Source organism: Argiope bruennichi, chromosome 2, assembly GCF_947563725.1.
Source record: "Argiope bruennichi chromosome 2, qqArgBrue1.1, whole genome shotgun sequence".
Taxonomy (NCBI): Eukaryota; Metazoa; Arthropoda; class Arachnida; order Araneae; family Araneidae; genus Argiope; species Argiope bruennichi.
In genome coordinates this window covers 142,759,745-142,889,704 of record NC_079152.1, presented here as the reverse complement: position 1 = coordinate 142,889,704, position 129,960 = coordinate 142,759,745, and the positions used below count along the sequence as shown (strand labels likewise).

At 28.8% G+C, this 129,960-nt stretch overlaps 1 protein-coding gene across 2 annotated transcripts; it reads right to left on the bottom strand.

Moving 5' to 3' along the window:
- Window positions 1-10,257: 10,257 nt before the first annotated feature.
- On the bottom strand, window positions 10,258-114,309 carry LOC129958634 (uncharacterized). Of its 2 annotated transcripts, none has more exons than XM_056071245.1 (5): window positions 114,149-114,309; window positions 17,894-18,102; window positions 16,585-16,788; window positions 14,271-14,448; window positions 10,258-12,561 (listed from the first exon to the last, which is right to left on the bottom strand). In XM_056071245.1, the coding sequence occupies exons 3-5, from the start codon at window positions 16,749-16,751 to the stop codon at window positions 11,662-11,664; spliced, it is 1,245 nt and encodes a 414-aa protein (XP_055927220.1). In that variant the 5' UTR covers window positions 16,752-16,788; window positions 17,894-18,102; window positions 114,149-114,309; the 3' UTR covers window positions 10,258-11,661. The 2 variants fall into 2 exon arrangements, with proteins under 2 accessions (XP_055927220.1, XP_055927213.1); XM_056071238.1 differs by lacking the exon at window positions 114,149-114,309 and adding an exon at window positions 22,808-22,963.
- Window positions 114,310-129,960: the final 15,651 nt, after the last annotated feature.

Sequence of the window (129,960 nt, the reverse complement as noted above, 5' to 3'; positions counted from 1 at the left end):
TAAAAAATAAACTAAAGATAGCAAGAAATAATTTGGATAGGGGCCATAACCATAATGTAACTATGTCATTTACTATCCGCTTTAAGCGACTACATAGTACACCTTTAAAACTGGATATGTTTAATTTCTATGAAATCAACTATACAAAATTTCATGTTCATGATTCTGCCAACAATTAAATTGTTACTCACATGAAATTTATTGTAATAGTGTTACGCCTACTCTGTTAATTCCTTTGATAACCGTTTTTAACGGTGACACACATCATAGTGCTATTGAAAATCATCATCATCTAGCTTGTCTGTCATAAATCTCAAGGTATTGTAACTTCTCTATATATTTTATGTATATATATGATTGGTTGTTCTTCTCTATAGATATATTGTTGGAAATTACATGAAAATAGTTTTAAAAATTCACAAAATTAAGAGAAAATTTGAACGAGTACTGAATTAATAACATTAAAAATACAATTGCTTTAATTTTAAAATGGCGTAAAAATTGGTTTTGTGTTTTTTACGCCTGTTCTGGATTTACGCAATTGGGTTCTTATTATAACTTTAAAATGGTAGCGAAAGTCAAAATATCATTTGAAGTTTAATTCAGTAATATTTTAATAATAATAATTATTAATATTATTGTAATATTTTCGAGGTGCACATTCTCAAATTCCAAAATATATTTGTGCCAAATTTGGTATGTCTAGATATGGCCTGTAAAGCGCCAAAACATGCAAACACATACATTCATCTTTATTAGTAGTAGAGATAATGCTTATAATGAGCCTACTTAACATTTAATATAAGAGAATCGTTTTTTTTTAGTTTTCGTAAGCTTGAACAAAACTAATTTTCAATAATAAATTTTCAATTCTCCCCATTATTTTAACTTGAAATCGCATCTTCACTAAGATTCTGTTAAAATGAAGATTTTGGTGGCGTAACGGAAAATTGCATTCTCTATTTGGAAGCTAATGGAGAATAAATCTTCACATTCTGTAGACTGCCCATGATGTTGCGTTTTCCTATCGTTCCTCAACAAAAATTATTTCAGCTGTTATATCGTTATTCAGTTATGATTCACAATCACATGATCATTGACGATTTGGTCAGTCTCACCATCGCCTCCAAGTTGCTTCAAAACAGAATATAAATGTAACTATACTAAATTGATTTAGCCATAGGAATTAGAATAGGAGAGTAAATGATTTACACAAATCATCATAGAAGAGATTCACAGGATCAGTAAATGTTGATGAGTTTCAGATATGACCATTTTACCAGCACTCACACAACGGAAAACCAATCTGCAGATAAAAATTTTCTTCTTTATATTTATTTTTCTTGCACACTAAATATTTCGAAAATTCTCATCTTGCTTTTCATATATATCGAAAACTTTTCTGGATTCATACTTTTTGCTAGCTAACATTTAAATGAAGAAAAAAAGAATATATTCGTCGATTGCTATTTCAATTTTCCAAAACTGTAAATTTTCTTTTAATTTTGATAAAAAAAAATCTAAAACTTGATAAAATTTTCTCTGAGTGGGTTTTTTTCTTGTTGCTTATTAAAAAAAAAACTGAGTAAATAGACTTCAGAATTTTTCTTATTTTGAAGAAAAAATTTTTTAATAATGTAATTAACTTTAAAAATTAATAATTAAATTATTTATGAATTTTATTAAGTTTATTTATTTATGAATTTTTTTTAGCTTAATTAATCTTTTGAGTGAAAAAAATGCTTGTTGATTGCTATTTCGATTTTCCTAAACTAAAAAGTTTTCTTTTACTTTTAGAATCCTAAAAAATTGATTAGAATTTTCTTTGAGTGTTTTTTTTTGTTTTGTCTCATTTATTTATTTTTATTTTACTCTTTAAAACAAAAATGAGTAAATAAACTTAAGAACCTTCCCCGTTTGCAAGTAAAAAGTATGTTTTTTAAATAATGAAGCTATAAAATTAATATAAATAATAAAATTACTTATTATAATTTTTAACGAAATACTTAAAGTTTTTTTTTAATTTCATTATTTATTTATGAATTTTTGCAAGCTTTATTAATCTTTTAAATACATATGTCCCAAAAAATTTAAAAATAAAACTTTATAAAAAATTTTAATTCGAAAATTCTTGTGTCCAAAAGTTTTGGCCTTCATTTTCCTTTTCTAAACAAAATTAAATTCTTTTCATTCTTTCATTTCCTCCAATTGCTATTTAATTCATTTAAGTAAAAAATTCAATATTAGTAACAATGAAACTTCCCACAAAAAATTCTTTATTGCCGCGCCATTGTTTTTCAAACATATCATACTTCACATTCTTAACCTTATGGGCCAAAACTCCAATCTTCATCGCCAAGTCGGAAAAGTCGATGAAAATTGAAGTATTCAATTGTTGATGAAGCATCTGACGTCAGAGCGATTCCTTCCGTCCATTATGAAAGGCGAAGTGGAGGGTCCGAGAACAATGAAGCTCTTTGAAAGTCTGCCACTTGAGCAAGCAGCTCCAAAAGCATTTAAAATTTCGTCTCGCTTATCATACTTCAGGCTCTATGATGACGGATTCTTCACAAATATTAAATTCTGAGAGAAACAGCTGATGAGCTTGAGACCGAAACAGGCCTCCTTATGGTCACTGATTAAATATCGAGTATTTAGACTGAGTTCCTGAAAGTTAATGTCGTAGTTGATTTAAATCCGTGGGTCATGTAAAATAATGCAACATATAATAATACATATAATTCATCAGAAAAAGAGAATATCTGACTTAAGGTGTTATTTTCTACAAAAGCTATGATACTAAGAACATTATAATTAGATTTTCCTTTAAAACCTTATTTTTTAGAGACAAAACAGCCTAGTTCTACATTTCACAGCTAGGTGCACTGCGGAAATTCTCAATACTTGCACTTACTTATTTCTGAACATTTTTATAACTTTAGTGACTTTCGTCTATTTACTTAATTGATTTTATAACTTCAGTGATTTCCGTCTATGAATGGAAATATTTTATGTGATTCGCAATCTATAGTACAGTTCCAGTAGTGGTTCTGTTTTATCTGTGAGTACTGGCTTCAAAGACTCTTTCTTTACAACTCCATTTATAATAGGCAAGATTGCCTTCTTGCACATTTCAAATATAGGTACATTACGAGAGTTCTCCACAGTTGCATTTATTTATTTGTGAAGCTCAATTTTATAACTTCAGTGACTTCCGTCTATAAATTGAAATATTTTATGCGATTTCAACTCTATAATACAGTTCTAGGAGTGATTCTGCTTTTTTTAAATAATGGCGTTGAGACTTCAAACATAAACAATGATATGCCTCCACAGTTCCCAAAACTTTGTTTTCGCTATAGCTGAAACTTTTTACGATGTTATTCATTAATGTATATAGTGCAAATGTAAAAATTCATTTCAAAATAATAGAAGATGCTTTTTTATCTAGTGATATGCCTAAATAAATGTGATTTGTCAATATTATTAAAAGCGTTAAAATATATTCTATTTCAAATACAATATATTTTATAGTAAAACGCCTAAAATAAAATAATTCCACTGTAATAAAATTCTACGTTCATTAGAACGTGTCACTGTATCTGCTTCAATATCCTTTTATTATTATTATTGGATTAAAGTATGTACTGCGCATAGAGCAATAATCTCAATCTCGTGCTCAACACGATCAATATTTTTTGCCACCAACAAATATAATATTGTTTAAAAAAATATTTTAATAAAAATTATGTAGCTGAATTTTGAAAATTACTATTTATGCATAATTATACTTAAATTTTAGAAATATTTGCCAGATGACAAATTTCAAAATACTTGAAAACTGGCAGGCGAAATTATTTTCAAGTTTCGAATACTTTTTGATCCTTGCAGTTATTCACTCTTATGAAAAAAATGTATCCAGCTAGATAAAAAATTAGAAACATTTACTTTGTGCCACGTTGGAAATAGTCAAGAAATTTCCATAAATAAGATAGATGGTGGGGTATATAAATATCGCAAGTTTAAGTCTCTGAATACAGTTCTGAGCAATTCACTCTTATGAAAAGAAGTATCCGATCAGATACAAAATTAAAAAAATTCACTTTGTGTCTTGTTGAAAATAGTCAAGACATCTACAGAAGTAAGAAAGTTGGCAGATCACATAAATATCACAATTTATGTCTCTGAATAGCACTAGTGTACAATCCAAAATAAGTGTTGCAAATCTCATTCCTCGACTAGAATCAATATTTAAATGAAACAGCAAAACGAGTTCATCGCTTTCACGTAAACATCGGATCTCATCTAACCAACTCAAATAAAATAGCGACGAAATAACTCCCCGACTCTCAACATGAATCAGCCGAGAATGAAATCCAAACACGAAATGAAATTTGAACCCTCCAATGTGCAATCGCCTATTAAAAGTACCCCCCTGAAGAATCCCTGACTTGTGTTGCTGGTCTCCCTCAATTCCGTCTGAATATTTCATTCCATAAAGGCTTTTCTTGAACAGGATTCATTCCAGAAGCACAATTCCTGCACACAGACACCCGAAATAAATTAGTTTTCATAAATCCGAGCGAAGGATGGTTATTCATGAAGCGAAGAGAACTTAGTCGGAAACCGATGGAATTTCAAGTGGTACTAAGTTGACATTCTCGCTGGCGATGATTTCAAATTTCCTTTGCAAAAGGGGGAAGATGTTCTCTCGCCACCTTAGAGAATTACTTTCAATCACGATTTAGAAAGATAGGGGAAAGGAAGGACTACAAATTGCGCCCAAAGAGAATAAAGAAAAGTCGGCTTCCGAAGCGTTAAGAAGTGGTAAAAGTCGGATGTCCATCTGCTAGAGAGATTTCGAAAGTGCATTTGAAGTTTGTTTGGTAATTACTAGAGATTAAAGGAAAGCGATTTAGGGAAGTCTTTGTGAAAATTCTAGTTTTCTCCCAAAGGAGGTAGGAATATTCAAGAGGAATTCCTTCGTCATCTCATTGCGTTCATATTTTATTTTTAGAATTTAAAATTGAATTTACCGTATAGTTTGGAAATGATAACATTTATACAAGACTTAAAAAATTCTCACAATATGGACTAAAATTAAAATAATTATTTTCTTGCTAAATATATTATGATTGCAAAGTTTATTAATAAATTAAAATTATTATATAGTCATGTTTATAAGTTAAATAGTTTTAAGCGAAAACTAACAAATTTTATAAATGGAAAAATTGTGTTTTTCATTAAAATATTTTTGAAAATTTTTTTCTGAATGATCCAAATGTGAGGTGTTTTTTGATGGGGTGGGGGATGGGTGATGCCATAAATATTTTGATAATTAATAAAATTTCCGTTGTATGCCTTCAAACCGTTTAGTGATCAGAATGATTACGGATGCGGGAATATAGAACGGCATTCTGTTCTATTCCCTTAATAATAAAAACATTATAGTTTAAAACACTTTGAATTATTTCGAAAAGTCTAAACGCAAAATTTAGTAAATTACCGCATATTCAGTATTGATAATCTTCTTCTTCTGCGTTATTTTTTTAATTCCAAGTTTTCCGAATTTCGTCACAGAATCCCTTAAATTTTGTATTCCAGAAGAAATTTCAAGAAGAAAAGCAGCAAGCGCCATAAAAATGGAAGATGATCGCAAATCATTTATATAAAAGGAATGCCATATTATAGAAAACTACGTTCTGAAGCAGAAGAATACGCAGTATTGTAAAATACTAAGACACACAAAATTTACTCATTTCACAACTCTTCCATGTGGCTGCACTTCATCAGACTGATAATCTCCTTCAGTAAATTTACACCTATTGTATATTTATGTCGATCCAATGAAAGGCATTGCAAATAATATCTGTAATGATGAGATTTTTAAGATAATATCCATACAAATTTTGTAACACTTACAGAACAAATTGAGTTTCTTAAAACCATTGACATTATTTTGCATTTTTAACATTTGCCACCAGAAATATTATGAGTTAATGGAAAGTACGGTGAACAGATTATCGATATACCTTCCTGTAATGGATTCCATTCAATTTAAATAGCCCAATTATACGATTTCTGTAAGATTGCAATTGATGATTTTAAAAATTATACTGGAACTCTTTTTAAAAAATATTAATTTTATTACATTTTTTTTTCGAGGAACCGTGAATATTATTTCTTAGCACAAGTAAATTTGCCTCGTATCATAGCATTCCATTAATTTTGTTGCAGCAGTGTCAAGTACAACAAAACAAAAAAAAATGAAACTTCTCTAATTATTGAAGTGTTTGATCGTGTGATACTTTTAATCCATTAAAAAGAGATAGGTGTATAAACAACGAAATTTAATTATGTGATAAAATAGCATTCACATTTCTGGAAAAGAATTTATTATTTTAATTGAAATCGAAAAATCTAAGGATATCCATTCCCAAATTTAAATTAAAATACTGCTAATCTGCAATTGAATTGTTGGTTTAAGATTACTATTTCGCAATATCTAATTATTTAACTATCCGTCTTATTTATACTCACCCTGTATACTGATTTACAATAAGCAAACTTTCCACATTTGGGAAAGCAATACTTATGTGCAAAATTAATTAACATTCATTTTGTAACACAAAACACGTGTTTGGAGAAATTTTATTTACACTCCAACAGAATTCGACAAGAAGATGAGTTTCAATACGAACCTCCTTTCTTGAACCAAGAACTTCCCCTAACATTAACAGAACTGAAAACTGCCTGAAGAGAAATGACAGGAATCTTTTGTGCCAGCCAACTCCTAGGAACAAGAAGCTGACACATCGAGTAGCAAGACAAAGGGAGATCATTTCGAAAAAGCTAAAGGGAAACTTCACTCTGACAGCGTCATTTAATTCTTCAACATAATTTGCAGGGAACAACTTGGAAGAGAAGATCGTTCCCTTTATTTTTTTCAACAGCAATCTTCTTCCTTTAAAAGTTTCAATTATTTCTGCACGGATGCATCTTTCCTGGCATTATTTCGCTGTAGCAGATGTCGCTAATGACTATCCAGATGGAAAGAGCCATCGTATCTTAAGATTTGGAGATTGTTTTTAAAAAGTTATTGTGTGTTGTTCCCCTTCCGTTTTATAATGGAACATCATTTAAAGGATCTTTTGCATAAATAAAAAAGAGGGAAATTCAGATTCGTTTTCGGGGTTAAGTCTGTAACTGAATGTTTTCTGAAGCATGATATGGTGAGCTCCAGAAATAAAGGAAAATCTTGAGTGAGGTTCCATAAATAGGAAATGTTGCTCATTGAGCAACATATTCATTTTAAATATGTTAGAAATGTGTCATGATGTTGAATTTTTGAATATTTTTTTATGATGGAATGGGAAAAACCTCTTATTAAAATTCTTCCTCTAACATCTGATTCATTTATACATGTTAACACCTGATTAACAAACAATTTTTTCGATGCGAAATCTTCTGTGAATTGGAAATAAATTCACATTCATTCTCAATCAAATAGTACATGCTTAGCAAATAGATTACTAGATGAAACTTTTAACTTCTTATAAATGTAAGTCACAGTTAATAAATTCAAATAAATTTTATTAATTTCATTCCCATTTTAAATGATTAATTTATACATAATGATATATTTAAGGTGATCATTAAATTATCTTACGTCTTCTTAACATCAGAATAACTGCAATTACAGTGGTAAACTTTTTTTAAGTATTTGGTGCTATAATGGCTATTACTATAAGATAAGATTGTTTTTAGTACTAAATGGTAGTAAACTGTGGGATTGGTGTCCTTGTCTTGAAACGTTTATGAGGTAAAGTAAAATGTAAAAGTAAATGTCAATTTCAAAATTCTAGAACACTCTCTGAATAATACAAAAATATACATTATGGGCAGTAATGCTAATTATGACAACGTAGCAAGTTACAGCTACAGAATAAACCTGGGCTGCTACATAGAATATATTTTTTAATCTCAAAGTGAAATATTTCAAATAAAGATATCCTCCTAAAAATGATAAAGCTTATTAGGAGAGTGTGAACATTCTCCAACAGCATGTAAACATGGGATTAATGACATGTATCGGAGAATTTCAAAGTTACTCTATTGGACTTGCATGTGCAAAAAATATACTTAATATATCAAGAATTCTGACATATTCAGTATATCTAAATGTATCAAGAATTGTGACAGTATAACAAGTTAGAAACTTTCTGGTTTATTGCAAAGATTAACATAACCATAATATTTTGACACTTCATCCAACCTTTGAAATTTTGGGGTCTTTACTAGAAACTAAAAATTGAGAAAAATAGATCTCTTAATAGCAGAAATTTTAGCGAAATGATTCGAATTATTTATTTAGAGTAGGGCTATACATGCAAAGTTTCCTGTTACTTTAATCGAAGCTGCATCTTTAATGTATTGCCTTTAAGAAACATCGGTAACAACGGCTTGCAATTGGCTAACCGTATAATACAATTTAAATATTACCAATTGGATGTCTGCCAGTTGTAAACCTTGATCTACCATCCTTACAATAATTCAGTCGAAAGAAAAAAAATATTATTTAAACCCAGGTGAGATTTAACAATAGGTAGTGATCATTGTTCTTGGAACGAGAAATTACCAATAATTCATTTTGTCCTGAACACTTCAAAATGTTAATCTTTGAGGCAACCTGTATATTTGCCGTTTGGAAGCAACTATGTACAACAAAGCATGTAATTAACGAATTACGTACAGTTCTGATCAATGATAATTTTGTTCTTAAATTTACTCTTTTTTTAGACTATTTGCAAACTTTATTAAACTATTGAGAAAACTGATCAAGTAACCACTAGATAAAGGCAAAGAATATGCTGAATGTACAGTGGGTTGCAAAGTTAAACTTCATAATAGTGATTTAGAAGCATTACACGTATTAAACAACAGAAGTGAACAGTGAAATTTATGCCGTACTTCAAGAAGAACTTTATAAATAATAAGTCAACACTTTCCTTTCCATTTCTTATCTAACTGCTGCTACGAATAATTGTATTATTCCTTCAGATGCGTATCCAGCTCTGTCCCATTTTTCGGATCTTTTATGCTAGTTTGTGTACTTCAGTATAGAAGCAGACTCTCAAGATCCCATACTTCAAATATAGGAAACAACCATCTTTCATGAATGCGATTGCTCAAGAATGGAGACGAAGAATCACCCTCGGAACCATGACTATTGAATGTCAACATGGACTCCCAAGAACTCAATGCCTGTGCCTAAAAACAGCCGTTTCGTTATATAACTTGAGTTACAGGGATGTGTTTGAAGAGGAATATGTAATGACACTGAAAGAACCGAAAATTCGATACGCTACTGAATCTGAAGCTCGTTGCTTCAGATTCAGTGCGCGAAATTAAATTTAATTTTCCACGTGAATGATATTTTGTTTTGAAAAAGATAAAAATGTGTTCAAGCAAAAGTAACCTACTATAGATTTTATCATAATGTAAATCATATAAAAATTTTAAAATCGTTATTTTGTAAAAGAGTTATATAGAGATGGCACTCAAGATCCAGTTGTCCGTCCTCTCACAGATGCAATAGGTAAAATAACATTGTAAACCCGTTCAAAACTTGGTTGATGAAGAATTATCTTCTTTGTGTGCATGCATTGGCAAAAACTTTCTCTAGACAACTCTTTGAAATTTTTCGATTTGACACAACATTTTTGCTGCCTACGGGGTAAAGAAACAGTCTTTTTCAAGATGGAAATCATTGCAGTGCCTACATAGGTAACAGAAGTGGGCAGTTAATATTGAAGCTGATGGCACATTTCTTTCAGGTCCTATGTTTTTTTGTTTTGTGCAGTTTTAAGACAGAAAATAAGTCTATTATTTTGTCACTGTTCCAAATCTGTAAAATTCTACTTCACAAACATTTTCATTAAATTTATGGATTTCCTATGCGTACAAATTTCACTAATCTATTTTTTTTTCTAATTTTGGTTTGGTATTTAAAAATTTGCTTATTTTTTCTATTGAGTCCTCTTAGTAAATCTCTTCTATTACATTAAAATTAAATGAAAATTATTTGAAATGTTATATAAATTTTAGGAATATCCTTTAAAGCGAATATTCATTTAAAAAAAAATTTAGATACTATAAGAAAATCATGAATACCTTAAACTGTTTTAATTCTTTTCAAATACTACAGATACAAAATAAACATCAACATTTTTGTAAAAAGAAATTATTCACACAAAATAAAAACAAAAATAAAAAGATACTTTATTTAAATAAAAAATTAAAGATTATTCTTACAATCTTTGAAACAAATGCATAGCATGAAATAGGACATTTAAAAGATATCTCTTGGTAACTATAATAGTCAACATTTTGAATTTCAGGAGTGAATAATAATTTAATAATAGACAAATTGTTAAAATATCAGTTATTCCACTTGCAGAGATTCGTTATCGCTTTCATCCGATACCAATTCTTCTTATTTAAATTGGTATCATCATATTATAAAACGAATTTCATACAAGTAAAAATAACTGAAATTTAGTAACAAATATTTGCCGCATTATTCGTCAAACTGAAAATGTTCAGAATTTAAAAAAAAAATGCCCACAATCCAGGCGTATTTTATCAGAGAAAAATTTAGAACTAGTTATAAAACTTTATGTTCAAAGTCATTTACATTATTAAAAGCGCAAATGGCATCTCATTGAAATATAAACGAAATAAAAAATATTTCATCTGTTTCCCATATATTCTAAGGCAGATATAAGGATTTTTTTAATTAAAAAAAACTAAGATGCCTCAAAGTCTTGTTCAGTCTTAATATTTTAGTATATAAATAAGAATAATCGATCTAAATTCTAAAGTTCTTATCTCGACATTTTTGTACTTAGATAAATACAGGATTACAAATAGTAGAAAAAAATAATTTCAAATTTATAGCTATATTAAGAATAAACAGCCATCAAACAATGAAATTCCATCAAGATTTTTTCCATTGTTTTCATATGATATATTCTTAACTTTAGCTATTTTAGAGAAAAATTGTGATTATAAAACAGTTTCTCACAAAGTATTTACATTTCAAAAAATATATATAAAATGAAAAAAAAAAAAAAAAATAAGCATGTAAAATTGAAATTATAATAAAAGAAATTCCATTTTAATGCATTTTCTAAATAAATAAACTAAACTGTTTAGAGGTTGGGGTTATTTATTTAAATAAGTTTCTAACTAAAAACTAAAATAATAAGTTCATTAGTTTAGTTTTTATAAGAAGTATTTACAATAAGTTTATTATTTCAGTTTTCATAAATTATTATCAAAAAGTGCCTAAAAAATAAATATATTTTGTTAAAATAAAGCAATTATTTCAAAATTATGTGTGATCAAATTGAAATTTACTTTCAAATGATGATATTTAAAATATAATCAGGCATTCTTTTGTCTAATTTTATAAATTTAAGCATTTAGTTTCTTTTAAACGATACAACAATTAAAATTTAAATATTTTGAGTAAGAAACTGTTTTTCACAATCACTTAAAATACAATCGGAACATTTACTGTCATCAGACACGTTCGATTGTATTTTTTGATTTGTCGAAGCCCTGGGAGGGCTTCGCTATTTGTCATGGAGCGTTTTGTCATTTAGATGGATTTGAATCTCTCACCTCTGACAGGTCAACATTTTCTGCAATGTACTCACCTTCACCACAAGGTGGCGATTCTATAACCCTACATAATTTTCCATCTGGGTGGTCTCGACAGCAAACAACATCATAACTTGCTGTTGCAACTGCAGCTTCTTCGATTTTATCACTCATAGTGGAAGTAGTATTTTCTTGAATTGATTCTGTTTCATTTACAGAAGTTGTTGGAGTTTCTATAAATGCAGTCTTGATGCAACATTTGAGGATAGTGCGCAATTTCTTGCAACGTTTCTTACCAAAATTCCTGCACATTTCAAGATCACGACGTTCTTCACTGATTGAGCAACAGTTGTGTGCTCTAATCAACCTTTTCTTGCTCCAGTTCTTGCAAACAGAAATGTCTGCTTCAATACAACGGTCTGATTTTCTTTTAGGTGGTTGAAAAGAAGGCTTAGCATACACTGTTGGTTTATGGTCATGGTGTAAGTCATGATTCTGAGTATCGTTGGATTTCGAAGAATCTTCGTATGTGCTGTTCGTTGGAAGCTCATCCGTAGAATTAGTGTTAGACAAAGTCAAATTTAAATCTTCAATTTGAACGCTTAATGTATTATTGTTGAATAATACACTTTGCAAGCTATTGTACAAGTCATCTTTGAATACTATGCTTGATTCATTATATTCGAGATCATCCATTGTGTCGTTATAAAATGGATAATCAAAGTCATTTATTTTATTTAGAAGATCGTTGCTCGCCAGAGATTCGTCATTTTTATTAATATCTGTTTCATTTGAAGGCGTAAAATTGTTTTCTTCAGGTTGATCGGTAGGAATTAAAATTTCAGTGCCGTAAGCTGGCTCTTCTGAATAAGAGCTTGTTGTGGCAAAGAAGTCCTGGAAATGAAAAAAATATATATATAATCACAAAACAAAGCAAATCGCTTCCTTAATTGCTAATAATCTTATCATTTCTTTTAATTTTGACTTATATACAGATTTTGCGGAATCATTTTAGTTATTGCATTCAAAGACAATTCGAATCATGTAGAAATCTAAGCTACAAGTGATAGCAGCCTTAATGAGTGACGACTGTTATTTCTACTATGCTAAAATTTACCGAAAATACTCCAAAAATAAAATTCTTGCTCTTACTAAATGTTTAAAAGTTATAGCTCTTATTAGACGTGAATATATGTATCGAAATGTATTAATCTCTAAATTATTTTGTTTTGTATTGCTCTAATAATATAAAGCTCCCTATTTTGAAAATGTGCTGTTACATTCATTCACTATAAATAGTTGATATGTTATTCTAGTATTGGATTTTATGCTACGAGAGACATCATTTCAAGGAAACTGAAAATATGTTTGCCTTCAATTTTTTTTTAAATTTTAGACTTATAAAGTACACTACATTTCAACGATTACAGTAGTATGTGATGTCTATATGTTTAAAAAAGAAGAAACTCATTAATTAGTTTTTAAAAATGTAGCTAAGAGGAGCCTTTATCACAGAAGGATATAACTTTTTTCAATATTCCTCAGAGCTCAGTTATTTATTTATTTTATTTCAAATTTCTGAAGGCATAGAAAAATTATTTCCACTGAAATCATATGAAGTTAGTTCTATACTACATATTTTTATTTATTTATGCGCTTTGATAAAATTGCATTTGAATAAACTGTATGTAAAGTTCTAACATACTAATTCGATTTTTACTTTACGTGAGATTAAATACTTGAAAATACATTTAATTGTAAATATAATCAAATGAAAATATGTTCAATATAATCATTGAATCAATGATCGCATATGCTAATTTTTAAAGAGAATTCATTCAAAATACTTTTTTTTTTTTTTGCGAACTGATTTTAGTTAAAAACTTGGATTATGGTATATTGATATATATTTCATTTTCTAATGGAAAATAAATGCTTTAAGAAACAAATATATATAAATTGTTCATTCTTTCAATGAACATATTAAACATATATAAAAATTTTATTGCAACGAAACTCAGGAAATTTCTAAGGTTATTACTATTGGGAACGACTCAAATCCCTTACGAAATATAAGAATCTGATACTTCTACATGACAATTAAGTAAGAAAGTAATTAGGGTCAAATTCTAGACTATATAACTGGAGATGATGATAAATGGCCTAATTTTCTCCATGTCGTCAAAATGAGTTGTCCTTGTCTAAAGTAAGATCTAATAAAAACTCGAGCTTAATTTGCAGCATAGAGTGCTGAACATAGAATTCGTTCATTTTTAGAATACATAAATTTTACATAAATTAGGAATATATACTTTATAAAATTAAAAAAGTTCAATTGGTGTAATTACTTTAACGAAATAAAACGATATCTTTGAGGTTTTAAGCTACAAATATTCAGCAAATTTTTGCATACATTTTTTTGATTTGTATGCAAACACATATATGTATGCAGTTATTTATATTTCAGGAATATTTTTTCAAGAAGGTTGAGAAGTATCGCCTTTATAGCTTGAAAAATGAAATTTTTATGACTTATATTTTGCAAAATTAGTAAATGTAAGAAACTTAATTTGAGCATCACATATTGTATGACAGTTACAAACCCCTTCAGTCGTCTCCTTAGCATTTAAAATATCTTCAAGTGAAGAATTGTTTTGTTTGTCGCATGTCACGCCGCATGGACTTCTGTAATAAGTGGCTAAAATAGCAGACACTACAAGAGCTTCATCTGAATTCATGATGCTCAAAGGATATGGAATGTAGTAAGCTAAACGGCCACATCTGAAATAAAAAATAAAAAATATATCAATAATATTATTACTAATCAACAGTAAATAAGCGTTCTTGCCAAGTAAATGTCATAGTTGGAAAGAGAGATTTACAGATATTTTTCATAAAAACTGAATTTATACCAAAGTGATGACTCTCGATCTTGAAGATAAAAATAAAGGACCTTGAAATTTTGGCTGTATCTCTATTAAGACCCGGAATCTAGAGATTCTTCTAGAGAATCCCATACTTTCTCAAAAGGTTATATCAAATGATGCGTTTATATGAATATGAATTTACTCTTTTCAGAATGTTGAATGTGTTGCGAGGTCGTGCACAGAGAGTTCTTATGCTATTGCTGACAGTTAAGAACCGATTTGGTACAGATTTATATGTCCTTCATTTCTAAAATTGTTCTTCGTGTAATCGTCTTCTGTGTTTTACTAAATTTTACGCGATGTCCAACGTGTTGGAATCATTCGTTCCCAGAGAACGAATTTCATCACAATATATATATCTAATTGATTTAGTCTTGATAAAACATTAATTATGCGTATTTCGCTTTTTAAAATACAAAATAACGAAAAAGAAATAGTTTTTCCTAAATAGGTAACTGCCTAAAAGTCGTTAAATAGCTTAATACCCTCCAACATCTGGTTTAAAATGAAATTTTGTCATTACAGTTGTGATTCCCATTTATTTATATAAGATAATCATCCTATATTGAAAATATTATATTATTATTATCATGCAATTATCTCTTATTCAGTATTGGGTTAAATTAAGATAAATGTACCATGACATTCGTTTTATTTCGTATAGATTATATCCATTGTTTTTAAAAATTAAAATACGCAAGGAGTCCATAACAATCGTGCTTTAGTAGCCGATTTCTATAACTTTAGAGGCAGAGTTTTCAATGGGAAAAAACTTCAAAGGACGCAGAAAATTATATTTTTTGTTGAACAGTTAAACAAAATAACGAAGTAAAAATTTTTATTTTATACCCTGTCTTATTAATTAACTTAGCAAATAATTTTTTTTCCATTGTCATTCTAAACAAAACTTATCCAGTTTTCTGTGACTAAAATTAACAAAATTATAAAACTTTACATTCTAACCAATCAACGGCCGAACGACCAGGTATTTATCGGCAAATTTTTCTCAGGGTAGCATTGGAAATGATCTTAAATAGTGATATTCAAAGATCTCTAAGTTGAAACTTCCAGCTCTTTCCAATTTTAGTCAAAGAATATTGGAATGCATTAAATAACGAAGAAGTGTCTGAGAAATTTTTCTAAAAATCACCAATAGTACCGAAGACTGTATAAAATGTAATAATTGTTCAGCATTTAGTATTCTCTTTCTGTATTTCACTAACTGTATTCAGTATACTTTAAGTATCGTTATTTACTCAAATAATAGAAAACTTTACGTCATTCAGAGCATTGTGTCATTAACTCTTTAAGTCATTCAATGGTTTTTTTTTCCATTTCGAAGCATATGCTCATCCTAAATTATTTTGAAATACCTCCTGGGTTGCGATTGTAGTAGACATCCTATATTTTGCAAATCTATGGTGTCAAAATACACTACAATTATAACGTTTTCTTACATACTTTAAGTTAAATTGAATTAGGAAAGACTTTTATAAAGTAACGAAGTAAATACCTGAGTAACATAAGTTTATTTTTACATTCGAATTATTAATATTTCTGAGGTAACATATCCAAACATGATTCAAGCGAAGAACATGAAAGTTTGCTTAAATTAAATTAAAAATAAGATATAGTTTTCATAAGCTCGATGAAATGATACCAATGATTCAATTCTGGAATTTTTCCACTTTTATGATAATAACTGAATAATAATATTATTTTTAATTTATTTTATATATTGCAAATTAATTTAATTTTTGTTATTTATCAGAATATATTGTTTCTATTTAAATGAATTTTATTATGAATGTTATCATCATTAGTTCAAATAATGTATACATTTATTTATGAAATCGACATTCAACAATTACTTGAATACAATCATTATTTCTGTTTTTTGATAATTTCTTTGAAATGTCTGCAAAATAAATGTAAACTAATTTTAGAAACTATTAACGAACTGACTTTTAATGATTTTTTTCAAACTTACCTGTCATAAACATAAATATCATCTTTTCCTCCTTCCATCAATCCCCATATGTTCTTTTCAACAGTATCTTGATACACGTTGAATGTAACTCTGTTTTCTAGTTCATGTAAAACAGCTTGTGAATGAGGTAAGTTAGAATTCACTATCATGAATTCTAAATCGTTCATACCATACGTTCGGAAATGCCTTAGCAGCGACTCCAAACTGAAATAAAATCGAAAGCTATATTAAAAGGAGTGAAACAACAAATATTTTGATAAATTATTGAAACATTCAAGTATAAGACGAATATCAATGATATTATTCGAATAAACAAATCATATTTCCAGTTTCAAGAAAAAAAATAATTCAGTATTGCAATATATGATATAAAAGATTCTGATAAACTAAGAAAACAAATCAGAATGATTTTCATTAACATATGAGGATTCAAAATAGAAATATATTAGTACAAAGATATAATTTATTCAGGATTCACCTTATATGATAAAAATATTTTGATAAATTATTAAAACAAATATGACTGATACTATTAAAATGTTTAGAATAAACATGAAACATGTTGTATTAATAAATAAACACAGCAAGATTATTATGAATAATATCAGAGTACATTGTTTTAATATTTTATATTATTCATAATATATAGTCGAAATTTATAAGGACATTGATTTTTATTATTTTTTTATATTTCTGAATTATTATATTCAGCTTATCAGTAACGATATACTGTTTGTTGAAATTTATCTAAAAAAGCTTTCAACAAATATATCACTTTTTGTACACGGGTTTATATAGATTAAAAAATACGATTTCATTTCTAAATTGGTAAACCATTTCCACCATTACCGTGCCGATTGAGTCTAGATATATGTGTTTTTAGATGGACTTCGTTGATTAGCACGTGTTTCATTATAATATACGTTTGCCAGATATCCCTGGTATCATTGTAACTCATTACCATTATTTCACCCATGCTGCCTTGAATTTATGATTACTGATGAATGCGAATTTGAGATATTATTATAAAAATACCGAAAAGAAAAAAATAAGCTTAAATAGCTGGACGTAAATAAATAATTTGGGATATTTTCCTGTTTTTTTTAAAAAAATTTCTCAATGAATTACTTTTATCCATATATTCTTGTGTCAAAATAGTTAGTTCGTTAGACAGCGCTTTACCTGTCTTAAAAATGAGTGTATTTTTTAAAAAATTCTGAAGAATATTTCGCGTCCAGTTACACACTTCCTAGAGTAAGAAAAATATGAGGACAGATGATGTAAGGCAATATTTAGTATATTAGCTTACCTAGAAGCCTGCTGCAAGCAGAATCGTCAGGAAGCTTGAAGTAAGGCAAGAACAGTCACCTTGCCTCTTGCTTCCACCAGAGGTTGCCGCCTTCCGATGGACCACGAGGGAGGCTCTTCGCATTCTGGAGGCCTAGCAGAGGCTACGGCCAAAATTAAGCAGATGAAAGGACCCAACAGCCAACGATGGACACCCATCGTTTACTGTGGCTAAAATATGAAAAAAAATTTATGAAATAGCAAAAGAAACAGAAGTGCTTATGATAAGTAAGATCGATAAATTGGACTCCGATTTATATTTTGGAATATTTATATAGATTTATAACTGAACTTAACTAGTGAATTGTTATATATATATATAATTATTATTATTATTTTACTCTTTTTATACTAAATGTATTTGAATGCACGAACCATTCCTTTTGTCAAATTAAAATGTAGCTTGCCCCTTCATTTGTATTGTAATTGTATTGCAAGATTCATGCAGTACAATTAATTTATCATCGGCATAATGTATCAAACATGCATTAGGTATGATTTTCAAAATGTACGATTTTGGATATTATGTGTTAGATAATAGTTTATTAGGAAAATTTTAATCTCTCAATTACTGTTGAGAAATTAACAAGAATAATTTAAATTCCATATCAATGCCTTTTTTGGTGAACGTCGTTTATGTAACTTCAGAATATCTGATTATTAATGATAGTTTTGATCAAATAATTTTGCTCATTCAGATTATCAAATAATTCGTAACTGATAAAGCAGGTATAATTTAAGTGTATATATAGCCATCAAAATCTACTATCAGATATCAAAATGCTTAATTTTTAACCCCCTCTCACTTTGCTTTAAAGGAAAATTGATTTAAAAATATTTATATATTGTTACACATGTAGTGAAAATATCGCCAAACAACACATTTCCAACTAGAATACTTTTCAAAATACTGAAAGAAAAGGTATTTTAGTTCAAACATTGAATATCATCCTGAAAAATGTCATTTTGAATCGATTTGAGTTCTATGATTATGAATGAGGGAGAAAGCATGGCTGAAATTGATTTTGCTAGCCTTGAAAACATCTCGTTTTTAAATCAAAATAAATAAATTATAAATAGAAACTATCGCAATATTGAATCGATTTTCTATGGAAAATGTTACATATAGATATATTTATCTATCTAATTGTTCATCTATGTTCCTATTATAGAGTTCACATGACATCAAATCTCTTTGGAGGTTTTTCAAGACTTATCGCATGCCAGTGGTTGCCCTTACTTATTCTTTTTCCAATCGTTATCGTTCACATAGTTTTGCTAAGACAAATATATCTTCATCTGACAGTTTACTTAAACTGAACAGCTTACGATCAACTAAAAGCATTTTGTGTTATCAGTATTAGTTCGAAGTTTGTTATGATATGTGTTGTCACACAGAGTTCGATAAAAACTGATAAGAAATTGAAAGATTGAGCGCAAGGATGTTGCTGAGAAAACTTTTAATTTGGATAAATTTTGCTATAAATGTTAAACGATGAAATCTTTGTACTTCGTAGTTACTCAAAAATACTGTATACTATTTTCTCCACTTTAATACAGAAATTTCAAAGCATTACTATTTTATTTTCATTGAATAATAAAGGATTTTTTTGTGATTTAATAATATCTTTAAACATTATTAGTTAATATTTAGATATAATTTGAAAATAGACTATTACTAGAATAAACTAAATGATCTTCCGAACATAAATCGTTTTGAAAATGGGTGATAATAATGAATCTACCCCACTCCTGCCAAAGCATCCGGTTTATCTGAATTATCGTCGTCATGGTATCATAATCGGAAATTGAGGTCGGAGTCTTAATGTCCATTGGGACCAATTACTCTCCCGAGAAATGCATTTCGTCATCGCAGGAAAGATAACTAAACTTTACACCAATGCTTACTCAACAGAGAATGAGAACCAGCTGCCTTATAAGTGAATTTTTCATCCAGGTGTCTGAGGTATTTTCTCATTAGAAGTTCAAAAATGGACAAATTAAATGTCAGTTTCCATGAAACCAACTACTTTCCACCAACAAGCAGATTTAAATTAATAAATTATGATACACTACAAATATTGCAGTTGGATATTCAGAAAAATCAGAGAATTCTTGAAGTATAAAGTTTCGTGAAAAATCGGAGATTTCTCTGAGCTATTCTTTATAAATGCATTTATTTGATGGTAATGGAAATGTCAAATGGTACCCTAAGAGTTCCTTAGTAGTAGTAATGAAAAGTGCCCTTAGGTTGGACACTATTTTTGTTCAAATATTAGAAAGAATTTTTAAACATTGCAGATATATATATATATATATATATATATATATATATATATATATATATATAATTTAAATTTAAAAGAACATAAAAAAACAGCAAAAAAATACAGTAATATCTTTTTTGAATGGGTTATATAGCTCTAATCAATTAAATTGACTCCATTCATTAACATAAACATGACAAATAAATTTAAAAAACAGTTGAAATAGAAACAATTGAGAAATCTAATATTAACACAGGGATTATTAATATTATTTGCATATACTTTGATGTGAAATATGTGCGTTGGATAAATCCGCTCAGGATAATTTATAAATATATCGCTCATTTAGAAATTTAGCTTTCAGTTTGTTAGATGTTTATTTTCGCTAATTTTTTTCTGTTATTAGTAACTAGTATTCTAATATTAATGATTAATAATTCTTATTATGTAACAATTTTTAGTTTCGTTCAGTTTTAGTTATTTTTTATCATTTATTGTTATAGAAAAAGACATTTTATCGACCTCATCTCTTTTTTCTCGTTTCATTTTGAGCAAATATTTTGCACCAAAAGAAAAAAAAAATCTCATATCTCATTTAACAAATTTTTGATTATTTGAAGTGTATAGACAGAAATGTCAATTAAATAATCAGATAAAAATAAAAATATTGAAAACTGCCATAGAATTTTTGTATAAAAAGATAAATTCTTTCACTTTATGCTGCCTATTCTTATCAATGATATTATATGAATATGAATAATTATATGCATATATTTAAGAGAAAGATTTATACGAAAATATTTGTTTAGTCCTTTGAACTAAATCATGAATACACATCGTCATGAACTTTCTGGAGCTACATTCGAAAAAAATATTGTGAGGTGATGCTTTATATGAAAGGATATTATTTTTGAAAAAAGTTTTCTTTATGACTGAAAAAGGGTGTATTTTCATATCAAATATCTCTATTTAAAATTAATTAAAATATAAGTGGCTTCAAAATTCAAGTGTAAAATTCATAAATAGTAATGATGTAAAATGTTTTATATATATGGTGATGATATATGTAATTTATAAATTGCATATAAATTATGAATTCAAAAAGCATCTCAAAAGGACATGAGACAATTCTGAATGATTGACAAAGAATTGCTTTTCTGACAATACCATGAATAAATATTTTTTTTTATCTCGAGGTCTAAAACTTGTCAGATACCGAAAAAGAAATACTAGGTATTATTCGCTGCAGAAAGGACTAAATGCGGCATGTAAGTAACTCTCACTATAAGCGAATTTTTACCAAAACTTAATTTATTATTCCTGCATTCATTACTTATTTACAAAAACATATGCTTATATTAAACATGTTCATCGAAATGTTAGATTTTTATGAAAGGAAAGCTAAGCGTGGAACTTTCTTCCCTTGGCAATTTTTTATTAGCCCATTCACTGCCATTCACGAGATATCTCGTAGGAAACTGCTGTAAAGTAAGTGTTTATAAATTTCTTTGGCAGTGAATGGGTTAAATAAACAAAAGAGTTTCATTTATGTTGTCCGAAAATGTTTTGATAAAAACAATATAAATCAATTGGATAATAATAGCACGAACCGATGTCGTTTATTATATGAAACCAAATATCCTTTTATATGCATCTTCTATAATTAAATAATCTTGATAGTCTGAAAATCCTTAATTAGTTTTAGCCTGGATAGTTTAAAAAAATTCCTCTGCGCTCAAATCTTATTATGATAGTTTGATTTGGTATCTTAGGTATTTTATGGTGATAAGATATGTATAAGAAGATAAAGTGATAAGATATATTTTAGATAATTATTCATGAAATTCAAAATATTCTTTACTTAGTGATACCAGTTAGATTGCTTAACTATTTATCTCTGATTTCTACCTTTTTAAAACAGATTTTTGCCAGGATATGACTGGTAAACATTTAAATTCACTATAATATTTTATTGGATTGAGTAGCAATTAAATTTTAATGAGCGTTAAAATTTAAAAAAAAAGAAATTCAATAAAACTAAAATGATATAATTACATCCTCTGATATGAGGGACACAAATAAAAAAATTTTAAAAAAAGCAAAATTTTTTTAAATGTAAACAATGTTCTTATTGCTCATGAATTAATCACCTTACAAATATTAAATATCTTTATTACAGAAGTTTAGTGTTGAAGTTTAATAGTAGAGAGGACAAATTAAGTTTGAGTTTTAAAAAAAAAGCTCAAGGAAAAATTTTATTCAAAGCTGCAGATTTGCAAAATTGTTTTGTTTGTTTGGTATGTCTGCATGTTAAATTTCAATCATACAATTTATTATGCTTCAAAATTATTTTGCAAGAATGATTGTATAAACATACCAACAGACCAAAATTAAGTTAACTCTAATCAAGAAGTTTTAAAAAATCTAAATTTTATTAAAACCTCAAGATTGAACTTTTTAACATTCCAATGTGAATAATATATATATAAGAAAGCAAAATACTTTTTCCATTAAATTTAATCCTTAAATTCGTAGTAATACTTACGTGAGAAATATTTTATTACAATGTACCTAAGTAATAATAATTTATAAAGTGCGATTTATCTTACCGTTTTTAAACTGGCAGTTTTTCAAGTCTACTCCTCAGTCTAAGAACGAAGCAATTGTAATAATATCTTCAGCGGTGCGATATTCACAGCGTAATCGAGATAACTTTTGACCTCGATCACGTGAATGCTCATGTGTTGCCATAGCGTGTTTCTCTTGATATCGGGGGAAGTTCGCTCACATCAAAATGCGACTGTGGAGGCGTAGATGCGTCTGTTTAATTGTTTTCATTCTTTCCTTATTGCGCAAGAAAGCATGTATTTACTTACAGTTATTGGAGTTGTGAGAATGCTTGAAAAATAGAATCTTGGGAATTAGAAGTCATGTTTGTAAATTCTATACTTCGTTTTATTTCAGTCAGCAAAATTTCGTAATGTTGCTATGGGATAGCAAATACATTGTTGAGGAAAAGTATTTTTCTTATCGCTAGTTGGAGTAGCCTGCCCGAAATTTCCTCATATATTCCCTGATAAAATGCTATCCTCTCTTCCCTGCATACAATTATGAGCAAGGCCATGAACGTTACATGTGCTCAGATTTTTATTTTCAGAGTCCCACACTAAGAAGGTCTGTGTTCATAGTATAGAAAAGAAAACTGAATGCTCATCTCAGTTTCCTTTTTTCCCACCAACTGAAAACATAATTCTAGTTTTGTGTAGAAAAACTAAAATTTTAATAACAAGCTCACCAAATTTCACATACTTTAATATTTCGCATTTTTGAGCAATCGCGTTTGCAAGCACAAGGAAATACAGATAAACAGAAAGTAAATGGATTCGATTGAAAATTCGATATGCATCTATACTTTAGAAATTAAATCTGTATACCAAAATTTATCTACAACTTTCTTTAGGATTTGCTGGTTATGCTATGTTTATCATGTTTTTTTGTAGTTTATTATAATTATTATCTTTTCAAACAGGCAAACTTCCGCTGAGTGGATTCCATTTAAAATTTAATAGAAATTTATATATTTGTTGTAGAAACTATTTATCAAATTTTTGCCGTTTAACTCAAAGCATTTTAGAGTATCTGTGTTTATACACAGATTGACAGACATAATCATAAAATTAGTATTTTATAAACTCAGAGACGTCAGAATTTTGGCTTTGAATTTTTTAACGGTTAGAATATTTTTTTTTTCATATACATCGTATACTAGAAAATGGCTCACTACTTTTATCAATGGGGTAGTTTTGATTATTGAAACATTGTTTCTCATACTTTTAGTTACTCTGATTTGGCATGAAAAAATTGCTCCCAAACCAGATTAACAAGATTTTTTTTTCATGTTAAAATAAATAGACACAATGTAGGCTATTCTTTTGGTATTTTGAAAGGGTGAAACTAATTATAGATTAATTTATTTAATACTATTATTATGTGGTTATAATACTAAAATTTCAACAGACAGTATTCTGTAGATTTCTATGAAATTCTGACAAGATTCCATTAAAAGTACTTCACATGTGCACAGTTTAAGAAAATTAGAAGATTTTAAAACATTTATGAAAAATAACAAATGAAATTGTTTATAAAATAAGTAAAAGATAAATTATTCGTAATACGTTATGAGCGCAGAACATTCTCATTATTTTCTTTCATGAGCATTGAATGAAAGTATTGAGTAATGAATATAGAATGAAATTAAAGTTTTTAAAAATTTAGAGCATTTTCTGTGTCGATGTTTCCATATAGGTATAGTTTTCTGTTTAAAAATTTAAACTGCAATTTTTTTTTCATGAAATTTTTTGAAACTCTCTTCATGAAATATTTTTCAAATTATTTTGTCTCAATAATTCTACTATTTTATTTCCAATTTGACTTAACTTTGAGTTTTTTTAGGCATCCTTTTTCTGAATGCGACTTAAGGAATTAATTCTATCGCATGATTTTTTTTCCTTTCTTGTGAACAAAATTGACGTAGAGCTGAAACACCTTTCTTACTTGTTCATATACGAAATATACCAAGTGGAAATATTGAAAACGTAAAACTTTTGACATCGATATTTTGATGAATCTCTCTCTATTTAAAATTTTTAGGATTCAAAATATACCTGTGATTTATGTCTATTTGTCTATTTGTTAACATGATAAGTCAACAGCTGGCATTTTGTACTAGACAGCTGAAATTTTGTATATGGTTATAATATTAAAATTTCAGCACTGTAGATTTCTGAGAAATTCTGGGAAGATCCCATCAACAAGTATTCTATCAGTCTGTTAATCCGAGTTCATTCACACACGTTAAAGAGAAGTATTATGGGGATAAAATAAAGAATATGATTTTATCTCTAGAATAACAGATAAGCACCAAACGTTGTAGCAAATTCTTCGAAATAGTATAATAAACCGGCCAGGAGAGATCACATATGCATTTTTCCCTCTTCGCACGATCTGAAACCCATGTCTCATGCTTTCATTGGATATCGCCTCGTAATAATAGTATTTTTTTTCTTTAATTCATGGAATTTTACTCGATTGCCCAACGCTAATTATCATCTAAAGGATATAATTAAAGGGTGTATCAAAATTAACACAAGATTTGAATTTGCCACCATTCGTAAGTATTAACAACCCTAATAAAAAAAACCATTTGACAGCTGATAATTTAGGGTTATAGTGAGTGTGTTGCGATTTTCTAATGAACTGCTCGATTTTAAATATAATATTTTTAATCTACACAAACACAGCTACACTACAAAATTTACAAACACACATAGACAATTAAGTTAAAGTAAACAATATGGTAGAGGGATTCCACAGCTTCCAACCGAAAGCATTCAGATGTTAGCGCAAGGGTTGCGCATAGGAAAAAGTCGACCTCAGGATGTCTTCCGTTCAACTGCTTGTCTGTAAAACGCCACAAGAGGGCGTGCTCTGTTCAAGGGGAAAAAGAGGTGCTACAGGGTGAGTTAAAAGATGCGTTACGCGAAAGAACAATTTGTTAACGCAAAATTTGATTTGAATAAAAAAATAAGGTTTTTTTTTTCTTTAAATTGCTATATTTTTATTGAAACGTAAAATATTTTTATTGAAACGAAATTTTCGATGACCATTTTGCATAAATGTGTTTGAATTTCATTGATACAGTGTTGAATTTCCTCCTTCAACGCACGCGCGCTTATGGGCTTGTTGGGATAGACATTTGACTTCAAATAAACCAATAAAAAAAGAAATCCAATGATGATAAATGACATGATCTAGGGGGTCAATTCTCAAATTTTCGAACTGTGGCCGCCAGAATTTCATTAATTTTGAACTATTGTTCAACTATGAAAACTCGTTATTCTATCGTGTGACGCTCTATTTTTACTAATCCTAAACTATCAGCTGTCAACTGGGTTTTTTTTCATAGTGTTGCCATCGCTTAACTGCACCAATGCACATCTTGCGTTAATTTTGGGACAACCTTTCAAATCTGTTTGCATTTAGGCTTTTAATTTTCCCAGAAAATTATGTGCTTGCATGCCTTTATATAATAACTTAGTTATAGATATTGCGCATGGAACATGTCCTTCAGCATCCATCATCGTGATTTTATAGTCGCAGGAATTGCTCGCACCATATGTCACAAATTGTACCTTGAAAGTTCAGCACTTGGATCCGCTCGGAATTATTGATATCAATTTTTATTTACACGGTTCAATGTAATAGCGTTATTTCACAAAATACTAAATGATATCAGAGAAATTTTTAATCATTTTAATGTGCAAACTTTATAATCTAATTTTGAAAATTTAAACAACTTATAAAGAAAAACTTTATTTAGAGAAAGTTTTAAACTAAGCATGGTGAAGAAGATTTGGTTTTAATTTTTTTACATAATATATAAATAATTACAAAAAAAGTAAGAAATTTTACTAAGGCAGTACTAATTATAAAATTTTTTAAAATCTGTATTATAAAAATAATTATTCCAGTTATTGAAATAAAGAATTTTAATAGAATATTGTGATGCAGCACTTTGAGTACAATACATACAATTTTTGAATGAGGATGAAGATTTGTTTTTAATTTTTAAGAGTTTAAATAAGTTATAAATAAGCTATACATAAATAATTATAACACAGTAAGCAATTTTACTAAGGCAGCAATAATTATAAAATTAAAAAAAAATTAAAAATAATAATTTTAGATATTAAAATAAAGAGTATAAATAAACTAAAATGATACAGAACTTAGAGAACAATACTGCAAGTTTTTGAAGAAGGGTGAAAGATACCTTGTTTACATATAGGGTGATCAAGAAATAACAGGAGAGTTCGGAGCCCTGTAGCGTGTTATGTACTGGACGAACTATAACAACATTTGGCCACCTTACGCATTAAAATATGCGATTTCAATTTATCATGAAAAAAAGTAGAACCAAAAAACGCCAATAGAGGAAATTCTGGAGCTGCGATCGAAAACTTTTTTATGTAATTTGCTTATATCGGTACTTTGTGACATGACATCGAAGATAAAAGGAAGGGTTACGGGAATTTATATCATTCTGCAAGAATTCATCCGTCGATTGCGTTGTCACTACGTGAACGCGCCTTATTAGTCAAACAGTTTTATCAGCTAAATGAAAATGTCAGTGCTGCTTTTCTTGAATACCAGAGGTTAAAAAAGTTACGTAGAGGACCAATGACCACAACTGACTTAAGAAGAATGGTTGAAAAATTTGAAACAACAGAAATTCTTAATATGCAAGTATTCCGAGGACGTAAAGATATTAAGCAGGAAGAAGTTGCAACTGCTGTAATGGATCAGGTGAGAGCTAATAAGCTGGGTACCAGCAGTGCACGTTCATTATCACGGCAAACATATATCCCGTTTTTGACGGTACAGAAGATATTGCGTAAGATCATGAATTTTTTTCCGTATAAGATAACACCCATTCACTGATAACATTGATCTGAATCTTGGCAATCTTGGTGTGGGGTTTCTTGAAAGACGTTGTGTATCAATGACATGTTCCTGACTTCCTACTTTAAAAGATCAAATAATGTTACATATCAGACGAATAAATTTCCGATATGCTAGGAGTCACCGTCGAAAACCTAGTTACCGCATGCAATTATTGGAATATCATGTGGGTGGTCACCTTGAGCAAAATTTGCAAGTTGGTATAATAAACGTTTTTCATTGGTATTTGGTGTGTTGCTATTTACTGTTTCCATTGGCAGTTATGTATTCTTTTTTTCACACATTTTGAGCTTTCATCTCCAGGATTACTACTATCGGAGTTTTTTCGGTACTAATTATTTTTCTTGTTAAATCGAAACCGCATATTTTAATGCGTATGGTGGCCAATTTTTTAAATATTTTATCCAGTGCATAACACGATTCAGGGCCCCGAACACCTCCTGTTATTTCTTGATTACCCTGTACTATTGAATGTAGCGCATAACTTTAAGAGTGCATTAAGGTACATAAAAATCCATGCTTTATGTGAATTGAGAAGACATGGAATGGCCATACTTGTGAAAAAAATCAACATCATTCAGTTACGGAATTAATCCCTTTTTCGGTTTCAATAAAAAGCCATTGAACCCATAGTTTAAATTCATTACATTTTTACGAATGAACATAATCTATGTTTAAACATCATATAATGGAAAATCTTTGGACTTAGAAAAAATATTCAAAATAATATGCTCGAATTAGGCAACTCCTAATGAGTCTTATCTCCTAGATTTGTTCTTTCAAAGACCCAGAACACACATTTGCAACCATCACGTCTCCCAACCGAAAGATTCCTTTTACCTTAAACGCAGTTCAAGCATAATATTCACCTAGAGCTCAGGAAAAGCCTTCCCTTAGACCCTAAACTCCGTTACGATATCTTTTGGATTAAGCCCTCCCTCCACCAGAACAGGAGGATCCTTAAGGCTTTGAACCTCTAAGATCTTCATCCTTAAGGAAGACAGTCACGTACCGATCTCTTCCGCATCTTTCAGAAGAGGATGACAAGATGTCGGAGAATTTTTCTTCAAGTTCGTGATCTAAATACGGCGCTGCCAAACGAATTGCGCTCACAACTTTTTTGCTCATAAAGTGAATCAACAGTCTTCGCCTTGCCGCGCACGTTCCTGAAATTGCTGACATATGGATGGAGTTTATTCGGGGCCTTATTACCACTTATGACGGGGGACTTGCTCCAAGTCCCCGACTGTTACATAAATCAGTAGCACCTTTTTCCGTAATTGGTTTTTCGCGGCTCGAATGCAGTTTCGTCCCTTATATGGACGTATTTCATATGTGCATATTTGGGAGAATATTTTGTAAAGGAAAAGATTGTGGATGCAGGAAATGATATATTAGATGAAACTTTCCGTAAGGTAATGGACTGTTTTCTGTATGGTTGTATTCTATGAAAGCAGATAAATAAAGAGATGTTTATTTATTAAAAATGTCGAAGAGTATTTTTATCCTTCTGTGCAAAATATACAAAAGAACCTAACTTAAACTGTAACCTAGCTGGTCCTAAACTGTATAAAATTCAAATTTGAGGTTTGGATGAAAAGTGTTTCAGATATCCCTAATCATGGGGGGGAAAATTCCTATCTAGCATTATGTCTGTCTGTCAATCTGTTTGCGACCCCTAACCCTTCAGAGCATCATGTAGCTATTTGGCTATAAGGTTTTGGTTTCCATTTATAAATTTCAAGCGACTATTCAAAGGGTAACAATGAATGTTTGGAAATTCTGTGTAAATATTTTATGATCAAAATTAGTAGAAAGGACAGGTAGATTGTAATAGCAGTACTAGAATCATATTTAAACTAGAAACTTGGAAAAATCCCAGAACGACTGTTGTATGAATAGTTCAACCATTAAAAGTACGATCAATGTACGTTTTTATTGCTTCTAATAAAATATATTGGTAAAAAGGGACTAGAATTGTTATAATGTGTCACTGGAATATATTATAATATAATCATAATATTTGTGTCACTGGATACTGTTTAATTTAAAATGTATGATCAATATATATATATTTTTGCTTCTAATAAAATATTTTGATAAAAAGGGACTTTTATTTTTTATTATAGAACTGTTTTAATGTGATTTGTGTCACTGGATGTTGTTTAATTTATAATGTAACTATTTGACACATTTTAATTTTAAAAAAATACTAAAAGAAATACTTAAAAAAAATTCTTAAAACTTTTCTTGAATCAAATGTAGTTATTGCAAACACATCTGTTTCTGTAAAAAAAAAAAATAATTCATTATAGGATTAAATTTAAAGGCGCATCGAACAAGAACAGAATTTTATATATGGCTTAAATTTTTGTCATGTTATGAAAAAAATCCATAAACAAAAAGTCAGTTTCTGTGCATGTGAATATAATAATCCAAAAGTGCAACGAGTATATGGTTTTATCATCGAAATTTTATTTTATCGAATTTGAAATGAAATCGATCATCTAATAAATAACATTTTTCCGCACATTCTCTTGTAAGTGAATTTGGTAAGTGAAATACATAATGACTTTGAAAAATGAAATGAGTAATTTTGGTATCAAAATTTTGGTATAGAATCAATCAAAGGAAAATGTTTAAAACAAATAATCGATTCTTTTCAGTAAATGTCGAAACACAAAATATTCATTTTATTGTGTAGGATTAGAAAAACAATTCCTATCAAAACGATTACGAGCATTACCATGGTATAGAATGAAATTTAAAAAATTACTGCCGATTTAAATGTTATATTCATCATTTCAGTGTGATTCATCCAATTCTTCATCATTATTCCAAAATTCCTTCCTTGTGATACTTCGAAATGAGAAGTTATCACCCCACATATATGATAATATTTCTTTTATATCATACTTAACGAAATCTTGTAATGTAATAAAAAGGGAATTTTTTATGAAATAATTAGCAATAAAGCTATTTCTTTTGTAAACGAAATGAGCGGAACTTGAAAATAAATATGATTTTCGTTTGTATATAATATGATATTTCAATTTTTTTAATGTTTTAATGTTTTTAAAAAACATGAATTTTATTACTAAAGCATCCGATTTTACATTAAGTATTTTTAATTGCATACTCAGTTTTAAAGTAATAAAATACTTTATATATTAACATTATTATTACAATGTTAACACTTATCTATATTTCTACAAGACTTTCTGAAGATAAATAGATTTTTCAGATTAATCGAAAGCTACAAAATTATATTAATGCAATGTATTTTATTATAAAAGAAAAAAAATCTCTCATTGTGAAACAGTTATATTTCCATTTTTCTTCTAATTAAAATATATGCTGTAATCTATTAACCAGCATTAACATCTAGAAAAATATTCAATTTACAAATTTTATTCTTATTCTCCATTTTAAAATAATAAAACTCTTATATGATTTTGATACTCACTTACCTGTTTTCAAGAATTAGTAAATAATATTTCTAATAAAATTAATTCAAGCAAAATGTTTTAAATTATGTATATAGAATTCTAATGTATGTGGTGCAGAAATCTCTCTTATTAAAAGTTTTTGAATGACATTAGTCAAATATAAACAAATCGCCATATAAACTTTAAATTGTTTCATTGAATGTTTTTACAGTTGCACTTAAAGAGAGTTTGCCATTGTTAAAATTAAAAAAAAGTAAAATGCTTTTTTTCGACATTCATTCCGAAGTCAGATTGTGACTTCTACTTTTATTTCGTAGTACATACACTTTTTAAATTGCTCTAGTTAAAATTTGTTTTCGTTTATTCGTGTTGACGTTTTTTGACGTAACAAAGTGATTTTTTTAGACAAAGCATTTCACATTAATATTTAATTTCCTAAATAATCTATAAACAAGCGAACAAGATGATCACAAAAGCAGTTAGTTTCATTTATTACAGAAAAAAAATCATTAAACATTTCGACATTATTATTTTATACTTTTCTTCAATAAAATTAATCTTTTAAATAATATTCATTTTCCTACCCATCCTCTCTCTAAAAAAATACGTTAAAAAAACTAAATTATATATATATATATATATATATATATACATTTATATATATATATATATATATATATATATATATATATATATATATATATATATATATATATATATATATATATATATATATATATATATATATATATATATATATATATATACAAAAGTATTAAAATCAAGTTAATAGGAAAATCAAATAAACCAAAAAAAAAAATTAAACCAAATAAAAAAGAATCCGAACAAAACATAACAAAATTTTGATTTCTATTGGTAATGATTTGGATGTTTTTATTGCTAAATTATCTAGAAAATACCATTGGCCTGCGGAAGGTTTCGGGGAATGGAAAGTGAGAATTTTAAAGGAAATTAAAATAAAAATGAATACTGATTTTGACAGATCTAAAGAACGTGGGATTTATTTTATTAAAACATTGAAAAACGAAATAAAAAATTTAAAAGAAAAATTTGTTATTACACTAATAGATAAATCAGCAAATAATTTCTGTTTAATTTGTAAATATTATTATAAAGAACTTTTAATTAATGAATATAACTCTAATGCAACTTATATGTTAAAGAACACCGGGAAAAAGGAATTAGATAAAAGAATGCTAGCTTTCGCAAAAAAAACCAAAACTAAGACTTGCTCTCTTAATTATCCTTATTTATTCCCAACAGTTAAATTTCATAAAAATCCATTAAAATTCAGATTCGTGACCTGTAGCACTGGCAGTTATAATTATTATACGGGCAAACATTTCTTTAAATACTTAAAAATTCTCCTAGACAAAATAAAAACTGAAGACAACTTTATTATTTCTAGTAACAAAGAAGTACTGGATTTTCTTAAAGATAACAACATTAATAAACTTAATACTTTTGATTTCGAAAATTTATACACTAATCTACCTCATGAAAAATTAATAAAGGTCTGCACTTTTATATATGACGAATATTTAAATGAAAATATCATTCCTAAAAATAACTGGTTTGAGTTATGTAATTTTAATATTACTGAAAATTACGTGTTTAATGGTATTAATTTTTATAAACAAGTCAAGGGCATTCCAATGGGAACAGCTTTCTCAAGTGCTTTAGCTAATATTTTCCTACATTACTATGAGAAAAAAATAATTAAATATAATTTAATAAACGGGTGGAGATATATTGATGACCTACTTTTGATTAACTTCGACAATACTAATATTGTTACTAATTGCTATCCAAAAGATTTAATTCTAACGGAAACAAATAAAAATCAACTTGAGGCTACCTTTCTGGATTTAAAAATTGAAATTGCTAAGGATAAAACAATAGTTGGTATATACGATAAAAGTGATGAATTCAACTTTAAAATAACAAAACTATGTAACTACCATTCCAATCTAAACTCTAAAATTTTCAAAAATTTAATTTTCTCACAAGTTAACAGGATCAAAATGGTTTGCAATAATAAAAATTCCTATATTGAAGCATCAAACAACCTCATTAAAAATTTAATTAAAAATGAATTTCCAAGAAATTACTGTAATGTCAATTTTTTAATTAAACAAGGTATGGTTTGGGATTAATCCTTTAGCTTAAATAAAAATAGATCTTTCCTTGCATATTAGATCACTCAATAGATGCCGCTGGGAGCCTACAATTTCTTACCTAATTTACCGTTACCTAATTTACTGTTTTTTAAAAAGTGGGTGTCACCATCGATAGCTTAAAATTTCCTTGACTGCTAATGGTAAGTTCTTGCCTTTCTTTTTTCCGTTAGTGCTATTTTATGATATTTTTGTTTATATTGTTAATTTTGTTATTGTATTTTTACTTTGTGGTGGTTATTTTTCTTCTAATTTGTTGTTTTGTAATTTCCTTTCTGTTAAAATGGTATATCTCTTGGGCCTAATTTCAGGGGATTTTCGGGTTACGAGGAATCACTATTAGACCTTTGTCTGGATTTCCTTACAGAAAAAATCCCTTTCTTTGAATCCCTGCCTGAGGGTGACCCTTGAAAAAGTCTTCAGGCCGGATTCTTTTTTATTTGGTTTAATTATTTTTTTTTTGGTTTATTTGATTTTCCTATTAACTTGATTTTAATACTTTTGTATCAATTCATCTGTGTTTTAGAAGTAGCTGCAGTTGCGCTCTCTAAATACTATGAAGTTTCTTTCCTTTTCCTTTTTTAGCTTTAGTTTGTATAGGTAATGATTTTTAGTTGCGATTTCGAAACTGTTTTGTTTCGTTTTCATTTTAGTTTCGTTTTCAAACTATTTCTTACTTTAGATTGGTTACTTATATATATGTAACATTATTTTGGTTGCAACAGAAGGCAGGTTCGAAGACATAGACGAGACGTTGTATTTTGAATTTCGTTTTATTCTCTTCCGGGTGGCAGGCATGATTATTTACAAGAAGGCGCAGCACGGCAGAAAAGAAGAAGTAAAGAAGGGTCGAAACAAATGATTACTTGTCTTATATAACATGGGATTTCCGGCCATGCTCCAATTCAATACACGCGGTGACCTTTGACCCTTTGGCAAGGGCACCGAAAGTTTCACTTTAACTTGACACGTAGAATTGATTGTGCAATAATTTTTACACAGCTTCAGTTGGATTAATTAATCCGAAAGTGGAATTGGATGAAGAAATAAGAGAATGAAATTACTATGGGCTAAATTAAGATAAAGCTTTGGAAATTAATTTTATTTAAATTAAGAGTTTAAATTATATATATATATATATATATATATATATATATATATATATATATATATATATATATATATATATAACGTATTTTTTACCATACGTATACAATTAAGAGTTGCGTTTAATTCCTTTATAATTCTTATTACTTTAAATTTAGATTTCTTAGATTTAGATTTTATTTTTCTATTTAGAATATACATTCACCGTCAAAGCCCTAGACGCGTTTTCCTCGATTCTTTATAAAATTTTGCTTTAGTAATAAATTGAAATTTTACTTATCATTTCCGATTTATATAAAAACAAAACTCTGCTATCACACTTTCTGTAAAATATTCTTATAAACAAATTAAATGACTACAGTTGTAGAAATAAGGAAAATGGCAACCATTTAAATCTCGTCTGCAGAATCATTCACAATACGTGATGAACTGGCAATGATGCCTCTAAGGTAGTGGTCATCAGCTTAAATGTTCTCTCTTCCCCCCCAACCCCGTTTGTCCAGAGTAGGAATTTGCCCTGTAGATTTGCCGAAACGTTCCCCGTCCACTAATGGATATTATTCCAAGTGCACTTGTTTACATTACCAGTGGATGATAGACATTAGATCTTCAGTAACCACGTGCAGTTTAATTAAGCACGTAACGCCGATGCGAAGGTTGATCGGTGGAATTAAACAAACCGTGAATTACGGAATTCATAGTAATAGCATTATAATGGGTTAGACAGCTTCAATCAAGAATTTGTTACTAAGCAGAAGAAGGGAAATATTTCTAGAAAATACTGATGCTTATTAGAGATGGAGTAAAGATTAAGAATTAATTCTGAAATGACCAGAAGTCCCGCACTGACCAGGGTAATTTCGAATTTCAACTGCTTTTATAGGATTGAAAAAAAAAATTATTAAATGATTAGGATTATCGAAATTGTAGTTGTAAGTAAATAATATAAATCAAAATAATATTTTTCTTAATGAGATAGAAATAATATTTTTTTAATTTAGTTTAAATTGTCAAATTTTTCTATAAATGAACAATAATCAACTGTTTAGAATTACTCAGAAGCTTTCAGATTCTTTGTTCGGATTTCAAATTTTTTTTGGATTTGAATAAAAATGTCCTTATTGTCTCTAGTTATATTTACCAAAAATCCATAATAAATTGATTAATTAGAACAATTTTTTTTCAAAGAAAGATCATGTAGTATTCCTTTTTCCCACTTTTTATGTAAGTTTCTTGAAAATTATTTAATTTCTTCAGTTTATTTCTTATTGCAATAGTTTATACTATTTTAATACTAATAATATCTTATTAACGTTTTCATGTTATTTTTTAGGAAGTTATTTAATTTTTCAGATTTACACCTTATTACAATATTTTATGATGCTTTAATACTAATCATATCTTATAAAGTTTCCATGTTAATTTCCTGGAAATCATTTAATATTTTTTCAAATTTACTCTTTATTTCATAGGTTTTTGTTATTTTATGCTAGAATAACATAAAACACATTTGAAAGATTTCATATTTCTTAATAAATAAAGGTAAAATTAGAATGATATTTTTATGAAAAAATGGTTACATATACCAATTTATAAGTTACTGATTAATTAGGAAATTTTGTATGCGGGTTAACTATATATATACGAAAATTCATCAGTATGATGGATTAATGCAATTATGCATAATTAAATTATAAAAAAATATAATTAGGCTTATGAATAGCTCATTGCTATTGTTACTGAATACTGATGATGCTTGATAAAAATTTAAGCATTAAATTCAGTGAATTGAACCACTGGTTAACTGAAACCATTAATGAATTGATTGCGTAGCAGTTCTTTTTCGCTCTTCACACATGAATGCGATGAAAGAATAGAATATATTGTTATTGTCAAAAAGTTCAATCATCAAATTTTGTCGATTTTTAGTATTTTAGAACCTAAACTCCCACCTAAATCTAAATCTATCTATCTATCTATCTATCTATCTATCTATCTATCTATCTATATATATATATATATATATATACATATATATATATATAAACTTCTTATATTTTTAATTGTTTTTTTCCTATGAACATTGTAACTCAAACACGTAACAAACAAAAAGGTAAATTTATTATTATGTTCTTCAACCAAAATTATAGTTTTCTATGAAATTTTGAAAAAAAAGCTATGTTCGTGTGTCATTACTAGCTTATTAAAATCACTCGCTATTTATTTATGAATTATACAAGTTAATGTATAATTTAAGAAATTTTAAATTGATTATATGTACAGGGTGTTGCCGAAATCGACCGACAAATTCAGAGGGGTGATAGTAGGCAAGAGGATAAAGAATCACCATACAACATGGGGTCCCAAATGACGTTTAGGGGATAAAAATCGCAAAAATATAAGGAGTCGGCGAACTCTTCGAAACTGTAAAAAATTAATAAAAAAATACCAAAAGGTGTTTCAACTATGAATTTTTTTTAAGTGAAAGCACATTCTTGAAGGCTAATTTTTATGTAAGTAACATGACGATTTGATGAACCAGGGGATCGTAAATTATTGAAAACGAAAAAGTAGTTTAGAACCCTTATCTGCAAAAATATTTAAACATTAAGAAAAATAAAAGCTTGAAAATAGAAGGAATTTTATACTCTTAAATTTGATATAAGTCTGTAGTGTGAAAACTGAGGAGGTTTTAAGATATTCAAGAGAAAATAAAATGTTTGCCGGGAAACATCACTGCAACATCGGCACCAATGTTTACAGAAGGTGTTGCAAAATTCTATTGAAAAATTCTGAGGAGTAATAGTAGGCATCAAGGCGATAAGAATTTTCAAAGAAATATTAACTCTCAAACGACGGTGAAAATTTATTTGCTGGAATACAGATACAAAATACATTTCCAGCACAGACATTTTAACAAAAGAAAGGAGAAGATGAGAAACTTTTATAAAAATTGCTCAATGTTGCGGCCGCGAAGGTCATTACACAATCAACACCGACATTTAAAGGACCACCGGACGCGCTCAAACATACCAGGTGTGCTTGCGATTTCTCCAGCAGCGACGACGATCCGTGCTACGAGATCTTTCAATGTATCCAAAGGTCTCTGATAAACAAGATATTTTATATGGCCCCAGAAGAATAAATCCAAGGGTTTAAGGTCCGGGAAACTTGGAGGCCAATCATCAGGTCCGCCACGTCCAATCCACGTCCCAGGATATGTATCACCTAGTTAGTTACGTACAGTACACATTAGTTACGCATTCAAAAAATGCGCTGGTGCACCACCATACATTAACCACATGTTCTGGTGTGCACTGGCCGGTATTTCCTGCAGTAAATCCGGAAGGACGTGCTGCAAGAAAACAAGGTACTTTGCGCCACTGAGGCATTCGAACCCTGCATTTGGCCTCGTTAATTTGAAGGATCCTGTCTCCCGCAACCGTCTATGAATATTTGCAAAGGTGCTGTGGCGTGGACAATGCCTACTTGGATATTGCTATTGGTATATTCTTTGTGCTAGCCGTCCATTACCATTCACTCGGTCGTAAATTAAATGCATATCCTCATATTCATCATTCGTGAAATTTAACATGTTGTTTGCGCATGAAACTTATCGAGTATCAATTCTGCACTGCTCTTTAATGAATATAAGCTGCTTTTATATTCCTTGAACCATCAATTCTGCAATGATCGCAGCTATTATATTCCTCGAACGCATGGAAAATTTAGATACGAGAAAACTTCTTCTCGACTACCTTGTTCCAAATTCATGCATTCTTAGGGTCATTATTTTCACCAGGCTAATTGTCTCTTCGATGTCTGTTTTTTCGATTTTCTCAGAAAAAACATCTCCTGCAATCCTATGTTTTATGATAATTTTTAATCTTATTAATGCCTAGTATCACTTCTCTAAATTTACCTTTCGAATTTTGCAGCACCCTCTGTAAACATCGGTACCGATGTTAAAGCAATGTTTCCTGGCACACATTTTAGTTTTTCTTGAATATCTTAAAACCTCCTCAATTTTCGAACTACAGACTTATATCAAATTAAGGAATATAAAATTCTTTATATTTTCAAGCCTTTATTTTTCTTAATGTTTAAATATTTTTGCAGATAAGGGTTCTAAACTACTTTTTTGTTTTCAATAATTTACGATCCCCTGGTTCATCAAATCGTCATGTTACTTACATAAAAATTAGCCTTCAAGAATGTGCTTTCACTTAAAAAAAATTCATAGTTGAAACACCTTTTGTTATTTTTTATTAATTTTTTACAGTTTCCAAAAGTTTCCCGACTTCTTTTATTTTTGCGATTTTCACCCCTTAAACGTCGTTTGGGACTCCATGTTGTATGGTGATTATTTATCCTCTTTTATCTTAATTTAGCCCATCGTAACTCCATTCTAAAATATTCTCGTATTTCGTGATCCAATTACACTTTCACTACTTAATTAATTCAAGAGAAGCTATGTAAAATTGCTGAATCCGCGAAAAATCTCACATTCCCACTCTCCGCGAGAAGGGATAGAAAAATGTCCAGTAAGCACATTCTTTTTAAAACATCCCCCTGCCTTGTAGGCTCGTGTAACGAAAATCCCTATCGAAATCTCATTAGATATTAGCGCTATGAAGAAATATTTTCCCTATCAAAATCTTAAGTTATATAAGACCAGGGATAAAATATTCAAGTGCTTTTTCCTGATTCTTTTTCTGTGTCGTTCTGTGTTGTGTGTTGCTCGTCGCTTCTTCTGTAAATACTGCGTGCTTCTCCAAGACGAAATAAAACGACGTCACGAAATTGAAAGTTTCTTCACTGTCCTTGAAACTACATTCTGTTTTACATAAAATAATGCTTACATATTAAAGATTTAATATGTAAGCATTATTTTATGTGAAGCAGAATGCAGTTTCGAATACAGTGAAAAGACTTTTTACATTTTAAAATTGATTTTAATATCCATTCAGAGAAAGCATAATTATTTACAAGAAGAGACGCGGACAAGGCACGTCCGCCACAGCGAGTCACAAAAGCAGAAATGGGGAAGAAGAGAGACATAAATTATCCCTCGTCTTGTATAACATGATATATGGTTAGGAAAAAGATTTTTTTACAGTGCTAATATATTATTAAGATTCTGATAGGGATTTCTAACTCATGTCAATCATAAGTAAGGGAAACACAGGGATCTTTTAAAAAGAATGTGCTTATTGAACATTTTTCTAGCCCTTCACGCGGAGCGTGAGAATGTGTCGGCATTTAGTCGATTCAGCAATTTTATAAATCTTCTATTGGATTAATTAAGTAGAAAAAGTGGAATTGGATCACGAAATAAGAGATTATTTTAGAATGAAGTTACTATGGGCTAAATTAAGATAAAACCTTGGAAATTAATTTAATTGAACGTTTAAAATATCATTACACACACACACACACACATATATGCGTGTGTGTGTGTAAATTATGTATTGAAACCAAATATAGAATTTTTTCCCTATCGTCTCTTTTATTTGATAAGATATAACAGGTGTTGTTTTTTTATAAAACTACTTTTAGCAATTAGCTGGTTCGCTGGCATTTTGGTACCTATAATTTTTAATTAAATGCTTTATATAACTTCGTCTTAATGGCTTTGTCAGAAAATATCTTAAAGCTTCAAATTTAAAACTTATATTCGTATAAGTCAAAATATATATTGTGCATTGCCACTCATTTTATATTTCGCACTTCCTGTTGTCTTTTCTAATTATGTAACTTGTTATTCAGCTAGCGATACTGGCAACGGAAGAAAAATGAGTGTAGAATTTCATCCATGTTTAAGTTTTTTGATATAGTTCCTGTACATAATGTAAAATAAATAGTTTATAGATAAAAGATCGTCTTCAGTCACAACATTGTGAAACTGTATAACATACTTTTCTAATGACCCTGCGTTCATATTACTGGGCATTTCTCTTATATTTTATTAGCTTACTTATAGAAAAAAATGGATACAGTATGCTATTTCTTGCTTGTTAATAATGTAACTTAATTTTTAATATAAAAGACAGTAAAATATAACATTTAACATTTGACAATCATCGTTTGATCCTCGTCCAATAGATAAAATTACTTTTTTATCTTAAACTTTGCATCATATTTGTCAAATAACATAATTTACAAATAGTATATTGGCCCATAAATATTAAAATGTTAAAATAGTAAAAATATATATTATAACAAAACTGAAAAATTATTTATAATACTAAATATAATTTTTAAGGTAAATTATAGGAATAATCTATAAAAGTTATTTTTAATAAAAATGTCAAGACAGAATTTTATTTCTTTATAGAATTTTTATGCTATAAAGAAGAAGAATAGATAATAAATGACATAAACAAATAATTATTTAGACATTTCTTAAGAGTTTTATTTTTCTTTATTCCTTTTCAGTCAACAAAAATGATTGAAAAAGAAACTGCACTTGATGCTACATCCCAGATGGAATAGTACGTTATTTACGACTGTCTTGTTTCAATTTTTTTCCGATTCTTCCTTACACTTTTCTATATCCTTATATCCTCTCCTCGAAAATCTCAACTGACAGAAAAGAAAAGAAAAGGAGATTGAAGAAAATGGTGGATATGTGATAATAATCACAAAATGAGTGGACAAGACCCATTGGTACAGTCTTGCCGTCCCTAGTCGATTGGTAAAGAGAAGAGTGACGTTAGATTTATTTCCACTAGACGAAAGAAATAACTTTCAATGTCTTCCGAAATCCTGCCCTTTAATTTGGGCAATGAGGAAAATATACGACCAGATAGAATTACTTATATGCAACAAATTACGGTTTTTCTTCCAGACGACATTTTATAATTTATTCTCATTCACAAAATCACACTCATGTATAAATTTAATTAGTTTTTTTTAATAAATTATTTTTTTCATATATGAATTTAATTTTTGGGGGTAAAGAAAGTTTGAAATATCATTCAAATTTTGTTCAGCACTCAAATCCATGCGTGGGAACTCTAAAGCATGATGTCTATTGGACGATGAGAAAGACCAGATAGAGTTATATATATATATATATATATATATATATATATATACAGTGGTGGCCAAAAGTGTGGACATTTTTTAAAGTTTCATGTTTTTCAAATTTGCGTGCTTGTATAATATATTAATTTTCACTTAAATACAAATTTTTATATATGAAATTGAAGGTAATTTAATGTAGAATTTAATAACAAAAACAGTATTACAATATTTGTATTACAAAAAAAAGTTATGCTCATTTTAGTAAGATCTAGCTTAGATTTGCATTTTTTTTAAAGTGATACTTACACAATCAATACTTAGTAGAATAACCCTTATTTTTTAAGACAGCTTCACAGCGTCTTTTCATCGAGTGAACGAGTGTTTGGAGTTCATCTTTCGTAATCACATGGTGTCAAGAATCAATTATACATTCAATAAGTTGTCTTTTATTGGATGGACGTTTATTTCGTACAAGAATTTTCAAACGTCGCCACAAATTTTCAACTGGATTGAGATCAGGTCTGTTCCCTGGCCATGGTAATACATCTATGCCTTTATTTTGAAACCATGCTTTGCATACTTTTGCTGTGTGGCATGGAGCTGAATCCTGCTGAAAAATAAATGGTGCATTCCATGGTGAAGAAATCCCTGATGGAAGGTATGAATTTTGGTTCCAGGACAGTTTCGATGTATTTTTTAGCATTCAGGATGCCATCAATCACTTGAATTCGGCCCACACCATCTGCAGACATACATGCCCAAATCATGGCATTTGTTGTTGTTTTTATAGTTGCTTCAATGCAATCAGGATGAAGCGCTTCACCTACTCTACGTCTCACGTATTTTCTACCATCACTACCAAAGAGTGATATTTTAGTCTCATCGCTCCAGATTACTTGCTTCCATTGATTTTCTGACCATTTAATGTGTTCTTTTGCCCACTTAACTCGTTTTTCGCGTTGCTTTTGATTTAAATATGGTTCCTTGGAATTCTAGCTTGTAGTCCAAATCCTGATAACCTTCTTCTTATTGTTCTTGAACTTTCTGCAATACCCGCTGCATTCATTTCACATCTAATGGCACCTGATGAAATTTTTCTATCTTGAAGGCATAGCCGTTTAATTTTTCTATCGGCAGTAGCACGTGCATTTTTTTCGGCCTGATTTGGCCTTATTTTCCACTGATTTCGTTTTTTCATAACGTAAACAGAACTTTCATACACCAGAACAAGTCACTGAACCACCAACTTGTCTTGCAATTTCAGCATAAGAGAGGCCATTTTCTCTCAATATGACAATTCGGCTTCTTTTTGTAGATGTCCAATCAGTTCTTCTTGTTGGTGATATTGTTTAAAATTAGTTTAATTAAAAAAAAAGACTTAAAATATCCAAAAACAGCAATACTCTATTTAATTGTATTAGTATGCATCATTCCGCAAAATATTTCCACAACAATAACGCTTTTACCATCCAAATAACCTAAACTATAGTTACAGATATTTGATGGGTCCCCAGAACAGTGTTTGTGACTGGCTAGTACGCTTTTATTACAAAACACGTCATAATTCAAAACCATTTGTGTTTGTTTCTTCTACTAAAATAAGCGTAACTTTGTTTGTAATACAGATATTGTAATAATGTTTTTGTTATTAAATTTTAAATTAAATTACCTTCAATTTGATATATAAACGCTTGTATTTAAGTGAAAATTAATATATTCTACAAGCACGCAAAGTTGAAAAACATGAAACTTTCAAAAAATGTCCACACTTTTGGCCACCACTGTATATATATATATATATATATATATATATATATATATATATATATATATATATATATATGTGTGTGTGTGTGTGTGTGTGTGTGTGTGTGTGTGTGTTACAGTAAAAACCCGTAATCAGTCAAAATGCGAATCAAATAGGTAAAACGCGTTTTAACTAACAGCGCTAGGGAGAACCCGAATGAACTAGGGAAAACGCGTTCTAACTGACAGCGGTATGGAGTGCCCGAATTAACTAGGAAAAATACGTTCTAACTGACAGCTATAGGGAAAAACCAGAATTAATTAAGGAAAAAGCTTTCTAAATGACAGGGGTAGGGAGAACCAGAATCAACTAAAAAAATGCGTTCTAAGTGTCAGCTACAGGAAGAACCGGTTTTCTAGTTATTTCTGGTTTTGTCCAGTTAAAACCATATGAATCTCGATTTGTTGCTTATGAAATTTTCAAAGGAAGTGCAGTGGTCTAGTTTTATTCTTATTGGAACGTGCTTGTAATAGTTGATTTATTTATGAAAAGAAACTTCAGTAACTGGACAAAGGTTCGTCCGCTATTCTTGTAAAAAGATTGTTCTTCAAAGAGATGTTTCAGAATGAAAAATGGTCCTCTCTGCAATTCTAAGTGTCATGGTAGTTTGCCATGTCAAAATAAGTAATTTGTAATAAGGGCACTGAGTTAAACAATATCCAAATAAAGTGTTGTTGCTGTTGATTGTTTTTATCCCTTCAATGATAGGCTTTTTTTCTGAAACACTGTTTTTACTAAATATAGTTTAATGCAATAATTTTGGAAAGATACAAATAATATTGTAGAATAAATCATTTAAAATACGAATAAAACGGATTCCCCGTAACTCTGTCAGTTAGAAAGCGTTTTCCTTAGTTAATTTGGGTTATTCTTAGCGCTGTTAGTTAAAACGCGTTTAACTTTGTCAATTCGGGCTTCGAGTGATTTCGGGTTTTTGTTGTAACATATACACGGCGAATTATATCTTACCTTTTAGATGTTATTTTACTATTCATTTTCATTTAAAATATTTTAATATAACATTTTTATATATTAAATAAACCTTCTTACACAAAGAAAAATCAAACTACAATTCCAAATTTTGCCCAGTTTCAAATCAATGCATGTAAAATACAAAGCAAAAATACTCAACACAGCCGTATTAAATAAAATAACAACCCTACTTCATCAGAGATAACAGAGCATGCTTGGTGTCGCCTGGTGTGATGAAAATTAACAAAATAAAAGTCTCAATATTATAAAATCAAGGCATGAAAATGAAATAAGAAATATTATTAATATTACATTTGGATTTTATTTCATGGAAATGCTGCTGCTTAATGAGGATAAAAATCGAAGCAAATAGCTGAAAATAAAGAGAGAGACAATTAAATTGGAGTGTTTACTGCTGACATTGGTATCAGAAGTTAAATTACATAAAAGTAAATTTCATTAATTTGGCTCCTTGCCAAATCAGAGAAAGTATAAAAATTCTCCCAGCATTTCCTACTGCGTATCGTCACAGGTAAGCTTTGAACTCAATAGGAGGACATTTAATTAGAAATCAATTTAAAAAAAGAAGAATTTTAAGAAATTTTTAAGAAAGAAAGAATAAAGAGGTCAAGAAATAAAAATGACAGATGCAGTAATTTTAGCGCAGTTGCAGATGCTTTATTTATTACTCTCTGTTCCAAAATTTCATGACTCTAAGTGCAAGAAATTTTCGTGTTTGTTAAGTGCACAGACAACCCACCGTATTCCACACCAACAAACACTTCCTTTTATATGTATAGAAATACGAAACTATGTTAGAACAAAGAAGCGCATCAATAGACAATAATGAAAAAAATATTCATAAAATGCCAAGTATGTCAATTTTTTGACAAAGCTTGATCTGCTGTCATGTAATAAATCATCGGTTTTCGAATGTTTAAAATATTTTATTTTTCAAGATGATAGTCGAAGATGCGTGTTAGTAAAGGTATAATACGATTATTTATTGCCCTAATTTCTGCATCTTAACCAGTTTTCATTATATTCTATTTTATTATTATTCTTTTTTTTTTGAAATTAAGAAAAGATTAAGATTAAATTTAGTAAAATACAAGCAAATGTCATGATACAATTTAGAAATAAGAAATGTTGTTGCTATTTTAGATTTAATTTCCATTTTGTTGTAAATGCATATTTATTGGCATCAAAACTTTCAAATAAATTAAACCCGTTTAAAAATAAAGGACTTAGGGAAAAATTAAGAACTAAAAACTAATGGAAATATTCATTATTGCTCATTCCATTAAAAAAAAAAAAGAAACACCTTGACAAGAAATTGCCAGCTTTCTTCTTCGGGTGTTGAAGATCTAACGCACATCAAATATTATTAATTATTCAATATAAGATGACAAATCAATTTAAGATGTGTTTATGCATTTCGAAATATATAAATAAGATATGTCTTGGTATTTTAAATTAATGCACGCAAACTCGATAGTTTAAGTTGAACAATAAATGTAGGCTTTATGATTTTTCAATTCAACAAGAAAAATTCGGCATGATGTGTTTTTTCCCTCGAAAAAGTGATGGAAACAAGAAATGGATTCGATGTCTCTCCCCAGAAGGCAAGGAATGTTATTTACGACAGTCTTGTTTCAGATTTTTTTTCCCTTCTTTTCCCACCTTTCTACATCCATCCCTTCAGTAGATAGAAAAAAGATAAGAGCCTGAAGAAGGTCGCTGATATGTGATAATAATCACGGAATGACTGGGCAAGAGCTGCTGGTGCAGTCTGGTCGATTGGGAAAGCGGACACTGACGATAGATTTATGTCTGCCAGAGGGAGGGGGAAGAAATAACTTTCAATGATTTTCGGAGATTTTGTTTTTCTTTTCGAGAGATGGGAAAATCTACCAGAGATACAAAAAGATAGCAATATTTATATATGAGGAAATATGCTCAGCAGATTGGGTCATCATTTCTCGGACTGAGACAGCTGGCTCGCTTCCAAGATGGAAGGATGACAATAATGCGCTCGCTCGCATTGGTAGCATAGCAGGCTATGGAAAGGAATGCTAAAAATTATGATGCAGCGGCTTTTGTTATGGTTTATGAAGTGTTGTGTTTTTACTGAAAGTCGAAAGCAGATACTGCATTTCTCATAATTCAAGAAGTTACGGAATCAGTATATCCAGGCATATGTGTATGTGTATTGAAGATAAATAAGAGTGGAACACAACTCCTTTGTTAATAAGATTTAATCGCTTTGGGATAGCAGTTTAATTTTCTTCTCTGTCTGAAAGCTTTGGATAACATGAATAAAAATGATCTAAATGTCATTTATTTATCATTTTGAATTTAACTTTGCCGCCGTGTTTTGACCCTTCTTTACAATTATTTAAATTAATATAATTATAACTTTCATGTTCGCTTTGGAAAAGCAGTTTAATTTTCTCTACTGCCTGAAAGCTTTGGATAATAGAAAAAAAAATATCAAAATATCATATATTTATCATTTTGAATTTAATTTTTCCGTGTTTAAACACTTCTTTACAATTTAATCTTTTACAAATTAATTTAAATGAATATTTGCAATTTTAAATAATTAGTAAACTAATCTTATTTAAATTTCTTAAAGAAAGTATTTTTTTAAATAATTATTCTTTGCAAAAATGTGATGCAGCATTTTTCTAATGTGCGAATATTTATAATAGATATTTTTAGGAATAATTAGACAGTTTTCTTTAATTAGACAAAATCAGCCTCGTAATCTGACAACAGCTGTAACATCAAAAAAAATTAATATTACCCTCAGTAGAGATTTGAATCTTATTATGGTATTTATTATTTAAAAAAATATTTCAAAAAAATAAGTACATATGTAATATTAAATTATAGATAGATTCATGTTAACATTTTTTTAGTTCGCCAAAAATATTACGTATTAAATTTTAATCTTTTAATTAAACGTAGAATATGCAAAATATGCAAAATGTATGATATATAAATGTAATAAGTAAGTAAAAGTCGCGGGTGAATAAACCTTTCAGTCATTTATGATAGCCTGGATTTTTTTTTTTTTTTTAATGTTTAACAAAAGATTTGGTTTTGTTTTTCTGAAACAAATGAACACTCCCAATCATTTATATATAGCAATTACAAAACTTTGTGTTCATGAACAAGTATTATTTGTATTTTGATTTATGTTACACACACCTATAGGATGATTATAAAATAATTGACTATCATGTTATAGTAAATTATTTTATAATCATTGACGCATACATGAGACCGTAACCATCTTACCCTTCACAGGAATTTAGTTTCTTTGAGGTATGAACTCAAGAATCATATGAAAAGCAACAGTTAAGCTCTAACAGTTAAGATCACAATGTGACAAAATTTCACAATTTCCAAATGGACACAGAACCTTTTTTTTTGTTGGAATGTGTTCTTCATAGTAAGAAAACAATAAATAGCGTTTGAACGGTAGCTGTAGCACGAAAGTCACGAGCGCTAGACAGACTAAGAAGAAAAGAGAAAACAAATGCGGTCTGCCTAACACAGCCGTGAAGTTCAACAAATTCCTTTCTGTAGGCAAGTGCTTTGGTTCTAGGCATCACAGACGCATGCAAAGTGCCATCGTGGTTAAAGTATGAGCTCAAGAATCATATGAAAAGCAACAGTTAAGTTCTAACAGTTAAGATCACAATGTGACAAAATTTCACAATTTCCAAATGGACACAGAACCTTTTTTTTGTTGGAATGTGTTCTTCATAGTAAGAAAACAATAAATAGCGTTTGAACGGTAGCTGTAGCACGAAAGTCACGAGCGCTAGACAGACTAAGAAGAAAAGAGAAAACAAATGCGGTCTGCCTAACACAGCCGTGAAGTTCAACAAATTCCTTTCTGTAGGCAAGTGCTTTGGTTCTAGGCATCACAGGTGCATGCAAGGTGTCATCGTGGTTAAAGTATGTCAAGTATATTTTTTTTTGTAGTTTCTCTGCTGTTATTGGTTCTTTTCTCTTTTCTTCTTAGGCTGTCTAGCACTGGTGTTTTTCATACAACAGATTCCGTTCCAACGCAATTTATTGCTTTTTCTATTAAGAAGACATTCCAATTAAAAAAAAATTGGAGCTGTTATTTGAAAATTTAGAAATTTTGTCACTGCAACCGTAACTTTAAGAGCTGAACTGTTGTTTTTTATATGATATATGTGTTCACACCTCAAAATACCAAGATCCAAAATATTATTCCTTTTTTGTGAACCTTAAAAAAGTTACGATCTTACATATAGGGATAGTTTTTTTATAATCATCCTATATATGCTTTATCTCACGTACATCTTCTCTGAAAATTCATAATGTTCCCTTTTTACTGAAAGAAATGAATAAAATTCACAAAACCTGAATATTTTACGACGAAATATATACATATCTATACTCCTACCGATTCCTTTTCAATTTTATCACTGTTAAATACACAAAATGAAAAGATGAATCGAATTCAAAATAACCATAATTGGTAACCAAATATTTTTTTCCTTTCTTTTCATATTGAGTAACGCAATTCCTTTTCTCGGTTCTCAGCACACAACTTGAGCGTAGTTTACATTCGATTTCTCCTCCTCATCCGGGTTGAAAAAGTTTTGTGTTTGTTCAAAGGAGTTTCTTTCAACCGGAGAAAATATATTTAATTTATCAACTCAACCGCACAATCGTCCGCTAGCTGCAGCCACCAGATGCCAATCTTTACTTCACTTCAGCTCGTAATTGACAGGACAAATCCTTTCCCAAACGAGAAAGAGCTCGCAAAGAACATTTTCGTAGGAAAAGTACGCCTCAGCGAATTTCTATATCAAATCATTATGCCTCCCCTATAATCACTATCGACTAGATGGAAAATGCGGGAAAGGAAGGAGAAAAAAAGTGTATTCGAACCAGCGAACAAAATACGAGAACGTAGAAAAAAAAATCGTCTTCAAAGGCGGTAGTAAGTACACATCATTAAAACTCAGTGTTTGTTCCCTTGAAATTGAATCCCGGTATCTTGTTTTAGTATTTTTTTAACCTTAATAACCATCTTTCACTGTGTGTTCCGTTCTTTATTATTTTTTCATAAATTTGCGAATACTTGATGGTTATGATGACTTCGCTGCCAAAAAGGGTTACTGAAAAGTCAGATTATTTTGCTTGAGGTATTTTGCATTTGAAAGGTGAAAGTGGAGATGAAATTTATAAAACGATTTCGTTACTTTCTTGAATAATAAAAGAGTTCTTCGTTGCTTGCAGCTGAAATTTGCTTTTAAATGTAAATACATTGGGAGCCTTTCGTGATTTTTTTTCCGCATCGCTTCTTGTTTGATCTCTGAAGGTTTGATGGGAAAGGAAAATGTCTTGGCTTTAAAAATATTTAATTTTATTTCTTTATTATTGTTATTTATTATTTTCAAAGGTTATGCTTGAAAGCATATCTTAAAGAGATTGAAGTGAAACAAAAATTTTTAAAATGTTATTCATGCAACCGAATTTGGTAATTAGAAAAAAAAATTACATTTGAATAGAGGCATCTTAGAATTAATAATGTTTGGAAAATACATTTCAAGCAAATTATTTACCAAAATTAATAACTTATCCCGGAAAATAATTGATTTCTTGATGATTTTTTTCTATGAAATTTTTAGTTATACGTCTGAGAGAATGACTTTTAAAGTTAGGATAAATATCAGATTATAAAATAAGCCGATCTTCTCTGTTTTGCTGAATCCCATTTGGTTTAGGGATTTTGTTCTAGAAAATGATTTGAGGATTCACGTAAAAGTGGAAGTGCGATAGATTGTTCTGATCAAAGGGATTCAGAGCTACCAAATATACATTGGATAAAAGATTTAGCTTACATATGCGGTTGCTTACTATATTTAGAGAGCCCAATCATATCTGAGATGAAAGATTTAACTTACTTAAACATGCTGGTAGGCTTCCATATTTAGAGAATCCGAGTGTACCTGGGATAAAAGATTTTGTTCACATATATAAGTCGGTAAATTTCCATGTTTAGAGAATGCAAGTATACCTGGGATAAAATATTTAACTTATATATGTGTGTCAGTAGGTTGCTCTGTTGAAGGATTTTCAGGAAGACAGTTTTAGGACCCACAATAATATTTAACATGAAGGGAAAACACGAAAAGATCCAATAGCCAACCCAATAACAGCTAAGCATCCATTGCTAAAGTACACATCTCTGTACCAGTTAGGTAGATTTCTTATGAAAAAAAACTACCTATTGCTATGGATCTCATTACATGATTTCAGGAAAATTTTTCCAGATCTTTTTTCTACATTTTAAAGATAATTAGTTTTTAATCCGATGAATTTAGATTTCACTTTAACTTCTGAATTGTGTTTCTTTAGTAAATACTCTTCTAAAAGTACGTAAGCTCAAAATCTTTTCACATCGGAATTTTCCTACCGTCCTATTAAAACTAAATAGGTTATGAATTTTAACTCTATAGAAGAAAATAAATGGGATTCACAGTTAACTACGACTCTTTTTCCTCGCTGCATCTAATCGTCGTTACCAATCTGCGCATCGTCATAAATCTGCACTTCTCCGTTAATGTCTTCATATTGTTGAGTGATATTGTATCAGTTTAATAGTTTGTTTCACGTACATATTAGTATTAAATACACAAAATTGATAGACTAACAATATCAAGTATTTGGTAAATGTTTTTGGACCCATTTATAATGTTTCCGATTTCATCCGTGTCACTATATCATTCTACTATAAATAAGGCTATATAACTCTTCTGTCTTGAAAATGCATACATAGTGTTTTTTAACGTTATATACAGTACGGTTATAAATGAATTTCCGACTCTGAAGATCCATTAAAAGAAAGAAATATATAGCCTTGTTACACATCCAAAATCAAAAATAACAATTGGAAGTTTAAAATCAACACAGTTCTAAGTGTATCAGAAATATGATTTATTAAAATTATACAATAATTTATCCTACATTTTTTTTTTCTGTTTTCTTGTTGTAAAGCTATTGGAGGATGCAAATATGCGTGTTATGGCAATATTTGATTTTTTTTATTAGACTACATCAAATAGCAGGTGTTTGTTTCACCATTTTCAGCTGACATTAACGAACTTAAGATATTAAATTATATTATATTTAAAGGCTTTCAAAGATACTGAAAAATACGGGATGAGCAATTGTATTATCTTGATATTATTTTTATTTTTGGAGAGGTTTACAATAAACACTTATAATTGTTTAAGTTTAAACTTCCAATTATTATTTGTAATTTCTGGCGAACAACAAGGTTGTTCTTTGTTCTTTTCATTTATTAACTCTGCAAAAATGATATTTATTTATGATCGCTTTGTATTTCAGTTCCAGCTCTATATGACGGTGAAAATTCATTGAAGAATTCTCGCTTACTCCTATATTAGCTATATTAATAAAGTTTCTTCCTTTCCTCCTATCACCCAACCATCAATCACTGTCAAAACTAACAATAGTTCACTACATCGCACATCGTTATCTTCTCCCGAAAAAGAGAAATCCCAATTAAGAAACATATTCGTATTGGTAACAGCTACTAACCAAGGCACAAATGGAATAACTAATATATACTAATCACCCTGTTTCATTCCAGCAGCAAAAGATTTGATTAAAGCTGAGTCAGCTACAAAAATATCAAGTGAAATCGAGTATCAGTATGAACTTGTCCCTGATATAACAAAACCGAGTATCAATCCAACCAATTAGGAGAATAAAGATCTAAATGCTATTCCGATTAATAGATTATCGTAGGTTTGTTACATAAAGACACTTTTGAGCTCCAAAAAGGAGTTTAATCTAATTTAGCTTTTTCCCATAGAGATGTTTGACTAAAGACAAGTTAAATTAAGTAAATTTACTAAGAATAGTTAAATTTCCTGCCTGATGGATTAATTTTACTATATAATCAGTTATCAAATATGAATAATGGTAGCCAAAAAAATGGATTTTATATAACACTCCCATTAAGAGCTGAAGACTATTATTAAATAAAGTTTAGGTAGGTAAATCTAAACCTGATTTCCTTTCAGATGCTCTATGACAATAGAAGGAGCTGAAAAGCCAGCGTCCTGGCATGGCGGTAACGAGTCTTCGCCGTGATCTAGACGTCCCGGTTTCGAATCCCGGTTCGGGCATGGATGTTGTTCTAGCTATGAGGTGTGTGAATGTGACCCCCTGTAAACAAGGGTTGTGCAAGTGAATGTGACACAACAAGTAGTTAACCGTACTCTTGGCCATAGTTGGCGCTACTGAAGAACAAGAGTCTCTCACTCGGCTTTAATCGCTGACAGATAAATGACAGCGGGCTTGTAAAGTGCTATAAATCACAATAACAGGGGCAGATAAAAAAATTATCAGCTTTTGTTTGTTTTTCATTAGCTTCAATCACAATGCATGCTATCAAACATCCAATTAGATAAATGCTTGTAAATTGTCAAAATCGGCAGATGCCAGTTTTAACATTTTATTCCTTTATGTGTAAAACGAAATCGTTATAAATTCAGTTCTACCATATTAACATATTCAAGTGTTTGTTTTTATTAAGAAATATAGATTCAAAAAATATTGAATGAATATTCTATTATGTATAATCATATTTAAACACATATAAATTGTTAATAATACTTAATTTACATCACCAATAGTTACAATTTAATACAATATAAATTTATCATCGTTAAACTTTTACTTGATCCATCTATTTTATTGATGTACATTTTTGGCTTACCTTAACTATCAGAATTATTTTCTGTAATGAATGATAACATCAAACACAGCAGAGTTTAAATTAAGAAATCCCCAAACGAAATTAATTCTCTTTTTTCATTATGAATATAATTAGTATTCTGGAAGCCCCCGAAGAAGAGATAGTGTAAAATTGAAATTGTAGATTTCAACACTAAAGCTGAAACTGTTAAATATATTCAAATTTTAAATTTGTAAAAATTATACAGGGACAGTCGATTGGAAAATATAAGAATGTGAAAAATATTTTGAGCGAATTTTAATCAGTTAAATTTAAAACATATTTAATATAAACTGCATATTTTTTATTATAGATATTTTGATCTTCGAAAATTTGCGTCATTACTCTTCTCCAATCCACTACACTTTAAGACCTGGAATGATGATAGTGTACAGTACTTGATAGCACGATAAAATTTTCAGAGATTGATATATGGCAAAAATATTTTAATTACATCAAATAAAAGAAAAATAAAAACAAATTAACCCAAACACAAAAATATGACTATAACATACATATTATTGAGAAATGTAAAGCAGCCCGAATTTCCAAATATCTTAGCGTTGAACTAGAATTAAATGTCTTCAAAACGAAAAATGGCAATAACTGATATTTCTCTGAAAGATCGCACTGAATGCATTTTACAAGACGAAATACAAATTAAATTCCTTGAATTAATTTTACAACATCTTAATATCAACAAACAAAGCAGTAATTCTACTTTGCTTTTGTAATCCAAACAAACGTCGAAGCGAATAAATTTAAGCTTCTTCGCATTTTTTTCCTCTTTTAGTGATCCTTTTGCTCGGCACATGTTCTCTTTCGTCTTAGTGTTTGATAGCATAAGGCTGTTAATAAAATAATGTCTAATTGAATCGAGCCGCCGTGACCGAATTGCGTGACTAAAAACAATTTAATTATCTTCTCAGGGCGCTGTCTTGAGCCATCTGCGAAATGAGGGAGGATTTGGAGCAGCTTAGTCTTCACTAATCCCTCCTTTTTAGGCACGTACTTTCTTTTAGAAAAAGCTTCGTTCGCTTGTAAAATGATTTAAGCTCTGTGATAGAGCCCCGTTCTATACGCTTTTTAAAAATTATTGTCATTTCCTTTGAAGAAAATAATCGCACCAGTGCAAACATTTTTTGACATTATTATTTAGTTTTAATTATGATTACGCATTTTCAGAAAGTAGTGGAATTTCATATGAGAAAAACAAAACAATGTAATCTTTCGAAATAATACAGTTATTAAATATTTTTGTTTAACTCACATTATATTTTATGCTGCATGAAAATATTAAGATTCAAATACCCATTTTTATAATCCATTTCATTAAAAGCATTTTATTTTGCAAAAGAAGTATACTTTTTAATATTAAGTAGAGCATGATACTAAAAATATAATTATGTTTAAAAATGAAACAGGTAAATACGCATGCACTTGTTTTAAACTATAGTATTTTGAAACTTTTTTAAATTTCAGTTTAAATTATACACTCATAAATTTCTATATCATTATTTAAACTCGTGACTGCATCATTTCAATTCTTTTACATTCGAATATAAGTTAATATTTTGAATTTTGATTTTTATCCTTAATAATGGATTAAATATATTTATAGAGAATTTACATATGCAATGTAAAATACTTTTAATTTTATATATTCAGAACAGAACAGAAATTATTTCTGTATTGTATGTAACAGAAATTATTTAAAACAATTATGTATCCTGCTGTATTTTAAAAGAGAAAACAAATTTTTATCTTCCATTTGTTAAAGTAAAATAAAATCCATTTCTGATATCCAAATAAAGTTCAGAAAAAGAGAATTCTGGAAGAATTTTATATCCGAATGGATGGAAATGTGGTCAAGCTAATAAACGGATACAATTTTGTTTCCATTTCAATAAAACAATGGGTTAACAATAATTCTGAAAAATAGAATATTCTTAACTTGGAGGTATAAAATTAGACCAATTTAACTATGCTACGTAATTTTCTTGTATGGATTAAATCCATAACATTTATTTAAACATTTTTATAACTTTTAAGTGGACAATATTTTCATGAATTTGCTTTATAAATGTGAAAAATTACCAGGTATCTATCCTTGTTGATAAATTTATTATACAACTGGCCGCCATTGGCGACCAGCCGGTTAGCCAGTATTAATGTCCACTAAAATGTCCAATTAATATGTTATTTAACTTGGTCTTATAGTAGGTTTTTCAGCAAAATATTTTTAAACTACAAATTTGGATAGTTATATAATACACTTATATTATTATGTAGGCCTCAAGCTGTTCTGCACATTGTAGTACTCATCTCTATATTTCTATCAAAGCCAGTAAAATTTTACATTAAATTAAAGTGGAAATGACGGAACAGGAATTAATATAAAGGCATTTTTACTGAATACAAGCTTATCTTTTAAAAAAAAGTATGAGAACTGAAAGCAGAGTCGTTCGGCATGGAAGTCTCATATGCACTACAGAATCATTTTCATAATTTATAAATGCTATCAAAAATAATATTTTACTTTTTTTCTGTTTAGAAATATATTTCAAAAGAAATATGAAGTTTAATTTTAGGCAGTCCTAAATATGATTCCCTTTCTCCTAAGGAATCCTATTCTACAAAATATTCTTGATACTCCAAAATTTAAATAAATAAATAAACGTTTCTACGTTCTGCAATCAAATCTGACCAATTTATTAAGTTTGGAATATTACAGTATTAGAATAATCAACATTTTCATAATCTAGGCCAATCACTCTTGAGAAATCCTGAGAGGTGATTGAGACTGTCGATGAAGTGATTTAAAATCGAACGTTTTTATAGAATCTTGTTATTGAAATTTTCTTAAATCGGTCAGTTTTAGTGATTGGTTTAATTTATTGGGGTGCAACTATATTTATTTAGGATATTATATTCTCAAGAATATTTTGTTAAATATGATTCATTGGGGAGAGAATATATTTAATTCCTAATACATCAGCCTTTATTTACACAATTTACATAATATATAATTATTTAATTAATTATTATAATTATTTATTTCATTATTATAATTATTTATTTCATTATTATAATTATTTATTTCATTATTAAAACATTCATATTATTGAAAAATAATAATTTTTTTAAACTTTAAGATAATTTAAAAATCAGTTTTTTTTTTACTGCAATATATTCGGATTTTGTCGCGGGAAAATGCCAAATTTTAGCTTAATTTTTAATTAATTGAAATTTTAAAAAAATATCTCTCCGACGTATATAATTTCACCCAAAGGTATATATGTGCCAAGTGAGATAGACTTAGATCATATGGTCTGGTTTATAAAACACCAACACACACACACACGCAAACACATTCATCTAATCATCAGCCTAGGAGAAATTCCGGGAGCTGATTGTCAGGGATTGATATTTTCTTTAAATGGTGGATGGAAAGGTTTAAAATCGTAAGTTTTTATAGAATAGTAAGATTCAAATTTTCATAAATCCATCAATTTTAATGATTGGTTTAGTTGATTGGAGTGCAATTCTTTCTATTTAAAATATTAATGCCCCTAGAAAATTTTATTAAATACTATTCGCCCTTGGCTACCAGCCGGTTCGCCAATCTGAATGCTCGTTAAAATTTTAATAATTAAATATTTTATGCAATTCCTACTTTAATAGCTTTTTCATAAAAATATTTTAAAACTTCAAAATTTTGATAGTTATATAATTCACTCATAATATCATAAAGGCCTTCAGTCATAACGTAATATGTATCTCTCTAATTTTCTGTTAGCTCCCATAGAATTTATGCTTTAAATTAAAGCGGAAATGATTAAAATGCTATTAATATAATAATATTTTTTACTGAAACAAAGCATTTTTTTATAATATGATTACTGAAAACAGAGTCACTGAGCATTTAAACCTTATGGGCACTAAATAATATCTCTCTTAATTTATGTAATATCTCAAAAGTTTGTCAGATTCATCATGAACAGGTCGATTAATTAACAATGTTTAATTTTAAATGCATTAAAAACTAAGAAAATAAACAGATTCGTTTAAAATAACCTGTTGAAAAGAGGTTAAAATAAACTACTTAAAAAACGATGTACTTAAAACTATAAGCATGTGCAAAAAATATGTGACTAATATAAATGTAATTTAATTAGAAAAAGCATACAACTAACCTAAAAGTAATTTAAATCAAGTCCGCATCTTTTGTCAACAATCAAAACACAATGCGCATGCGTGAATTTTCAATGCCAGTTATGGTAATGCAAATGCGTGAATTTTTCCACGCCAGTTGGGGTAACGCTTTGCAGATTAGAAATTTTTAATTTCCTTTATTCTGTTTTATTTTATTTCGAAAAAACTTCAGAATGAATCTGAAAGATCGATTAATTAACGATGTTTAATTTTAAATGAATCAAACATTAAGAAAATAAACAGAATCGTTTGAAATAATCAGTCGAAAAATATTAAGCTGAACCGGATTAGCGTGGGGGAAAAAACTGAAGCCCTACTCATTTGGCGGTGGAGAAATGAAGATTTTTTTTGGCTGGAAAGTTAGTTTTTAATTAATAATTAAAATTCTAACTAAAATTCTAAATCTAATTTTTAATTATAATTCTAATTAATTATTAAAATTCTAATTAAAAATTTAAAAAAGGGCCCGCAGGTGCACATTGCCGACCTCCAAGGTATACAGGTACCAAATTTGGTAACTGTAGGTCAAACGGTCTGGCCTGTAGAGCGCCAACACACACACACACACACTGAGCTTTATTATAAGTACAGATGACTCAGGGCAGAGTATAAAAAAATTTAAAATTAGTAATTCATCAGAGCATTTATTGAACTAAATGACATAAAATATAGTAATTTTTTTTCATTTATATCATTTTAACAATAGTACAAAATAATATTTATGTATGTTACTAAAGATTCACAAATTGGCCGTTGGGTCCGTATTTGAATGGATATTCTGTATGTATTAATTAATCCATGATTGCTTTAATAAAGCTGATTTATTGAATTAATAATGTAGATATTGTGAACGATCATAGAGAAATTTGTCTTGCGTATATTTTCTTATTTATATCATTTCATAGAGTCACGTGCTGAAAATTATATTTTTCTAGATTTAATTTGAAGTAATAATTAACTTATTATTTTTTTCAGAACTTTTGTCAACGTGATGTAACACACTGATAGAAAAGAATTTTTCGACATGCTCGTGCAGATTAAATGTTCCTTTTATTTTGCTTGAAATAAAGTGTTGAAAGATATGGTAAAAATATTTATTTAAAAATTAGTAAAATTTAAATTTAATTTGTAGGTAAAAACATTGATATCATTAAAAAGAAATTTTTTTTTAATTTGACGTAAAAAATATTTTTTGTTTGATAATATTTTTGAAAGTTATTGCAAAAAAACGTCAAAATTTCACTTAATTATTTTATTATTTAAAATTCTAACTAGAAATTTATAAAAAAATCTCTCGGAGGTGCACATTCCCGACTTCCAAAGTATACATGTGCTACATTTAATAACTATAGGTCGAACGGTCTGACCTGAAGAGCGACATCACACACACACATTGAGTTTTATTACAAGTATAGATAATTGGAATAACGTAGTTCATCTAATGATTGCTTTTGTGCTCCGAAGTTTTAATTGGAGAAATCATCTTAATTCCAGTAAGTAGATTTCTGAAATTCAAATGCGGCACACTTTTGAACAATTGGAAGATGTTTGGAAAATACATACGATTTCTAAACAAATAAAAATGAATTCCAGAATATTCATTAATTGGAGGAAACATCTTAATTCAAGTAAGTAGATTTCTGAAATTAAAATACGGTACACTTTTGAACAATTGGAAAAAAAATTTATTTCTAAACAAATAAAAAGAAAAATTCCAGAATCTTGGAAGGTGTAAAAAGACAGATAAAAAGTATATTATAACAATTTCTCTATTTTTTACCTTAATATTTATTTTCCCATATTTGTCATATTATGGGGTCCCTATTTTTTATATTATAAAAGCTATGTAGAAAATTCTTAGGAAATTTACTAAAACTAATTTTTAGGATTGTTTTGAATGAATGTTTTATTTGTGTATTAAAATTGGTATTGACATCTGAATTCAAATCCAAGAAGTTTTTTGAATCAAGTATAAGTATTGTATATGTAAAAATTTGGGCGTCTGGATCAAGTGTCCTTGCTTATCCTAAACATTTGATTTTATATGTGTAGCAAAAGTTGAAATTTCGAATTAACTATATTTTTTATCATTTAAATATTCGAACGGGAGCTCGCTCAAGGAAAACTAATTAGGCTGATAAATTCAAGTTTCCAAATCTACCAGCATTTGCAACTTCCAGATGCAACAAAAAAGTAAAACAGAATTTAAATACACTAAACAAAAACTTCAAACGTATAAATTGTAAGGTATAAGAGGATTTAAAAACGATAGTTCTAAGGTTATAAATTATTTTAATACTTTAACCCTTTAAAGGGCCATTTTTTTCTAGTCATATTATGTTTAAATATTTTTAGGCTTGAAATTAGAATAAGAAAAGGAATTCATTTAACTTGTTAGATAAATTTAATTTGATTCATTAATTAATTTGGTTAATTAATAATTAAGTAACAAATCAAAACACATCATTTTGTGTAAGAGGAAGAACTGAAACATCTAAGTTTCTGTCTTTCTAAAACAAATTTTCAGAACTTATGCCAACCTACATAATTTCATACAAGGATTGATAAATTGGGTGGGAAGCATACTTCCCATGGCTCTAGAAAGGGTAAGTAATAAAATAAATATATTTAAAAAAAAACTAATATGTAATGTAAATATAAGAAAGAATTAATAATTATAGTACAAGATATGTAATAATAATAAAAGCATATACAAATAATAAGCACATAAAAACAATATCAATATTTTTTTTTAGATTTTAAAAATAAAATTTACTTAATATCTTTAAATATGGATGACTTATTAATAAAAAGCATCTAATAAATTAGTATAATTCAGAACATGTAATTAAATTTCGTATAATATCGGGATGAGAAGTTTAATACTAGATTATACCTGCTAATTAAGGATATACGGCCATCTTCTTCTAAGTAATTTCGGATACAGCGAAGCACGTATATGATAAACCCAATTCCTTGTTCTCTTTAAATTTTCATAGAAGAATTCTCTTGCAAATGCATTACTTTAAACAGAAAAATGAAACTTTCCAGCAACTAAAAAAATGCATTTACTAAGCCGATAAAATGGAATGAGGGGGGGGACCCTAAATGCTTAAAAAAATTCAGTACTAACTCATTAAACAGCGTTTAATAAGCGCCGAGGAGTAGCTCAGACGAGAGAAACATAAAATTCTACTTTAAAAAAATATCTTATGAGCTTTTCTTAATTACTATCGACGATTTACAATTTTTCAAACTTCTAAGTGTAGTTTAATCAGCTATGGAATCAGCAAGAAAAAAGTTACTTTCCTAAGAGGCTTTCTTGAAAATAAGTGCTTCAACTTTGTGTTTCTCAAAGTGGAAATATTTTAGAAGACTTTCAAAAATTTTAGCACGAGTTTAAATGTTGCTTTAAAAGGAAATATAAAGCATGATGATAAATAGCCAACTTAATCGCTTCATTTCTTTAATGTTTCTAGGAATAAGTGCTTAAGTTGAGAAAACTAGAAAGCTATTAAGATGAATCTGAATGTTTTAAATAGTATCCGGATCTTTATACTACATTTTCAGGCAACACTAAAAAGTACTAGGAAAAGATGTTAATGTATTTTGGATGTAAAGCTGAAAGATTAGAGTTGTAAAGTTTTCAAAACTAGAAATTGAAGGTTATAAACAAGGAAGGCATTTTCAATACGATGATTAAAAGGTTCTATCTTGAGTAACTTGCTATAAATAATATTGCTGAAATGCAAATTATCAAGAAAACTGATGAGACTTCATTAAAACTTGCAATAAATTGAAATATGTATAAAAAAATTGCAAATTTTGTTATTATAGAGGTTTAAACATTAATACATTCTTTAAATATAGAAAAATAGCAACTTTTAGATTAAATACGTACATTCGGATTATTTAAATAGTATGCCGGTATTGTAATTATATTAAAATTGGACTTTTCATTGAAATATTGTTATACGAAAGAAAATAATTTATATTTAACGAGGGCAATTCTTTCTAAAATTTCATTAATAGTCGAATGTAAGTCATATATATTTAATTTCTTCTTTTTATAAAAAAAAAAAGATTACATTTTTATTCTCTTTATTTATCAAGATGCAATTTAAAAACTGATATATTATTCTATTTTAGTTTCAATAGTTTCCATTTAACTAAGCATGTTTTTTTATATATAAAAATAGAATTTATAATCGATTTTTCCAAAACTTCCTGAAGTGCAAAATTCCGAAATTGAAAAATACAAAGAATACCGAGAAATTCTGTATTATTGTACATATCTTATGATACTAAAATATTTTAATATTTTCTTCAATTAATTTTCTGTTAATGGTTATATTTTATATAACCATTTTATACATATATATATATATATATATATATATATATATATATATATATATATATATATATATATATATATATATATATATATATATATATATATATATGTGTGTGTGTGTGTGTGTGTGTGTGTGTGTGTGTGTGTGTGTGTGTGTGTGTGTGTGTGTGTGTGTGTGGGTGTGTGTGTTTGTAATTCTATAATTCTATCTGAGAAAACACTCGGTCGAATGAATTTGAGAAAAAATATCACAAGATTCCCGTATATTTGTAATAATTAACTATGAATTTTAATAAGAACTAAAAAGTAATATGAATAAAAGAATGTTTTTTTCAGCATATGATTTTAATTATATGCAAAGACAGAGATATATACTGTTTTTTAATAAAATACGTAAATATCGTCAAAAAAATCGCAAAATAATAAGGCACCGAATAAATAATACGATAAAGAAATTAAATTAGAAAAAAATCTTCAGTACCCTCTAAAATAAAAAAAAAATATTAAAATAGGATTAAAATCCCGATTTACATTGAATTCTTCTATCACTTCTTTAATATTCTATTATTTTAATTTGACTTCCAAATTTTTAAGTAAACAAATTAGGAGTTATTTGAACCTTCAGTCTAAAACATTCTCGTATCATTAAGTTTTGCGACTGAATCGTTTGCCTTTGTACAATTTTTAATAATTTAATTACAGCAAAGTTAACTTGCACACAAAACAAATGGTTTTATCTGTATTATCGTGGCATTATGCGTGTATATAAACAAAGTTGTAAAAGGGGCTGAAAACATTAATGTAAAATACTTTTAATAGGACTTCTATAGTTTATTAAAATCGTAGAAGAATTGACATCACTGAATTTTAAAGCTTAAAATTACAAAGAAAAATATTTCTATGCAATAATATGCTCTCAAACTATTAAAAAGGAACGTCAAAATTTGGATATTTTTAAAATCTAATTAAAACCCCTTTACTTTTTTTTATAACAATACAATATATCCATTCCTAGATTCCGTCAGATTCATGACTTTGTTATTGAATTTTTAAATTCAAAATCAAGGGTATTTCACATTACCCAAATATTTGTAATGCAAATCAAAAGCGCAATTTCTACAATTCGAAGATTTTACAACATTTTTTTTTTTTTTTCGGGAAACAAAATCTTCAAGATTTAAAATGAAAGTAATCCTGCATTCCATATTTCTATTTGAGTTACATGCATGAATAAAATACATATTTTCCGGAAGATGGTATGTTGCTGGTATAAATAGTAGCTTTTTTTTAAACATCATCTCAGCAACAGGAGAGGCTTCAGGCTATGCGGGAAAAACATTCCGTCTAGCATTTTTCTCCTTTTTCTATATTAGTGAACGCAACGTTGCCTGAGGGCTGGTATTATGCTACACGGAATGGCATCAGATGCATAGTGGTCTGGTGATTTTGAATAAAAGAGATGGAAGGCAAAAGTTGTAAAAAAATCTCATGTGCATATTTTTTAGGCAGAAGATTTCATATCTTGCATGATTTGTAAAAAGTTTCGAAAAATAGCAGCTAAAAATTTTCGAACTCTTTGACTTATTATTCACATTCCAAAAATATAAACCGTATTAAATTTTTTTAATACAGTTACATTTTTCCTTATTGTTTTAATACAGATTCATGAGAGGCAAATTTTTATATTCAAATTTGTATTAGTCATGCAATAAAAAATGAAAATAAATGATAGAAATAGTTAGCAGTTAACCCGTTAGAACACGAACGGGGTCTTTTTTGACTCCATCATTTCTCTTTTGTTCAGGATTTCTAGGAATTTATAAAAGTTTACGCTAGTTGCTTCGTATATCTTCATGAGAGAGCGAGAAGAAGAAGATTAGAACAACAGAAAACAATGAAACAATGTATCTTAATTTTTTACAGAAGGTTTAGTGTCAGATTGACCCCTATATGTACTACCGTTTCACAACTTACTAACTCTTTTTAATGTTATGGTTACGATAGTGAGAAGTACAGGTTCAGAGATCTTTTCACAAGTCTTTCTACTGATAGATAAAATGGTGATAGTTCAAATTAGTCATATAGTTATGAAATTTGGGAAAGCGATCATGATACAGAATCAAAACGAAACAGGAATTTAGAATATTCTAAAAAATTTATTCGACTCCTTTTCAACTCGTGAAAAATGTAATAAATATTTATATAAAATCCATTCTTTTATGATATGAATAAATTGTCTTGAAATTTGAATTAACAATCTATTTTATTCTTAATTAGGAAAAACAAGAGCATTTTGTGAGTATGTCTATAAAAATGAAAAACAAAAGTTAGGAATTTTCAAAGTTGTATATTTAAGCTCCTTTTTTTCAAAAAATTTAAAAAGTAAACTATATGCAAAATGCATATTTTCTTATTCTTTTAATATTTTTATAAGGAGAAAACTACTTACATTATAAATAATAAGGTTTATATGAAAATAATTGAAAAAAAGGAAATGAATACAGAAAAGGCATAAAAAAAGTACTAAGTTCAATTTCGCTTTTTCTTACTAAAAATCACATTTGTATCTTAAATAAGAATATATTTGCACGGAAAACCATTTATGTACTCTGACCATATTTTATTTTTATACAAATATCCAATATGATAAAAGGTAAGTGCCTGAAAATTTGCGATTAAAAGGACTTCGCGCGTCAAAAAGGTGGATGCGTGTGTTAAGAAGTTAATTTCATAACAGCTGCATACTGTATCTGTATTTTCTGGAAATTATAGGCGAAATAAGCTGATAGGATATAATTTATAATATTTTGAAATCATATTCCAGATACTAATTATTCTAACAATGAATTATTCAAAATTATTCCCCTATTTTATGCAAATTATATGTAAATGCATTTATGAGTATTTTCTGAAGTACTTTCAATTACTAGTTAAGTACTTTACTATTTTGTGAGCTCTCTTTCTTCTTTCAACATAACTCTCCTTCCAAATAAATTTCTACTAAAGAGATGGAAGCTGTGGGATAAAATTGATGTCAGTTATCAAATCTGTATGATTCTAACGAGAGAGACAACGTATGTTAGAGAGACCAAATGAAGTAAGGAAGAAATAATTTCCTTCTTTGAACATGAATCTTTTCCATGATGAATCCAAATCTAGCTCCAAAATTTTAAATTCATCAATAATCTTTATCACTAATGAATCCAAAACTTTGGGACTAGGTTTGTGATAATTTGGCATAGATTTTTAAATTTTGAAGACAGCTTTGCAGTAGTTAAACATAGATTTGTAAATTTTATTGATAGGTTTGTGTAATTAGGCATAAGTTTGTAAATTTTGAGACAGGTTTGCGGTAATTAAACATAGGTTTGTAAATATTGGAGATAGATTTGTGGAAGATTAGGCATGTATTGTTCTGCACCATTCATCTCATCTTCACTATATCTTCCCGTATAAGTAAAGAAACATTTTTTTTGTAAGAATGGTTGAAAAAGGTATTTTTTAATTTTTCTCATGGTAGAAAATGAACAATATTTTTAAATTCATGCATCATAATATCCGTCTCTCCAAGTTAAAGACTTAACCTTTCCCCATTTACTCCACACTATTAGCAACTCAATATTCTTATCATCATATGTTTCTTCAAGTTCAAACGATAATGCAAGAGAAATTTCCTTTGAACACTTGAAAAGAAACATTTCAAGTATAACAACATAAAAATGTCTGTTTTCAAGATTTCTGATTCAAACAACATAAAAATGTCTGTTTTTATGTTTAAAAATTTTTCGTGGATTATTTTCGTACAAAATATTTACATTTTGGTCAGTTTTATTTATGATCATCATAAACATTTTTGTCTTGCTTACACATTAAAGCATACGTATTTTGATTATGTTAAAATAAGTGCGAGTAAACTTATTGTGTTGACTATTTTTTATCTGTATTTTTTTTTAATTTGGAATATCTCGATCAATCTTTTTTCTTCTTTTTTTCATGTGGCCAATCATGCAATATTTGCAATTATTATAATGAATAAAACTGAAAAAGAAACTGTTTACCAAACCAACTACTTAAAGAATCAGCCGTTTTAATTTCAGTTGTACGGGTAAGTTTTGTCATGCTATACAGTTATGTAATCAAAAATGACTTAAAAAATCTTATATGCATAAAATAATAGGATGCAAAATAATCTGGGTAAAACCGCCTTATATATTTCATTTGATATTACAAAACTGAAATGGATTGATCTTATACTTTCTAATATATTTACTTATAAACGTTCACTTATTATTTGAGATCAGTTGTAACTACCCTAAATGCTTGTATGTGTGTGTGTGTGTTTCTTAGCGCTTTTTAGAATTTCAGAATTTCATTTCATGTATATGGAACAATTTTTGAATTTTGGCGAGATTTCTCTATCCAAGCCGTGGCGAGAGCACAACGGCGAACAGAAAAAATGAAAGAGCAAGAGCGGGAAAGAATTTTGATCTTATGTTGTTTTAGAAGGAATTTGCAAATTTAGTGTTCTTGTTCCCCATTTCTTTGAAATAAAGAGATATCTTCCTTCTTAAGGAAAAAGAGTAGATAATTTAGAGATAGTATTGCGAATGTTTTCTAATATATGTGAGGTTATTTTGATAATTAATAAAAGAAGCATTGATTTCCTAATTAGAAACTAGCCTTTTTAATATTTTTATTGCAGCTGAAAATGAGAAGAGCTCTTATACAATCTCAAATGCTTTGAAATGAGCAGGCATATCAGTATATATCTTATAGTGATGTTTTCAGTTTTTGTGAGTATACATAAGTGCTTGTATAGATATACAAGATCATTTATTTTCCTAAATATATTTTCTCTTATGGGCATTCTGATATCTTTCTTTCCTTTTTTCCCCCTTTAACTATTAAAAATTTTAACATTATTATTTTTGCAAAAATCGAACAAAAACATCCCCATATTCCCAAAATTATTCCCATACTACTAAATACATTTACTTATGTTTTTGAATATATAAGAAAAAAAACAAAAAGTTTAAAAATTCATTAATATAAAATAAGATAAAACGATAAGATTTGGCTTACATACAGATTCCACTTTTCGTGTGAAGTAGAAGCTAAGCATATTCATCTTTTATGAAAAAAAAAAATAATCTCATCTTAAAAACTTTCATCTAGAAAGAAAAAAGTAGCAGGAATCTGCAGAAAAGGAATGCCCTATTTGGCATCAATATTCTAACCTACAAATTTCTTGATAGGGTTTTATTTAGTTTTTCCAATAAGTAGAATGATAAAACTAATTGAAGATATTGCAATAATACATGATTAGAATTACTCTTTAGGTAGTATTAACTGTTTATGCGATAAAAAAAATCAACATTTTACCACCAAATAATTTTAAAAATTAGCTAAATATATATTTGGAAATGTGAAACATTTTAACTAATTTTATTTAATAATTAAAATAACACTAATTTTAATAATTAAACTAACACCGATAATTTAAGAATTGGCCCAATTAAATTACTTTCCAGGTTTTTAATTAATTATTTCTATTCTGAGATTTGAAGCTTACATCAATAATTTTCTTAAATCGCATTTAATTGAATTCTTGCTAGACAATTAGTGACAATGATACACAAATATATTCAGGATGTGAATTGAAAATATATTCAAATATATTCAGGATGTGAATTGAAAATAAATTCAAATATATTCAGGATGTGAATTGAAAATATATTCAAATATATTCAGGATGTGAATTGAAAATATATTCAAATATATTCAGGATGTGAATTGAAAATATATTCAAATATATTCAGGATGTGAATTGAAAATATATTCAAATATATTCAGGATGTGAATTGAAAATATATTCAAATATATTCAGGACGTGATTCCTTTTTGTAGTAATAGACCAATAGTATGTTTTGTATAGAAGAGTTTCACCAAAGAGATATTCGTCTAATGATGAAATGTACTTCTCGTTAGTGCCATCATAAATACAATATGAGAGAATTTTAAAGTTTATTAATAAATAATAACATTTCTATAAAAATCAAATCGAATCGTTTAGTGAATAATAATCATTAAAAATGACATCAAAGTGAATATAATATCTCTATTTTCTCTTGTGTAATAAAACTTCTTTCGTCTTTTTGGAAACATTAATGAATAACCTGAATGTATAATAAATGGGAGGAATACGTCATGTTGTTATATATGTTCAGCTATATAGTAATTTCTGTTATAGTTATTGTTATATGTGGCTGTAGTTTCATGTTCCACTTTTTAACTTGGTTGCTCAAGAATTTGTTTCTATCGATACATGTATCAAAATTCACAAAAGTGTATAATCATTTTTAATAAATCTTGATCAATAAAAAAATCCTGTGATATATTTTTGTACAAGGTGTAATCCGATATTCCTCAGAGTAATTCTAGATAAATTGAATGCAAGGACTTAGAACCCTCTGCTGTGAACAAAAACCACTAATGCTCCCCCTTTCCAATTGTGTGGGAAAGAATCAGCAACTGCGTGCTAAGCACGTTAAACGAATATAGTAACCTTCCCTGGGAATAAAAAAACAATCCTTAACTTCGTAACAGACTCCTATTATCATACGAATTGAAGCGAAACCCCATCTTCAACTCATTACAAGTCTTCCCTGCCTTCGAAACGAAGGAGATGGCTAACTAAAGGATATCACTGGGTAAACAGGAGGGAACAACGTCCGAATCGGATGTGGGAGTCCTCATCGGGGCCCTTTTGATATCGCTTTCACTCGAATTATTTCGCCGTTTCCTTCCATTGATTCGGAAAGGGGATGCAGCAGTAGTAGGCGGGGGTCTACCTGCAGCGGGGCTGTCTGCAAATGCTCTGTAAATGCTTTTCTTTCGAGGTGAATCGATTGTGTAACTGCGTTTTGTGGAAAATGAAATGTCTGCATGAAGCAATGAGCAACCCCATGATGAGTTGATGAGGAAACGGCTTTTCCAAATGATGTGCAGGTGGTTTGTATCGATTGTATAGAAGTAAAAATCTTGCGGTTTAGGCAAGAGAGGGCTATGCTTTGTTTGGAGTTGCACTACAAATGGGTTTCTTTTTATTTTCAGTGTTTATATAAACTTTTGAAACAGCAAAGAAATTTCTCTAAAATTCTTGTTATAAAATATGCAGAAGATGGTTGAATATAACAAATTTTAAATTGAATATGACAAGTTTATTTATTTTTTTGAAATAAAATAATTTAGACAATAGATCAAGTTCATTATCCAGACATCCTTTTATACTTAAAATGTTTAACACTTTATTAAAAAATGGTAAATTGTCGGTGATCCGATTTATTACTATTTTAATTCAATGATAAAGAAAATGTATAGCAAGAATAGAATGATAATGTGATCATAGATTCTTTTATTGAAGTGAATATCAACAGTTCCAGAAGATGTTGAATTTCTATATTTATCTTCTAAACAAAAATTAATCTTCTAACAAAAATTTTATTTTAAATGTTTAAATGGAATACTAATTTCCAATATCATTTATAAATATTTTATGTAAAAATTAATATATTTTCATAAGTTATGCATTTGTTATAAATTCTTAAAATTATTTGATTTTGAAATATTAATAAATTAACTATTCCCTTTTAAAAAATAGTATACAACGCATGATATGCGAATAATGATGTAATTTCAAATAAAATATAAAATCAAATCAAATTTCTTCATTCGACGTTCTAAATTTAGCCCTGAAAACTTTTTATTTAAGTTTAACACCAGAAATTCATTGCCCAAATATCAGGAATCATACATTTCAAATTTATCTGAAATATGAATAAAATTAATCAAATATTCATTTAAAGATAGAAAAAAGTCATACTATTCTGCGCAAGCAAATAGCAATGCAAATTGTCTTAAATACCTTTCAGAATATTTTTTCAGGAAGTAAGGAGAAAAAGTCTTGAGATATCAATTTTTTTAAAAACGTTGCTATGGATTCTCTATTTGATAGTTATGTCAAGATACCGATAGATGGATTATGAGCATTTGTATTAATTAGTAAGTTAGTCTTCTGTCGTTTTACACTACATTAAATGCAGTTTTCACTAGTAAATTCATAGAGATATCGGTACTGATTGCATTGAAATTCTAGGAATTTCCGATTGCTAGTATTTTCTATAATTATTCGTAGGCTTTATTTAATAGCAAAATGCATTAAGACACTTGGAATTTTAAATATTTGTTCAATAAATACAATTCTATCATTTTAAAATTTCCATTCACATTTACCTTATTTTACAAATTATATATTTTACCTTAAAACTCAGCACTCATAGATTGTACCATAGGTAATTTTAAGGCAGTAATTAAATTTGGAAAAATTTGGAACTAGATTTCTTTTTATTTTTTACATAGTTATGTAACATATCGTGTACCAGTTACTAAAATGGGAATGATCAATAATGCATCTAATATGAAAAATAATTCATCGTTCTCATAAGAGCTTCTGATGTTGTGGATTATTATTTTTAGTGGGTTCACATAAAACTGCAATAAAATGACAGAAATAATTTCAATGCCATTTTTTTCAGATTTTTAGCTTTTTTAAATCGTATCTTTAGTTTCGAGGCAGAATAGTTATCTTATATTCAGCTTCTTTTCTTTATTTATCCATTATTTTCTGAAAGTCTATTTTTATTTAATTTAGAATTAAACTAAATATAGAGTGATAAATTTTTTATAATACTCGTTGTGCAACGATGAAGCAAAAAAACCCCAACTCATGCGCAACTTAAAATATTTTATTATTGAACTTAGAAATTGGGTAACAATTAAATTCTGTTTTGTTGATTTTCTATTTAGTTTGAGCGATTTGATATACGCATTAGCGTTACTTCTGTTAATCTCCGATCTTAATACTTAATGACATGTAAATATTAAATATTTATGTTGCCTTAATCTATCTCTTTGGATTTAATCATTTTAACAAGAACACGCTTAGTGACGGCACGACTTCTTCAGTTTCGCTTTTAGTCATTACATATCTTCTCTATACGACAATGATATTTATTACTAAGAAATTCTTTTCAAGGCATCCTTAATATAATGTTTGTAAAGATAATTTTCTTTTCCCAAAGTAGCTTCTGTAGTTAATTTGGGAGATGATTGGTTTTATTTTGTATTGTATCATCATTTATTACAGTTCTGTTGAAAATAAATTGTTATGATTAAGCCATATTCCACTTTTCTGATGTTATTAAACGATCACTATTTATTATTTTCTATCAAGAGTAATTTTCTATAAAGAGTAAACAGTTAATCCGTATACCACTTCTGCTATGCTTTGAAATTATCACCATTTTTATATAATTATATTTTACCAGTATCAATTACAATAAGTTCACCATTTACTATTTCTCTGATGCTATAAAATTATCACTATACATGATATATTATCTGATGTTGCTAAACTATCTGTATTTGTTAATAATTATATTCTATAGATAACTCCTTATTGTAACAAGTGAGCAATATTACACTTCTCTGAAGCTGCCAAACAATCAATATTTGGTATGTAATTATATTCTATAGATAGTAAATAGTCATATGTAAGCCGTATACCACTTCTCTGATGCTATCCAGTAATCATCATTTTTTATATAGACATAATTATCAATATCAGTTACTATAAATAACCCGTCTACCACTTCTCTAATGATGTAGTTACAAAACTATCACTATGCTTTATATAGTTATATTCTATCAAAAATAACTGAGTATAGATACCGTATACTGTATCTCTGATGGTGCAGAACTATCTATATTTGTTATATTCTTTGCCATAATAGCTTGTTATAAGTACGCCATATAGTATTTCGCAGATGCTGCAGAACAATTACTATTTTTATACAGTTATATTCTATCAATAATAGTTTGTTTATACGTCGTGTATAATGTTTTTATGAAGTGAAATTATCTTTCAAAACAGCCTATAAAAAATACTTTCTTCATTTGTGGTGAACCCCTCCCTGAGATAGGAAGGAAGAGGTACTTAATCCATCAGAGGAAGACTGTTAATCAGAAATAAAAAAGATACCAGCCTTTTCTACCCCCTCCCGTCCCCCATTCTGAAAAAGTCTTCGATTTAAACTAAGTCGGGCATGCTTTGTTGAAATTATCTTTTGTTTCTGGAAATTCTGCCGTGTAAGTTATTTGAAAGGAAAGCGTTCTCATGAAAGATAGGAATGAAACGCATTTTATGCGAAATTTATATCGCGAGTTATGAGCGTTTTCCATTACAGTTTCTGAGGGGGAAAAAATGTTCTTCTGTATTCTTTTTAACCCATTAATATCTTAGACATATTTCTGACGAGAGTTGTTTTAATGTTTTGTGAAACAATTTGATACTGATCCTATCTGATGCAAAACTTTTATAGTTGTCTACTCCCTTTTATCTATATTTTCAATTTATAAATTCTGGCTGTAAGTATTTTTAGAAATTGCAAACATGGCATTTGTTTAAATGAGTTCGAGTAACTTTTTCATCTTTTAAGTAGGTTAAATAAAACTGCATATTTAAAGTGTAATCGGAGAATTGTTTCAGAATAAGATTTTATTGCGTTCTTTTATTGACATGGATATATGCTCTTTTATTTAATTTTTGAAAGTCAAAAATGAAAAATATGTGAATGCGGAAAAATACTGGATTTGTTTTCAAAGTTTCTTCATTTCATTTTTGAATTTTCGAAGTCTTTGATAGTCTCATCAAAACAGTGCCTTTCCTTTAAAATAAAATCCTTTTATTTTACTGCCGAGCTAAAAAAATTTATATTTGTTTTGTGAAAACATTTTATAGTAATTCTTTGCATTCATTCTTCCCACTTTCGACAATCATTTTATTTACAGTAAACTTCGGTATGATTATTTTAGCATGATGCTTTACTTTCGAACTTGACATTTTAAAGTAATTCAAATAAATTCTCATATTTTTTTAATAAAATTTTTATTTTCTTCTGTACAGTCAGCTAAGAACGTAAAACAAAAGTCACAGATATCTTGTGGAAAGGAACAATTTCATAAATGTTTTCTTTCCTTTTGTATGGATTTTCAAATGGCTATTTTAACGACTGATTATAGAAATAATAAATAAAGTAAGGATTAGTTGTTAAAAGCCGGTTGATTGTTCCAAATCAATCAAACATTCATAAATATACTCGGCAGAAATAAAATCACAAACACATATTAAATTTTTGGAAACTTTTTTATAGACAAAAAAGAAAAATTATTAATATATTTTTTTTCCTCCCAGCTAACTGACTATGTTTAATTTTTATGAATATAAAATTTTAAATTTAGAATTGAGTCATGATATAATATCCTTTTGAATCTACAAAAGGGATTTGATGAGGAGCATGCAATATTGTAATCTATTGAATGAAACCATACATGAGCTGGTAAACCCCCTATTGTCCAAATACCCGCATTATTCTAGACATAGACCATTCCATGAAAATTTCACATGCAAGAAATGTATTGATAACTTAGCTCATGCACTCTTTATAGACTACTTTGGATTATACCTCAAATCTGAGATCTTTTAACCTCATCACCTTAGTCTTTTTAAATATAGCAAGTGTTGAGATCAAATTCAATTCGAAATATAAATATAAATTCTTAGAAGCAGCTGAATTATTAATTAAAATGCCTTTTCAAAAAGAATACACGTTTTACATTATTTGAAGAATTAAACTTTGGAACCGATATCAATGGATATTTTTTTCTATTTATTGATATACATTATTATAAATTATTTGAAGCTTGATTTTAGGAAATATTTCATAGTACTCAGTGGTTGCGTACTCAATTTCCTAAAATTTTACTAAACTTCAGAGGTTGATATGTCAGCATCGAATATAACTGATGTTTTATTAAGATTTTATAAAGTATTCGAAATTTAACTCAGGAGGATTCACATCTAGAATCCGAGACCCGAGAGTCTTGTAAATATATCATTGAAAAATCAATGTTTCAGTGCATAAATTCGATCTTCACGTTAAAAAATAATCCATCTATTATAAAGTTTCCAAGGACATTTGGAAACTGACCTCAAGCATTTCCGTGAATTTTCCTTATTTACTTATTTCAGATAACTAATATACGGGGCTCCGAATTCTGACATGCCAGCTAGCATTTCGGTTTTGAATTGCAAAAAAAGCAAGTTGCAATTAAATTTTAGTTCGAATTTAGCAATATAAATTTGTTTTGTTATCGATAAATAATAATTTAAGTTTACGTTTGGTATATGTCATAGTAGGGAATATTAATTGTGGTATTTATATGAAAACTATTATTTTGCATTTTATATGCACTTTTCTTACAAGCAATAAACGCTTTCTGTACCATAAATATGCTTTACTTTTAGTTTTTATTAAAATTTCTCCGAGGATGCGTAGACCCACTCGCTTTTTCGAAAAAATACATGAAATACATGAAATATAAATACATGATTCATTACAGGAGGGGATTTTATAAATTTCTATAAACATTTCATTAGTCAGATTCTTCCTGGCATTCTTGGTTTATAACAAGGTATAAATTCTAATTTGCAGTCTCAGCTTTGAAGTATTTTATAATTATAAATACAGATTAGGTTTTCGAGATTTATTTTGTAATTTCGTTACATCAGTCTGATCTTACAGAATATTTTTCCATTCAACAGAGATCGCATTTCGATAAAACAATCACCAGAACTAATCTCTGCCATTCTCTATTAATTTTTTACAGGAAATTAAAGTTACAAATCACATAGTGATTTTTCACCATTGAGCGGTTGAATGATCAAAGCAATTTAAGAATAATTTAGTAAGTTATTCTTAAATTGCTTTATTTGTGTTTTTAGCCTCAAGTTATTAATACAACAAAGAGTGGATTATTCTGGGAATTAGTGGTAGATATGCCATTTAATTTTGAAAAGAAAAAAAAATTATTAACAAATCCAATCAAGGGTATAATATGTTAACATCTTATCCATTTTTCCAAAAATTAATTTTTTAATGACGTTCTTTTACAAAGGCTTCAATCGATTGTTCTATTTTTAGAAGTATTTCCATTTCTGAAACTGATAAGAACATAAATATCTGAGAAACTTCATTAATAGGATCCGTCTTTTACAAAGTCATCTTAATGTTTACTGTAGATGAAATGTATTCACTGCAAAAAAGTAGCAGACAAGGATAAGTTAAAAATTATAAAACGATATCAGTCAATGCTTCTTCTCTTTATTATTTTATTCCTATATCTGAAATAAGACTTTTTAAAAGTCAAATAATTGATTAAAATTAAAAATATGATGTCGCTGCCGCACACTTATTTAAAAGGCGATTTTTTATTAAATATACAGAATAATTAAACACTTCTTCTTACAGCAAAGAAAATATTTATTCTCTTTCCCAAGAGAAATGTTTACTACTTTAATTTAAAAAGCATATTATACTATAATAGGAATCTGGTTATTATTGTGATTTCAAGGATTCGTGAGCCTTTGATTTTTGATTATTTAAATCCTTTAAAGTGATTTTATGAAAATAGAAGAAAAATTATAAGAAATTACAAGCTAATAATCATACTTGAAGTTAAATTAACTGTATCAAGTTTTAAAAATTAAAAGACTGAAATCTTAGCACTAATATCTGCCCAGGTAATGTGTGCATACTGATATGTATTTTTATTTCAAGTATCATTTACTTGATGAATGTTATCTTCCCTTAAAATAAGGAAAAATTGAAAACATTTTTTTTTCGTCAGAAATTTATATATATATATATATATATATATATATATATATATATATATATATATATATATATATATATATATATATATATATATATATATATATATATATATATATATATATATATATTACGCAAATCCCATATTTTAGTCGACTACATGTCATTAATTTCATACTACCGTTTGGATTCTAAAATAATATAACGAGTTTGAGCCTTTAGATACATTTCATCAATACATTCAAAAAGGAATAAATAAAGATTATTTGTATAGTAAACCTAAATTATAAAAATTAATTAAAAGAATTAATAAATTTGTTGTAAATATTATTTATTTTCTAACCACTTGTATGCAAACTTCATTTCTAAATTAACTTATAAGCTCCACGTATCTTATAATCAATTTCGAAAACTTTAACATTTCAAAGCGAAGCTGCAGTGTCACGTGCAAAGCTTATATTTACGTTTCTATAAAAATATTGTCTGCTCCGCTAAATCTGTGGATACTACTTGCCTGCACTTAAATAAGCTCTAGATGTGTTTCCATATCCGCTTTTACCTTTTGCATGTCTCACACTTATATTAATCATGATTTCACGTATTATATTAATCATGATATTAAATCGAAATTTTAATTATTCATCAAGAATGAAAAAGCTGTGATTTAAAAAAACTTGTCTCGTATTTCTTTCATGACCTCTAGAAGTATTATCAATGATTGTATATCTCCATATAATCCTATTTTTGAGAGAAAAGTCTACTTCAGTATATAATCGCTCCAATAAAAAAATGGCATCGTTTCCTATCCCTAACCATAGTGATGATTCTTCTATTTTTTTTAATTTCATATAAAAGATCATCGCCTCTAGATAAGTTACGAATGTTCTCCTTTCTCTATTTATCATTTCTCAGAATACACTCGAAAACCCCAAATCATTCTACATTCTGTATCGGAAAACACCAAGATGGGATTCTCTAGCCACAATCACTGAACCAATTTAATCAAAGCTACAATCACTGAATTAATTTAATCAAAATCTCTAAATACGTCATTAGAGGTCATCTGTAATTTAGAAACCTGCAGTTTTGCAAAATAAAATTTTGGAAGAGCCATATCTTTAATCACTTTGCAACTCATTTTAAAGTTCTATTTTCATTGAACAAATATAATCTTGAATAAAACTTTTTTTCTGTTTCCTGATTTCCAAGATGGGTGACATGCCTAAATGAATACTTTTAATTTAATTCTTGAACAATTTGGCTAGCATATAAAAATTTCCTGAACTTATCAGAAAATATAAAAAGTGTAAACCTTTTTTTCCCTGGAAATTCTTCCTTAAAAGTATAGGAATAAATGTTTCATGTATGCTTTATTTAGTTTCCTAAGAACAGACACAAAATGTAGCACATTAAATGCAGGTGGGCATTATATTTTTCAGCAGTTAACCAATACAATGAGAATATACGCAAGAAATTTTTCTCTTTTATAAATAAATATTTTTTGCATATTAAAATTTTCTTAAATTGAGTCAAAATACATTCTACATTAATTGCACGCATGCATAATATTTAAAGTAATAGCGAGTAAGCGGAAATGAAGCCAAAATAAAATTCCCGGAAATATTTTATTTTTTTTTACTTCCAACGATTTACCCCTTTTTTTCTACGTTTTTGCATAGGATTTACCAAAGCAATAAAACACTCTCGCACTTCCTCACACTTTTCGTCTACGGCTGCATGCAAATATATTTTTATTATTTTCCACATCCTCGCACTTCCGTTTTATTATACCCCACAAGGGTTAAAAACGATTTTCATATCTTCTTCTCTCCGCATCAATTGCAGAAACAAAACGACGCAGAAGATATGCACCTCTCTGTTCCCCAAGTTGATTTCCTTGCTCGCCTTCCCCCAATTCTCTAAGAAAACCATTTCGACCCCCCTCCCAACAGAAAAGAAATCTTTCCCCGTCCCTGTCCTGCATTTTGCGACGCCATAGCTCCAGACTACTTCCAGATCTCGACGTTCATAAACTCCGTAGATGATCCCGGGAGCACTTTAGGATGGTGACGTTGTCATGGATACGGATCCAGAGCTTCCTTCCGAAATATATGTCAGGTGACATCTCGATCCCTGCACAGGGGCTACGTGAGTCCTTTCCATACCGGGGCGGTTATCTCTATAGCTCTTTATGGAAGAGATATTTCTTTCCTTTTCGCTCTTACACCTGTCATCGGCCGATCTCACACTGGGACGATAAAAGGAAAAGGGTGGGAGGAGGGTAGAGGTTTAGAACGTGTCTATCTCCCCGTGTATCTATTTAAAGTGCAACCGATAAGGCATGGTCGACGCTAGAGTTATTCAGAGGTGAAATGATTCAAATGCTTGAACCCAATGAATTCGTATTCAGTATTATAATTTAAATATGAAAATGAATGCAACAATTCTTTGCTATTTGTCTGGTTGTTTTGCCTGGATTATTGTTTGTGAAAAGTTTCAATGAATCATTCTGTGCAATTTGATATTGATGGCTTACCCAGCAAAAATATTTTTAAATTTTTAATTTTCATTGACGTATATTTCATACTTTTTTAAAAACCTTACAAAATTCTGTTCATTATGTAGTGCATTTCCCTCACGTTCTCTTTATATATATATATATATATATATATATATATATATATATATATATATATATATATATATATATATATATATATTCATCCAGTTAATTAATTATACCTGAAGTAAAAGCACATTTGAGCACATTTCAAATCTTTTTCTTCCTTACTTGATTCTAAAGTTAAATTTTAATTAAAAATACAACAAAATATTTACAAAAGAATATGAAAAACGTGCTTTATATTTAAACCCAATAAACATGGAAAAACAAAACGAATTCTCATTTTTCGTCATCAACGATGAAAAGAAAAGTCAGGATTAAATAAAAGCAGCGCAATGAAGGCGATCTGACCTTCATTTCAACAATGAAATATATTGCTGCAAAATATACTTAAAATATTTTTTAATTAACTTAAAATAAGAAAAACAATATTGAGTATATAAGTGATATTATGGAAAGGAAATGTTTTGGAATATTGAAATGATGCAAAAAAAAAAAAAAAAAAAAGTATGCTGTTATATTTTCAGAAGTAACAGAGGTAAACCCCAAAAATTAGGCTTCAATAAATTAAACTTTCGGAAAAAAAAAACCTAACAAGATGCCCATTTTCACTCTGTAAAATATATATCAATCAAGTTTGATAGCTTTAGGTTAAATAGTATGCCCTGCAAAGCAACAACATACACACGTTCATTTTTATTAATAGTTTAAAAATAATGTAAATTTCATTGATATAGCAAAATGACGGATTGTTGACGGACAAAAAATAGGATTATTTTTCTTTCAATTTCTCACATAAAAATACTATTTCCATAATATAGACTTTCAGCCTTTATTATTCTAAATAACGAAGACGTCAATAATTGCATCTAATTATAAACAAAATGTTGCTTTCTTAGACATGTTATAAGCATTTTATGATACTATTTATATGCTTGCTTATCATACATAATGTAAAGGTTTTTCTCTTTCGTATTTTCTGCACCTCACTCCTAATACAATATATTTTTATACTGTTTTTCATCTAGTTCTGTTTTCCATACATTATGCTTTTTTCACATTTCTTATACTTTCCATAAACAGGTCTAACATTTTCATTTTTTTCTTTCTTTCTGAATATATGCAACATTTTTCCAACACTCAAATCTCGACGATCACATATAGCACAATGCTTTGAATTATTTTAGTAGCTCATGTTTAATGCATATTTTAAACCTTTATTTTAATACATCAGGTGTAATATAATGAAAATATTTTTTTTCTTATCTTTGCATTCCATACGTAACTCAATATTGCATTTATATTTCTTTATTTTGTAAATAGTGCAATGGCATTTGTTTTATTTCTTTGTACATTTTAAAACTATATTTCAAAAAAAATTAATTTAATCAAATGTTCTTAAAATTAATAAATTAAAACTTTGAAAAGTTTTATGAAGTGAAAATTCTTGATTTTTAAATTCGTAATGGCATTTAAAATATTTTTTGACTTTTATTCTAATTTATTATTTTAAAAAATTTTATTATCTGAGCACATAGAAAACTATGTCAAAACTTGTACCATTTTGCCCGACATCAAAGGAATTTTTGTTATCGAAAAGGATTTCAGACACTCCAGAAGATAGTGATGCTTCCAAAAGGTACTCATCATTCGAACTCCATCCAAAGTGTTCACTGGAGTTGTATCCGGACGAAAATTTCTCCTCTTGTCGTAAAAGGCAGATGACATCCATTTACGTGATTTTTGATTTTATACTTTTATGTTAAGGTTAAAAGTGTCCCACTTTATCCAAAGTTTCAAAGTGATGGAAAAGAAGGAAATAGCAAATTGAACCAAAATGTGTTTCAGAATTTTTTTTCTTCTGATAACATGTGCTTTCAAAGTTGAATCTTTTATGAGAAGACTTGTGTCATCTTTTATTCTGATAGAAATTCAGCTGCAGTCTAAGATTTGTAATCCTTTTCATTTATTAGTTATTTGGAGATAGTGAATTTAGGCTAATTAATAAAATTTGATATATTTTGTAAGACAAATTTTCATATTAAGTCACTGAAATTAATAAGTAAATGTGCAGAAGCTATTAAAAATATCATTCTTTTTAATATAAAACATGCCTTATAGCTTAGTAAATGTATTACAAATATCAAAAGGTTATAATACAATAAAAGGTAACTGAAGTGAAAAGTTTAAAAAGAATTCAGCACAATAACAGAGAAATAACTTAAAATGAATAATTATAATAATAATAATATCATGCAAAAAACTGCGACAGTAATTTAAACAATAAAAATAACTAAATTATATAATTCTACAGTGAAATTTTATTTGTACGGGTTATAATATGAATTTCTCAAATAAGCATTTGAATTTTTTTTAAATGCTTTGAAGAATATTTAAGCAAGTTTGGCTTGGAGTAGTGGTTCTCCCAGAACCTTTTCGTATAATCTATACTTATAATAAAGCTCAATGTGTGTGTGTGTGTGTGTATGTGTGTGTTGGAGCTCTACAGACCAGACCGTTCGACCAACAGCTACAAAATTTGGCACGTGTATACATTGGAGGCCGGGAATGTGCACCTCTGGGTTATTTTTAATTAGAATTTTATTTATTTAAAAAATAAGCGAAATTTTGGCGTGTTTCTGCTATAACTTCCGAAAATATTACCGCACAAAAACGATTTTTACAACAAGTTAAAGAGCAAAAATTTCTCTTTTAAATGATACCAATGTTTTAACCTTAAAATTAAATTTCTATTTTTAATTAATTTTCTTAACTATATTTTTCAACAATTTTTTTCTTACAAAATAAAAATAAAATTTAAGCTGCACGAGCACGTTTCGCATTCATGGGGAAAAAATTAGCTTTTTTCAAAGTGTTGCCATCACATTGATTAAAGCTCCAATTGAAAATAAATTAAATCTTTTTGGAAATGAAATCTGCAAAAATATCATTTTCAGCACGTGTCTGTAGGAAATGAAACAAATATGAAATATTATTTTTTCTAAAAAATAAATTCAAGAAAATTTATTTTATGATCTTTTACACTATCTATATTATTAATCCAATAAATCAGTTTTATTTTAAGGCGAGTTTTGTTTAATATGAACAGGATATCCATTCAAATCAGGGTCACACAGCTAATTTGCAAACCTTTAGTAATAGACACAGATCTTCTAAAATGGTCTAAATTGAAAATGATTATATTTTATGTAACTTGATCATATAAATGCTCTAATAAATAACGAATTTTTGATTTTACATAAAGCTCCTGCTGTGGAAATCACGTTTAATAAAATGTTCTTGAAACACTAATATTTTAAATAAAAAGAGTTAATTTCCAATCAACTAAATCAATCACTTATTATTTAGACTGATTAATAGACTGATTTATGAAAAATTGAATATCACTATTCAATAAAAAAGGATAATTTTAGATTTTCCATCGATCGTTTCAAAGAAAATACGCCAATCAGTGCGCAGGTTTCTCAAGATTAATTGGTCTAAGATTATGAAAATGTTCAGTTTTTTTAAATTTTTAAAATTCAAAACTTCATAAATCAGTCTTAGTTGATCGTTGAAAATTGAAACATTCATTCACTTATTTAAAATTTGGTGTGTCCAGAATATTTCTCAGAATATGATACCTTACTGCATTCAATTTAGACTTCATAATTTTTGAAATATATTTATAGGCCGGAACAAAATATTATTATTGATTTCATTTCAATCCTTTTGAAAGCAAAACTAAAAACTGAATTTTATGCTGAATCTGAGAAATTTTTGTTGAATTTTTCTTTGAGATATTACATAAATTATGAAAAATATTTTGTAATTCACATAAGACTTAAATACTGAGCGATTCTGTTTGCAGTACTCATATTCAATAATAATAATAATAAATAAATAACAATAAAAATGATAAATAAAATAAAACGCTTGGTTTCATTAAAAAATATCTTTATATTAATTGTAATCTCAGCATTTCCACTTTAAATTAAAATTGAAGTTTTACCGGAAATGACAACAAATTAGGAAATTATATATAGTAAACGATCTAAAAAACAGTAAAAGTTTGGTATGACTATCAAAATTTGAAGATTAAAAATGTTTTGTTTGAGAAGCTATTAAGAGACAAGTTACTGAAAATATTTAATTGAAAGTTGTAGCGAGCGGTAATACTGGTGAACCGGTTCTTCGCCAAAGGCGGCTAGTCTATAATAAACTTGTCCTGCCAGAGGATGCCTTTCGTGGTATTGGCCTATAACACTTATGCAATATTAGCTCTTGGCGTGAATTTAACATTTTTATTTAATCTATCGTGTCATCCTTGGCGAGTTATTTTAATCCCTGACATGAATTAGTAGTATCAGAAAATTGAATATGTGTTTTAGACACTTCGCTCACAACCGGGTGAAAAAAATTAACACAAAATTACACTTACAGTTCAAAATTCCATACCAAATTTGATATTTTTAAGTTATTGAGTCTTTGAAAGATCGCATTTACATGTTTATGAAAATTCAAACTAACAGACAATCGACCCATAGTAAGAGTTTACTAAAAATTTAACAGGTTCCCACTTTATAGATGTTAAATTTGTGCACCGAATTTTATCCATCTGTCTCTTCGTTTTTGTAATTATCGTGTTAATTTAAATTTGGACAGATGAGGACTTCTTTTGAACAAACTTTATTCGAAATTTGATGGAAACCCACAAATTTGGTGTAAAGTCCGTTTACCAAATTTCAGCTTTCTATCTTAAAGCGTTTTTGAGCTATCGTATTCAAAGACGAACATAATTTTTTTAATGTATTTTTTTCGGATTTAAACCATTCTGAAACCTGGAGAGTCGTCAAAATTTTGAGGACAAACTTTTTATCAATTACAATACTTTATTTCTGTATGCCTAAAGTATGATAAAAAAAAAGAAATTTCTGTTTACTGATAATGAGGTAAAATTTTACTTATTAATAAAGCAGAATTTTGACATCTTTATTTAAACAACAGATTTGCAGCACTGAAAAACAGCAAACAGTATTAAAATAAAAATTATCGTTTTAATAAAAGCCCAAATGAATCAAGAGATTTCTAAGCATTTTTAAATATCCAACAATCAGAATAAGATATGTCAACAACTGAATTTTCGTCTTTCGTTATTCCTTTACAAAAGTGTGACTGCACTAATCAGGCTGAAATAATTACAACCTGCATACAATTTTCTTTTGTCCTAATTGGACCCTTCAAACGCACATTTTTTGAGAAAATGCTCGTCCAACCTTGAAAAAGACGCTTTTTAGTGCTGTGCATCTTGTTTGTTCTAAATTAATTACTAAGACAAAGGTAAAACAAAAGCAAAAAAAAAATGAAACGGTGAAAGTATTATTGATTATATTTTTAATGCAGTTTTTTGCAGAACTGTATTTCTCTTTCCGTTTCTTTCCTTCCTTCTCTTTTCTTTTATGGGATTTTTATTTATTATTTTTTTTCATAAAAAGGGTTCGCCTCTATTCTTTTTCGTCAGTCTCTTGTACTCCAGCTTTTCGTGGGGACACGGTGTTGTCATGGTAACGATGAGTACATCTTCCAATGACGAACGATCTGTTTGATTTTGATTTCCCCTGCAAATTGTATCTAATTGAAAATTTAATTCAGTTGATGAATGATAATTATTGTCAATCCAATAAATAAATTATTCACTCTGAGTTATAATTTGTTAAGCAAATCCTTAAATTATCTGTATAATTACATATTCATGTCTTCTGAGAATTTTTTTATGATTCTTAAAAGGGTGTACTATTAAGTGAAAATGTTTTCAAATTATTTCTTAAAAATGGGAAATTCCTTTTTACTTTCTTATACATAAAATATGCAAAGAGAAAGTATTGTAATCATCGCAAGCTCGAACTCGAAATTTTGAATTATCATGTTTTTAACCTCCTCTGAGTTTGAAAAAAAAAGTATTTTGGGACATCTATTTTGAACAGGATTAAGTATTTCGCTCTACAAAAGAGAAATTTTATATGTGGTTTTTATGCCAAATTTATATATTTTTATCAAATTTTCAACGAAATTCATCCACATGAAATCTATGTCTATCTGAGTTAACATGTAAAAGTGTAGATCACTAAATTTTGAATCAAATCAATCAATGGATTCACTATCAGTCAGTCTGTAAGTTGACTTGCATGTAATTATGAAAAATCAAAAGCGCATTATATCAGATAAATAGATTTGGTATATAGTTTTAGCATGTAAAATGTAGATTTATACTAAAACTTTGAAACAAATCTATTAACGAAAACCTTCTTCTAATGCATACTAGTGAACCATCAAGCTTCTTTAAAATGATATCTTGCCAAGCACCAAATTCGCATACAAGCAGATCTTCGATGGAACTGAGTTCAGTGTTTTGCAATTTTCTGATCTTAGAACTAAAGCATTACCACCACACTACAATGTCAGTATTATTATTAAGAGTACATTTAACATGATAGCTGCTATGGTTCATAGCTGTGCTTTGGATAATCAATCTAACTAGATTATCCTTTATTTACTGTACCTTAAATGTAATAGACTAGGATTATATACTTGGATAGCAAGTGTGAATCGCATTCGATTCAAGAGTCAGGAAACATGCTAAATTTTTTACCTGTCTAAGGACATCCCTAGATTATACGATATAAATTATTATTGAACATGAAAGAGAAAATTTTTTCTAAAGCAATTAATAAACATAACAAATCAACTTCCAAAGATTTAAATGGAATCAGCTAGAAGCAGATTTTCCACTCCCAATTATAACAAGAGTTTTTAATTTTAGTTATATTAACGTCCCGTTTTAAAAGCAACGCTAGGGCTGTTGTGGGACGCACCTCGTCATTTTGAACCTCAGTGAGTTGTCTAGGACGACGCCTGCGCTGACACATCCTCTCCAAGCTTCTACTCGACACAAGTGGGAGGACGTTTGGCCCCGACGGATTTAACGTGCATCAGACCCGCCCACATGATGGTTCTTCGATGGAATCGGGTATCGAACCTGAAACCCTCTGGTTTCCGAAGCCAAGACCATGCCACCACGACCACTACCGGTCGTGAGCCACTAGATCACTGTGGCATTACAGTTAATGATAATAATATAAAATGAATCTATAAAATTTTAGCCATTAAATTGAAAACCCTAACTTTTTGATATATTTATCCCCAAAAAAAGGCAATATACTTTAAATGCGTGCTTGTGAGGTAAAAGACTTACCAAAAACCACCGAAAACTATTTACAAAAAAAAAAAAAAAAAAAAAAAAAACTTTATCGCAGCATGGAGTCAGAATTATAATGCCCTTTTAACTCCGCAACGCTAAAAACATATTGAGCAATCTCGGAATCTCCTGGTACCACTAAAAGTTTTATGATGAAAACCTCCTGAAAGAAACATCTGTAATTCATGGCTTAAAAGCAAGCCAAGTAGCCGGCGGCATCCGTTCTTAGCCTCGGATTATTTCGGTAAGTAACCAAAACCTACTAGAAATAATCTAGAAATCCCCGAAAGCTCCGCCATCAGAAAACTCGGGACGAAATAACCTAATGGAAAGCTTCCCTTTTTATATATTTTTTGGTTCCCTCCTCCCTTTTGATGCCAGCCTTATATTTTAGTGCGCGTCTCCTGTGACAGCCAGTATCTGGTTTATATTATTTTACTTCGATATATAAATCTTCTGCCTTGCGGTGAAATTTTAAGGATTGCTGATAAGATAGAAAAAAATTTGGATCCAGGAGGGGCTTTTTCTTCTTTGAACATTATGAGACAAGCGAGAAATCGAGTGAATAGATATGATGAATGGAGTTTTGCATGGCTCTAAAGCTACTTTTTAAAAGCATTAAAGTAATATTCATAGAAAAGAATAGAAAATGTGTTTGGTTTTATAAAAGTTTAATAAAGGAAGGATTTGTACTACGTTTAAAATTTCCAACACACTTTGTTGTAATAATTGAAATATAATAGAGCCATCATTCATAGAAAGATAAAACTCTGCAGGCTGTTTCTATTTAATACATTTTTTATTGCATTGGATATTATGAGACAAGCGAGAAATCGAGTGAACAGAGTTTTGCATGGCCTCAAAGCTATTTTTAAAGGTATAAATTAATATGCATAGACAAGAATGGAACATTTGTTTGGTTTTATAAAGGTTGAATGAAGGAAAGACTAGAAATATGTATAAAATTACCAACATACTTTTTTGTAAAAATTGAAATTTATTAGAGCCATCATTCACAGAAAGATAAAGTTGTGCAAGCTGTTTCTATTTAATACATTTTTTAATGCCTTGAATGTCATGAGACAAACGAGAAATCAGATGAATAGAAATTATGAATAGAGTTTTGCATGGCTTTAAAGCCCTTTTTATAGGCATTAAAGTAATATGTATAGACAAGAAAAAAATTGAATGTTTTTTTTAAAGGTTGAATAATGAAAAGACTAGCATTATGTTTAAAATTATCAGTAGACTTTTTTGTAATAGTTGAAATGTAATAATGTCATCATTCATAGAAAGATAAAATTTTGCAGGCTGTTTTTATTTAATACAAATTTTAATGCCTTGGATATCATAAGACAAGCGAGAAATCGAGTGAATAGATGTAATGAATAGAGTTTTGCATGGCTTTAAAGCCATTTTTAAGACATAAAAATAATATGTATAGACAAATATGTATAGAGCCAAATATGTATAATAATATGTATAGAGCCGAAATTCATAGAAAAAATTCAGCAGGCTGTTTCTATTATATACAAAATTTCAATGCCTTGGATATTTCTTTTTATAAGATTTATATATTTTAGTTTTTCCAAACATGAATTCGTGTTTGGCTCTGAGAAAAAACACTTGTATCTTTAAATATTTAATTAATTTTAATGGCAATGAATACTAAATCAATTTTACAATATTATAAGCTATGATTCGTAAATTTTATAATGTATTTATTAAAATTAATTATTCTAACTCCAATAATGATTGTACACTAAAACATTCAAAAATGCAATAAATGCATTTAAATATTTCTTTTTATTTTATTTAATTTCCCTTAATTCCCTTTTAATTTTAATATTCCTTTTTAAATTCTCCGAATTATTTTTTCCCTATTAAGAGTGAAATGCTTTTATTCCCTTTAGGTACTGATAAAGATTGCATATTATTGATGAATTTAATAATTTGTTTAATACAATAAGAAATCAACTTTATAAATAATTCTGATTGTTTGCATTTTCAAATAATCATAAAATATTGAAAAAAATCACAATCTATTGAGTTTTGAAAAAAATTTAGATGCACACTATTTAATCGCATTAAATTAATAATTTGCAATAATAATAGTATTTTGCAATTGATTTCTAGTTGCATGGATACGGCTATATGTAGTTACTGAAGGAATTAATTAAGAGGGGGATACCATTTAGAACGAGATATTAAAAAAGTAAATCTTTTTATATGTAGACTTCAAAATCCGCCTGATTAAAATAATTCAGGATGTTTACATGATAAATGGATATGCACACATAAAATAATTTCAAACAATTTCATTATCAAAGTGGAAACTATGAATTGTTTTTAATTTTTTTAATTAATTAAAAAGATTTTCGATTCTCAGCATTATTTCGTAAAGCTATTTACCTTTCCACCTTCTCACCATTATATATACCAGCAGGAGTAGTCTTTCCAAAACTTTCTCGCATACTCTCTAATAAACGTGTCCTTTCAGAAAATGCCTTACATGGCATTGGCCTATAATAGTAACAAAATATTAACTTTGGCGCGAATTTAGTATTTTTACTGGATCTATCGTGTTATCCTTGGCGTTTTAGCGATTAATTCCTGTGATGCTTTTAAAAGAATCCTAAAATCGAATTGGTGTTTCAGACATGTTTTTTTCAATCGATTGAAAGAAAATTTGAAGCACTTGTAATCAAATTTGATATATTTAAATCATTGAATTTTTGTATTATCACCTTTACATGTTTTTATAAGTATAGGTCCACTGACAGTCAACCAGAAGTTGCTTTTGTCATAAAATTTGTCAAGTGTCAACATTATAGATGTTAAATCTGTGTGACGAATTTTATTTATCTAGCTTTTTTCCTTCTGTAATTATCGTTTTAACTGAAATTCAAACAGCTGGACAGATGGACTTAAGCAAATTTGGTGTAAAGACTGTAAACCGAATTTCAACCATTTAGCTCAAAACGGTTTTGAGTTATCTTTGTCACAGACAGACAAACATTTTCCAAAAATGTATTTCCTGTTTTCGGGGATGTTATAAATGTAGATTCATCAAAATATCGAGACTCATCTGATCTTTTTTGACGATTACTATACTTTCTCTATACTACGCATACGAGAAAGTAAAAATTCTATGTTAACCTGTTATATAAAATTATAAACTCGATCTTCTGCTATAACATAAATAAGGACTTCTATCTCTAGGTGGAGCTTTATACATATATACATATTCAAAAATTATTAGTTTTACAGAATTTCTGAGTAATACCTTATTTTATAAAGAAGATTCGAACGTGATGTTGAGCGCCGATTTCGTATATCTGGAATTTCCAGATTTCAGACAGCGATAAAAAAAACAGTGTGAGTGGTTTTCTCAAAACTTTCTGGCATACTCTCTAATAAAGATATTATTCTAAAGAGCGCCTTACATAGAATTGGCGTCCAGTTGTTAAGAAATATTAATCTTTGGTGGAAAATATTAACATCGTACCACTCTTGGGGAATTCTTTTGGCGATTATCACTGAATTTATATTGTAGAGGCATTTATTCAATCGATTGAAACAAAAATTTGACACAAAATTACGGTTGCAGTCACAAAATTCCATATCAAATTCGATATAAATCATTGCGTTTTTTAATTATCGCGTTTTCAAGACCGATAGATGGTTAACTCCTGGTTAATTTGGGGTCAATAAATGTAAATTGCCTGCACTATAGATGTTAAATCGAATCACCGATCGATGTATCGGATTTTATCTCTCTAGCTCTCTTCGTTTTGTAATTATCGTGTAAACTTATTTTTGAATAGTCGAACAGACGGATTTCCTCTGAGCAGAAATTGCACAAAATTTGACAGAAATTTTCTAATTTAGTATAAAGTTGCAGTAATACCAAATTTCAACCGTCTATGTCAAAGCACTTTCGTGTTATCTTTGTCACAGATAAACAGATGGACATTTTCCAAAAAGGCGTTTTTTAAACTCAGGGGTGGGGGGCTAGAATGTGGAGATTTATCAAAATCTTGAGTTCAACTTTTTTTGATGATTACTAAATTTCCATATTTCGTGCACGGAAAAAAAATTGCGGCTTTCCTTCAGAATAGAACCATGTTTGGTATAAAATTCTGATAAATCTTTTTTTTTTCAAATAACATAATCAGTTTTGCTATGAAGAACATTCATCTTTTGATATTTGTCACAAAATAATAATAACAACCATAAAATGAAAAAAATGAAATCCTAGAATTAATAAAATTTTAAAGTAAAAACAATAAATTGCGTCTAAAACTCCGTTTTTGTTCTCCTAGAATTTGTTCTTAATTAAATTTTCCGTTCCATGAAAAGTCAAGAAAAACACTCAACACCACGTACAAAGAAAATCAATGGATACATTCGCATGCATGTACTTGGAAAGTAATTTCGGATATATATCGAAATAAAAGTATAAAGAACATAAAACTGATCGGAAATCTTGCTTGCAAGAAATATTATTTCCTTAGATTCTTATATCGAAATGAAAGTATTTGTCAATCCTGCTGCTAAAAAAGGCGATTTAATAACGGAAAGTTCACACTTTTCAATATTGATATTCTATCCGTAGAATAAAAATGTATTGAATTTCTGACTAGATTTCGAGAATAATAAGCATTTCAATGGCATAGATATTGATTTAATTTTGAGAATATTTTAGTAAGAAAAGGATCAAAAACGTCAGATGCTTGAAGAAAGTTCTATGAGAAAAAAAATTCGCCAAAGAGTAATTTGGAAAGAAACATTGCAAAAATTTGGGTTTCTTTCTCTTAAGGTTGTACATAATAGATTTTGAAAAATGTTTAATAATAATCAATATTCGATTTATTTTTTTCTACATTAATCCTTCACAACTTTTCCAATCAACTCCTTATTCCATTGTCAGTGAGTTTTTAATTTTTTTTTTCAAAAATATGTTTTTGTTTACCTCAGAAAAACTGCAAAAGTTTTCTTGTCTGCAACCTTTTGATATCGCTCCATTAAAAGAAATAATTGTTATTGTTAGATTATTGTACATTTATTCCGTAGAATATGATGAGTTAGTTTATGAAAAAATCAGATATTTACATGTAAGCAAATGATGCATATAAAATGATAATTAATTTTCAGATATTTCATGAAATAACTAGGGATTTTATGAAATAATTAAACTATACATTTTAACGATAATATTTATTTTATAGATTCAATGTTCCATTCCCTAAATCCTTTCCAAGAAATATTCATTCCCAGACTAGAATACCATGTTTTTTAGGGAAACAATTGATTTTAATCTGAACCTTTTAATCTGATTATATAAAATTGACAATTCTTATAACAAGAATTGCACATATAATGCAATATATAAATATAAGGCAAGCAATACCCCAATCTAGTCAGAAGCCATGCGGGAAACTTGATGGGGACGCCGAAGAGCTACCCCAACAAGCACGAAGGAACAAACGGCACTTGATGATATTGGACATTTGCAAACAACAAAGGACACTCCAGAGGGAATGTGCATTGATCTTATTAGGCGATAACTAAAGAAAAGAGCTTTGACAAAATGTTCTGAATAAAAAATTTAATGACTGGAATTTTTTCGACTTTAAGAGAAATCGAATTTTTTGCCATCTGTGTTCTCGCCATAGTGCACAGGCTTCAATCACGTAATTGATAGAGTATTCTTCGATTCCACACTGACAAGAACTTTTGTCACAGAAACGGCTTTGATGTACAGATAATGAATCATGTCCAGAATATAATTGGTTAAGATAAAAATTACCCTCAGCTCGATTAACAGAAGCGTTTTTGAAATTTTTGATAGGTAGCTAGTTTTATTGTATGACTAAAGCGAAACTGAAGGAGTCGTGCTGTCAACATTAGGTGTCTTCTTGTTAAAATAATTCAATCCAAAGTAAGACGACATAAGCATTTAATATTTACATTTTAAATATTTAAATATACGATCGTAGATTAACAGAGCGAACGTTAATGCATATTTCAAATCTTTAGAATAAAAGCCAGTAATCAAGGTAGAGTTGAGTTGTTACACAACTTCTAAATAAAAGGTTTTTTTGCTTCTTCGTTGCACCACTATACTCCCCCTAGTGAGCTACTCGAACGATGAAGAATGTCACTTGTAACGAGATGGAATGTGGACTGGAAGTCCAGATTTTGTCATTGGTTTCGGAGAAGCAAATCTCACTCTTTTGTCACTGATGACTTGCTTGATCGTTTCTGAATTTGCAGTATGTGATACAGCTACTGAATTCATTTTAACAGTTGCTGGAATTTCGGAAATCAAATCGGGTTTTGTAGAATTGTCAGAAAAATAGGGTTTTATTCTGTCTACAGAAAAGTTGACTTCCTTTTGATTTATTTTTAATGTGAAAATTTTGTCTGTTCTCCTTTCAACTTTATATGGTCCGTGAAAATGGTTGTTGCAGACTACGACGAGAACTATCAGTATGAACAAATACGTGTGAACAACTTTTTAAGTCTTTGAAAACAAATATTTTTTGGCTTGAATGATTATGAAAGTGAACGGGTTTTCAGTTTTCTACGGTGCTTATTAAATTCTGGATCAATTCAAATTGTGGTTGAAAGCTTGAATTCTGAAGAAAACCGCATGGTAATTTTATATTTTCACCATACAGGAGTTCAGCTGGGGTGACTTGAAAATCATCACTCCACACTTAGCTTAAACCAAGTAGAATAATTGGAAGTGATTTTGTTCAATTTTGTTTCTCATGGCACATGATACTGGCTTTCAGTGTGCAGTGCCAACGTTTGATGCAGCCATTAGCGTGTGGGTACGGTTCTTCTGTTTTTTTTTAAACAAAAAAAATTTTGAAAGTTCTTCGAATAGTTAAGATTCAAATTGAGCACCTTGGTCTGTTGTAATTACAGTTGGAATGCCATAACGGGTGATCCAATTTTTCAATAAAGCATCAGCTACTGTTTCTGCTCGGATGTCAGGTAGAGGAATAGCCTCTGCCATCGTGTATAGCGGTCAATTATTGTAAGACAATACCGAAATCCCTCCGATGATAGCAAAGGAACAATAAGATCTAGGTAAATTTCTTGAAATATTTAGCTTACTGTAGGATAACTATGTAATGGAGTATGGGCATGTATAGTTATTTGGTATTTTTGGAATTTTAAATGACTTTTTGTCCAATTGCGAATGTCCTTGTTGATGGATGGCCAAACAAATTTCGATGAAGCTAATCTTACCGTTGCTTCCGGGATGTGATAGATCGTGAACACTATGGATTACTATTTTGCAGAAGCTGACTGGAATAAATGGCCTTTTAATTTTAGTTAAAATATCACAATATAATTCGTAATTAGAGCCAAATACAAGTATTTTTTCAATTTTCAATGAAGAGTTTTGAGATTCAAGAGTTTTCAATGAAGAGAACTCCGTATCTGTTTCTTGAGCTTTGGCTTTGGATTAATAATCAATTTGTGATGAAATTCTAATTTCCTCCAGTCTATATAAGGCATCAGCAACAATATTGTCTTTTCCAAAAATATGTTGAATTTCTAACGTGAACCAACTAATAAATTCTAAATGTCTCCGTTGATGTGGAGATGCCTTTTCCAAATCTTGACGGAACGCATAAACGAGCGGTTTGTGATCCTTGAATAAAGTAAATTCACGACCTTCTAGCAAATATCAAAATGCTTAATGGACGAATACGCAACAAGCAGTTCTCCATCATATGTGGTATAATTCCTTTGAGTTTGTGTCAATCCTACGGAAAAGAAACCAAGTGGTTGCCAATCATTATTTACAAATTGTTGCAAAACTCCACTTAATGCGACATCGGAGGCATTTGTCATGAGAGCAAATTTAGCAGATGGTACAGGGTGAACTAAATATGTTGCAGGTTTCGATAATTCTTTTGAAGTTGTAAAAGCTCCTGTAGTTTCGTCAGTCCATTTAAAAATTCGATTATCATTCTTTTTTGCTACTTTTTAAATAATCTTACAAGCTCGCTTGATTTTGAGCTGCTTGAGGAATAAATCCTCTATAAAAATTGATAATTCTCCAAAATCTTCTTAATTGTTTGACTGTTTCAGGAAGCTTGAAATCTTCGATAATTTTTATTCTTTCTTTTGTTGGTTCAATACCATTTGAAGAAATTCGATGGCCTAAACAATTTACTTCGGTTAGCGAGAATTTGCATTTTGAAACCTTTAATATCAGACCAGGATCTTGAAGACGTTGAAACACTTGCCTAAGATGATTAAAGTGCTGAGCTTCATCCTTCGGTGCGACGAGAATATCATCAAAATAGCTGAAGCAAAAATCTAAGCCCCGTAACACTGAATGAAGAAATCGCTGAAAGGTTTAGGCTGCATTGCGCAAACCGAAAGTCATTCTTGTAAACTCAAATAAACCGAGAGGTGTATAAATGGCGGGTTTTTTTTAAATCAGAAGTTCAACTGGAATCTGATGATAGGGTCTTTCTAAACCAAGAGTGGAAAAAAATTTACATCCATATAAATTACATCCATATATATCCAAAAAAATCATGTTGGTGCTGAATGGGGTATCTGCCAGTTGGGTAACGGCTTTCAGAGCTCGATAGCCCCCGTAAGGTCTCCAACCACCTGTTTTTTTTTTTCGAACAAGATGTAACGGATTTGCCCAAAGACTACTTGAAGTCTACAAATTCCCTGCTCCAACATATATGAGAATTCCTCTTTTGCTATCTTGAGCTTGTTAGGTGCGAGGCGATGAACTTTTGATGTGACAGGAGGATCTTTCGTTATGATGTGATGGGTAACGAAATGCTTAGGGTCCTTAATCAAACAACTCGGTCTTCTAATTTCCTTGAATTCATTAAGAAGATTAGATATTGATGAATCATATGTTCCAGAAGCTATCGTAGTGAGAGAAAAATTTGGAAATGTAGCTGTTTTATCAAATGTTAATGGATCAATAAGGCATTTCCTTTTCAAAGCAACTAATAAACCGAAATTTTTGAGAAAATCTGCTCCAATAATAGCTTTTGAAACATTTACTATTGTGAATAAACAAAGTAAATTGGCGATGAAGTTCAAGATTTAATTTTAGCGCTTTGGTGCCAAAAGTTTGAATTTTTGAGCCATTGGCGACAAATAAAATAAAATCTGATGTTTAAAGATCTCTTTGTTTATTTATTGGAATTACAGATATATCAGCTCCCGTGTCTATTAAAGATTTCTTGACGGTTGATTTATCATATAAATATAAGCGGTAACTTTTTTCGCCAATATCGCTAGTCACATCAAGCGATTGGCTTAATGTTTTACCGGATCTTCCGTTTTAAACTGACATGGTTTTAGGCATTTTTTAGCATTCCTTCCAAATTTATTTTGGTAATAACAAAATTCATATCTATTTGATTTGGATTTCGATCTAGATTGTCTTTCATATTCTCTAGATTTGCTGCGTGATCTAGTATTTCGAGAGAATTCATCACATTTTTTCGTTAATGCAGCTACATCTGCTTGTAATTCTTCTAATTTATGCGAGTCGTCTGAAAAAGTTGATTTTGGCAAAGAGCCAACTTTCGTTACTTGGCATACTTCGGAAGTTCTGTAAACCGCTATAATTTTACCGGCCATCTCTGCAATATTTGATTTTATTTGATTTAGTGGAGTTTTGTGACTCAAAAACCATTCTTTATTATGTTGCGCCAAACGTATGGTATTAATTTAAACCTTGTTTATAAACTCTTATATAATCATAAACTAATCTTAATAATATATAATCATAAACTTCTTTTGTCATGATTTGTCAATGTTTATGCAAACGGTAAAAAACGCTGTATGAAAACCTTAAAATTGAACCATTTTTAATTAGATCAAATGGTAAAAACCGGTCATTTTTAAGAAAGTCAAAAGACTTGGATGTTTAATTTTGTGAAGAATGACTTTTAGTTTAGAATGACTGAAAGCAACGGGTGCGTTGTGAAATGAATTGTGGGAATCAATTAGAATGTGCTGAACTGATAATTGGCACTGGCATTCTGTACACTTAGGGGCGGGTTCTCCCGGCAACAAATGTTTGTGCGTGAGTAGAGTGTGACCTATTCTTAATCGAGTAAGAGTTGTATCATACTTTCTATTAGATAAGCTTGGCCAGTGATCAATGAAGTGTTTAATTGAATGGAGATTATTTGTATTCTTGACATTCCATTCACTTTGCCATTTTGAGTGGAGGTTGACTTAAACATATTTTTTATATCATTGAAAGGGACAGGACAGTTTAAAATAGTAGTGGCAGATGTTTGCAAACTGTCCGCTAGTTCATTGCCAGCTATCCGGACATGAGAGGGAACCCAGCAAAGGCGAATAGAGAATCCTTGACATGTAAGATGTTCATGCAGTTCGAGAATATTAAAGGCTAAATGGTGACTTAAATGATGTAGCAATGTCAGTGACTCAAGGACACTTAACGAATCTGAATATATGATATGATTATCAGGAGGACAATTAGAAAGCAGAGATAAAGCATGAAGAATAGCAATAAAAACAGAGCATGATGAGTGAAGTTAGAAAGAGAGAATGGAATTGATAAAAACACATGCAAATGAAGTATTAGAAGAGCATTTTGTACGGTCTGCAAAAATAGGAATAAAATTCATATATTCTTCCCTATGATGTGCAAAAAGTTATTGGTAAGCTGTAGGAATCTTATTAGATTTGTCAAAAGTTTTGAATGGATTTAGATACATTATACCATAAGAATTCCATGGGATGAGATGACGTTTTAAAATAGGCATAACATGAGTATTAGTCATACTTAAGCTATTGAGAATGTTTGTAGCTCTTGAGAAAATGAAGGAATGAGTGTTGGCCTAGCATTTTGTAAGTGATGTATGAAACGACTTTGTCTGTAGTTAAAAAATGGATGTGAGGGAAGAGATGAAATTTTAAAATGGTAATGAAGGGTCAACATTTTCCATCTGTGATCTATAGAAGGCTCACAACACTCAACATACAAGTTTTAGACAGCTATGCAATATTAACAATAGTATCTTTTGTTATTGTTTTGCTTATTGTTAAAATAGCTTGGGCTAACTGTGGAAGCCTTTGTTGCCAAAAAGATTTAATAACTAATTCCGAAATAGAATTTTCTGCCAAGATTTTCATTTGCCTTAAAAGATCGGAAAACCGTTTGTCGCCAAGTTCCATATCAGTCAAGAGTTATTTTAATTTCTATTCCTTGGTATCAGTTAATCTGTTTAATAAAGCTGTTTTTAAAGTTTCATATTTATTATCTGTTGGAGGATCGGACAAAATATCAAACACAAAATCTAAAACAATTTCTTTTAAAGCAGCGACGACAGTATTGTATTTAGTTGAATTTTGAGAAATACCGCTGTTTGCAAACTGTGCTTCAAGCTGTAAAAACCACAGTTTTGTCTTGTTTCGCCAAATATTTGGCGGCTTAATTGCGACTCGATTGACTTCATCATTTGGGATATCAAGATTTAACGCAGGTGACTTTTCTTCCGTTATAGACATTTTAAATTACTTTAACGAACATACCTTAATTTATGATCACTTGTACAAAATTATTGACGTCCATATTGCTAATGGTTAAAATTTCAAGACTGCAGTTCAAAGTTTGAGGTCACCAAATATGGTATGACTAAATATATACAATATATATATATATATATATATACATTTGCTTCTTCGTTATACCACAGTTCTTCCTCATCTCTACTACAAAACCTTAATTATTAGTTTTTAGTCGCATTTCTGAGTAATATTTTGGACTCATGGAAATATATTTCGGGTTTCTAAATTTAAAGTTTCCTTGGATAGTGTATCTGCTTCTAATATACCCCTGATGAGCTCTGATCCAGATCATTTCAACCCCAAATTCAGCAGCGTTTTCTTTTATAAGCAATATCACTTTGTTTGTTTCACCAACGTAATCAAGTACCATTTAAGCCTATCCTGAATTAAAACTTACCTTTGTCCCTTTTATATTGCTTTTAGCGACAAACTACAAAGTATTTCTGTTTACCACCACTTCTGCCTTAAAGACAGTTGCATTGCCATTCAATCTAAATTTTTTAGACTCTTTTTCTTGTCTGTTTTCGTATCATACAAAAGCACAACCCGCTTTTCCCCCCATTTTTCATCCAACCAAACAGACTAAATTTTGATTTTATATATCCTTTCTGAGAATGTAAATTTCATTCAATTCCAAGTTACACTTCTAACATTCTCGACACCAAACTCTCTGGCAGAATAATTCATTTTATTTTGGAAAGAATAGAATAAGAAAAGAAAAGAGATGATAAAAGCACGAAGGAAGTTTTTCTTCAAGGAATAATATGCAAAGAAAGTTGCAAAAATGTAGATGTCATTTCCATTAATTCCGCAGACAAGAGAAACGCTGATAACGATCGATGGTACCAAAAGCACTTGTCAAAACATATCCCTCTCCAGGTTTCAGGGAACTCGTAATTAATGCCCCAGGCAGTGCAAGAGTTGACAGGAATTGAAAAGGCACAGAAGCCTTTGCTCTTATTTCAGCCTGTTGCGCTTTGTTAGGTTTCTTTTGAAACGCCAATTTGTAACAAAATCCAGGCAAAGGACTTCTACGGATTTCATCGTTCGTCTCCATTTTATCACTATGATATGGATCTTAATCAATTGTGAAGTGTTTGTTTGGGAAATAAGTATGAATATAAAAATCAACCTCCTATTCATAATTTAAAGTGTTCGAGGAATATTTTGAGTAAAAGTTTAAAAAATCTTGAGAAATTAAAAAAGAAATTGATACGGGAATTTTTTAAAAAAAAATTCATTATATAAATATTAAACGGGACTGTTCGAAATATTTTGATAACTATTATAACATTTTTTAAATATTTTTACTGCTTGTAGGTTCTTTTCGTATAACTAATAAACTTTTCGCATCTAATATATAAAAATGAATGTTTGTTTGGTCGTATTTTATGAGCTGAAAGTACCATTCATTCGATTTTAATAAATATTGCGAACTTATTGCTTGCACTTGCTCGAAGTGCAATTATTAGCATTTATTTTGAACGCAATAAAATTTACAAACAAATCGTTCCATACGTTTTTATTATTCAACATTATTTTAAAATTGACGACTGACAAAAGACAAACAGCAAACGGCAAACCGCATGTGTCATTCGGAATTAATCACAGATATATCAAACAAAATAAAATTATTATCACAGATGCCAATCAATGTGAGTAAAATGATGTTGAAAATATTTAGTGTAAGCGCTAATCTTTTTCTTTCATTTTTTTCATTTCTTTTTGTTAATGAATAACCATCTCCACAATATATCGTCATTCAGTGTGCAAACTATTTTGGCTGCGGCGAACCAAATATATTATCCAGAGTATATCTCATACATACAAAATCGAATTATTATTATTGATGCCGATCAAATAAGTTATATATAATGGTAATGTTCCAGTGCACACAGTAATTTTTTTTTATTTATTATTCGAAGCAACAAACGATATTTCGATGGTATCGAATATCGTTTGTGTATATCATATTAATTTGATTCGTCAAAAAATATGCCTTCAAAACGTTCGTCACTTAGTAGATCTTAGATAGCTCATCGGAATCACAAGACAAACATGCGGCAAGAATCGAGGCAATTATTCTTAACAGAAAGTTGAAGGGAGAAGACGACGTGCTCATACACGCATTTCCATTATTAATATCGACATGCCTTTTGATCTCAAATGACAGCAGTTCTCCATCCGATGCATTCACGATGACACGACTAACAAGGCGCAAGGTCAATCATTTTCAAATTGACTTGAAATTCAATTAAGAAAATCCATGTTTTTCACATGGCCAGTTGCATGCTCACGAATCGGACAGCCAAGAAATATATTTGTTTTTGCTGAAGACGGAAAAAACAAAAACTATTATTTACCGTAAGCACTTGAATAATAAAGTTTAAAAAATAGAATAAATATTATTTATACTTCTCCTTTATATATCATTCAATTTCAATGAATGTATTCATTGCCGAAAAGAAAATAATTATCATTCTTCCTATAATTCCTAACTAAGCAAGATAGCTATTTCAAATTTCAAACGATATTTCCAAAATCATTTCATTTGCGGCAGCAACGCGCCAGATACTAGCTAGTGTAACATAAAAAAAGAAAAAAATTTAATTTCATTTTATATTTGAAATCTATTTAAATCTAAGGGATTGCGTTCTCAAGCACTTACGATTTTAATTTAACTTTTCATATTTTTAGATTTTTTAAATAAAAAATTAAAACTGTCGTTCAGCAAAATGCCATCTTAATGTAAAATTGCATTGAAATGGCGTACTTCTTACTAGCGGATAGTGATATCGAATAGAGTCTCATAAAACTTAGAAAAGAAAGCTAAGTGGTCGGAAGACTTTTAAAAATTGTCTAATAATCACAACATTTTTTGTAAATTTATCACATATTACCCTATTATAGGAATAAAGCAATTTCTGGGTACTTTCGTTCTTCTAAGAACCAAAATTTCAAGTTTTTGGAAAAGTTTGAAGTAACGGTACTTGTAAATGAAGACAGATTCAAACATTTTACTTCCTTGAGCAGTGCATTTTATGTAAGTCTTCCTTTAATAAAAAGGTTAATTTAGCTTCATGCTTTATCACATTTTTAACATATTAATGGTTAATTTGAGATTAATATATTCTTATGTTATAAACTTTGCGAATATATATTTGTTTTCATTTATACATTATGACTCCAGATTGTCCAACAGTTACATTTGTGCACATTATTATTGAAGCAATTATTTGGTTTTATATATATCCTAATAATTGAGTGAAAATAATGAAACGTATCAGAGGTTGGTATTCGTATAGAACACGTCATGACGAGTATTTTGATGTATAACATGTGGGGTTCCCGAATATAGCGTCATAACCTAATTAAGGTGTGAATCTTGTAACATATAAAAAACTTCAATATATTTCAAAAATATGAAAACTTTAAGAAATGAGAAAAAAAAAAAAACCAAGAGAAAATCAATATTTATTGAGAACTGTCAATACAACAGATTTTTGAAATGTCCGCCGTTTGAACAAATGACATTGTGAAGTCTGTAGTAGAAGATTACAACTGCTTTCTGCGAAACATCTGTTTCAATTTCCATATTCTCGGTTTGATCGTCCAATGTTGAGGGCTGTATAAGATCATTTTTCTTCAGAAGTCCGCAAAAAAAAAAAAAAAAAAAAAAAAGGTCGTTTGGGATAAGATACGGCGAGCAAGGTGGCCAATCTATACCCTTGAATGTTCTCATAGCGGAATACAACCTGATCAGTCTATCATGAAAATGCTCCGCTAAGAGATCGAAGCTTCGCTGAGTGCGGTGAGGTCTAGCAACGTCATACATAAACCAATAATCGCTTATCTTGTTTATACCATGCAGGAATGAGTTGACACCGCCATTCAACACGTCAAAGTAAGCTTCACCGGAGACATTTTCGATTACAAAAACTGGGCCAATGACTGCTTTAGCAGATATCGCGCATCAAAATGTGAGCCTAACTGGGTGCAGTGGCCGAACTATTACATAATGAAGATTTTCAGTGGCCCAGAACCTCCAGATCTGTTTTTTAACCTATCCGTGGAGGTGAAAATGCCTCTTGTCACTGAACCAGGTCCGATTAAAATCAATTTCGTCACATTTAACTTTATTAATCATCGTGCCTACAAAATCAAACCTACTTAAACCATCCAAATTGGTCAAGGTGATTGATTTGAATTTTGTAAGGGAACAGAGCAGCACAAAAATTTGTATATTCACTTACAGACGCGCTTTTCCTCTCATTGGTTGCCACAAATTTCCATAGTCATCTACGGAATGATATGCAGTCGTCGTATGCGTCGTGATTTGGTATACAAACTGTCGAATTCATAACTAATGTTCTTCTTGTAATTAGACTATGATGCTATATTCAGGAACCCCTCATGTTGTATGTCAAAATACTCGTCTTGACGTATTCTATTCGTATCTGAAAAAATTAGACGATGCATACCTTGTGGGACATCCTGTATTATCCTAACATTTTATTATTTGTAGAATTTTTATTTTTTTAGGACAGAAAAATAAACTTTTAAGGAGAACAAACAAGAAAATGCTTTTTTTATATTTGACTTGCTGGATCCCACTCTCAATCTAGCAGTTCTGCTCGCAATAGAATGTTTTTAGAATTTTGAATAGTTTACCTTCTTAACAAAGCAGGAACTAAAATATAGCCAGAAATGCATTGCCATCATAGAATCACTTAATATGTATTCCAAATCCATGCATACCTGGGATTGTACTCCTCAAAAATCATCTATGTAGAACAGAAAAGCACATCCTACGAATTTAATTTAATATTTTGTGGTGGTCAAAAAATAACTTTTAAAATCAGTGAATCAATCTACAGCAACTAAAATAACTGAAGCTTTTAAAATCACTGAAGAAATCTGCAGTTGGCTGATCTGATTAAAGGCAGCCCTGCTTTTAAAATGTTTTAATATATTTTCGTTTGAAACTATCTATTGGTATCTTGATTGTAAGTTTAGATTTATCCTTTTGGGACATAGAGTATTTTTACATATTTTAATCTTTCTGTTCTTTAAATTTACCCTACTTCTGATTCTATTGTTTTATAATTAGATTAATTAATATATAATTTCTTTTGTTCATATTTTCGTTCCATAAATAAACATAAACAAAGAATGTGCAGTTTTAATTTTTATTTTGACAAATATTTTGAATTTTTTTCAACATATATGTTTTTAAGATTACAAACTTAATCTCTCCACTTATGAAATGGAAGAAGGTAATGAGAATAGCTAATTTTCGAAATATATGCATGTTGAGATTATTCTCTTATCTTTTTAATCTTCTCCCTCCAATTATTTTGAATTAAAATATGTAAAAAATTTATTTTAGAGTTTTCTCACTGTTAGAATTTTTTTAAAATAAGAAAAAATCGAGAGTGGTTGTTGGAAATTTTGAAGCTAATATGAAAATAAATATGAAATATATAAAGTGAGCCCAAAATTAATGTAAGATTTTAATTTGCTACCATTCGTGTTGTAAAGTGCTGTCAACTGTATAAAAAAAACCGTTTGACAGCTGATAGTTTAGGGTTAGTAAAAAGGGAGTATTACACGATAGAACAAAGTGTTTTCCTTGTTGAACAATATTTCGAAAATAATGAAAGTCTTGCAGTCTCAGTTCGGAAATTCGGGAATTGGTCCTCTAGATCATGTGATTTAACACCATTGGTCTCCTTTTTAATGAGGTTATTTTAAATCAAAACGTTTATGTCAATGCACGCGTGTATTGGAGAAGGAAATTCAACGATGCAGCCACATTTATGCAAAATGGTCATGGAAAATTTTGACAAAAGAGTGCGTTATGAGACAGCAAAGCCATAGAGGCCATTGGCTCTATGTGTTATTCCATACATAACCCTATCCTGTGTACTTTACGATTAAATAAAAATATATCAATTGAAAGAAAAAAAAATCTGTGTATTTTATTTAATTCAAATCTTGCGTTAAAACGTTGTTCTATCGTGTAACTCTCCATTTTTACTAGTTCTATCGGCTGTCAAATGGTTTTTTTGCCAACTTTTTTTGTATTCAAATCTTGCGTTCATTTTGGGACCCCTTTATACGAAGACATCCTTTATTCATATCGATTCACACATATTTTAAGAAGTCATATTATTAAACTAAACTTAACATTTTGCTTGGTTTTAACATTTATGGTTTAAGAACAATAAGAAACGCTTCATACTATTTTGATGGGCTTTACCAGTATAATCTCCCTTTTCAATAGAAGCCAAAAATACCTTAAACTATCAAATTATTTATGACATCCTTTAGAAAATAGTATTTAATTAAAAATTCCTTCTGAAATTCCTTGTCTTACATTATTTATTGAAAGGTAAGAGATTTCAAAGTAATATGATAAAAGAGTATTTCTATTCGGATCCGTTAAATATTCTAATTATAGTTCAATAAGATTCTTTTGCCTAATTGTTTCGAATCTTCATTTCGTTAATGTTTTGTTTTAATCTTTCTTCGAAATCCTGCATCACCAGATGCTTCCGACACTCAACTTTGTACATGAAATTGAAGAATAATTAGAAACGGAAATATCCTATGTAAATCTTTGAGGGGAAAAAATTATGTGACAATGTATAATGCATTTACTTTCTCCAAAATGACTATCGAAAACTTCATTCATAAATAGCGAAACAATAATTGCTCACAGGAAATTATTATGTATTAATTACGAACCAATTAAATATCATTTATGCTTTCTTTACTTTTTGATGAAGGAATACAGGTAAGCAGATTAAATTGCAATTACGTTACTTTTAATAGGAATCCTTACGAAATATTATTTAATTGATAAATTATATTTGCAGTTTATATTTAAGATGAAAATAGTTCTTTGATGAAAATAGTTCAATTAACAACGGGCTAAAATTTAACTTCAATGTAGTTTCAGGATTCTTTCATAAATTAATTAGTTAATATCTTTGACGAAATATTTTCTATTTCGCATGGATATTAATGATTTAAATGTTGCATAAAGTAATATGATTAAATAATGGGCATCATATTAATATGAGAGATGTACTTCATCGTGTACAATAATGTGTAAATACACATTTTAGTACGATGTTGATATTGTCATTCTTTGTTTAATGTTTCAAAAGACACTAGAGATTTAAAAATGAATGGTCATTTGGAGACTAAAAGTGTTCAAATATCGTAAAAACAACACGCGAAAATTTCAGAATTCTAATATTACATATCATGTGAGAAGTAACCCTATATAATAGACTGATATTATAATGAATCAACATATGGTGATTTCATTTTTATGTAAATCACGATAGGTTGAATCAAACATTATAATTCATTATTATGTTTTAAATAAATGTATAGAGTATATAAAATTCCTCGAAATGGCAACGAACTTCAAGATTTTCCTGCATTAATTTCAAAAGTTTATGGCTTTTCGAGCTATTCATTTTTGAAATTGAAAAATATTTTTAAATAGGATTATATGGAGATTAATATGCATGGCTTTTTAAAATATAGATCCAATTGTAAAGAAGACCCATTGCTTTAATATAATAGCAGTCGTAATGTGCCGCAACGCTAACTAAAAAATTTTAAACCTGATCAAGGTTTGGATACTTTATGTTTTTTCTAAAGACGAAAAGAATTTCGTAAGAAATAAGGAACAAAACTTGAAAATAATGAATATGTATATTTAAAAAAAACGCTTTTATCAGTAAATTAAAAGGGAAAAATTCTTTAATCAAAGATCTTGAGGCCAAAACACATAAAGCCATGAGATGCAGTTAAAAAAAAAAGTCTTTGAACGAATTGGAATCATAATCTCAATTATAATGTATTTTAAAGGATGAATATCTTTTAATTCTGATGATATTCATTATGGTTTTTACATTCTTTTAATATTTGCTAGTTCTCGTTTTTTTTCACTTCCAAATGTTTAATGAGAAAATTATTTATCCTTTTAAATGCATTCATGAAAACGCTTTTTGCATTTATTACACAAAAATTCTACAAATTCAGTATGCATTGCTATATCATATGAATACGAATTTGTGCCACCCTTTTTGTGGATGCAGCAATGATTTTATAAGGTAATAAAAGTTATCGTTAATCAACCATTTCATTCATTACCAGTTGGTTCATTCCATATAATGGGTCAATGATAAAATGGGTCAAACTAAATATTACATTATAATCTACTCAATCTACTCCAAATATTAATCAGCGTCCGTAATTTCTGATAATGAATCCTCTTTATGAGCTATAAGGCGTAGGAAATGAATATCTTTTATACAGCTTCATGAAAGCTTTCACTGAATAGAACCTTCCTTGTCTCGTATTTATGGAGACTTTCACCTAATCTAACCGCCCCCGTATTTCAGTGCTATTCACTAAACCTTATGAAATATCTATTTCCGATAAAAGATTAAAATTCACACTAGTAAAAGTTCCAGTCCCTACAGCATGTTTTTTTTTAAACTGTGGAAGGTATCTGTTTAGCTCTGAATTCAAAAATATGGTGAAACAAAAGCTACTTATTCGAACTAATTTTTTTAAAAAAATCATAAAGTTTAAAAAAAATCTGAAATGGAACAAGGCAAATGTTTAAAAGTAGCACAAATATCAATAGCAGCGCATGCCCTCTGACGGGCTGCTCGATTTAAAATCCTGCACTACTAATAGAAAATTTTTAAACTTGTTATGGTGAATTACTTTTAGCTGAAATTGGAAGATAGTTTTGATAAAGAAAATATTAGCGGTAAAAAAGAAAAATATACAAATATAATGTGTTGTAGGTAATCATAGAACGATCGTTCAAAATAGAAATCCACGCCTAAATTAGCCTTTGTACTTCCATGCGCAGTTTATTTTATGTTAAGGAAGAGTATTTTACAGATATTTTAACAGATTCTGGGTTGATGCTGGCATTTCTGGCAAACATGGTGATCATTTGTTGACTCAAAGTCGAATTTGTAGATTTTTCCTAAGAACTATTCCAGAAATTAAGAGAATTTCGACAATATTTCGATTAGGAGCAAAGATGCTACACCCTCTAGTATCTTCCCTGTCTTGTCACGGAAATTATAAAAAGGGGAAACACTGAAGAGAGAGAGGTGAACGTAGTCGAAATGGGAGGAGTGTTGAGTGAATTCTGTATTTGGAGTGTTGTTTCAACGGCCATCCTCTGCTCGCTATAGTAAATGTTTAACAACGATTCGCTGCTTGTGTGTTGTTGATTTCAGAAAGTGTTGTTTGTTGCGCGATTCGTCTGTATTATTTTCGTGTAGAATAAAGTTTCGCTGTCCCTTATTGAGTTTCTTCGACTTTACTCTGTACTGGACGAATGTTCTGTAAAAATAGTCATGTTAACGTCCGTTTTGAAACAAAGATATTTTTCTAAGTAAAAGCTACCAAAAATTTCAAGAGCACCAGTTTAACAGGCATTTTTTCTTAGATATTTGTAGAAACATTATAGAAGCATTCGATCTTCGCGTCAACTTTGACACAGAAAAGACATGCGTACATGGTGAATTTTTGATAATCAAATTTCAAAATCGTTTCCTACTGACGCATTTCAGTGGTTCAGTTTATAATATTAGACCAAAGTAAAACATGTTACTTAAAACATGAATCAAATTATGAGTAGGAAAAAAAAGATAACCAAAGTAATTCCGAATCTTGCAATATAAATTACAGAACATAGGAAAATGCGTGAGGAGAAAAATAAAAAATAAAAGGTTATAAGGAACCATCCATCAATTACACATAATTCAACTATCGCCATGTAGTAATTCAAATACATTATTGTAACATTTTATTTATGAATGGCATGTGATATAATAAGGTAGCAATTAATGATAATTTTCATAAATACTGAAAAGATCAACTGACTGTCAAACAAGGACAATCGATCTCTGGATTCCATTTTGTTTTTCTTTTTGAAACCAATGGCCAAGGTTTTCAAGAACTTTAAATTATCTTCACAGATCTTTAAATAGTCTGAATTAAATTTAGACTTCCAATAGACATCATGAAAGGCGAGAAATCTTCCGATTTCCGACCCTCAAATTTTCTATTATCCTTGCTTTCTTATATTTTTATTAATACATTTTGAATATGGCGCAAATGTAATCGTTAATTACAAAATGAAATTAACATGTCAAGTGAGGATTCCTTTTTATTTGTATTTATGACCGCCTTTCTAAACTTTGTGAACTAAAAAGCAGTACATTTTTTTAATTCTATAAAACAAACAAATCCATAAAATAAATTCTTAAAGACAAGAATTCCTCAAAAGAAAATTTTGAAATATTTTTGCAGCATAGTTGAAATATTAAAAAAAATGAACAAAAATAAATATATTTCCTACATCAATATTTTTTGTAAAAAAAGTGATTTTTTTAGATGACTTTTTTTTTTTGCACTTGGTGTTAGGTATATAAGAGCTGTGCTTCAAGAAAGTTTAAACAATTGCACATTGAATTAAGAGTTCTAAAGTAATAATAGGTCAATTTTCTCAGATAATTCTTCTTTTTAACTTTACCTTTTTTTGTATCAGACGTTACACATGTTTTAAAATGTACACCACGATACTAAATCTTGCATAATATGATGCAGACAACATTCCAAAAATATAATGCATAACATATTTTGTAAAATATTATGCATAAACATTTTATAAAATATAATACATTCTTCCACAATCCATAAAATATAACGCATACCATATAATAAATCATTTATTTGATGCAATATTCCGAAAAAAGAATTTCTAATTTATCCGATGCAGTAACAACTGTATGTAAAAAGTGTTAATGTAAAATTTAGGATACTTTTGATCACTTAAATATGAATGTTACACATATTATTTTAATTTCAAAACTGTTCTATAAAAGGTAAATAATTTTGTAAGATGGAAATAAATTTTCTCGGAATTATATTTTCAGTAAATGTAAAATTGACATCATAATAAGTTCCTCATTCCCTAGAAATTTGAAAATACTTTGGCTTTTTTAAGATTCAAAGATACTATTGTAAGTTTAAAAATACTCTATAAATAACCAAAAACTATGTTTATTTAAAGAATTTTAAAATATTGGAAATAGGCTGAGATTTTTATTTTAATATCCTACATTGCTAATACAATCAAATAAAAAAATAATGCATTACAATATAAAATGCATTAAGGTTTAAAACTTATGACCAAGAGGGAGACGGAAACATGCGAAATTGTACAAATAAAAACTATTTGAAGATTCAAGGCAATAATTTCTTTCTTAAAACAGCACATTTTCCAAGAATACCACCATAACATTACTCATTTTTCAAAATATTCTGATAGTGTTTCTTAAATTTTTATTTAATAAGCTTAAAATAATAAAAAATATGCTGGTGATATTATTAACGTGCCTAAAAGATATTCATGTAAACTTTGATTATACTGAGATTTTTACATTTAAAAAAAAAGACAAATATTCAAACAATTCCGTATTTTTTAGCAGTTCTCTCCTATTGATGCTGATGAAATTCAAACTCTGTCTAATTTTATTATTATATTGATGACTATAATTCGTTTCTTTCTGTTTTACACCAAATTATCAATGGTAACAAATATCCATGAAACATTATCATCTAAAAACTTCTGAAGTTGATCATAAGTATTCTGCATAAATTTCTACATTAAAAGAAAGTTCGTCTTTAATCCTCTAAAAACATACGTAAGAATTTTTCTTAAAAGTTGCAACCAAGAAAATTTCACGATTAAATGTACTGGAAATAATTAACGGTGTTGAAAAAAGAATGCTTGCAAGATCCACCAATTAATTAAAACAAAAATATTCTCTTAACATTCTGTTTAAAGACGTAATTAGAGTTTAACGCTAATTCTCTTAACACCAGTTTTCTTTAAATTTAAAGAAAAGAAGCTTTTTCTATGTTTCCGCCTAGGAGTTTCGTATTTCTTTTCCATTACCTTACGCTTTGAAGCTGAATATTCTTGTTGTTCACGAAATTTCATTATTACGAATTCAAATTTACAAAAGAACAAAAACAAAAAAAATATATTAATCAAATTAAAATATAAAAAATATTCTTAACCAAATTAAAAGTTCTGCTTTCGTTTTTTTAATTAAAATTTTTTATATTAATTAGATTAAAACTACCGTAAATACCATAAGCAATTTGTTTTGTATTGAATATCATCATTATAATAAATTGACTTTCGATACCAATAACATCCAGTTCTATCTCTAGCATAAATAGTTATAAGCAAGATCCATATTGTTTTCAAGAAGTTACATTTCAGCAGCATACTTTCTTCCTTGTAGATGAAACATGCTCCTTTTTTAAAATAATATTTTTTTAAATTAATGTCCCACCATATGTCTTTCTCGCTCTCTCTCTTTCTGTATATATATATATATATATATATATATATATATATATATTAAAATAAGAAAGAAGAAATATCACGTTTCATTTAATAAATTAAAAAAACAATTCTTTAATTTAAAAAAAAAATTAAACTCACATACAAAATTCGTTTGATTTTGATATTGCTTTGCTTTTATGTTTCATTTTTGCAACTATTCTTCTAAAATTGGCAAACTTCAAATAAATACACAATTCTATAAAAAGAATATAAAGGAACTCATTGAAAATGCATAACAATAACGCAGGTATATTCCATTTAATGTATACTTCAACAATGTATCTGTAATTTCAGACTTCGCATGGTATTAAAGGTATGTGAATAAATAATGATAATATGCATGATTTTAAAGAAATATCGAAATTACAGCTGAGATGGTTCCTAGTAGTAATGAAATGAAATTCTGATTTTTCTAGGAAGATTATAATACAGATATACCATTAGAAATACACGAATCAGCAAATACAAGAATTAATATTTTGGATAGGTAAATACATCAGCAAGAACGGGAATTCTGTCAAAACCTCCTACTTGTGATACCAATACGAACCGCAATAGACCCTGAATAAAATGCAAACCTCCTCAGCAGTAAAGAATAATTTCCCAAATTAAATCTGTAATTCTCTTGAAAGAGATATCAAGGTTCATATTTTAATGGTATCTCGAATTCTCTTCGTAACTGTATGATACGCATTTATAAATCTCATTTGAATACCACAATGCCGACATTGAGGATTTGATGACTAAAATTGGTTCATAAATCCCGTTTCCAGCTGCCTGATAACTATGGAAGTTTGGACCTCGTGATTATAAGGATACAGCCTGTCAATAAGGCTCTGATCCAGCTATAAGAGAATCCAAAGTAGAGTTTTTTTTTCTTTTTCCTGTGAATCAATGGAATTTCTCAGATGTCTAGGATTATTGATTGGCCAATGAGAGGTAAGTGCAATGCAACTGACATGGTACATACAATCATCTCCAACATTCGTGAGGATGGGGTGGTCAATTCTAACAGATTAAAACAGCGTTCACACTAGGTCAGCTATTGCAGGCAATAAAAGATCAAGACTACCTCAGGAAGTTCACATGACTCCAATGGGACAATGACAAATAGTTGTCTTACCAGAGCAGCTTTTTGCCATTGTCTCATGGCGGTTACTTCAATCTTCCTGAATTAGGCGTGGTCTTCAATCGTGCACAATAGTTGGCCTCCTGTGAACGTTGCTTAATTCATCTAGAAAAAATATAGAGACTTCTTAATTAGATTGTGGAATTCTTGTAACTCAAATCTTTAGATTTGAACGTATTAGGACAAGAGGAGAATGCGATTGAACAGAGAAACCATAGAACATATGAATTATAGAACGTTTTGCAAAAAATATATGTATTAATCGTATCATATTTTCTAAAGTTTATTCAATAAACGATCTTGTGTATTTCAGCAATATTTTACTCTTATGATGAATTTATTAAGATCAGTTAACTGGTTCTTCTGATATTAGAATGCATTCTGATATTAGAATGAATCATCATATCTTCGCATCTACCATTGTATATGAAAAAAAGATATCTAGGTTATTTCTTGTTAAATATAAATTTTAAAAAATTACTGAAACTCTGCAAAACTGTTGAAGATTTTTAATTTACAGAATTACCTTCTATAATCGTTTTTTATTATTATTATTTAATTTCTCTTTTTGCAATTTAACTATATCATTTGCTTATCATGGATGAAAACTTTCTGAAAATTGAATAAAAATCAAATGTATTCAGATTTTGTACTCATTTTTAATTCATAGTATTTAAACTAATTTTCATAATATTTAAAGAAATAAATTATAGATTATTCTAAGAATTGTTGTTATTTTTCAGAAATTCATTGAAAAATAATCAATATTTGATTATTTTCAAATCATTCGTCCTAACCGAATTATAAAAATAATAATTATTTTATATAATGTTTATTATTTTATATAATGTTTATTATTTTATATAAATAATAATTATTATAATAATTATTTGCACACCTCCAACTACATAACACATTTAGAATGCGAAATATCAAATTTCATAGAACTTATAAAGTAACCCTCTTTAGGAATTAGGACATAATGAAGTTAAATCTAATTATGCCAGAGTAACGTGACCAGTGAATTATATATGTCATCTATCTAACAATTTTTGTTTACGCCCTTAATTTTTAGTATTTCTACCCCAGCATTATGCTATGTTGACCATATTCCTCCTAAATACAGTATGGATTCTAGCATTGCCAAAGTGCATTTTATAAATACCATGTGCACATAAACTGATTCCGTATTAACTTTAGATATTATATCCAAAAATTTAGTGATTTTTTTAAAAAATATTTAAAAAAAAAAAGCTTTGTTTCAAAATTGATTTTGAAAAAAAGGCAATGATCAGAAAAAAAAATTATTCTTTTCTTTTCCTTTACTAACATTTTTTTTTTCTTTTTCAATTTCTTCTCTGCTTGTTAGGTATTACTGGAGAATTCAACTGCAAAGCGTTCCTTTTTGACATGCACGAACAGCAGAAAACCTACCGAAGTTATATTGACAAAAAGTCTACCGATTCTTTGTTCGCCTCTTTTTCCTTGACGCTCTGATTTCTGTTTGCGTAAATACTTTCGCTGATTCAGCAACCCCAGCAAACGAAACTTTCCACAGTATGTGTATTTTTCTTTTTTATCTCCCACGAAATCCACAGAATCCAGTCTGATTGGACATCTGACGTTTCTTCGAAAACGATAAAGAAAGCACATAATCATATAGTTTGTGGATTTTGAACCACGTTTCTGGGTTTAGAATAAACTGGAAAATCTGGCTCATTTTTCAGTTGAATGGATTTTGGGAATTGGGCGGTTTACTTGCTTGTGTTGATAAAAAAATGCTAGCATCTTTGAATTATGTATTGAGTTATATGCACTACAAAACTATCTGAGGTAATGATCAAAACATGAGTTTGCTCTATTCCAGAAGATTTATGTATTTAGACAGAAACTTACAATAGAAATTTCTGTTTATTCGGTTTTGAAAATTTCATAATCAAGTATTAACATATCCACTAATGCTATATACGAAATATCTCAGTTTCCTGTTGTCTATTGCTTCTTAATGAAAAGTTCTGGCAATGAATCAACTATATCTATCAAAAAAGTTTTCTAATCTTTTAAAGATGCGTAACTTTTATCTAATTTTCAAAATGAGTTATATATTTCCTTGTATGCACAAGAAAACTGCACTTCTATTATACTGTATTTGTCATTTGTCGGAACTTCATTTTTAATATGTATTTTAACATCTCATGCTTTAATAATTTTTCAAAATTTTTATAACTATGCGAATTACAAGACACGTATAAAATATCTTATTATTTTTTATTATCTTTTTGCAACACGAATATGTATATACTACTCACCTTTGACGACCAGTTGATTTCCCGGATTCATTGGTTACATTCAATTCCATTTAAATCGTTTAGATAAAATTTGGTGTGATTTGTTCATGTGATAATTTGTGATTAATATATCTAATTTTTTTAAAAAAGCATAGATCTACAAATTTTACTGACAGAAAAAAAAAACAATTTATTTTGTGCATAAATGAATGCAACGAAATCATTTTACTGATTGAGAGTTTTTTTATTATTAACCACCAAAGTAGATAAATTGTTTGTATACGTACAAATGTACACTTGTCTATCAAATTCAATGAAACATTGTAATTGGAAGAATAGATATAATTGCAATTTTTAAAGAAATAAAGGCTTCTTTCACTTTTTTGGTACATTCCATATACACATCTGTTTGACACACTTAATACATGAGTAAAGTAAAAAGTAAAGAAAGAAAGAAATTCAAAGTGGCATTTATTTTAATGTCACATTTTATTTAAATAATATGATTCATTAACTCAAAGTTTATTTTTCAAAAAATAATTTAAAACAGGTTTAATTATTATATTGAATTTATCTATTTACTTTCTAATTACATTATATTATTTGTTATTACAAATTAGGAGTTTTAATTTGTATATGAATATTTTTATCTGATTTAATATTACGGATGAGAATGAATAGTAAATTTTGCGCAAATAGTGTTTTTATGATGTATTCAAATTTCATTCTCTTCTCTCAAATAGAATTAAAGGAAATTCATTAAAGTGCTTTTTTATAACCTTTCATATATTACTTTATTAAAAGAAGGCACGCTTACTTTAGAAACTCAAAATTTTCTTATTAAGGAAGCAATAATAAGCAGTAGATTGATGTTTGTTATATTAAATATAATAATTGTAATACATATAATTGTTATATTGCATATTACTAACTGAAACAAATTCTTTTTGAAATATTATTACTTTTAATTCCTGTGACAAGGTACTGTACTTTTTTTCAGATAAAAGTAATATTCCAATACTGATAGCAGCACACTAATAAGAAAACAACCGTTACAAATAAATAAAGAGCAAATTTTATAAAAGCAATATTATGCATTGTATGATAAAGCTGTCTTTTATTAAATCTTTCTAAAATAAAATTATATTCTAAAATACTATATTTACAACTATTTAGTAAGATATATCATAGAATTAATTTTTCATTCTTTCATGGGACAAAGAAAAAAAGTTATATATTCATTGCCTAGTTAACTGTTTCTTTAAAAAAATCTAAGAATAAAATAAATTTACCTGATTTTATCTTTTTTATATGAATAGAGAATATCTAATCAAATACGAAACAATTTTCATCTGTAACGTTCTTTTTAAAAACCCGCAAATTATTTTTGTTGAATGAACCAGAGATAATTCGATGTTTCTAGATTCCAACCATGCTTGCAGGCGTAGAGACAGACAGATGGAAGCCTGGTACTCATTGGCAATTTTATTATGTCATGTCAAAGGGATGTGTGCGTCGAACAAAACGGACACTTTATTAATATGACCTTCACAATGAACTGCGTTATTTTGCAGTCCGTTGATCTTGTTATCGTGTTATTTCATTTCTCACTTTCCGCTTTTGAATTTTGTATGAAGATTAATTTAAATTTAAGACCAAATTTGGCATTATTTTTTTAATATGGAACTATTACGAAAACAGATTTTATTTATGTATAGTTTTAAAATTAAGTATGTATTTTATTGTTCATTGTCATTATAAATAAAATTGAACTAGATTCAAAGTTTATTAATAAAGTATTGTTTGAAAATTATTTGCATGAAAAAATATCAAACACGCATAAGCTTTTGAATCTTTTTTGCCTATTCAGTTTTAAAAGCCACGATCGAGAGAATATGTGGACTGTAACGAATTTGATGTTAAAATTAATTTTCACTTTAGTGTGCTGCAAATTGTATTAGATTATTACTTTCAGAACAAAATGCAATATGTTGTCACAGTAACTAAAATAAATAATATTTCAGAAGTTCTTTCTGCTAATTATTTTTAAGATACTGAATATATATATAATTGCCTAGCTCCATCTATAACACTGTGTGTAATTTAAAAATATCCTCCCCAGTGTGAAACCCCAACTTCTAGTTGGAGTCGAGCAATTCAGACATTTTTTTTATATATTTGCGATGAAGATAAGCAAGAATTAAAAAAAAAGTTTCATCTTTAATGTTTTATTTTTATGTTTCAAATAAAAATTATTATTAATTTTATTAATTTAATAATTACTATAATAATTAGTTTAATAATTACTATAATAATTAATTTAATAATTACTATAATAGTTAATTTTATAATTTACTATAATTATTAATTTTATTTAAAAATGTTTCATTTACATTTTTGTACTTGAATTTAGCAAAGATCAATAAGCTGCGGTCCGAAATTGTTGTTATGCTAATTGTCCTTATATCCTCCCTTTGTCGACAGTTAAATGTTATATCTGTTATTCCCTTTTAGTATTTTCTTCTATTTTATATTTGACAATCTATTTTTTGTTAGTAAATCCTGCAATACGTTTTCTTTTTTCTTAATCAAAGTTCGTGAAGTTTTTCAATTCGTATAATTTATGGCTTTTATTCTTCCATCAAGGGGCAATTGTAAATTATTTAATTATTTATATTGTTTTCTTTCAACAACATTTTTTATTCTGTATTTAGCAATGCATTTTTTCGACTAGTAAATCAATCAATGTTTTTAATGATTAGTATTGATTTTAGAGTTTACGAAGCTTTTTAATTTTTAGAATTCCGGTCCTCCATTGTTTACTTTTAATCTTAATATATGTTTACATTTAAACAATCAAATATTGTTAAGAAGTTAACAGTCCGCCTAGACGGACAGATCTTCTGATTTAAAAAGAAAATGCAAACGAATTTTTCGTAGTGTTATATAGTGACATCGAATTTTTGGCGCTGTTAAATTTAAGCAAGTGATTGTTTTATGACTAATGATCCTCTCAAATTGTAGCTGAGTCATTCTTTAAAACAAACACTCTTAAATTATGTAAGATAAAATAAAAAGAAATTAATTAACACCCTTTCCCGGTACTTTCACATATTTTCTTTCATAAAATCAAATGACACTGATGATGGTCAGTCATGCGAATCTCCCAGAAGAAAAACAATATCCGTTCAAAACAAAATTACCAGGAATTGCATTGCGGCTATAAATCACTGTGTTATCATGATGAACAAGGTCTCTAAATTATCTTTATCTTCCGGCTGCTTTTTCTATATAAGATAAAGATTTTGAGAAAACCCTTTTTTGAAATTCAGATTGAATAGAGGAATAGCTTTTCTATATATGATTATTAAAAAGCAAGACTTTTAGTTGAGGTTTCAGAGCAGCATTTTTCTCCACAGAAATTGAATTATGTCTTCCCTAATGCTTTATAAACATTCCGGACAAGAAAAGAAGACTGAAAATAAATAAGATATTCAACTTTTAATACCACTAGTATCAACATTAATTTATAAAAGTCTTTTATATTCAATCAAAGAGGAAAATACATTATGACTTTAAATAAACTATGCGGCATGTAAATTTTATTAAATACTTGATCCTTCATATTTCTAAAGAATATTTAGAAAAAAATTCAGATTAGACAGAAAAACATCTGTTGGTCTTCTAACATAAACTGGTGTTTCGAATCGAATGAAAAACGTCTCATATTTTAACTATATTTAACCTTTATAATACTAAAATATGATATTTGAACAATAATGAAGACAAGTCTACTGTGTCTACCATACGTTGGCCACACAATTGAAAATACAACCTACTGGGATATTTCTAAGGCAATCTAAATTTTTATATGTTACAATGCAATCGAAAATGTTATGAATATTATTGTCCACATGGCAATAACTATCCAAGATAAGTTACGAATCTTTAAAAACTCATAATTCACTGTGTTGAAAGGCTGGTATTTTGTGTTTTTTCTGTACATTTCTGTAATGTATGTTAATATTACAGAAAGCATATTGCCCATCACTTACGTTTCTTTATTTCTCAAGCTCTCTGAAATCAACCATGAAGCAACATTTCCCGATTCGGTATTGTTCAAGTCAAGATGAAGAGAGCTCTAATGTCTTCGGAAATACGTATTCTATGAAGTGATGTACACTGCATAAAAAATACTAAGAGATTTTATGACAATATTTAAAGTGATCTTTCTATCTTATTTCAATTCAACTTCATTAAAATATTTCTTTTCAGTTAACATTTTTTTCCTTAAATACAGTTTCTACATACATATCAAAAGTAATATCCTGATTACTCATTTCATTGAAATTTTAATTTAATCTCTTGGAGATTCTGTATTTACGAGAGCGAACAGTATTCGAATATGTAATAGAGATAAAAGACTCTTCCTTATAAATATAATATATTTTTAATTAAGAAAAGACAACAAAAATCGTAGTTAAAAAAAAGGCAGCACAATGCCATGATTTTCATAAGAAGGAATTTTCAGATTTTTGATCATTTAATTCAGTGCAAATACTTACTTCAACATTTCTCATAATAAAATATACACAATCTCACAATCTTTTTTAGAATACATCAGTTGTGTAATCTCTAACAGATAAGCCATATCCTTACTAATTACTTTCAGTATTCCAAATTTTTTAAACTCGGTAAAGTTTTTCTTTATTTCTTCATATTCGCAACATTTTAAATTGATTCTGAAACAAATTACATTAGAAAGTTACCTCAACGATTCCGAATCCTTCTTTCGGTAATATTATTCTGGCAGAATTGACTGTCACTGAAACTGTCAAAGATTTGCCAGAGATTTGGATTTGCGCATTACAGTTTTATTTCGAAATAATGCTAACCCTTCTTGGCATGATGATGGAAATTTCCATCATGACATTTAGTGAACAGAAAATTGTACTCAAAATAGGTGTACTGTAAATGGGTTGTTGCTGGCAACTGTTTTCACGACTATTACTTAATAAAAAATGTAGCTGTCAAAAAAAAAATCAAATATCACAGTCATTATAGCTGGTTTGAACTTGTCATTCCGCTGTTTGTTGTGGTTGGAAAAAACGTGCGATTTCTTGAATATTTTTATAACTAATCTGAGATTATTTTTGCTAATAAAAGCTATAATGAGTGGAGAAATTTAGAAGAGAGGGACAATGGAGATTTTATACTGAGCTTAACCTGTAAATTTGCACGGTAATAGATATTTCCATCATACTTTTTTTATTATTATTTAATATTATATATTTATACTAGAATTTTTTTAACATTTTTCCTTTAATCTAGAGCATGAATTATACTTATGACTTATTTCACAAAAAAAGAAAAAATCAGGGAAAGAAAGGTTAAAATGCTTATTTCCTCATATCACAAATCTTTTATTAAATTTCTTTTGATAATAATAGCAGCAAAACTTTTGCTCTTCCTTTGGCCAATTAATGCTCTCTCTGTTTTCTGAAAGAGGAGATAAAATAAAAGTATTTAAATATTTTTATCTAGGTTTATCGAATTGGATATTTCAAAATGAGAAATCCACCATTATGTATATTTCAAAAAACACGTGGAGAATTTTTTTATATTTTATTAAATGGCATCTTATAATTATTTTCTCTAAAATACATCCTAATATAGTAAAATACTGTATTATGTAAATTTTCCCAATTTAACAATTTATCACGTATTTGAAGATTTTTTTTTTTTTTTTTTTTGCATTTTTGCATTTTTTTTTCCTCTCACATTAATGCACAAGGCATTTGAAAAGTTATAAACAATTTGTTTTGGTTGTAATGATGCCGCTTATATAAAAAGGGCAGATACAAGCATGAGTCTCATTTTTTTAACGAATTTAGACAATATTCGACAAAAAATCGTTATATAGAAGAAATTTAAGTAAAAATTTAATATCTTTGATTTAGTAATTTTGCCTAAATTGAAGTTCATAACTACATTTTAAGATAATTTTCACGGCAAATCTTACACTAACGTCAATATCTATTCATGCTTTCGGAATCCAAAGGATCTAAATCCTCCAAACGTCCTAATTAACCAACAAGTCATCTCACCCGCTACGTGAATTTTTTTCTCAACTGAATTTTTGTCAACGATTTTTCTTAAATGCGTAAAGATGAAAAGAAATAAAACCTTTCGAATTTTCCGGATTCTATTGAAGCTGTTGTAAAGATGTAGAGGTTGTAATATTATTAAAATAATATATCACATGATATTTGTAAAACTAAAAACAAGAAAGGAAAGAAATCTAATGTGACACTAAGAATGGATATGTAAAAAAAAAAGAAAAAAATTATCGTAAAGGTACAGACTCTTAGTAGAGAAGAAAAACCACACAATAATTAAAAATGCAAGTAAAGAATAGATATTAAAAAATTTGAAAATAATATAAATTTCTTGAAATAAAAAAATTTGAAAATTCCGAAAAGAAAAGAGTCACTGATTTTTATTTAGCGCTACTTTCGTGTTGGACTAAAAGAGAGACAATATCTTTGCTTTTACCGATACGTTTTTTAAATTATCATATTTTAATCCTATAATGCGGGTTGTAAAGGATTCATTTCTACTAAAACTGTTCTAGACTGTTTGATGGCTATGTTAGATGAAATGAGGCAATATTTATTATATTTATTCATGCTTTTTATTTTCACTATTTATGTTGAAATAAACCTGAAAATTCGTAAAAACGTCAGGATAAAAATAATAAGAATTTTATCTGTCATAAAATATACATTTTAAATCCTTACAAATAAACACATCGCATACATTTATTAAATGGACCGTTCGTCGACAAAGAAATGAAATTAAAACGCAAAACTGCTGCACCAAAACGCTGTTACTTTTTTTCCCCTTAAACAGCAGATGATCATTAAACATCCAAAACGGCAATGATGAGCATCTTTTAATGTAATCATTTCCTTTATTGCAGAGACTCGAAAAGATTTCTGGGACTCGTTACTGCAATGCAATGACAGGGCGATTTTATGGATGTAGAAAATAAAGTAGATAGTCGTAATGATACCGTTTTTGATTGGCGGACGCAACACCAAAATAAATTGAAACTCCTTTTAATTGGAATGTTTCTGCCGTTATTTCTAATGCACGCGAGCACAGTTTTATTTAAATGTCTAGAAAAATATATCATAACGTTCTCTGTACTAAAAAAACGCATTTGAAATGAGCGAAAATCGAGCAGGAATGGAGAAATCATTATCTTGAATGTCATTTAATATCAAAGACTCATCAAATTTATTTTCTTTCTTTCGTTTATACACATCATTTATTTTCATGTTTAATGAAGTTTATGTGATATGAATAGTAGTTAAGTTCTTTAAAATTCAGAAGACATTTTAATATAATCTTTAAAAGACGATCAAAATTCTGATTTAATTGACTTCTCAGGTCCAAGAAAATATTTATTCAAAATATAGTAATTTTAATAGAAATCTCTTCTTTGATGTGATAAAAAGTAATATAAAACTCTATTAAATATTAGTATTTATAATAAAGTAATTGCTTTAAAATGTGTCCATAAAAAATTTTAATGTGCACAAAAATAGACATTTAAGGTTCATTAAATGAAACATTTGTATGCTTATAGCAGCTCCAGTCAATTTGTTTGAGATTCCTTTTAAATATTAAATGCAATGAGAATATCTGTTAAATTTTAATTAAAAATTTAAAAAATGGGATGCAATGTAACACTTTCCTGTTAACATTTTAAGAAATATTACAGGATAAAAAAATAGTATTTACATCCTGAAAATTCAGAATGATAAATAAATAAATAACTGATATCAATTTGTTGCTGCACAATTTTTCACTATTTTTAATTATTAATAAAATATTTTGCATATTTTACAATAATATTTTCCATTATTATAATTTATTTTAAAAATACATTACAATTATCGCCCTCATTATTTATACTAGGTATTAATAATCGAGTTATGAAGATTTGACTTACTTTATCCATGCCTAATAGATTTCTTTTTAAAATATATTTTTTGTAAATGCTTTAAATTTTTCAACTTTTCTCCTACCTGGAATTGAGAGCTTACTAGAAATAAATGACGATGATACTTTTTTTATTGTTCATTCATCCTAAAGACAGATGTTTTCCCCTTTAGTATTGCAATTGGATATACAAATATATATTATCACTTTTTTAATTTGTTATTTTGAATTCTTATTAAATTTAATTTTTAATGAATCAGAAGAAACATCTCTAAGATATTAGTAAATTATAAAGTTTATTCATTGATACATACAAATTGCGTCCGAAATGATTATGCTTACTATCCAAAAATATTTTTACAAGAATACATTTTACAAAAATATTTTTGATTTAGAGAGGAAGTTACTGGATTAATTGTGATTTAATAACCTTCCATTTCAGTTATATTAGGTGATATGACGTAGAATATAGGAGGCACACCTCATAACAAAAATAAATCACTAAGAATTCTGAAATAGTACCAGCAAAAGATTTGGAATGTACACGTTCATGTACACAATAAACAAAGGTGTAAGGCTAGTAACATACAACTCTTTTCTATCATAATTTGGCACTTATAAATACTTTTTTAATTAAAATTTAAAAGTAAGCTGCGATAATTGACATTTTTCGCAAACAATAGCGACGCCGAAATTAATTGGTTAAGAAAGTCTAATAACAGAACAAACAATTTACTTTTTTGTGAAATATCCAAGTATACATATTAAATAATGAAATGAAAAATGGAAAATGAAAGTAAAATTATTTCTGTAGTCTTATTTTAAAACCATGGAATTTATTAGAAAACAGACTTTCCTTATAAACATTTTATGTTATGTTTTTTTCAATATAATTTTTGAAACAGAACCAACCCCTTTCACCACAACAAACAAGCGAATCCGCCAAATTACCACCAAACCTTTCAGCTGAAAAATAAACCTTGTTTTTCAATCCGTTCTGATCCGAAAAACGTGGGTCAAAATACAAAAACATGGTTGATTAGGTGCTTCCTTTATCCATACAAAGAAAACATCATAAGTCCAATCAGACCGAATTTTGTGGGTTTTGCAAAAAACAAAAAAAGAAAAATACCTATAGCATGGAAAAGTTTCGTTTGCTGGAGTTGTCGAATCAACGAAAGTATTTACGCAAACAGAAATCAGAGCGCGCCAAGGAAAAGAAACGAACAAAGAATTGTTAGACTTTTTGTCAATACATGTTTTGCAGGGATTTTTTCTTCTTTTTTTCATCGTGCGCTCTTGTCAAAGAATAACTCGTTGCAGTTGATTTCGCCTGTAATATATAACGAAGACTGAAAAGAAAAGGGGGGAAATCATGTGTAGGAAAAAAAGAAAAAAATTTTCTCGATGCATTTTTTAAAACTTTAAATTGGTTTGGAAGCGGTAGTTTTTCTATAGCATTTTTAATATAATATTTGTATATTTATAAAGCATATAAAGTATAACTTAAATTTCTGAGTAAAAAATTATGTTAATGTTTCTAAAAGGCATAAAGAATTTAATATTCGATATCGTTTGATCGAAGGTTTAGAATCAGTTTAATTCATGCTGATATTAAACGCGACATACCAACTGAATGTCATGCTTTTTTTTTCTGCATACCTCGATGGAAGATAAAGGACAAAGTTCCTTAAAGAATCACGATGAAATGCAAAACGAAATATATAAAAGAAATGTAACAATAAAACTACATTTGCCATGTGACTATAACATCTCATATTTGAACTTATACGTTAAAACACATAAATAACAATTTTCTTGGTTTACGTAATGAAAAGTTTCTGAAAACGATTCGTAAAAATAATAAATCTTGTGACGAGTCTTTTAATAGAAAATACTAAAGAATGAAAGAGCATTCATATGATTATAAAAAAATGACCAGATTTATATTTTCTTTTTCCCCATCTAAAAATATTTCAAATGCAAAGGATAAAAGGCGATGAATTTATTTTATATTTTAGTTCAATTTCTAAAAACTAAATTATTATAAATTATAAATGTACAGATACATAAACAGATTGCATATGTATTTTAACACATTAATCTCTCCTTGAACTGCGTTTTATATGTATTATATTCATTAGACCATATAAATCACATATGCTTTACATGGATTTGCTATTTTTTTATTCGTAGTTTACAGACAGTTTATACTAGCCATACAAATTCACAATAAAGGTGAACTTTTGGCTACGAAACAAATTATTCTGGGTAACGTTTACTTGAGACTCGACTTTTTTCCTTTTCTCTTTTTCTTTATCCAAAGCCTACGTTATCTGCCTAGCTATTTGGTAACATGGATTTGGATAACCTGGATTTGGGCTAGTATACATCCATGAAACCAAAGAAACGGGCATTTTCTTCATCGAAAAATTTACCTCCAATCAATTTTTGAAATGTTGCTTTTCTTTTCCATATTTCTTTAAAAAATTCATAGAATTATATTTTCAATTAAAAGTTGTAACTTGAACTGAGGCAAATTTGACATATTCATGTAAATGTTTTGCCTGTTTTAACCTGGGAGGATACATGAGAAACAATTGCTTCACACCCAAAAATATTAATTTGACAACTTTGTCAAAAATTCTTATCAAATGCAATTATATTAATAATTTTATTTTTTTGCATATATATTCAGTCAATTATTTCTCGTGTCCCAGCATTACCAAACAATTTGTGGTTTTTGTATCATTTAACGTGTAGCCATTGTCAAGCTTGGAATAGAAAGTAATTTAGAAAGAGAATTTTGCATTTAACTGCCTTTAATTGCTCTTAGAATTAAAAATGTTTCAGTTATTTCGAACATAACGGTCACTAATTGCTCTCATGATTGCAAATTTTTCAATTATTTCGATTGCAACAGTCACTAATTGCACTCACAATTGCACATTTTTCAATTTTTTCGGTTGTAACCCTTACTTATTGTTCTCACACTTGCAAATTTTTCCGTTATCTCCTAAAATGGAAGGCTTTCCATTTCAATATTCATGAACACTTACATTGCAATGATAGCCAAATATATTACTTTTTTTGTTTTTAATATGTACGTGGGATAATTTTCGAATTATATGTAAATCTCTTTCATTTCCATTTTATATAAAAAAATACATAAATAAAGGTTAAATTATAAGCGCTTTAAAAGTAGCTTTTATTAGTATATAAACAGCAGAATTTTATTTTCTACTATTTGATCTTGAAATAAATTCTGAAGCTCACTATTTTGCATCCCCATTAGCACACGCAATAAAAATTTTATTAAATTAATTATGAAGCGATAATTATGAAAACATAAAAAGGCTTTATCATGAATAGACAAGTATAAAAAGTTTTTAAAGTTTGAGTTTATGCTTAATTAATCTCTGAAGGGGAAAAAAAATGCTCAAACACGCATGATTTATTTGCTGCTCAAAAAATAAATTAAAAAAATTAACGAGTGAAATATTTTTTTCTCTTAGGTAAACGCTTACATTTAACAATATTGTGAAACTTGGTAAGATGAATGATGCTATTAAATTCCATTCTTCAAACGTTTGCACTACAGCAATGTGAACATTTGCTGCCTAATATAATATCATATTGTTACATAATAGAACGAAAAAAGATGTATTAATATTAGAAGTAGATTAGAGACAATCCAATCGGAATTAATAAGAAATCAAACTTTTTAATCAATGAAATTTTTGTGTCATTAAAATGAAAGATGATTCTATATTTATTTAAAAAAATTAAAACAGAACGCCTAACTTTGTTAGAATAAGATGAGTTCATTCTTTAACTACGTTTTTGTCTTCCCTTTCTTTGAGAAGGATAAATTAGAAATAATGTTTTTTTTTTTTTTTTGGACAAAGAGAATATTTAACTTCGAAGCATAAGGTAAAAGAAGACAAAAGAAGAAAAAAATTACAAAACTTCGGTACGAAAAAAAAGAAGAAGAAGAAGCTTATTTTCTTTCCGTTTTAAGAAACCTGGAGCCAGAAGAATTAGTATTAAACTCTAATTACGTCTCCAAACAGAATGCTAGGAGAATGTTTTTATTTTAATTAATTGGCCCATCTCGTAAGCATTCCTTTTTTCAGCACCATTAATTATTTCCAGTACTTTTAAGCTCGAAATTTCCTTGCCGGTAATTTTAAGATGAAATTCTTGCGTGTATTTCGTAAGAGACAAAGTCTTCATTTTTTTCACTCCGAAGATTTTGTACGACACTCTTCTTTGCTTTATATGTGAAGGATAAGTTTCTGTGAAAAATTTTTTTTATAAAATCTATAATGTTCTATTAACATTAAAAATTTAGAGTTGTGAAAGGTGAAGAAATATCTGTAATTCTTAAATGACATGAATATTTTAATATGAAGAGATAGAATTTAAAATCTATCTAAGAAATTAAGAGACAATTATGAAATGTCAAGAAGGAAAACCAAAAAACTACTGAAAAATTAATCAAAGGTCTTAATTTAAAATATTGTAATGGAAAAATTAAAACTTCGTCCATGTGTGATACGTTGAAAAAAATCCTTCAAGTTCAATAACCATATAATTACACCAACGAATACTCTAAACAGAAACACGAATGCAAGGTAGCAAACCATAAAGAGCTCCTCCGACACTTAATAAGCCATACGGAAAATATTTGACTAACTAGATCGCAAGGACAGCATTGGAGGGAATTAAGATTGATTTCAAAGAAAAATAACCGGTCACAAAACAACCCCTCTGGTAGAAGGCATGTTCCATCATCGATTAAAGTCAACCATCCCCACACCATTTGTGTACCCACCATGGAGATGAGAAACAATCGCCATATCGGGAACATCACATCCCCATGTCTGAGGTGCTTCCGAATGTGAGATACTCAGTAGTAAAGCACGACCGAAACATCCATAAAAATATCATTTAGAATAGACCTCTATTGAATAATCAGAACCTCACAAATCGATGAGAGGGAATTCAACTAATATCTCTCGACTTCACTCACTATTCGACTACTGATTGCTTGCTCTTATCAGCTCAGTCCCTCAGTCTTTTTTTTCCATATTTTCAGCAACAAGACGAAGAAGTTTCTACGACATAAGCTAGAATTCGAATACTAATGTAGCCATTGTCATGCTTCTCGAATATTCTGAGTCCTTTAACTTTATCACCAAATTTGACACAAAACCCGTGCATCATCCATTCGACATCTATTACTATATTGGCAAAACTAACTTCGTTATCAGATTCATCAGGATTCAAGGACAAAATCAAAACAATATTGAATTCTTGATATAATAATAACTTTATTTTACCTGGTAACTGTAATAAATCAAATGGTCCATATATTTTAATATCAATAAAATCTGCAGATTGAACGCTGAAAATATGGGATTATTCTAAATAACGAAAATTTTATCTTTACAAGATTTTTAGAAAATTTTGTATTCAGTTTTGAACATAAAGTTTATTTGTAAGTGTTCCTTATTTATCAAACATGGTGTCCCAGAAGTCTTGGATATATTACAAAATAATGCAAATAAAAAAAATAAGATAAAGAATTAAAATGTCATTAATAACTTACAAAAGAACTACTAAAGTTAATATATCGCAGTGTGAAATTGCTCCTAGTATGTGCAAGATAAATTTAATTTCACACTATGCATTTGGGTTCGTTCGAAAAATTATAACTTGATTGGCTGTGATAGCTGCTTTAAATCCTGCAAATTACTAGAAGGCATCTCTTACATAAAATTTTTCCATAACTACACGCATGAAGGAATCTAAAGAAGTTAATTTTGAAAATCTTATGACATGACTTCTAAGTGAAATTTTCTCATTAAATCATCATCATGGTGTACATAGCGCCATCTACAGAATCCTGAGAACTCAAAATATTTTGAAATTTTATTTATTTCAATTATTTATTTTTACAATTTCATATAATTTTACATATGAGATAGTTTTTATATAATTTTTAAATATATCTAATATAATTTTCAAAATCATATTTTCCAACGTGCCAGTATATCAACAAAAGTATTTAACAGTTAGCCTTTAAAACCAAATCACCCAAATTCTCCATCATAAAATGAATAAGTGCATATGGTTGAACTATCTAACAGAACTTCGCCCATCGCTGTTTCGTGCGGTCATTACTTAAAATGAGCGATTGATTGGGAAGCTGAATTGACATATTATGCTTAAATTTTATTAGGAAAACACAGAATGAATCTAATGCAAGCAAATTTACTTCGAATTATAAACATATCCATTGGATGTTAATAGAATTTATTTTAAAACAATTAGACACAAACGTCTATATTTTAAAAGCTGTAAAATTTTCACATTGGTGTTAGCACTCAATTATTTAATAATTACTATCCAACTTCTCTTATTAAAATAAATCTCCTTCTAATTTTAATTAATTCAGATAGATTTCATCCTTCACCATTTGTCGATAAATTTCCGCAATTAATTTTGAATTTAACGAGACGAGAAATTGATTACAGCTTAGTAAAAATTATATTTTTATTATTAAAATACAGCACAAAAAAGGTATGAAAATGATTACAGCAAAAAAAAAAAAAAAAACCGGATAATTTTTAAACTAAAAATAAAATAGCAATGAAAAACCATTTTTAATTCGTAATTAGATAATAAATAATACGTATAAAGTAAAATATAATAAATTAACAGCAATTATAATTAAAAATTATTTTTCATAAAAATAAGTTTTAAATCTTTATAATTAAACTGTATTCATTATCTAGATTGCAACAATTTTGCCGTTAAGGATCAAAACAGGTGATGCAGTACCCACTGAATGTATTGAAAATTGCTGAAAAGAATGTGAAATTTCTTATTGCTTTTATAAATGTACATATTACATTGCAGTAAAAATGTGACAGAAGGACTTAAAAAATATGAATTTAGGAAGGTCAATGATCAAAGGTATGTGTGTATTTACCTATTACAGATTAAAACTATTAGTGGTTGCAAGCATCTTTTTTTCGTTTAAATTTTAATTAAACCAACCAATAGGAAAATAGTTGCTTTTTTCATATAATGACAGTAGAATTATCGAAAATAGAGAATAATTTAAATGACCTCAAACTGCTTGCTAAATATTTAGTTTTAACCAAGATTTGCAATTCAGTTTATTAAATAATGAAATATATGGTTTATGTAATTATGAATTTTCAATACTAATATTTTGCTTTCACTTTAAAAAATATCATTTCATTATTATTTTTTTTGGTTAAAATAACTTTCTATTTCATTTGAATTATTATTTTCGAATATATATTGTTTTTTGCTCCGTAAAAAATGTACCTTCAACTGAAGGCCTTCTTATACAAAGAAACACCGAATTTAATCAGCCAGATCTGAACTCGTTGTTTTACTTTACTATTACAACTGTTACCAGTTACCTTATATGCTCTCATTTACTGAATTAGATCAGAAATATCTGTAATTCGCTTCTCACTAAATGAATCATTAAACTAATTTCAATCCGGGTTTGTATCATCCTGAATTTATTCTTTCTCTTTTATATCCTTTACTTACCAGTAAATTAGAAATGAACTCTCTTTAGTTGTTGCCCTATCTGGTTGCTATTCTCTATTGTATTGCAAAAGTTGTTTGTTTTGCTTGTACGATTACATCTAAAAATTGACCAGGTGATTTCCGCGCCACACTGTAAATAATTTTAAAATGAAACAAATAAATTGTTCGAATATTCTTCACTAACCACCTTCAGGGACCAGCTAGTTCACCAGGAATATATTTTTTTAATTAAAATAAAATCTTTTGAATGTAACAAAATGATCTAATATTCCCTCAATAAAGTAGTTTTCAATGTCTAATTATGATGCGCACGAAAGCCGCATTGTAATAACCATGCACCTATTCGAAAAAATTCATATGGAATCGAGACACATGACATCAAAGTACCATTAAAAACGTAGCTGCCTGGATAATTTACCTACTAATAGCAGTTTGCTTCCCAGACTTCTAATAGTTTTTCTTCCTTTGCTATTAGATTTCCAAAACAAAAAATTTCTTCTTACTCAAGACATCCTATTAAAGATGCCCAAGAAAACAGAATGACTGGACAATAGAGATGCATAGCATACTAATTATAAACATCTCAAGCATCGAATTCTCAGAATATTTATCTCGTTTCCCACAATGAGATCATTACGGATCTTCTATATAATGGCGGATTATTAAGCAGATAAAGTAAACAATTCATTTCTCTCTCCCTCAAGACTTTTTTTTGGGTGATATTTTGAAAGTTATTTAAATTTGGGCTTCCATTCAATTATAATGGCCGTGAAATTGAATTTATTCAAACTACTATCAAATATTGCTTAAATGAATGTTGGAATGTAATATTCAAGTACGATTTCTAACTAATAATTACGATTGAAAAATTTAAAATATGCTATTTCCTAATTTAAAAAAATGTTTCCCTACAATTAAAAAAAATCTGATGCTATGAAACATGATTTAGATTGTATTAAAAACAGTTTGCTTTTTTTTTTACTACTTTTTGTAAATTTCAGTTATGCATTCTTTTATGTGCTGTCGAAAATTTCTCCTGAAAACTACTTATAATAATAAATTCTATTAAACTGATAGTATAGATAGTAAGTCTTATAAAAATCGTAAAACAAATATTTGACTTTTAAAATTTAGAGAAGAAAAGGACATCCCAATTTTTATTGTCTTGAGGATCCCTAAAAGGCTTAATCCAGTTGAACCTCAAGTGTAACTGAAAACATGCTTGCTTATAATGCAAATTCCCATCCTCGTATTCGAAACCCTCAAGACATGTAAAAAGTAATATGTAAATGAATTGATTCTGCTTCTTGATTATCTTCTGTAACTACATGTGATCGTCAAGCGATCAATTCATTATCTAGCGATACACGTAAAAGGACTGCACACATCTATTTACCTACCATTGAGATTTTTTGGGGAGTGGAAATTGTATTACGTAATATACAAACAGCTGACATATAACATGCTCTGTTAAGTATACACTATTAAATGTTAA

Coding starts and splice junctions, on each gene's coding strand:
- LOC129958634 (XM_056071245.1), bottom strand. CDS start 16,751: ATGAACGATTTAGAATTCATGATAGTGAATTCTAACTTACCTCATTCA. Junction 14,449..16,584: donor GATATTTATGTTTATGACAG/GTAAGTTTGAAA, acceptor TTTTTATTTCAG/ATGTGGCCGTTTAGCTTACT. Junction 12,562..14,270: donor CTAAGGAGACGACTGAAGGG/GTTTGTAACTGT, acceptor TTTCATTTCCAG/GACTTCTTTGCCACAACAAG.